Consider the following 144,179-nt stretch of genomic DNA (forward strand, 5'->3'; position numbering starts at 1 on the left):
CCTCCAATAATCACTATGCTACTGTCTGTATCTATGAGTTTCAGTTTTATATCTCACACATGAGTAAAAACATATGGTTTTTAGCTTTTTTGGACTTTCTAATTTCTCTGAGCACAATGTTCTCAAGATCTATCCGTGTTGTTGCAAATGGCAGTAGTTCATCTTTCCTATGGCTGAGTAGTATTCCATTAGTATACAAGTAACACATCTTCTTTATCCAGTCATCTATTGAAGGACACTTGGGTTGTTTCTATGCCTTAGCCACTTTGAATAATGCTGCAGTGAACATAAGCAGTGCGTATATCTTTGTGAATAAACATTTTCAAGTTTTTGGGGGGTAGATACACAAAAGAGGGGCTGCTGGGTTATATGGTAATTCTATTCTTAATTTTTTGAGGAACCGTCATACTATTTTCCATAATGGCTATACCAGTTTACATTTCCATCAACGGTGAATAAGGGTTCCTTTTTCTCCACAAGCTCTCCAACTAGTTTTACTCTCTTATAATACATATATATTTATTCTTTTTCAATTAAACTTGCCAAATTATTCACTCAACCAATTACTCTATCATTACTTCCTGTATACATTCCCTATGAATCACTCTTCTTGCTGAAATTTTCCACTGAAGGTCTTTAGCAATAAATTATTTTAGTTTTGCTTTTTAAAAAATTTTTTAATAAGAGAGACAGGGACAGACAGAAAGGGAAAGAGATGAGAAGCATCAATTCTTTATTGAGGCACCTTAGCTGTTCATTGATTGCTTTCTCATATGTGCTTTGATCAGGGGGCTACAGCAGAACCAGTGACCCCTTTCTCAAGCCAGCAACCTTGGGCTCAAGCCAGGGACCATGGGGTCATGTCTATGATCCCATGCTCAAGCCAGCAACCCCACTCTTAAGCCAGTGAGCCTGTACTCAAGCTGGATGAACCCACGCTCAAGCTGACAATCTCTGCGTTTCAAACCTGGGTCTTCAGCATTCCTGGCTGACACTATATCTACTGTGTCACTGCCTGATCAGGCTCTTTTAGTTTTGCTATTGTTTTGTCCTCATTCTTTAATGATGGTTATTTGTGCATAAAATTCTAGGTGTGCAGTTATATTCCCTCAGCACTTTTGAAGATTTTCTCTCTTATCCTATTGCTACCATTCAAAAGTTCACTATCATCTAAGCCTTATTCAGTGGGTAATCCACTTTATATCTCTGGGAAGATTTTAAAGGTTTTTCTTTAATGTTGACATCCTATGACTTCAATACTGTGTGTATTTCTTTTTATTTTTTTCTGCTCAATAATTTGAAAATTGTCTACTCTCTCTTCAAGTATCAATGGTGGTAGAAAATAGTAACACTAGGACACCCACATTCATGCACAGGCCACACTAGACTGTGAAAGGTCAATGAAGGAAAGATATTGTAATTACAGATTCACAGAGCACATGCGTAATGAATTGGGAATAGTTCAGGCTAAGAGGATCATAAAGGAGGAGGTCACGGGAAGGGAGGGAGTTGAAAAAAGTGTCCCACAGAAGCCACAAAATCTACGTTAAGATCTGGGCAGAGGACAGATCAAGACAGGGGACCTTGCTTCCTGATTTATTGTCAGCAATTTATAAATGAGCCATCAGTCTCTCCCTTGTGGGGGGATAGAATCCTAGCGCTCCCAAGCTAATTTAGTGAGAGGACATTACCTGACTTAAAAACTAGAGCGTTGACAATGCCATTGTTTTAAAATAAATAGTCTTAACTCATATGCATATATCTTAAAATACTATAATTAATTATTTCTTGTTTGTAAGATTTATAAAAATGGTATAGTGTTGAATAGAGTCTTTTATGACTTGAAATTATCAGTGAATATGTTTTTCAAGATTCACCCTCTTGAAAGGAGGTGAATTCACCCTTGTAAGGAGTAGCTGTTTGTTATTTATTCATTTTTATTGTTATGTGATACTGTAAATGGTTTATGTATTATAGTATAGTTTGCTTGGGTTACCATAACAAAATACCACCCACCAGGGTGCTTAAACAACAGAAATTTTCTCCCTGTTCTGAAAGCTGGAAGTCCAAGATCAAGGTACTGCTAACAGGGTTGCTTCCTGGTGAGACATACCTTTTTGGCTTGCAGATGGCTGTCTTCTCACTCTGTGTTCTCACATAGGCTTTGTCTGTGCAAACACACTCCTGATACCTCTTCCTCTTCATATAAGGACACCAGTCCTACTGGATTTGAGCTACACACTTATAACCTTATTTAACCTCTATGGCTTCGTTAAAGGCTTTAACTCCACATAGAGACATGTGTAAGGTTGGTTAAGTCATCAACATACAGATTTTGGGGGGACACAATTCAGTCTATAACATATCTTTTCCTGTTGAAGAACACTAGCCTCATTTTTCCAGGTTTTTGCTTTTATACTCAATGCTTCTATGAATATTTTTATACATATCTCTTGGGACTCATGAGCTAGAGTTTTTCTAAATACTAATAGTGAAACTGCTGACCCATAAGTTATGCAAAGGTTCAGATTCAGAAATTGGCACCAAATAATTTCCCAACGTGGTTGTATCATGTTTTACTCACACCGGAAGTGTCTATGTATTCCCAGGGATCCACATCCTTACTGTCAGTAGTTGTTATTATCAAACATCTTAATTTTTACCAATCTAGTGAGCATAAATGTTATCAAAGACTTTACATTATGTCATTAATTATAAAGAATTTTTTATTATTTTATTCACAATTTGTGTCTTATTTTCTTTTTATTGAATGTATTGGGGTGACACTAGTTAACAAAATTATACAGGTTTCAGGGGCACATGTGTCATATTTTTTGTGAAATTTCTACTTCATGCTAGTCTCCATTTTTCTTTTGGTTTGTACCTTTTAGAAACCTATTAGTGGACATTTTATTTGCATTTTAGATACAAAATCTTTACTGATTATATACATTCTTATAGCTTATATCTTATCATTCCCCTTATTTTTGACAGACCAAAGTTTTACATTTTAATGCAGTATAATTTATAAAAATTTCCTCCAAATTTAGTGTTTATTATGTCTTGTTCAAGATTCTTCCATGCCCAAGATCATAAACATATTTTTTCTTTATTGCTGTGTTTCCTAAGTTCTTTTTGTCAACCCCACTATAAAAAAGAATACTTAGAGTTAGACTTTAAAAAATCTTTCACTAATTTGTATCTTTGTTTTGTTTTGCTTTAAAGTTTTTATTTATTGATTTTATAGAGAGAGGAGGTAGAGAGAGAGAAGTTATCAACTCATAGTTGATAATTCATAGTTGCTTCACTTTAGTTGTTTCATTGCTTGCTTGTTGTATGTGCCTTGACCGAGCAGACCCAGGGTTTTGAACCAGTGACCGCAGCATTCCAGGTTGACACTTAAACCCAGTGCACCACCACAGGTCAGACTCACTAACCTGTATCTTGAAGGTTTTCAATGAGGCACATAAATTGGCAATTTGGATTAAAACAAATTTATTGAGAGGAGAATGCAAGGATAGGAAACAGGCCCAAGGGGATTCATTAACATTCTGTTAATGAATAATAAATAGCCTCCCCTGGACCAGTATTTCCAGGGGAGGCTATTTCCTCTGAAAAGATAAGTCCCTCTGATGGTAAGGGTAGCATAGAATAGAGGAGGAGAGGTCATGAAATAAGGAGACAGAGCACCCTCCCCCAGGACAAGGCTCTGGCTCCCTCTTGGCCCCATCCCAGGCTTGGCAGGATCTCCCTTAGGCAGCAGCTCTTACAATATGTACTTCATCCAGACACCTGCTGCTTTAGTCCTTTCCCCTAGACCCTAGCATTGTACATGAACATCTGGGCATCTAGACCCAAGAACTCAGTCTGACAACTGTTCCAGTGCAAGATGGACTATTTACCTGGGAAAATGTATGGCAGAAGCAGTTTCTCCTAATTCTTCAAAGGTATGTGAACAGGAAAGCCATCTTCTTGCTCCAAAGAAACTACCCAGAGACTATGTCAGCTCTCTGAGTCTATGGCATCAAGAGAAGACACATGGAACAATAGAAGGCACAGAAGGTCCCTGATACTTATCTTGGTCAGATTCCTCAGACTCTTACCTCACGTTAGCAAAAATTAAACCAAGTGATACCATTAGAAATTCCTGTCTTATTTTCAAATTTTTACAGGAACATTCCTGACCTTAAAACAATCCCAGGGAAGTCTGCATGGTCAGCCAGCTGGGCTTCTCACCATCTAAGGTAAGAGCATTGATTCTCTTTCAGGGAAATGTACAGACTCTAGAAATGTTGAGTTGAGAAACAAAGCCCAAGAACTTAACTACTCTGTTTTTCATATTCTCTAGTGCTTTAGGCTCTATATTTCTTTTCAAACTCCTCTACTCTTGGTTTTGTAAACATGATGAGGAACCAATGAGGATGATGAATCTGTGTGACATACCAGGCTTGGGTTTCTATTTCCTGACAAAGGATCAGTATATATCTTTAGATCTCATAGGGTTGGTGGCCTCTGGTAAAGCATTTTTGCATGAATCTGATAAAATAAACTTCCAAAGGTCCAGCTAAGAGCAGAAAATATGCCTGATTATAGGCTCTAATACCTCTTTTCATTAAAATCCTATGGACTCAGGACAGGCCAATAGAAACCAGTGAAATGTTAAAATACATACTTACTCTCTTGTTGTCTGTATCTTTCTCCAGTTTGTCAAACATAAACACTCTGATCATCATGAGCAAAGCCTCATCTGTTATTGTATTTCTAATTCCTCCTGGTCACATTTTATCATAACCTGTGTTTAAAAAGCACTTATGTTTGCATTTATCCTAAAGGTTTAAATCTAAAAAGAACAGCATCTCAAATATACCATCTCCTAGTCTCAGACAATCTAGAATTCTTCTCACCCAGGAACAAAGAGAATGTGGAGCTAGACAAGAGAAGTGACTAATTGTATACACATTAGCTCTTCCAAAGAGGCTTGTATCTATAGCCTTGAGTGATAAAAACAAGTGAGAACATATTTACATAATCTATTGAGACTGCATTATTAAAACATTTTTCTGTACCTATTTCAGAACTTCACATTTATAGTAGGTCTATGCAGAACATTAACTGAGTATTTAAATCTTGAGTCTAATGTTATAAGATAGGTCCAAAAATAATCAAGGGCATGGGTGCCAGAATATTGCTTCCTATTTAGAGAGTATTTAATCTTTCTGGAAAGATACAGTTTCATGTTTGATGATTGAATCATACTTTTGTGTTGTGATCTTTTAATGTTTAGCTATTATTGTGACACTTGTTCTTCATTCGGATGGTTCTTTATCAAGATACAATTAAAGAGTCATAAACTGTGAGATCAGGAGGTAAAGTAAGTTACCAGTGGGAAAGGTACTACCTTATTTGACTCATGTTGGCTCTCTCATGGGCCTTTGATATAAAAAACTAAGGGACCATTTTAGCAAAATTTCACTGAGTCTATTTGGTTGTAGGCAACTGAAAAACAGCAGAGAATGGTGCACTGGAACTCCACCCTGGGAAGTGGCTTCATTTTGATGGGGATTCTGAAGGACAGTGGGTCCCCTGAGCTGCTCTGTGCCACAATTGCAGTGCTGTACCTGCTGGCTCTGACCAGCAATGGCCTGCTGCTCCTGGTCATCACAATGGATACCCGGCTCCACACGCCCATGTATCTTCTACTTGGGCAGCTCTCACTCATGGACCTCCTCTTCACGTCTGTTGTCACTCCTAAGGCCCTTGTGGATTTTCTTTCTAATGAAAACATCATTTCGTTTGGGGGCTGTGCCTTTCAGATGTTTCTGGCACTGACCCTGGGTGGTGCAGAGGACCTCCTGCTGGCCTTCATGGCCTATGACAGGTATGTGGCCATTTGTCATCCTCTGAACTACACGGTCCTCATGAGTCCAAGGGTCTGCTGGCTCACGGTAATCACAACTTGGGTCATAGCATTCCTGAGTTCTCTAGGACATACTTTGTACACCATGCACTTCCCTTTCTGCACATCCCAGAAAATAAGTCACCTACTTTGTGAGATCCCACCTCTGCTGAAGTTGGCCTGTGCAGATACCTCCAGATATGAGCTCCTGGTGTATGTGACAGGTGTGACCTTCCTCTTGCTCCCTCTTTCTGTCATTGTTGCCTCCTACACACTAATCCTATTTACTGTGCTCCACATGCCCTCAAATAAAGGAAGGCAGAAAGCCCTAGTCACCTGTTCTTCCCACCTGACTGTGGTTGGGATGTTCTATGGAGCTGCCACATTCATGTATGTATTGCCCAGTTCCCTCCACAGCCCCAAGCAGGACAACATCATCTCTGTTTTCTACACGATTGTCACTCCAGCCCTGAATCCCCTCATCTACAGCCTGAGGAATAAGGAGGTCACAGGGGCCTTGAGGAGGCTCCTGAAAAAATACACACTGCAGCCACACTCCACCTTCTAGAAAGAAATCATGGCTTAGTTTTGAAATTTATTCCTCTTCAAACTCAGAATATTTCTACTAGAGTCAAGTACTTATGACAGAAGCACCACAGTGCAAAGTATATCTTTTAATAGAAAAATAAAGAATGTAACTTGACTTGTGAAATGCTCTTTTACATCTCTTTTCCATGAGGAAAATTATAAGTTATGAGTCACACTTTATTTAAAATTTACTCTGTTTATTTCCACTTAGCTACTAAGTTAAATACAGCTAGGGGCTTTTGACCACTTGGGACATAACATCTAACTTTAGGAGTCCAAACTCACCAATATTAGAGCCAAAGAAACGAAGGTTTCAGTTGGAAGCCTAAGCAAAAGTCACTTATCAGGAAAGGGATCCTTGAATAGACACATATTTTAGACCAACTGTCCTTGATAAAGATCATGTAGGCAGCCTAGTTTAATGCCCAAACTACTAGTAGTCTGCAGGTGTTTGCTTCACATTCAGTCCTCTTTTTTACAAACATCAGCCATTATGGAACCTTCCCCACCTGGGCACTCCAATGGGTGTTTTTTGTTTGTCTTTATGTTTTTGACATGGAGATTTTTTTATAAGGCTTTAAATACAAATATTACTGAAATTAATAAAATAGGAAGTTAGAGCAGCTCATTGGCAAGGTCCATGGTAAACAACTATGATTATTCCTTGTCAGTAAACAAACAAAGACACAAAACAAAACTGGTTTTCTATTATCTTAAGGTTGTCTTCAAGCAGCCCTACAATTAATTGCAAAGGGTTTATATGCTTAATATGTGCGGGTATATGAGTTTGTGTATTTGTGTTAAAAAAGGAGAGGTGAACATATAAATTCATTTCCTAGTAGCTTAAATATGTTATGCTGCTACAATTTGTTAATAAGTCTGGAAATATTTAAACAAAAGCTGTGAGTTATTTTGAAGCTTCAAATCACATAATTCATCTGAGTGGCACTATTTTTGAGAATGCTGCATTTTCTTGAAAATTTGCTCTTTTTTTCTCAAAAATAAAACAACTTTAACAATAAAAAATGTTCTCTTTAAAAACATTAAGAACAGTAAGAATACTAGAAGTAGGCAAAAGCAACTAAAATCTCCATACACAGAGGTAATCTCTACACACATTTAGATATATTTCCTTTCATTTTTAATTCAGGTGTGCATTTTACTGAGTTGATTTGTGCATGTAGAATAGAGTTTTTTTCACTTATTAAAATGTAGCGATTTCCCCCCTACATTATATGGTGGCAGTATACAGCAGTGACAAAGAACTTGGCGTCAGTTATCTGAGTGTTAAGGTTTAAATTAAACACATTGCCACTTATTTATACAGCAGTCCTCCCACCCACTAGCTGCAGTTTTGCTTTCCATGGTGTCAGTTACTGGGGTTAATCGTAGTCTGAAAATATGAAACTAAAAATTTCAGGAATAATTCATAAATTTTAAATTACACACCATTCTGAGGAGCAATGATGAAATCTCACGCTGTCCTCCCCAGAACATGAACTATGCCTTTGTCCAGGGTCTCCACACTGTAGACACTCACATCAGTTATTCAGGTAGAAGCCATCTTGGTTATCAGATTGGCTGTTGCAGTGCTCGTGTTCTAGTAATTCTTATTTTACTCCATAATGACCCCAAAGCACTAGAGTGGTGATGCTGGCAATTTAATTATGCCAAAGAGCAGCTGTAAAATGCGTCCTTTCAGTGTAAAGATGAAAATTATCTATTTAAGGCATTGCATCATCTCACCTCGTCACAGGGGTGAATATAATATAATAAGTTATATTGAGAGAGAAAGAGAGAGCCACATTCACATAACGTTTATTACAGTACATTGTTCTATTATAATATTGGTTATTGTTGTTAATCTCTTACTGTGCCTCATTACAGAGTTTGGTATTATCCACAGTTTCAAACATCCACTGAGGAATGTATTCCTCAAGACTAAGTGGAGACTACTGTGTATAACTTTGAGCATATACCTTAGTTTAATCATCTATAAACTATAAATTGGCAGTAATTCTAAGTCCTGACTCATAATTGTTGTGAGGATTAAATAAGTTAGTAAATATAAATGAACGGTATTTAGAACACCTGGCATGTAATGAATATTTAATAAATCTTAACTCCTACATGAGTAAATAGCCTTGAAAATACTTTTATGTGGTAACATAACATTACATCATATGGATGATTTGTAATAGAATTGGCTATTTCATCACTATTATAAATTTAATAATGGTTGTAGTGTTGTGCATGTATGTGTATATAAAAACAACAATGTTGATCTCCTAGTGTATAACTAATATTTTTTCTTACAATAAATTTTTATGAATAGAATTACTAAAACCAATGTCAAAAATCTATTTAATTTTCTTAATACAAAAAGATACTGAATATTCTAAATGTTAAACATTTTTGTATTTTTTTTTTTTTTTTTTTTTTTTAAATAAATTTTTATTAATGGTAATGGGATGACATTAATAAATCAGGGTACATATATTCAAAGAAAACATGTCTAGGTTATTTTGTCATCAAATTATGTTGCACACCCCTCGCCCAAAGTCAGATTGTCCTCCGTCACCCTCTATCTAGTTCTCTGTGCCCCTCCCCCCTCCCCCTAACTCTCTCCCTCCCTCCCTCCCGTGTCCTCCCTCCCCCCCCCACCCTTGGTAACCACCACACTCTTGTCCATGTCTCTTAGTCTCATTTTTATGTTCCACCAATGTATGGAATCATGTAGTTCTTGTTTTTTTCTGATTTGCTTATTTCACTCCTTATAATGTTATCAAGATCCCACCATTTTGCTGTAAATGATCTGATGTCATCATTTCTTATGGCTGAGTAGTATTCCATAGTGTATATGTGCCACATCTTCTTTATCCAGTCTTCTATTGAAGGGCTTTTTGGTTGTTTCCATGTCTTGGCCACTGTGAACAGTGCTGCAATGAACATGGGGCTACATGTGTCTTCACGTATCAATGTTTCTGAGGTTTTGGGGTATATACCCAGTAGAGGGATTGCTGGGTCATAAGGTAGTTCTATTTGCAGTTTTTTGAGGAACCACCATACTTTCCTCCATAATGGTTGTACTACTTTACAGTCCCACCAACAGTGAATGAGGGTTCCTTTTTCTCCACAGCCTCTCCAACATTTGCTATTACCCGTCTTGTTGATAATAGCTAATCTAACAGGGGTGAGGTGGTATCTCATTGTAGTTTTGATTTGCATTTCTCTAATAACTAATGAAGCTGAGCATCTTTTCATATATCTGTTGGCCATTTGTATCTCTTCCTGGGAGAAGTGTCTGTTCATGTCCTCTTCCCATTTTTTTATTGGATTGTTTGTTTGTTTGTTGTTGAGTTTTATGAGTTCTTTGTAAATTTTGGATATTAGGCCCTTATCTGAGCTGTTGTTTGAAAATATCAGTTCCCATATAGTTGGCTGTCTGTTTATTTTGATATCAGTTTCTCTTGCTGAGCAAAAACTTTTAATTCTGATGTAGTCCCATTCATTTATCTTTGCCTTCACTTCTCTTGCCATTGGAGTCAAGTTCATAAAATGTTCTTTAAAACCCAGGTCCATGATTTTAGTACCTATGTCTTCTTCTATGTACTTTATTGTTTCAGGTCTTATATTTAGGTCTTTGATCCATTTTGAATTAATTTTAGTACACGGGGACAGGCTGTAGTCGAGTTTCATTCTTTTGCATGTGGCTTTCCAGTTTTCCCAACACCATTTGTTGAAGAGGCTTTCTTTTCTCCATTGTGTGTTGTTGGCCCCTTTATCAAAGATTATTTGACCATATATCTGTGGTTTTATTTCTGGGCTTTCTATTCTGTTCCATTGGTCTGAGTGTCTATTTTTTTGCCAATACCATGCTGTTTTGATTATCGTGGCCCTATAATATAGTTTAAAGTCAGGTATTGTAATGCCCCCAGCTTCATTCTTTTTCCTTAGGATTGTTTTGGCTATTCGGGGTTTTTTATAGTTCCATATAAATCTGATGATTTTTTGTTCCATTTCTTTAAAAAATCTCATAGGGATTTTGATGGGAATTGCATTAAATTTGTATATTGCTTTGGGTAATATGGCCATTTTGATTATATTTATTCTTCCTATCCAGGAACAAGGAATATTTTTCCATCTCATTGTATCTTTTTCGATTTCCCTTAACAATGCTTTGTAATTTTCATTATATAGGTCCTTTACGTTCTTTGTTATGTTTATTCCTAGGTATTTTATTTTTTTTGTTGCAATCGTGAAGGGGATTATTTTTTTGAGTTCGTTTTCTAATATTTCATTGTTGGCATATAGAAAGGCTATGGACTTTTGTATGTTAATTTTGTATCCTGCGATCTTACTGTATTGGTTTATTGTTTCTAATAATCTTTTTGTGGAGTCCTTCGGGTTTTCGATGTATAGGATCATATCATCAGCAAAAAGTGATAGCTTTACTTCTTCTTTTTCCGATATGGATGCCTTTTATTTCTTTGTCTTGTCTGATTGCTCTGGCCAGAACTTCTAGCACCACGTTGAATAAGAGTGGAGAGAGTGGACAACCCTGTCTTGTTCCTGATTTAAGATAGAAAGTCCTCAGTTTTATGCCGTTTAATAGGATGTTGGCTGATGGTTTATCATATATGGCCTTTATCATGTTGAGATATTTTCCTTCTATACCCATTTTGTTGAGAGTCTTAAACATAAAATTGTGTTGTATTTTATCAAAAGCCTTTTCTGCATCTATTGATAAGATCATGTGGTTTTTGTTCTTTGTTTTGTTGATATGGTGTATTACGTTAACCGTTTTGCGTATGTTGAACCATCCTTGAGATTCTGGGATGAATCCCACTTGATCATGATGTATTATTTTTTTTAATATGTTGTTGTATTCGGTTTGCCAGTATTTTGTTTAGTATTTTAGCATCTGTATTCATTAGAGATATTGGTCTGTAGTTTTCTTTCTTTGTGCCATCCTTGCCAGGTTTTGGTATGAGGGTTATGTTGGCTTCATAAAATGTGTTTGGAAGTATTGCTTCTTCTTCAATTTTTTGGAAGACTTTGAGTAGAATAGGAACCAAGTCTTCTTTGAATGTTTGATAGAATTCACTAGTATAACCGTCTGGGCCTGGACTTTTATTTTTGGGGAGGTTTTTTAATAGTTTTTTCTATTTCCTCCCTGCTGATTGGTCTGTTTAGGCTTTCTGCTTCTTCATGACTCAGTCTAGGAAGGTTGTATTGTTCTAGGAATTTATCCATTTCTTCTAGATTGTTGTATTTGGTGGCATATAATTTTTCATAGTATTCTACAATAATTCTTTGTATTTCTATGATGTCTGTGGTGATCTCTCCTCTTTCATTTTGGATTTTATTTACTTGAGTCCTGTGTCTTTTTTCCTTGGTGAGTCTTGCTAAGGGTTTGTCAATTTTGTTGATCTTTTCAAAGAACCAGCTCCTTGTTTTATTGATTTTTTCTATAGTTTTTCTGTTCTCTATTTCATTTATTTCTGCTCTGATTTTTATTATTTCCTTTCTTCGGCTGGTTTTGGGTTGTCTTTGTTCTTCTTTTTCTAGTTCCTTGAGGTGTGAAGTTAAGTGGTTTACTTCGGCTCTCTCTTGTTTGTTCATATAGGCCTGAAGTGATATGAACTTTCCTCTTATTACTGCTTTTGCTGCGTCCCAGAGATTCTGATATGTCGTATTTTCATTTTCATTTGTCTGTATATATCTTTTGATTTCTGCACTTATTTCTTCTTTGACCCATTCATTTTTTAGAAGTATGTTGTTTAGTTTCCACATTTTTGTGGGTTTTTCCCCCTCTTTTTTGCAGTTGAATTCTAGTTTCAAGGCTTTATGATCAGAAAATATGCTTGGTACAATTTCAATTTTTTTAAATTTGCTGATATTGTCTTTGTGGCCCAACATATGGTCAATTCTTGAGAATGTTCCATGTACACTAGAGAAAAATGTATACTCTGTCGCTTTGGGATGAAGTGTCCTGTAGATGTCTATCATATCCAGGTGTTCTAGTATTTCGTTTTAAGGCCACTATATCTTTATTGATTCTCTGTTTGGATGACCGATCTAGAGCCGTCAGCGGTGTATTGAGGTCTCCAAGTATGATTGTATTTTTGTTAGTTTTTGTTTTAAGGTCAATAAGTAGCTGTCTTATATATTTTGGTGCTCCTTGGTTTGGTGCATATATATTAAGGATTGTTATGTCTTCTTGATTCAACTTCCCCTTAATCATTATGAAATGACCATTTTTGTCTCTGAGTACTTTTTCTGTCTTGTAGTCAGCATTATTAGATATGAGTATTGCTACACCTGCTTTTTTTTGGGTGTTGTTTGCTTGGAGTATTGTTTTCCAGCCTTTCACTTTGAATTTGTTTTTATCCTTGTTGCTTAGATGTGTTTCTTGTAGGCAGCATATAGTTAGATTTTCTTTTTTAATCCATTCTGCTACTCTGTGTCTTTTTATTGGTAAGTTTAATCCATTTACATTTAGTGTAATTATTGATACTTGTGGGTTCCCTACTGCCATTTTATAAATTGCTTTCTGTTAGTTTTGTATCTAGTTTGATTCTTCTCTTTTGTTTTTCTATCATTTGTTTTTGTTTGTTTGTGTTCCATACTTCTTTCCTCTGTTGCTACCTTTTTTAAGTCAAGTGTTTTTGTGGTGGTTTTTTTAAGGGTGGTTACCGTTAAGTAATGAAAAGGGTACCTACCATATTCATTGTAGTACCCTATCTTATAAGTATTTCTGCACTTCATCGTCCTTTGCTACTGTTAATCTCCATCCTCTCCCCCCTTTTTTTCCTTTGTTGTCACAGTTTAAGTTTGGTTTATTGTGTTCTTGGTGGAGCTGTTACTTGTGGTGTTGTTTTCTTTTGTTCTTTGAATCTGGTTGGAAAACCCCCTTTAGTATTTCCTGGAGTGGGGGCTTTCTGTTGATAAATTCTCTCATCTTTTCTGTATTTGTGAATGTTTTTATATCTCCTTCATACTTGAAGGATAGCTTTGATGGGTATAGTATTCTTGGCTGAAAGTTCCTCTCTTTCAGGGCTTTAAATATTGGGGTCCACTCTCTTCTAGCTTGTAGAGTTTCTGCTGAGAAATCTGATGATAATCTAATAGGCCTTCCTTTATATGTTGTACTCTTCTTTTCCCTGGCTGCCTTGAGAATTTTTTCTTTGTCATTGGTTTGTGTCATCTTTATTATGATGTGCCTTGGAGTGGGTTTGTTGGGGTTAAGAAAACTTGGTGTTCTGTTTGCTTCTTGAATTTGAGGCTTTAGTTCCTTCCACAGGCTTGGGAAGTTCTCGTCTATTATTTGTTTGAGTATATTCTCCATTCCATTTTCTCTCTCTTCTCCCTCTGATATACCTATTATTCTTATGTTATTCTTTCTGATGGAGTCAGACAATTCCTGTAGGGCTTTCTCATTTTTTATTATTTTTGAGTCTCTTTCTTCTTCTCTCTGTTGTGCCTCAAGTTGTTTGTCTTCTATTTCACTAATCCTATCTTCAATCTGGGCTGTTCTGTTAGCTAAGCTTGTTACCTCGTTTTTCAGCTCGTGAATTGAGTTTTCATTTCTGTTTGATTTGTTTTTATAGTTTCAATTTCCTTGGTAATATATTCTTTGTGTTCATTGAGTTGTTTTCTGATCTCCCTATATTGCCTTTCTGTGTTTTCTTGTATCTCTCTGAGTATTTTTAAGATTTCTATTTTAAATTCTCTGTCATTTAGCTCCAAGGCTTCCAATATGTTAAGTCTTTTCTCCATAGATTTTTCCACATCTATTTGTGTTACCTCTCTTTCTTTTGTATCCATAATATTCGATTTCCTCTTTCTTATCGGCATCTGAGGGTAGTCTTATTGATAGCACTAATTAGAATTAATAAAGAGTAAAAGAAAAAAAAAAAAAAAAAAAAAAAAGGGTTAAACACCCCACAAAAAAAAACAGTAATAATTTATTATTTCCCCCTTTTTTTCTCTCTTCTCTTTTCTTCCTCTTTCCTCCTCAGGGAAATATCATGCCTATAATGGAGGGCCTGATTTGGGGTGAAGAGTTCAAAGGGCAAAAAAAGGGAATAGGGACCTACTAAATGCAAAAAAAAAAAAAAAAAAAAAGGAAGAAAATCTTAGACAAGCATAAGATGATTTGCTTGTAAGTGATGGTCAACTAAGAGATATAATGAGAGGGATAAGAGGGAACCAGAAAAATGGACCAAAAAAGAATAATAAACAAGAAAAATAAAAATAATAAGTAAAAATCTGTTGTGTTAAGTGGAGCGAAGACTAAATACAATGGAGACCTTGGGTTGGGAGGACCCAAAATGCCACAAAAATAAACAAACAAGAGAAAAAAAATAAAAACAAAAGCAAAAAAGAGAAATAAATCCAAAAAAAAGCCTTGAGTCCCAAATTAACTAATTTGTTCGTGATTGAGGATTATATGGGAGGAAAGTAAAATGAGAAAAGAAAAACGAATAGAAAGGAAAAAATAAGAAAAGAGAAAAACGAAGGAAGAAATAAAATAGGAGGAGAAAAAAACAAAATAAAGCAAGACAAAAAAAAACAAAAAAAAACAAAAGAGGAGAGAGTGAGAGTTAAGTGTGTTGGAGTATAACCTTAAAGGAGGGTGAGGATGAAGAAGAAAAATAAAATGCAACACTCATGGGTAGTGTAGTTCAAGAAAGGGGAAGCATAAGATGGGAAGAGAATAGAAGGACCGAGGTGGAGGAAATAAAGGCAAAAAGATAGAAGAAACAGACAATAACAACAACAACAAAAAAAAATTAGTGGATCAAGTTGTAAAGTCTGTGGGTTTTTCTTGATTTTGAGAGGTTAACTTCTTCCTTTTTCTTTTCTCTCCCTCTTCCTAGTCGGTGACTCTGTACCCCAGGCTCTGCCCCTGTGTCACTCTTAGGTAGGGATTTGCAGTTGATGGGATTCTATGGCTATGTCATATAATTGGCTTTAGTCTTGCTGGAAGTAAAGGCTTGTTGGCGTTTGCAGGGTCCAACGATGAGAGAGTTTGCTTTCCTGGATTCTCTCTCCTAGTCCCCCCTTTCTGAATTAGCAGCCTGGTGATCCAGCTATAAGGCTGCAACTGCTTCTGCCTGGGGAGTAAGAGGCTCAAAGAGCTGGGAAATCCCCACTCTATCCCCACTCAGTGCAAGGCTTTGGGAAAGGCTCTGACAGTCAGGGCCTCCAGTGTAATCAGGCGGGGGTGGGAGTCAATTGTTGTCAAGGTGACTGTTCAGCGCCTATCATTTAGTTGGACCTCTCAACCCAGGCTTTCCACACTTTGTAGCCTGTTTTTGCAGGATGAAGAGGCACTAGTCTCTGCTTACGACTAGTGTAGTATAGACCTTATTATCTGCCAAGTCCTTCTTGTTAGCGTTTATCCCTGAATATGGAGGCTCTATCAATCAGAAGTTGCCCCCGCCCCTTTAGCGAGAGGCACTAAAAAATATCACGCCTCTTGTCTTGGATCGCTGAACTGAGAGAGATCTTATCAATTAGAACCGAGGGTGCGCAGATTTTATGGGTTAAGCTAATTTCAGTGATTGGGTCGCAGCTGTGTTTCTGAAGGTGTTTTAGGCTGCCTGCGCGCGCCCCTCCCCCAACGCTTGATTGTTAGCTTGAATGGCTGGGTGAGGTGCCCCGCCCATGGAGAGAATCTCCCAAGCCTCTCCCGCTCGCCCCGCCGCTGGCGGCCGGACCGCACCAGGCGCAGGATAATGGAGCCCCCTGGGTGTGCGGGCCAGCAGGGTGCCCTGGGCGCGTGGAATGCCCAAGGCACGCGCGCGAATGTGGCGCTCCGGGCACCGGTGGCCGGCGACCCCCACTCGCAGTGTGCGGGCCGCTGGGAACGTCAGCAGTTCTCAACCGGACCGGGCGCGCGCGCGGCGGGTCGTGGCGGCCGCTCGCGGTGCCGGTGGCGGTTCGCGGGGGTTCTCGGGGGTTCGCGGCAGCTCGCGGTCGGCGGCTCGCGGCGGCTTGCGATTCCCAAGTATATGGGCTGACTCACCGCAGGCGCACTCCCTGGCGGCTTGAATGAGCGTCGCTGTGGTAGCTTCCTCCACACCCTCGTCTCTCAGATTCAAGTGATAACAGTCCTTTTGCTTTCAGTTTGTGTGGAACTCCGGAATGCTCCGAGGATAAATTTTTCTGTTTCTAGTTGATAGATTTGTTGTGATTTAGGGGAGAGCTGTCGGACGCGCTTCTCACGGCGCCATTTCCGTGACGTCACTCTCCCATTTTTGTATTTTTACCAGGAATATGTAAGTGTACTTAACTCTCCACACCTTGCCCATGTTAAATTTAACATATAAACAGTCTTTACTATTTTATCAGGTATACCACTTAAATCGATTGTTTTAATTTGCATAAATAATTTATTTATATTTTTCATACTGAGTTGGCAGAGTTCTTTACAGATTAGGGATACCCATATGTTGATTGTTATATTTATGGTAATAACTTTTTGCAAAATTTGTTGTTATTTGACTTTTTAGTATTGCCATGGTTAAAAATTTTAGACAAAGAGGTATTAAAAATATTTGTGTTGTGCCTGATCTTTGGTTGCGCAGTGAATAAAGCCTTGACCTGGAACGCTGAGGTTGCTGTTTCAAAACCTTGACTTGCCCAGTCAAGCACATATAGGAGTTCATGCTTCTTGCTTCTCCCCCCCTTCTTTCTCTCTCTTTCTCTCTCTCTCTCTTCTCTCTTAAATAAATAAAGTCTTGAAAATAAAATAAATAAAAATATTTGTGTTGTAATATCTATTCATCTTATCTTTCTTTTTTTCTTTCAGTGATTTTACTGTTTGTACATAATTTTCTACTCTATCTTTTTATAACAATTTATTTATTTTATTTTTCTTAGTCAATTTACAATTTGCTTTTAGGTTTTATATAATTTTCTAATTTATCTTGACGTGGTGAGGTTTTAACTTTGTTTTCAAACTTACCCCTTTTCTATTGATATTTTAAATAATACTTCCCTGTTCTGTTAATTTCTTCTATTTCTTTCATCATATTATATCCTCATAAATATAGTAATAAGTGGCATTTCTTGGCTATTTAGTTCTAGCTTTCTTTCTTTATTCTTTCTCAAGATACGTGGTTTAATTATCTACTTCATAAGTGTTCTCTGGTAATATGATTGTGAATATATTCAACTAATACATTAATTTATAACTTTGGCATTTTTCCCCGAATATTCAGTCATGCCTTCCAGACACAGTGCACTATTATACTTCCTGGACCCAGTCTTGGATTGTTCTTTTTGTGTGTGTGTGACAGAGGGAGAGAGAGACAGAGAGAGGAACAGATAAGGAAAGACAGAAAGGGAGAGATGAGAAGGATCAATTCTTTGTTGCTCTTGATTCAATCTCCTGCTAATCTGTTCTTCTCTCCTCCTTTTCCAGATAGATTAATAACCACCACACACACAATGGATCAAACTAAAAATAAATATTAATATTTTTTTCTTTATTCATTACTGTCCACATGGAAATCCTGTTGGCTTTATCTATGCAATACGTTCCAAATATGTGCACATTTCTTGATTTCCTCTACAAGTGTTAACTCAAGTCTAATTGGTTATTCTCTCTGCACTCTTCTCCACATGTTTTCTCCCTAGTGTACAGATTGATTTTTATAAATATAAATTAGATCATGTTACTTTTCAACAAGGGTGCACATGATCTTGCCCCTGCCTACCTTTACTCCATATTTGAAACCGTGCTCGCTTATACTCACTCCACTCTAACCCCATTGACCTTCTTGCTGTCCATCACACAGTCCAAATTGTTCCTGCTAACCTGTGGTGTTCTTCTGTCAAATCTGCTTGGCTTACTACTTATCATTCAGATCCCATTTTACAAATCTTAACTTCTCAAAGACTTTACTAATTTAAGTGGCATGTACCCAAACCAAAGGACATTGCCACATTGTTTTATTTTCTTCATTGCACTAATCATTATGTGAAACTTTCTTGTTTTTTTAATTTTTATTTAGAAAATTAATGAGATGACATTGATCAATAAGAATACTTAGGTTTCAGGTAAATATTTCTATAGCATTTGAACTGTTGAATGTGCTGTGTGCCCATCACGAAAGTCAAATTTCCTTATTTATACCTTACATCACGTGCTTACTTTCTGGCTCCAACTTCCAAAATGACAATTTCATGAGAGCACAGACTATGCTACATTTGTGTCATAGCTCCTTCTCCGTAAAATCTAGGTATAAATGTACCACTAACTCTACAATAACAAGGGGAAAAGATATGTGTGTGTTAGAGCATGTGTATAACACTGAAGAAATAGAGGAATATGCCATGTTCCTAAATTAAAAGATTTAATATTTTTAATTAAATATATTAATTTTTTGCTAAATAAACTATAAATTCAAAGTAATAGTCATCAAAACTGTAGTGGCATTTTTTTTTTTTATAGAGGCAGAGATAGACAGGGACAGACAGACAGGAACGGAGAGAGATGAGAAGCATCAATCATCAGTTTCTCGTTGCGACTTCTTAGTTGTTCATTGATTGCTTTCTCACATGTGCCTTGACCGCGGGCCTTCAGCAGACCGAGTAACCCCCTGCTGGAGCCAACGACCTTGTGTCTAAGCTGGTGAGCTCTTTGCTCAAGCCAGATGAGACCGCGCTCAAGCTGGCGACCTCGGGGTCTCGAACCTGGGTCCTTCCGCATCCCAGTCCGAAACTCTATCCACTGTGCAACCACCTGGTCAGGCTGTAGTGGCATTTTAAAAAGTAGACTTCACAAGCTGAGAGGCAGAAAGCATATGGACTATCAAGCAAATTATGAAATAAAAGAAAATAAAAGTTCTTTCCTACCCGCTAAAGCTACAGTAATTGAAAGAGTGCAAAACAAGATCTTAATTGACAAACATGCCAATAAACATGCTGCTTATGGCAACTGCATATTCTTTCTCTAATGCTAGGTAGGCAGTGTTTGTTTCAGAACACTGATCTTTTCTTCATTTTCTTCTATACTTCTGGGTAAAATATCTATTTGTAACTTATTTTTTTAATATTTATCCTATATACTCTAAATTCCCTAACATAATCCCAAGTTATCTATCTATCTCTTAAAATTAGACCCACTTTTAAATGTGTCATTTTTTGAGGACACTGACTTACATACCTGAGCATCTCTTGAGCACCGCAGAGAAGATTCATCCTTCCTAGCAATCATTGTTGACAGAAGAGTGGTTGTTTTTGGCTTAAAATCAAATTAGCTTTGATTGTAGCTTCAAATAGAATTTTAATTATTTCAAATATATAGAATGTTCAATATGCTGGGCATTTTTTAAATTAATTTTATTAAGACAGTTGTCTTCCCACTAATGCTTTTTATTATTGAAATACATTTAACATATAACATTGTATAAATACAAGGTGCACTATGTTAATTTGACTAATTGATTATTGCAGTATGATTGCCTTGTGGTGATAGTGATTGCCACTATGACGCCACATAATTATAATTTCTTTTTCATGTTTGGGATAGTTAAGATCTGTTCTCTCAACAAGTTTGATGATTATAATACAGTATTGTCTATATTCACTATAATGTGCATTATATTTCTAGGACTTTTTTACTACTAGTTGCAAATTTATACCCTTAAGCAACATCTCTCCTATTCTCCTACTCCCAAGTCCTTGTAACCACCATTTGACCCTCTAGTTCTTAATGTTGGCTTTTTTTAGATTCCATGTATAAGTTATATCATACAGTATTTGTCTTTATCAGTCTGCCTTATCAAAATTAACAGAATGTTTTTTAACTTATTTTTTATTTAGACAATTACATTTAATTTAACTTAATTTTTCTAAAGTATTTTTCTGAAGTGAGAAACAGGGAGGCAGAGAGGCAGAGAGACAGACTCCTGTGTGCTCCTGATTGGGTTTCACTCAGAAATCCAACTAGGGGGCTATGCTCTGCCCATCTGGAACATTGCTCCATTGCAACTGGAGCCATTCTAGTACCTGAGGTGGATGCCATGGAGCCATCCTCAGCGCCCAGGCCAACTTGCTCCAATGGAGCCTTGGCTGTGGGTGGGCAAGAGATAGATAGAAGGGAAAGGGGGAAGGGTGCAGAAGCAGATGGGCACTTCTCCTGTGTGCCCTGACCGGGAATAGAACTAGGAACATCCACACACTGGGTCGACGCTCTACCACTGAGCCAACAGGCCAGAGCCAATTTAACTTATTTTTTAATGAAGCCACATTTTCTTTACTTAATCTTTGTAGAGTAAATCCACTCCTTCCAGAGTAATGCTTTCCTTTAGTTATTTCTGGGAGCTGAATCCCCTTGTTCAACTCTCTTTATAGTAGTTAATTTTCTTTCTTACTCCTCAGACTAGACACTTTAAAGCCATATTTTCTCATAGAAATGTAATGCAAGTCATATGTATAATTTAAAGTTTTCTACTAGACACATAAAAAATATAAAATGAAATATGTGAAATTTTAATATTATTTTACCCATATATAACATTTATAAGTTATTATATATTACAAATATAATTTCCACATGGACAAGTACAAAAATATTTATAAAATATTTTACATTCTGGCCCTGGCCGGTTGGCTCAGCAGTAGAGCGTCGGCCTGGCATGCAGGGGACCCGGGTTCGATTCCCCGCCAGGGCACATAGGAGAAGTGCCCATTTGCTTCTCCACCCCCCCTTCCTCTCTGTCTCTCTCTTCCCCTCCCGCAGCCAAGGCTCCATTGGAGCAAAGATGGCCCGGGTGCTGGGGATGGCTCCTTGGCCTCTGCCCCAGGTGCTAGAGTGGCTCTGGTCACGGCAGAGCGATGCCCGGAGGGGCAGAGCATCGCCCCCTGGTGGGCAGAGTGTCGCCCTTGGTGGGCGTGCCGGGAGAATCCCAGTCGGGCGCATGCGGGAGTCTGACTGTCTCTCGCCGTTTCCAGCTTCAGAAAAATACAAAAAAAATATATATTTTTTTTACATTCTTTTTTTTCCTTAAATTCACACATGACTAGTGACTACCATTTTGGATAGAACAGTTTCAGAGATTACAAGTTTAAGAGAAGGGGGATAAAAAGAGAAAAAGAAGAAAGAAGAGAGAGAAAATTAACACATTATAACTTGAGAGGAATGGGTCTATCTATAGGAAGTATATAATTATATTTTTCAAGACCTTTGTGGTGTCCACATAAGATTTTTTTTTAAGATTTTATTTATTGATTTCTAGAGAGAGAAGAGAGAGTTGGAGGGAGATATAGAGGAGTGGGAAGCATCAACTCATAGTAGTTGCTTCTCCGATGTGCCGTGACCAGGTAAACTCCTACTTTCAACCAGTGCCTTCAGCATTCCAGGTCAACGCTTTATCCACTGTACCTCAACAGGTTGGTTATGATTTTTCTAACTACATCGTTTGATTTTTGTTTAATACAAATGATAGGTGGGCCAAGAACTCTATGTTTTCACCTCTTGAAAAATCATGTTGTCAGCAGATTCCCATACCAAAGACCTTTGGTATAGAACCTTGGAAATCATTCCCTTATTCATTACTGATCTATGGAAGATTTCAATATCACATGAACTGTTCCCATCATAGTTTGACAACAGTGTTCAATCAAAGTTCACCTTCCTTAGCTACATAATGACTGCTCTGCCATTTTAGTCATTTTTTTATATTTTATTAATTCATTTTTAGAGAGAGAGGAGAAAGAAAGAGAGAGAGAGGAGAGGGGGAGGAGCAGGAGGCATCAACTTCCATACGTGCCTTGACCAAGGAAGCCCATGGTTTTGAACCAGCAACCTCAGCATTCCAGGTCGACGCCTTATCCACTGCACCACTGCAGGTCAGGCCTTAAAGTCATTTTTATACTCATAATCATTGAAAATGGCTTCATCTACTATTTAACAGGAAATTAGTTCCTCAATTTTGTGAGTCCTACAGCAAAACTCCGCTTACTCTGAGAATTAGCCATTTCATGAAAGTCTGTTTTATTATTTGAAATTGTAGGCAGACATGCACACTCTTCTTCAGAAATCAGAATCTTAATGAATAAAGTGGAGAAATTTTTATCACGTACCTCTCATGATTCTAAGTTACACTCAAAGTTTCAGATTGGGCACAATGCTATTCAAAAGGGAAAAGGCTAAGAAGCAAGTAATTCATACATTAAAGATATTTTTCCAGGTTCTTGCATATTCTGAGGATCAACCATCTCAAGAATGTCTGTTGTATAATTTCTAACTGTGGGCAGATATACACACCCTACTCCAGAAATCCTGAAATCAGAATTACAATGAATAGAGTAGATAAAAATGCATTTTAAACAAGTACCTCAGGTTGATTCTGAGATACACTAGAGCAATCAGATGGGGCACACTGCCACTCAGAATGAAAATAATGTTTTGAGACAAAAAATTCAGCCATTAAAAGTATTTTTCCAGGTAGAGGTTGTGTCTCTGCTTTTAAGATAAAATCCTGCTTCTTTTTAAGTCTCTTGGCTTGGTCTATGTCTCTATTTGGTTCCTTTTTGGTTTCTGAAATTTTTATGAGTCATTTGCTTTAGCCCATAATGCCTAAGGTTTGATAAGTGACCTTTTGACAGATACACCTAAAACAAGGGCAAAAACAGAGATTTATATGAAAGGGCAATTTGCCAGTAGATATTGTGCAGCAATGTCCTGCTCAGCTACTTAAGGTTGAGGGGATCATGTTTGAGGTTTTCAACCCTTAGACAATTTGATTTTCTAACCAGTAAACCTTGTATGGAGAACAACCTAACAACTGGTTTGATTATACTTTTCTCCAAAGACAAGTTTACTAAATTTATTCACATTAACTTTGGCTTTCACACTTCCATTGGTCAGGCCTTGTGGGCACAAACATTGTTTTGATAATGTTAACTTTTTTCCCTCATTCTTATTACCACATATCTTTGCAAACTGACTATATTTCCTTCTAGTTTCATGCTGAATACTTTTCCTATTTTTTTTGTTACTTGGTTTTAGATAAAGACCAAAGTTATACCTATACAATCTGCAAGAAAAGAAAGGTTTCTTTTTTTCTCTAGATAATAGTATTTGGGTTTATTTATGCTTTTAAAAATATAATCAGGAACTCATTACTAAACAAGTTTATTTAACCACCCAATTTGTTTTTTTCTTAAGTGAGAAGTGGGGAGGCAGAGAGACAGACTCCTGCATGCGCCCGAACGGGTCCACGGGGCAAGCATACTAAGGGACGATGCTCTATCTAAGGCATTGCTCTGTTGCAACCAGAGCCATTCTAGCGCCTGAGGTGAGGCCATGGAGCCATCGTCAGTGCCCAGGCCCAACATGCTCCAATGCAGCTTTTCCTACAGGAGGGGAAGAGAGAGATAAAGAGAAGAAACTGGGAAGGGTGGAGAAGCAGATGGTCACTGATGCTCTACCACTAAGCCAACTGGCCAGGGCAATCACTCAATGTTTAAATGGTGCTTGTCACTGAAAGGGTTAGAAAAATCAAGCACCAAACTTTATTTATTTATTTTTATTATTAAGCATGCAACAAATTGCTTTCATATCTGAGTTTATTCTGGGCAACAGAGTTTCAGCATTTGTCCATCTGCAAACCATTACTTAATCACTGTAAAGCCAGTAGCCGCGGCCACCATCTCAGCCACTTGGCCCATGCAGGTTCTCATTAGATTCGGACAGTCAGCAAAGAAACAATGGAGCCAAGAACTGGTGGGCCATTACCTTTAATCCTAGCTTGCACTTGGCGGGCAAGGTAAAAACATACTGGGCTCCAAAATCTACTCATTCAGTGCTCACAAAGCTACTGACTTATCTGAGTTTTCTAGAATCAAAGGTTTCTAGCTCACCAGATTTATTTACCTCGGTTTCCCATCTCCTTCCTTGTCACAAACTGCACTAACTGGCTTCTCTTTCAGCACTCTGCCATCTTGACTGCTTCTTCTCTCCTCCACATAGCCTTACTCTGCTCTCCTCTAGCATGGGCTCCTCCTAGAACGTAATCACTCTTCTCTAATGCTAATCTCAGGAACCGAGAGAGAGCAAGCTCCCAGTCTGCCCCACTTTATAGTGTAGACTCAAAACCTTTAATCCAATATACAAACAAGGAAGTCTCTGATACAAAGTCACTTATCTGAGGCATAATGGAATTCCTCATGAGAGTGCACCACCCTACATCAAAAAGAGTAGGAAAGGCTTGGTCTTTTTTTTTTTTTTAATTATTATTTATTTATTCATTTTAGAGGAGAGAGAGACAGACAGACAGACAGAAGGGGGGGAGGAGCAGGAAGCTTCAACTCCCATATGTGCCTTGACCGTACAAGCCCAGGGTTTTGAACCGGCGACCTCAGCATTTCCAGGTCAACGCTTTATCCACTGCGCCACCACAGGTCAGGCCGAAAGGCTTGGTCTTAAAACTAAGTCTTGGCTATAAAGCCCCTGCCTGCTTACAGCCTATCCCCCACAGTCCCCTACACCTAATGCAAACTATAAGCGAGCAAACATATATATCATATTTACAAACTTATTTGACCAACAATCAAATTCCTCTGATGTCAGCGGTCTATTGTCAAAAGCACTGGCCATGATTCGACAACATTTTCTAGTGTCTATGGTATATTAATTCAATTCTACAGAGCTTTATTACTTCCCTTCTAGTATGCTCTACTGACTTGGTCCCAACTCAACCATAACAAATAAAGTATTTTTATATTTCCATCCTATTCTTCCCCATAAGGATTGACTTTCAAATTCATCAGAGAGTGATAGCCATTATTAAGCAGGTACCTGAGATGAATGGATATTCTAAAAGAATGCCAGACTATCACTTTTCTTGTTTTATATACTAGGCTGTTAATATTGTATCTTTATGTCAACTTTGACCTCCCAACAATCTCATTCAGCATTTGTTTTACACAGAATCATAGTAAACTCAAATTCCCGGGTCTTTGCAAAGTGAACTTTTATTACGCCAGTATTTTTTAAAAGTGTGCTAGAAAACTCATTTGTGAACAAATTTACTTTATATTTAAAACTTAGGGAAAGTATAGACACTCACTCAATGAGATATTATTAACAGAGAAGAATCTAATCTCAACCTTTTGCGCTCATCCCTTCAAGGCAGGAATACCCTTTTCTTTTGCTCCTCAGGTTGAATTTACTGTTAAGAAAAGCCTAGCGTGCGGAGGACCCGGGTTCAATCCCCGGCCAGGGCACACAGGAGAAGCGCCCATTTGCTTCTCCAACCCTCCGCTGCGCCTTCCTCTCTGTCTCTCTCTTCCCCTCCCGCAGCCAAGGCTCCATTGGAGCAAAGATGGCCCGGGCGCTGGGGATGGCTCTGTGGCCTCTGCCTCAGGCGCTAGAGTGGCTCTGGTAGCAACATGGCGACGCCCAGGATGGGCAGAGCATCGCCCCCTGGTGGGCAGAGCGTCGCCCCCTGGTGGGCGTGCCGGGTGGATCCCAGTCGGGCGCATTCGGGAGTCTGTCTGACTGTCTCTCCCTGTTTCCAGCCTCAGAAAAATGCAAAAAAAAAAAAGAAAAGTAGAAAAGAGATAAAAGGAGGATACAAAGAGGAGTGGGTAAGGAAGGTAATGCACAGATGGAAATAAGTATTAGATCAATTGGAGAGTAGACAATTTTGTTTATTTTATCTTCAAAAATTGTTTCCTGAATTTATAATGTGTATATGAATACATGTATATGTATGTATGTGCATATATATTTGTATAGGTATGCATATATGTACATACTATTCCTAAGTATAAAATACTTCTTATTCATATATTGTATTTTATATGCTTAATATATTTTTAATAAAGTTATTCATTCATGTTTTTAATTATTTTATTATATTTATCATTTTCTGATCATATTGTATTTGATTTACTTCATTTAACTGCCTTAATTTATCTGAAACATGAGAAATATTTATGAATGAAATAAGACATACAAGTAAATAAAATTTAAAAAATGAACCACAATGTGACTATAAAGTTGGGACTTTAAGCTCAAACTCTTCAAACCACAAACTGTTCATTAGTCAGAAAACAGTGTCACTTAAACAACTTATCTTAGGTTCCTCATTCTCCTCCCCATTTTTTTCTTTTTTCTAATAATAATGCCCCATCACTGGGTTCCTAATTACACAGTGTTCCAGTCTTCCATATAGCCATCTTATTATAATTTACCTTTCTCTGTATGGCTTGACATTTCAATTCACTAAATATTAAGAAGGAATCTGTTGTGAAACTACCTTGAATGCAACAATTCATAATACAAAGCAACTTACTGATCCCTGGATAATTCCATTTCAGATTTATTTTCCCTTTGAGATATCCTTGAGCTCTCTACCTCTATGTTAACTGGATTTGTTCTGTCATATACTATATGTTCCTGCCCTGAGCACTTGTAGCAGATTCTGTCATCTCACTTACACATACTTGATTTTTATTACAATTTGATTTACTTGCCTGTTTCACTCAATAGACTGTGAACTTTTTAAAAGGAGAAAGAACAGTTCACTTATTATTGCATGTATAAATAGCACTTAACCCAATAATGAAGATGGAGAACTTCAGAAGAATTTATCACCTAACACGGAAGAAGACATTGACAAACTGTTATGGTTTTCCCAAACACTCTCCACTCTTATCAGTACTGCACAGTCATCCATCTAAGTGATAAATTTTTTAAGTGTAGTCCAGAAAGAAAACTCAGAGACTGATTCTGATAGTAAGGTGATAAACTGACCTTAGGTGCTCAAACTAGTTTCTTGTATGAGACCATTTTTACTGTCCCTGCAAAATTGGAAGGTTTCTCACTCAAAATGATCAAAGACTATTTATTCATTGTTTAATCCATGCATGTTATATATTGATCCTTCAAGAAAGGAAAAGATGATGAAGCAAGCATAAGGACTAAAATACACAGGGTAATTCTGAGTTTAACAACTATATTTTAAATATTGGAACCATAAAAAACAATATTGGAACCATAAGCAAGGAGAAAAGAGAAATATAAAACGATTATCCAAAGACTTGCAGTGTAAGGTTCCTGCGGCTGGGTCCGTGGCCATATGTATGCCCAGCTACAGGCACTGCAGGAGCGCTGGTGCGGGTGCTGCAGGCAGAGCCAAGCACCAATTCCCTGACGAAGATGAGGCGCATGCGCTCCTGCTCTGCGAACCCGCGGGGCCTGTACACGTGGCCGGGCTGCGCGGCGGCCCTAGGGGGCCTAGGTGCACATCTCCCATGAGCCGGCCCAGCTGCTTTGCCACCCCGTAGTTGACCTACGGAGCCTGGGCCTCCGCCTGCGCACCCACTTTCCGACCCTGGAGGCATGCATCATGCTCCAGATGTACGGCCGCCGCCCTACACCAGGATATGGCTGGGCGAGCGCAAGATCTGCGCTTTTGGAGTCCGCTGTGAACTGGACGTCACGTCCCACGGCCAGGCTCTGAACTCTTCTACACACCTCTTGTGGTTTGAGCGCATTGTGCCCTGTGGCCTGGTTGAGACAGGCGTCACCTCCCTGAGTAAGGAGCTCCCGAGGCACGTCACTGTGGATGAAGTAATACCACATTTCCTTGAGTCCTAAAGGAGACCTATAAGTGCACCTTGATCTCAGATGAAAGTTCCAACCAAAAGGCGTTCATGTTATCACAGCTGAGAGGTCCCATCTGGAAAGCACCAAGCCTGACTTGGAGTAACGAAACCCGGATTCTAGATTTAGCCCTGTCACTCATTCACCATGAGACTATGGGAAAATCAAGAGCTCTTGTTTTCATATGTATGTAACCTGGTTTATCTGTATCTTCCCCACCTACCTCAGATACAGAAGTGAAAACATGAGAAGCACTACACATGCTATTTAAGTATATGCTTTAGCCCTACTAGTGATACCATTTCCATTTCTTAGAGTGTCATTTCTCCATTATTTCATTTCTCAGTACTCTATTCAGTTGGCCAATACTGGGCTTCCAGTTCCTTTTATTGTGTAGGAATCATGTCTCTGTATATCCCAGGTTAAGGTGATGTGATGTGGTTCTTTCTGCAATAAAAGAAGAAAAAAAGAAGAATTGGAGAGCCTATGAGATTCTACAGCTAGCCACCCATTTGTCAGTTGTGTGTCTTAGGCCATGTTACTCAACCTGTCTTCAGTAGAATAGGAATAATAATAGTAACCATGTCCTAGGGTCATTGTGATGACTAATGAGTAAGTACACGTAAAATGTTTAGAATAGAACAGTGCCTGGCTCACCAAACCATAAGTATTAGCTATCATTTCTCCTCCTCCTTGTCCTCCTCCTCTTTCTTTTCCTGCTTCTCCTATTCCTATTGATTTTGTTCTTCTTCATCTTCAAAAGAGCAGCCTTCTGATCTTTTTTTTATTTTGTAAGGGTTAAGTCTTAAAATTGACATCAGGTGAACATACTCTCCTCTGTTCAGCCTTCACAATGAAGTTTGTTCTCTTCTTTCCCAACAGAAGTATCTATGCCTGACAAGAAACCAGGGAACACAGTTCTCTTTTTCTCTTGGTATTTATTCTTGATATCTTTGTGATATGAATATTTGAGAGATCAGGTCACAGAAGGTGACACAGGAACCAAATTACAGTTATAAGCAATGTCAGACTAATTCAGTAGATATAAGGCTGGATAAAGCAGAAAGGAAAGGAAATGATTTGATTAAACATTAGGAGACCTGTGTGAAAGCCCTAGCTCTGACCTGAACTTTCTGTGTAAAATAGGGCTCTCACTGCATATTTCTATACAGGTTTATCTAAAACAGGAATAGTAGATCTGAGGACCCAGATCGTTTAAATTGTAATTATTTCCAAAGATTCTCCTAAGCCTGGGTCCCATTGTCCATGGAAGTCAGAATCTGCTGAAGGGTATTAGACAATTCATATGTCGGTGAAGTAGATTCTAAGATGGGCATCACTAGAGTATGGATCTACATTTGACCCTTCACTGGCACTTAGGAAAACTAACCTTGCCCTCCTTTGTACTCCACTGTTTTTTAAAATATATATATTTATTGATGTACGTTATTATATGACAATTATGATGATCTTGGTTAATTACATTTTCCCCCAATTGTTCTCTTATCAGTCTTTGTATTTACAGTCTCTAATGTAGTACCTATTATATAGTAAGTGGTAAGTATGTTTCTTGAGCAAATGGGTGAATACATAAATAAAAATGAGCTCTTTCTCTGATACTTTTCAATCTTATTCATTTGTCCATAGTAGTCTTAATCATAATTATGATATAGCTATCTATCACTCTTTTTTTAATTTTTAATAAATTTTTATTAATGTTAATAGGGTGACATCAATAAATTAGGGTACATATATTTAAGGAAAACATGTCCATGTTATCTTGTCATTCAATTATGTTGCATACCCATCGCCCAGAGTCAGATTGTCCTCCGTCACCCTCTATCTAGTTTTCTTTGTGCCCTTCCCCCTCCCCTTCCCCTCTCCCTCCTTCCTTCCTGCGTCCTCCCTCCCCCCACCCCTGGTAACCACCACACTCTTGTCCATGTCTCTTGGTCTCGTTTTTATGTCCCACCAATGTATGGAATCATGTAGTTCCTGTTTTTTTCTGATTTACTTATGTCACTCCGAGTAATGTTATCAAGATCCCACCATTTTGCTGTAAATGATCCGATGTCATCATTTCTTATGGCTGAGTAGTATTCCATAGTGTATATGTACCACATCTTCTTTATCCAGTCTGTCTATCACTCTTGATAGACTATATAAGGGCAGAAGGTTAGTGCCTCAATTTTTTGAGTCCACAATATATATATTAATATCTTAATGTGTGCCTAATATATGCTTAAGAAATAATCATATCAGACATTTCAGTTGTTCTTCCTTCCTAGGAGTTCTGTCTTGTTTTCCTTTCTGTTTGTTTGCTTTGTTTTGTAAGATATTGTGTTCCACTGTTTCTTCTCCCATCTCTATTTTCCCGCTACCAAATTTTTACATATGTACCTTGAAACATTGATTTTCTCATATTGCTTGGACCACACGTTTTCCCATAGTGCTTTTATAGACATTTTAGGTTTTTACTGCTATTCTTGTAATTCTCAAATTCTTACCTCTAGCCCAGGCTATTTTCAGGAACTTCATGCAAAGTAAACATTTTCCTACTATATATCAGCACAAGGCTATTCAGAGGCATTTCTAAACAGAATATGTTCAACATTGAAAACTTTGCCCCAACCTTACTGCCCACTTTAAACTTGAAATTTTATCTAAAATCACTAATGGCATAAACATCTATTCCAAAATAGGTGTCATACTAAACCTTTTCCTCACACTCCATAACCAATTAATATATAAGACCTACTGTTAATGCTAAACATTTAAAATAATTCCATATCCTTTTTCCACCATTATTGCTGAATTCCCATCTTAAATCATCATCATTTCTCCTTATATTATTCTAACAACATATTCAATTATTTTAAGAGAAAAGAAAACAATCACTCAAGAAGAATACATTGAAAAAAATACTAACGCCAATACCTTTTCTGTGAAGTCATGAGCTCCTTGATGTCAGTGACATTGACAAATTCTTTTTAAATTCGCAGCACTCAGCATAGACTCTAGCACTTATTATTCATATCTATAAATGCTTATTTAATGAGTGATTAATGTACCACTTATCACCCTGTTTTAATTGTATAACCACACCCACTTTTTTCTTCAACCCACTTACTTATTTTTGATGACTTCAGCAAATGACATGCAATATTATTTCCCAATGCTGTTTCTCTCATCACTTTATAAATTCTAACAACTATATGCAAAAGCAATAAATTTCAGTTTCTCAGTTATTTGACCTACTTGACACTAAATACTTTTTTTCCATTCTACTTCAGCCACCCTCTCACAAGTTCATATCCTAGATATTGTTATGACAAATAACTGTGCCAATTTTACAATTTTAATTCCAAATACCAAATCTTTGAAATTCCTGCAGACTCATATTTGCTCTTTATCATTCAAAACCTATTAATTTATTATTAACTTTATTCACTCTACTTCCAAAATATAGACTGAATTTAAATATTTCTCACTAAAAAACTGGGCGATGGGCATAGGAGATGAAAGAGGATTGAACAAGTGTTGGAGAGGCTGTGGGGAAAACGGAACCTTCATTCACTGTTGGTAGGAATGTAACATAGTACAACTATTATGGAAGAAAGTATGGTGGTTCCTCAAAAAATTAAGAGTAGAATTACCATATGACACAGCAATTCCTCTACTGGGTATCTACTCCCAAAACTCAAAAACATTGGTACATAAAGATACATGCACCCCCATGTTCATCGCAGCATTGTTCACAGTGGCCAAGACATGGAAACAACTAAAAAGTCCTTCAATAGATGATTGGATAAATAAGATGTGGTACATATATACTATGGAATGCTTCTCAGCCACAAGAAATGATGACGAAGGATCATTTATGACAACATAGATGGACCTTGATAACATTATACTGAGTGAAATAAGTAAATCAGTAAAAACTAAGAATTGTATAATTCTATACATAGGTGGGACACAAAATTGAGACTCATGGACATGGATAAGAGTGTGGTGGTTACCAGGGGAGGGGAAGGGAGGAGAGGGAGAAGGTGGGGAAGAAGCATAAAGAAAACCAAATAAAAGGTGACGGAGGAAAATTTGATGTTGGGTGATGGGTTTACAACATAATGAAATATTAAAATAATCTGGAGATGTTTTCTCTGAATCTATGTACTCTAATTGATCAATGTCACCCCATTAAATTAATTTTCTAAATAAAATTTTTTTAAAAATAAAGAGAATTGAAGAATAGAGTTGTGTTGTTGACATGGATGAGTCCTGAAATCAGACTGTTTGGTTTTGTTTTTGATTTTTAAAAAATATATAAAATTTTATTTATTTATTTATTTATTTATTTATTTATTTATTTTTGACAGAGAAAGAGTGAGAGAGAGAGAGAGATACAGACAGACAGACAGGAAGGGAGAGAGATGAGAAACATTAATTCTTTGTTGCAGCACTTTAGTTGTTCATTGATTGCTTTCTCATATGTGCCTTCACCGGGGGGGAGGGGCTACAGCAGACCAAATGACCCCTTGCTCAAGCCAGTGACCTTGGGCTTAAGCCAGTGAGTGACCTTGGGCTTCAAGCCAACAACCTTTGGACTCAATCCTGCGACCATGGAGTCATGTCTATGATCCCATGCTCAAGCCAGCCATCTCACACTTAAGTTGGTGAACCTGTACTCAAGCCTATACAACCTCGGGGTTGCAACCCTGGGTCTTTCACATCCCAATCCAATGCTATATCCACTGCACCACCTCCTGGTCAGGCCGCACTGTTTGATTTTAAGTTCAATTTCTCTATTTCCTAGTTGTGTGACCTCAGGTATGTTAGTTTACCTTCCTTCATTGTATGTATATAAACTTTATTATATGTATAATATAATAATAATGATACAAAATTAATAGAATTCATAGAATTATGTAAAGGATGACCTAAGTTACTGTATGTGAAACACTTAGAATAGTTCTGGCACATACCAAACTTTCAAAAAAAATTAGCTATTATCATGATGATGCTATTGGCACCAAACACACTGGTCCCTTAGTATCTTAGAAAACTTGATTATTAATTATAGGACAATCATGCAAGCTAGAAAGGAAGGAAAATAAGAACAAATATTTTTTTAAATATCAATTTATGATGATGGAAGATTTGACTTTGGATGATGGGCACACAATGAAATTTATGGATGATGTATCATAGAATTGTATAGTTGAAACTTATGTCTTAATTACCAATGTTGCCCCCAATACATTTAATTAAAAATAAATATAATAATATCTACCACACCAGGGCCAAGGAGGTCTGGAGAGCACAAGCAAATTGCATGAGTAGGTGATAGACTCCTGAAAGACCTCTTTTGCTTCTTTTGACCATGCCTATGGCTTCATGGAGAATTTTTTTTTTTCATGTGCCCAACTGGGATCCACCTGGCATGCCTACCGGAGGGTGATGCTCTGCCCACCTGACAAAAATTTAGACAATTCAGGACTCTCTCCACTCTGGAGCTGATCCGAGTGTATTGTATCTTCTGCACCTTCTCAATCTTTCCCACCTTTAGTTCATTCAGTGTGCTGATCTTTCAGGCTTGCCAGTGAGCCCAGCTGGTGTTTCTTTGCTGCAGTATAGTTATTCAATTTGTTGAAATTTCAAGGGGAAAAAAATCAAGGGTATTTCTCATGCCATCATTACTCTGATATTATCAGGAGCATGAATCTGATTCTCTTATCTTTATCTTTTGTGAATTTACTGTAGGTTTTTGCTCTGTGGTTGCCACAAGAGATATATATAACAACAGTTTATTTTAAGCTAATAACAACTTTGTCCACAAAAACTTTACTGTTATACCCTCTGCACATTTTATGTTTTTGATATCACAATATACATCTTTTTATATTGTGAATTCATTAATAACTTATTTTAGCTCTATTTATTTTAATGCTTTTGTTCTTTAACCTTTATACTAAAACTAACATACCACCATATTACAATATAAAAGTTTTCTGAATTTAACTGTATATTTACCTTTACCAGTATTTCATATTTTCATGTTACTAATTTACTGTTCTTTCCTTTCAACCTGAAGATTTATTTTAGCATTTCTGATAAGACAGGTTAAATGGATACATTAGCTATTGTTTGTCTGGAAAAGTATGTCTCCTTCATTCCTTCATTCATGAAGGATAATTTTGGTGGGTCAAGTTTCCTTAAGTGCAGGGTTTTGGTTTGTTTTGTTTTTTTAGTACAGTAATACCTTGGTTTTTGTTGACTTTGGTTATCATTGGTTTTGATTTTTGATTTTTTCCGCTAAAAATTTGTCTTGGTTTTTGTTGGTTGCCTCAGGTTTTGTCAGCATGCCCACGTGAACTCGCTGCTAATTTTGCAAAAACAAAAGGCGACTCATGTGTTCCCCTGTTCAGTGTGGTGTTGTTTCTCATTGTGTGAGCATCACCCCGTGCATCTAGCCAAACAATTCCATTGCATTCCAGTGTTTTTGTGCTTTTTAAAATTGATTGTGAGTGCTAATACTACAATTACATGTAAGTGATTACTGCGTATATAGTATCTGCACCTCTCTCTCCCTTCCTTGCCGTCTTCCATTTGCCAAGAAGAGTCTTCAGAAAGGTAAATGCCATGTTAAATGTTCATTTATTCTTTACATTAGTCTTTTATATTTATTTTATACTAATTTCTTATTGTTTTTAGTATTAGACACTACATTTATTCTCTATAAAATGTGTTTTTGGTATATATTTTGCAGTGTCTAGAACAAATTAATTGGATTTACATTGATTCATACGGAAATAATTGCCTCGGTTTTCAATAGTTTTAGATTTCGCTAATTGTTTTCAGATGGATTATCAATGAAAACCAAGGTATCACTGTGCTTTTAACATATTATCTCATTCTCTCCTGCCTTTTATTTTTCTGAGAAATGCATTGATAGCCTTATGGAAGTTTCCTTATATGCGAGGAAGTTTTTTCTTTTGCTGCTTTACAATTCTCTCTTTGTCTTTAATTTTAGACAATTTTATTATAACATGCATTGGAGAAGATATTTTGGAGTTGAAACTTTTGGGGATAATAAGTGTCATGAGTTTGGATATGTAAAGTTCTCATACTTGGAAGTTCTTAGGTATTATTGCTTTAAAGAAGGTTTCTGCTTCTTTCTTCTTCTCTTCCATTTCTAGGCTTCCAATAATGCATAGATTGTTTCTTTAGTGGTATCCCATAATTCATGAAGGCTTCCTTCACTCTTTTTCTTTGTTTATTTTTCCTTCATTTTTCTTTGACTAAATTACTCCAAATGATCTCTTTTTTAAATTCAGACTATTTTTCTGATTGATAAAGTTGGCTGTTGGTGCTCTCTATTGCATTTTTTTTTCATTCATTGAATTCCTCAGCTTCAGAATTTCTATTTAGTTCTTGTTATAATTTCTGTATCTCTGTTAAACTTTTTATTTTATTCATGTATAGTTTTGCTGATTACATTGAATTTTCATTCTGTGTTATCTTCTAGTTTACTAAGCTTCTTAAAACTATTTTGACTTCCTTATTAGGCAAATTGCAGATCTTTATTTCTTTTGGGTTGATAATGGGTTTATTTAGTATCATTTTTCTTTGTGTTTTAATGTTCCTTAAAGTCTTAAACTGATATCTTCCATCTAAAGAAGCAATCATCTTCTGCAGTCTATACTGATTGGCTTCAGGAGAGAAATACCTTCTGCCAGTCATGCTAGTGATTCTCAGAACTTTTCTCTGGATACACCTTCTCCACACTTCTTATTTTATTTTTGGATGAAATTGTTAAGATTGTAAGCCTTAACTTATTCTGCAAAGCCAAATTGCGTACTGACTAGTTACTGTTTTCTTTCCCTACATTAGTACTAAATGCCCACATTTCTATACTTTCTCCCATCCCAGTAAAATTCATCTGGCTTTCTGCATGTGCTCAGTAGCCATCTACAAAGGTATTTTGAGACTCCTATCACCCGTTAAGAGACACTCTATGGACTGACCTGGTTAATCCCTTACACTCCCTCAGACCACACTAGAAGGGGCCAATAGGAGCCCACAGGTACCAAGTAGATGGATAAGAACCAATTAATATAAAAAATGCTCTGACAATTAAACTGTAATTAGAACTACAGTCCACAGAAGTGGGCAGATACTTCTATGACAATCTTAAATAAGCTTAATGCCTAATAAAGAGAATATTTAAAGAGGATATAGGGGTTGGCTCCTGATATCATAAACCAAATGACCATGATGCAATAATAAAAATAAAGAAATCACTGAGCACACTAAGAACAAAGAAAAATCTCAATTAGAATAAAAAATGAGGCCCTTGCCAGGTGGCTCAATAGATAAAGTGTCAACTCAGCATGTCATGGGTCTGATCCCTAGTCAGGGCAAGTATAAGAAACAATCAATGAGTACACAACTTAATGGAGTAACTAAGTAAAACAATGAGTTGATATTTCTCTCTCTCTTTCTCTTTCCCTTCCCCTCTTTCTCTCTCTCACTCTTACTTTCTCTCTCTCTGTCAAATCAATGAAAAAAATTTTAAATAATAAAAATTGACAATCACTGATGCCAACACTGAGATAAATCAGAAGTTGAAATTGAATGACAAGAATTTTCAATTAGTTACCAAAAAATGCTTTAACAATAAATTATACAAATCTCTTGGGACAGGCCTGACCTGTGGTGGTGCAGTGGATAAAGTGTCAACCTGGAAATGCTGAGGTCACTGGTTCGAAACCCTGGACTTGCCTGGACCCTGGACTTGCCTGGTCAAGGCACATGTGGGAGTTGATGCTTCCAGCTCCTCCCCCCCTTCTCTCTCTCTGTCTCTCTCTCCTCTCTCTCCCTCTCTGCCTCTCTCTCTCCTCTCTAAAAATGAATAAAATAAAAAATAAAATAAAAAACAAATCTCTTGGGACAAATAATAGAAAATATCAACCAGGAATTATAAATTATTAAAAAAGAACCAAATGGAAATTGTACAATTTAAAAAATACAATAACAGAAATAAAATACTCACTGAATTGGTCAGTTGTAGAGGGGAGATAACAGAAGATAGAACCACCTAACTTAAGGAGAGATCAATATACTTTACATAAAACAAACAAAAAAAGGAAAATAGACTAGTAAAAAATTACCATGGTCTCACGTACATAAGGGTCAATAATAAAAGATCCAAAATTTGCATCAAGAGTCCCAGAAGAAAAGGAGAAAGAGAGAGAGACTGAAATATTATTCAAAGAAATAATGGCTGAAAAAGTCCCCAAAACTGTCAAAAGACAAAAGAACCTACAGATATAAGGAGTTAATAAAATCCACAGAAATATATTAGGACACAATAACTACATTTCTGATAATTAAAGATAAAAAAATTCTGAAATCAGACAGAGTTGAAAAATAAATTGTTTGTAAGGGAGCACAAATTAGAGTAAAAGTAGGTTTTCTTCTGAAACAAGAAAATGTAGCAAAACATATTCTGAGTGCTGAAAAAGTACTGTCTACTAATCGTATACTTGGCAAAAGTATCTTTCAAGAATGAAGGGGAAATAAAGACATTGTCAGATGGAAGAAAACATAGAGAATTTTCTACTAACAGAAGTACTCTTAAGCAATAGTTTAAAAAGTTATTCAACTGAAAAGAAATCTTAAAAAATGGAATCGTAGAGTCTCAGGAAGAATGAAAAAACATTGGAAAGAGAGAAACTAATGGTATGGTATATACAATAGAGAATGCTTTTTCTCATAAATTTTATAAATTATATTTAATGATTTAAATAAAAATTATAATGCCATGTAATGCTCAAGACAATGACTTTTTTTTTTTGTATTTTTCCAAAGTGAGAAGCCAGGGGAGAGGGGGAGGCAGACAGACAGACTCCTGTATGTGCCCAACCTGGATCCACCTGGCATGCCCACTAGGGGGCAATGCTTTGCTCATCTGGGGCGTTGCTTTGCTGCAATTAGAGCCATTCTAGCACCTGAGGCAGAGGCCATGGAGCCATCTTCAGCACCCAGGCCAACTTTGCTCGAAAGGAGTATTGGCTTCGTGGGAGGGGAAGAGAGAGATAAAGAGAAAGCAGAGGGGGAAGGGTGGAGAAGCAGATGGGCGCTTCTCCTGTGTGCCCTGGCCAGGAATTGAACCTGGGACTTCCACATGCTGGGCCGATGCTCTACCGCTGAGCCAACCAGCCAGAGCCAAGACAATGACATTTTGAAGTAGGAAAGATCTAAATTGAAGTAAGATTTACATATTTTATTTAAAGTGATAAAATGGTACTACAGTGATGTAATATAGGTATATTGTAATACCCAGAGCAATGCCTATAAACAATGTATAAAGAGATGCACCTCGAAGTTGTATAGGTAAATCAAATCTGAATCTTAAAGACTATTTACATAATCCAGAGGAAGGCAAGAAAAAATAAAAAGTGTAATGACAATCAGATGAAACAAAGAGATAACAAAATGGTGAATTGAAGATCTAGTATAACAATAATTATATAAAATATAAATTGTCTAAGTATACCAAAATATGACAGAAATTAGCAGTATAGGTTTAAAAACATAACTAAATATATACTGTTAAGAAGAAACTCTGTTATTTTTAAAGTGATGGATTGAAAATAAAGGATGAAACAAGATATTCTACACAAGCAATAAAAAAGAGTAATATAGAAATATCTGATAAAATAGACTTCAGAGTAAAGATAAATAATAGAAACAAAGAGGGACATACCACAATGATACAAGTATTAATACATCACTAAGATATAGTAATTCTAAATATCTGCACTAAACAAAGTTTAAAACTACATGAAGAAAAATCTGAAAAACTGAAAGGAATAACAGACCAATACACAATTATAGTTAAGGACTTCAACGCTTTCTTGTTAGTAACTGAAAGAAATACTAGATAGAAAACTAGCAGGTATATAGAAGACTTGAAGAATTTAATAAGTCAAAAATATTTCATTGACATATATAAAATATTTTACCTGAAAACAGGAGAATACACTTTTTTTTTTAACTGGTCATGAAAATTTCACAAAGATATACCATAACCTTGGCCATAAAAGAACCCTCAATAAATTGAAAAGAACTGAAATTATAGAGTATTTTCTGACAAAAATACAATCTAAATAGAAAGCAATAATAAAAAGATTGCAGGACAATATCTAAACACATGGAAATTACACAACACATATCTAAATAAGCCATTAGTCGAAGAGGAAATCTCAAGGGAAATCTTTATAAGTATATAAAAATAACAAAATGAAAATACAACATACTAATATATGTGAATGCAGCCTAAACCAGTGAGGAAAATTTACAGCACTAAATGTTTACATTATAATGAAAAGAAAGGCCAATCAATAATCTGATTTTTAATGGAACAAAAAAAGTTGAAAAAGAAGAGCAAAATAAACTCAACCCAGCATGAGATAGAAAATAATATAGATAAGAGCAGAAACTAATTAAATTGAAATAAGAAATACAATAGGAAAAGTCAATGGAACAAAAAACTGATCCTTCAAAAGAATAAAATTAATAGACTTCTAGAACAGTGACAAAATAAAAAGTGTATAAATCCCCAATATTAGAGATAAAATAAGAGATAAAGTATTAAAAAAGTATACTGAAAAGAGGCAACATTTCCTAACTCATTTTATGAAACCAGTATTACATTGATACCAAAAATAAACAATATTAAAAAAAGAAATTACATTTTTCATGAATGTAGACACAAAAATCTTTAACAAAATATTAACAAACTGAATTCAACAACATGAAAAAATTTATACACTGTAACCAGATGGGATTTATTCCAGTTATGTAAGAATGGATCAATGTGAGATTTCAACATATATTTCATCAAATCACTTGGAAAAATTGTATGATCATATCAATTATACACAAAAAGCATTTGACTAAACTCAACACTTATTCATGATACAAATTATTACCAAGTATTTAATAACCACAAGTTGATTAAGAGCATGAACATATTCTACAACTAACATTGAAATTAATGATGAAAGATTAAATATTTCCTTCTAAGGTTGAAAAAAAACTAAGGAATGTCCAGTCTTCTTACTTTCCTTCAACAAAGAACTGGAAGTTTCAGCCACTGCAATAAGGCAAGAAAAATAAATAAAAACCATATATATTTGGAAATTAATAAATGAAACTGTCATTTTCAGATATAATTGTTTACATACAAAATCCCAAGAAATCTACCAAAAAAAAAATTCTATAACCACTGGTGAGTTCAACATGGTTACAGAATACAAGATCAACATACTCAAATCAATGGCACCTCTATAACAATAAATATTTGGAAAATTAAATGAAAAACTACAATTTATAATACAATCATTGCAAATATAATTGAAACAGTAAAGTATGCACTTTAAAAACATGTACAGGAGCCATAGGCTAAGTTTTTAAAAATGCTGGTGAAAGAAATAAAAGAAGACATAACTAAATGAACATAATCTGTTAATGGATCAGAAGAGGTAACATAGTAGAAAATCATTACTCCTAGCCCCCAAATGCAAATCCGTATCAGAATCCCAGACAAGGCTTTTATAGATATATACAAGATCACTATAATATTCATATGAAAATTGAGCCACTTAAATCATCTTGATAAAAAAGAATAATATATATATTCAATATATTATATTATTATATTATTATATATAATATAATATATATAGCAGGGTTCAGGAATCTATGGCTCGCGAGCCAGATGTGGCTCTTTTGATGGCTTCATCTGGCTCTCAGACAAATCTTTAATAAAAAAATAATAACCTTAAAAATGTAAAACATTCTCACGTATTACAATCCATTCATTTTCTACCACTCATGTTCATGGCTGCGGGTGGCTAGAGCCAATCACAGCTGTCTTCCGGGACAACACCAAATTTTTATTGGATAATGCCTAACATACATGGGTCATTGTATGGCTCTCACGGAATTACATTTTAAAATATGTGGCGTTCATGGCTCTCTCAGCCAAAAAGTTTCCCGACTCCTGTTATATAGCAATGATAATCAAGACAGTATGGTATTGATGAGGAATAAACCCATAGATCAATAAAATAGAATAAAGAGTTCAGAAATAGGCCCATACAGATACACTCAACTGATTTTTGGAAAAGAGACCAAAAAAACTCAATGTAAAGATAGCCCTTTTCAACAAATAATGCCAGAACAATTTGACATCCATAAACAAAACAATAGACCTTACCTCAAACCTCACATATTAAACAAAAATAAATTCAAAGTAGATCATGGACTAAAATCTATCTGTAAAACTACAAAAATTTTAGAATAAAATTAGAAAAAACCTTCAAAATCTAGGACTAGAAAGAGTATTCTTAGAGTTGACTCCTAAATCCCAGTCCATAAAAGAAAAAATTGATAAATTGCATCTCATCACAATGAAAAGCTTTGTTCTATGGAAGCCTATGTGAAGAAGATTATAAAACTACAGATTAGGAGACAATATTTGTAAATTACATAGCAAACAAAGGACTAATGTTTAAATGAAGAACTCCTGATATTAAACATTAAAAAAATAACAGTAAACAATTCAATCAGAAAATGGGCAAAAGACATGGACATTTTATCATTCGCTATCACGGAAATGCAAATTAAAATCACAATGAACTATCACTGCACAAGTATGAGAATGGAAAAAAAAATGTGAAAATACCAAAATTTGGTGAGGATGTAAAGATACTGGATCATTCATACATTGTTACATTGTTGATAGAAATATACACTGCTGGAAAAGTCTGAATGTGGTATATTTAAAACATGGCATATTACTCAACATCAAAAAGAATAAAAAATTGATATATGCAACAACTTAGAATGATTCTAGGGACTTAGTCTAAATGAGAAAAGCCAATCCTAAAAGGTTGCATACTATATAATTTCATTTATATACCACCCTGAAACTACACAACTTTAGAAATAGAGAACATATAAGTAGTTTCTAAGAATCAGAGATAAAAGGCAGGCATATGAAGGTGAGAGTAGTTATAAAAGGGCAACATAAGGAATCCATTTGATGAAACCTTTTTGAGGAGGATACACAAAACTACATGTGATAAAACTGAACAGAACTAAATACATACTTACTATTACAAATGAATGTAACTAAAATTGGTATAATCTAAATAATATTAATGGATGGACAGTATCAATGTCAATATCCTTATGATATTGTACTACTCTGGCAAAATATTACAATTGGGGAAAATCGGATAAACTGCATGTAAATCTACAATTATCTCAAAAACAACTGTAATTATAAAAATCAAACAAAATGAACAAAAAGTATGAAACAGAGATGTGTAAGTATATGGGAAAGAATCTTTTTGAAACTTGAGAAATGACAGATAAAGTCACTGAAATGTAATACTTAAGATGTATTAAATTTAGCAGTGGACCAGTTAAAGCGGTAAAGAAAACACTGAAAAACTCTTTTTTTTTTTTTTTTTTATGAGAGAATGTAGCACAGAGGAGGTTGTACTGAGACGTACCAACAAATATCTATTTGGAGTTTTAAACAAAGAAAATGAAGAGAAAGAATGGTGCAAAACATATTTGAAGAACACTAGTAAACAAGATTTTTTAGAATTAAAGAAAGACATAACTCATCAAATAAAAAGTATGTTTTGATAACAAAGCATGAAAAATAAGAGTAAATACACAGCTGGACAAATGGTAAAATTAACCATAAAACATAAATAGTCTGCCAAATTTAAAGACAAATTAGATAGTCTAATCTAAGACAATGGAAAAATATCAATAGCTTTAAAAAGATGATGGAAGCCAGTAGAAATACTAGAAATCAGTAGTTAGTGAAACTATTATAAAAAGTAAGGACAAATGAAGGTATTCAATAAACACAAAGACCAAAAAGAGTTTATTACCCATAGAATTTATTAAAATTTATTAAAGAACATATTTTAGCCTGACCAGGCAGTGGAACAATGCTAGAGTATTGGATTGGGACTCAGAGGACCCAGGTTGGAAACCCCAAGGTCGCAGGCTTGAGTGTGGGCTTCCTCATTCTGCTTTAGCACGGGCTCACCAGCTTGAGTGCAGGGTCGCTTCCTTGAGCTTGGGATCATAAATTTGAGCCCAAAGGTCTCTGGCTTGAAGCCCAAGGTCGCTGGCTTCAGTCCAAGGTCACTGGCTTGAGCAAGGGGTCACTCACTCGGCTGTAGCTCCCATGTCAAAGCACATATGAGAAAGCAGTCAATGAAAACTAAGATGCCGCAACAAAGAATTGATGCTTCTCACCTCTTTCCCTTCCTGTCTGTCTGTCCCTGTCTGTCCTTCTCTCTGACTCTCTCTCTGACTCTATCTCTGACTCTCTCTCTCTGTCTCTGTCACACACACACATAAACATATTTTAGCAAAATAGCAACCTGAGCAAAAAAATCTGAAATACAAGAATTATTTGTGAACCTAGAACTTAGGAAATGATAAAATACATGTGTTGATGAACTTAATTGTGAAATAAGAATTATTGTTTTATATTTATAAAATTTTAGATAAGAGCAGAAACTTTTATCAGTTATTTAGAAACATAATAAAAGCAGAATAATAAAGTATTTACATTTAATATTTCATATTTTCTTTTTTCAGCTTTAAATTCTTTAGGTCCTGCCCTGGAGGGATAGTTCAGTTGCTTGGAGCATCCTCCAGAATTGCAAAGGTTGCCAGTTCAATCCTCAGTCAGGGCACATAAAGGAAGAGATGTTTCTTCTCTCTTCTGTTCTCTCTCTAAAGTCAATAAAATAAAGATTAAATAGGAAAATATCTATTAGGCCCTTTACTTTCTGATTCATTCACATAGAAAAATGTGAGACACTGGTTTCTTATATTAACATCTAACTTCAGATTTTTTTATCTATAAAATGAGGGCAATAATATCATCTACCTTCTGAGTTGTACCTGCTGTAGGAATTAAATGAGGTCATTTATATAAAAATCTTGGCATTATTCTTGATATATATATAAAGTGTTCAATATATCTATTAATCATCTAGTAATTATAATAGAAAATTATTAATATAAGCTGGATTGAAGATATGCCAGAACACAACTCAATTTTTGCATTCACCGAATTTATAAACTCTTATTCTTTTCTTCTTTTGATTGAAATCTTAATCATGCTATGTATCTTTTCTTAGGTATTAACAAGTAATTTCATCTTATTCAATAGTATATATGTACTACATATTCTCTATCCAATTCTCCATTGAAGAATACTTTGGTTGTTTCCATGTCTTAGCTACTGTGAATAATGCTACAGTGAACATAAGGGATACATATATTTTTGGGAATAAATGTTTTCAACATTTTCAGGTAGATACTATGAAGAGGGATTGCTAGGTCATATGGTAATTCTTTTTTTATTTTTTTTTATTTTATAATTTTATTTTTTTAATGGGGTGACATCAATAAATCAGGATACATATATTCAAAGATAACAAGTCCAGGTTATCTTGTCTTTCAATTATGTTGCATACCCACCACCCAAAGTCAGATTGTCCTCTGTCACCTTCTATCTTGTTTTCTTTGTGCCCCTCCCACCCCCTATCCCTCTCCCATTCCCCCCTCCCCCCCGTAACCACCACACTCTTATCAATGTCTCTTAGTTTCACTATTATGTCCCACCTACGTATGGAATAATACAGTTCCTGTTTTTTTCTGATTTACTTATTTCGCTTCGTATCATGTTATCAAGATCCCACCATTTTGCTGTAAATGTTCCGATGTCATCATTTCTTATGGCTGAGTAGTATTCCATAGTGTATATGTGCCACATCTTCTTTATCCAGTCATCTATTGATGGGCTTTTTGGTTGTTTCCATGTCCTGGCCACTGTGAACAATGCTGCAATAAACATGGGGCTGCATGTGTCTTTACGTATCAATGTTTCTGAGTTTTGGGGATATATACCCAGTAGAGGGATTGCTGGGTCATAAGGTAGTTCTATTTTCAGTTTTTTGAGGAACCACCATACTTTCTTCCATAATGGTTGTACTACTTTACATTCCCACCAACAGTGTATGAGGGTTCCTTTTTCTCCACAGCCTCTCCAACATTTGCTATTACCTGACTTGCTAATAACAGCTAATCGAACAGGTGTGAGGTGGTATCTCATTGCCGTTTTGATTTGCATTTCTCTAATAGCTAAAGAAGATGAGCATCTTTTCATATATCTGTTGGCCATTTGTATTTCTTCCTGGGAGAAGTGTCTATTCATATCCTCTTCCCATTTTTTTATTGGATTGTTTGTTTGTTTGTTGTTGAGTTTTATGAGTTCTTTGTATATTTTGGATATTAGGCCCTTATCTGAACTGTTGTTTGAAAATATCATTTCCCATTTAGTTGGCTTTCTGTTTATTTTGTTATCAGTTTCCCTTGCTGAGCAAAAACTTCTTAGTCTGATGTAGTCCCATTCATTAATTTTTGCCTTCACTTCTCTTGCCATTGGAGTCAAATTCATAAAATGCTCTTTAAAACCCAGGTCCATGAGTTGAGTACCTATGTCTTCTTCTATGTACTTTATTGTTTCAGGTCTTATGTTTAGATCTTTGATCCATTTTGAGTTAATTTTTGTACAGGGGGAGAGACTGTAGTCCAGTTTCATTCTTTTGCATGTGGCTTTCCAGTTTTTCCAGCACCATTTATTGAAGAGGCTTTCTTTTCTCCATTGTGTGTTGTTGGCCCCTTTATCAAAAATTATTTGACTATATATATGTGGTTTTATTTCTGAACTTTCTATTCTGTTCCATTGGTCTGAGTGTCTATTTTTCTGCCAATACCATGCTGTTTTGATTGTCGTGGCCCTATAATAGAGTTTGAAGTCAGGTATTGTTATGCCCCCAGCTTCATTCTTTTTCTTTAGGATTGCTTTGGCTATTCGGGGTTTTTTATAGTTCCATATAAATCTGATGATTTTTTGCTCTATTTCTTTAAAAAATGTCATTGGAAGTTTGATGGGAATTGCATTAAATTTGTATATTGCTTTGGGTAATATAGCCATCTTGATTATATTTATTCTTCCTAGCCAAGAACAAGGTATATTCTTCCATCTCATTATATCTTTTTCGATTTCCCTTAACAATGGTTTATAGTTTTCATTATATAAGTCCTTTACATTCTTTGTTATGTTTATTCCTAAGTATTTTATTTTTTTTGTTGCAATCGTGAAGGGGATTATTCTTTTGAGTTCCTTCTCAGTTGTTTCATTGTTGGCATATAGAAAGGCTATTGACTTCTGTATGTTAATTTTGTATCCTGCGACCTTACTGTATTGGCTTATTGTTTCTAGTAGTCTTTTTGTGGATTCTTTGGGGTTTTCGATGTATAGGATCATATCATCTGCAAAAAGTGATACCTTTACTTCTTCTTTTCCGATATGGATGCCTTTTATTTCTTTGTCTTGTCTGATTGCTCTGGCTAGAACCTCTAGTACCACATTAAATAAGAGTGGAGAGAGTGGACAACCCTGTCTTGTTCCTGATTTAAGGGGGAAAGCCTTCAGTTTAGTGCCATTTAATATGATGTTAGCTGATGGTTTATCATATATGGCCTTTATCATGTTGAGATATTTTCCTTCTATACCCATTTTGTTGAGAGTCTTAAACATAAAATTGTGTTGTATTTTATCGAAAGCCTTTTCTGCGTCTATTGATAAGATCATGTGGTTTTTGTTCTTTGTTTTGTTGATATGGTGTATTACGTTAACCGTTTTACGTATGTTGAACCATCGTTGAGATTCTGGGATGAATCCCACTTGATCATGATGTATTATTTTTTTAATATGTTGTTGTATTCCATTTGCTAGTATTTTGTTTAGTATTTTAGCATCTGTATTCATTAGAGATATTGGTCTGTAGTTTTCTTTTTCTGTGCCATCCTTGCCTGGTTTTGGTATGAGGGTTATGTTGGCCTCATAAAATGTGTTTGGAAGTATTGCTTCTTCTTCAATTTTTTGGAAGACTTTGAGTAGAATAGGAACCAAGTCTTCTTTGAATGTTTGATAAAATTCGCTGGTATAGCCGTCAGGGCGTGGACTTTTATTTTGGGGGAGGTTTATAATGGTTTTTTCTATTTCTTCTCTACTGATAGGTCTGTTTAGGCTTTCTGCTTCTTCTTGACTCAGTCTAGGAAGGTTGTATTGTTCTAGGAATTTATCCATTTCTTCTAGGTTGTTGAATTTAGTGGCATAAAGTTTTTCATAGTATTTTACAATAATTCTTTGTATATCTACGGTGTCCGTGGTGATTTCTCCTCTTTCATTTTGCATTTTGTTTATATGAGTTCTTTCTCTTTTTTCCTTGGTAAGTCTTGCCAAGGGTTTGTCAATTTTGTTGATCTTTTCAAAGAACCAGCTCCTTGTTCTATTAATTTTTTCTATAGTTTTTCTGTTCTCTATATCATTTATTTCTGCTCTGATTTTTATTATCTCCTTTCTTCGGCTGGTTTTGGGTTGTCTTTGTTCTTCTTTTTCTAGTTCCTTAAGGTGGGAAGTTAAGTGGTTCACTTGGGCTCTCTCGTTTGTTCATATATGCCTGAAGCGATATGAACTTCCCTCTTATCACTGCTTTTGCTGCATCCCATAGATTCTGATATGTCGTATTGTCATTTTCATTAGTCTGTATATATCTTTTGATCTCTGCACTTATTTCTTCTTTGACCCATTCATTTTTTAAAAGTATGTTGTTTAGTTTCCACATTTTTGTGGGATTTTTTTCCTCTTTTTTGCAGTTGAATTCTAGTTTCAAGGCTTTATGATCAGAAAATATGCTTGGTACAACTTCAATTTTTCTGAATTTGCTGATATTGTTTTTGTGGCCCAACATATGGTCAATTCTTGAGAATGATCCATGTACACTGGAGAAAAATGTATACTCAGTCACTTTGGGATGAAATGTCCTGTAGATGTCTATCATATCCAGGTGCTCTAGTGTTTTGTTTAAGGCCACTATGTCTTTGTTGATTCTCTGCTTGGATGACCGATCTAGAGCCGTCAGCGGTGTATTGAGGTCTCCAAGTATGATTGTATTTTTGTCAGTTTTTGTTTTAAGATCAATAAGTAGCTGTCTTATATATTTTGGTGCTCCTTGGTTTGGTGCATATATATTAAGAATTGTTATGTCTTCTTGATTCAGTGTCCCCTTAGCCATTATGAAATGGCCATTTTTGTCTCTAAGTACTTTTCCTGTCTTGTAGTCAGCATTATCCGATATGAGTATTGCTACACCTGCTTTTTTTTGGATGTTATTTGCTTGGAGTATTGTTTTCCAGCCTTTCACTTTGAATTTGTTTTTATCCTTGTTACTTAGATGAGTTTCCTGTAGGCAGCATACAGTTGGATTTTCTTTTTTAATCCATTCTGCTACTCTGTGCCTTTTTATTGGTGAGTTTAATCCATTTACATTTAGTGTAATTATTGATACTTGTGAGTTCCCTATTGCCATTTTATATCTTGCTTTCTGTTAGTTTTGTGTCTTGTTTGATCCTTCTCTTTCGTTTTTCTATCTTTTGTTTTTATTTGGTTGTATTCCATACATCTTTCCTCTGTTGCTATCTTTTTTATCTCATGTGCTTCTGTGGTGGTTTTTTCAATGGTGGTTACCTTTGAGTAATGAAAAGGGTCCCTACCCTGTTCATTGTAGCGAACTATTTTGTGAGTACTTTTGCACTCCATCGTCCTTTGCTACTGTTAATCTCCGTCTTCTCCCCCTCTTTCTTTTTGTTGTTGTCACAGTTTAAATTTGGTTTTATTGTGTTCTTCTTGGAGCTTTTACTTGTGGCTCTGTTTTTTTTTGTTCTTTGTATCTGATTGGAGAACCCCCTTTAGTAATTCCTGGAGTGGGGGTTTTCTGATGATAAATTCCCTCATCTTTTCTGTATCTGTGAATGTTTTTATTTCTCCTTCGTATTTGAAGGATAGCTTTGATGGGTATAGTATTCGTGGCTGAAAGTTCCTCTCTTTCAGGACTTTAAATATTGGGGTCCACTCTCTTCTAGCTTGTAGAGTTTCTGCTGAGAAATCTGATGATAATCTAATGGGCCTTCCTTTATATGTTGTATTCTTCTTTTCCCTGGCTGCCTTGAGAATTTTTTCTTTGTCATTGGTTTGTGTCAATTTCATTATGATATGCCTTGGAGTAGGTTTGTTGGGGTTAAGAAAACTTGGAGTTCTGTTTGCTTCTTGAACTTGAGGCTTTAGTTCTTTCCACAGGCTTGGGAAGTTCTCATCTATTATTTGTTTGAGTATGTTCTCCATTCCATTTTCTCTCTCTTCTCCCTCTGATATACCTATTATTCTTATGTTATTCTTTTTGATGGAATCAGATAATTCTTGTAGGGCTATCTCATTTTTTTTAATTTTTGAGTCTCTTTCTTCTTCTCTCTGTTGTGCCTCAAGTTGCTTGTCTTCTATTTCACTAATCCTCTCTTCTATCTGACCTGTTCTATTAGCTAAGCTTGTTACTTCGTTTTTCAGCTCGTGAATTGAGTTTTTCATCTCTGTTTGATTTGTTTTTATAGTTTCAATTTCCTTGGACATATATTCTTTGTGTTCATGGAGTTGTTTTCTGAGCTCCCTATATTGCCTTTCTGTGTTTTCCTGTATATCTCGGAGGATTTTTAGGATTTCTATCTTGAATTCTCTGTCATTTAGCTCCAAGGTTTCCAATATATTAAATTTTTTCTCCATAGATTTTTCCTCATCTAGCTGTGTTACCTCTCTTTCTTTTGTATCCATGATATTCGATTTTCTCTTCCTTAATGGCATCTGAGGGTGGTTTTGTTGATAGTATTAATGAGATTTAATAAAGAATAAAAAGTTTAAAAAAATAAAAAAATAACAAATCGAAAAGAGTTGTTTTTTTTAAAAAAAAATTAATAATGAAATAAAAAAAATAAAATAAAATAAAAATTTTTTAAAAAAGGAAATTATTCCCCCCCTCTTTTTTTCCTCTCCTCTCCTCTCCCCTCTTTCTTGAGAAAATCTTGTGGTGGACTGTGAGTTATAACAAACAATGCCTGTGATGGAGGGCCTGAATTGGGGAAAAGTAATAAAGGGGCAAAAAAGAGAGAAAGAAAAAAAAAAAAAAAAAAAGAAAAAAAAAAAGAAAAAAGAAATAAAAAAGAGTGTATGGACCCACAAAAAGCAAATAAGGAAAAAATTTGGGTCAAGAATAAAATGATTTGCTTTTAGGTGTTGGTTTTCTAAGAGTTATGATGAGAGGAATAAGAGGAAAATGGAAAAATGGGGGGACAAATTAAAAACTTACTATTGTATTTAGTGGAACAAGAACTAGATAATATGGAGAGCCAGGGATGGGAGCACTGCTAGTGAGTTAAAAAGGTGAAGTAAAAACCCCCCAAAATGCCACAAACATAGGTTTGAGTCCCAGATAAGATAATTTGTTTGTTATTGAGGTTTGAATGAGAGGAGATGTAAAGGAGAAAGGAAGAAACTAATATAGAGGGAGAAAAGAAAGAGAGAGGGAGAAAAAAAGAGGGAACCACTAAAAGAAGAAAAAAGAAAGGAGAGAGAGAGAGAGAGTTAAGGGTTTTGGAGTGCAACCCTCATAGAGAGAAAGGAAGAGAAGAGAAATGATAATGGGAGATGTAACACTTATGGGTAGTGTAGTTCAAGGAGAGGAGAGAGTAAGACCGGTAGAGAGTTAATCGGCCAAATTGGAGGAGGAAAAAAAAGTCTCAAGAATGAAGATAAGAGAAACAAACGAACAAATATAATAAAATGGGATAGGTTATAAAGTCTGCAGATTATTCTTGATTTTGAGAGGTTATCTTCTTGCTTTTTCTTTTCTCTCCCTCTTCCTGGTCGGTGACTCTGTACCCCGGGTTCTGCCCCTTTGGCACGCTCAGGTAGAGGTTTGCAGTTGATAAGTCTCTATGGCAATGTCATGTATTGTGCTTTATTCTCGTTGGGAGTCGAGGCTCATTAGCATTTATAGGCTCCGACAGTGAGAGAGTCCGTGTTCCTGGAGCCTTTCTCCTAGTCTTTCCTTCCTCAATTAGTAGCCTGATAGTCCAGGTATGGGGTTGCTGCTGCCTCTGCCTGGATAGTAAGAGGCTCAAATTGCTGGCAACTCCCCACTCTATTTCCACTCAGCACAGGGCTCTGGGTAAGGCTCAGTCAGTCAGAGCTGCTAGCATAATCAGGCGGGCTTTCCGCCCACTCGAAGACCTCTGGCTCTGCCACTCTATCCGGTAACACAAGCGGGCGCCCACTTCCGGGGCGCTTGGAGGAAACTCTCACTCACTGTCTGCAACCAGGATATCCGGCCAGCAGTCTCACGCTCTGAGTGAAACCCCCAACCGCAGGGAAAAGTTGTAGCATTGGAATTGAGTCTCGCTCCGTCCCCGTGTGCGGCTTTTGCAAGGCGCTGGGGCGGTCCGAGATTCCGCTTTGGCCCACACAAAGGCCCCTGACTCTGCCCCTCTCTGCGATAACACGGGCACGCACTGCCGAGGCACTCGGAGGAATCGCTCACTCCTTATCTGCGCGCGCAAACCAGGATATGAGGCCGGCCGCGATTCCCTCTGAGTGAAACAGCCTCCAGCACGGAAAATCTCCACCGTTGGGATTAGTTCTCACTCCCTCCCGTGCGTGGCTTTCCCAGGGCGCTGGGGCTGCCCAGAGACTCTGCCCTCAGCCCACAGAAAGGCCTCTGACCCTGCCTCTCCGTGGGGCAACACGGGCACCCACTTCCACGGCTTAGGAAGAAATCTCTCTTCCACTAACTGCGCACCGACCAGGAGACCGGGTAAAATGGCCGCTCCGCTTGTCTTTCTTTGTTTGGGTTTGGCGCGAGTGTTAGCTTGTATTGCCCGGGTTGCCACAGGATCAGATTTTCCTCGGCTTGGATCTCTGTGCCACAGCCTGGTTCGGCCGTTTTTGCTGCGGCAGCCTGGATCTATTCACCCCCTTTGCCCGCCTCAGTTTCTATATTCACAGTTACCAGAGAAAGCCGCCCTGTTTAGGTTAGTGAGGAAGGCGGAGCATTTCTTACTCCCTATTTCCTTCGGGGTTTGGTTATATATTTAGCCAATTTTTCACTCAATCATACCTTTGGGTATATTGCGAAGAATCTGGAAGCTCCAAGTATAGGTTTTTCTGTTTCTGGTTGAAGATCTTGTTGAGTTTTGGGGGAGATTTATCGGTATCGCTTCCTACTCCACCATTACTCTGACGTCATTCCGGTAATTCTATTGTTAAATTTTTGAGATACTGTTATACTGTTTTCCATAGTGGCTGTACCAATTTACATTCTCATCAACAGTGAATGAGGATTCCTCTTTTACCACAACATCTTCAACAAGTTTTACTTTTTTATAATACAAATATATTTATTCTTTTTCAATTAAACTTGACAACTTATTCACTAAACGAGTTTTTCTATCTTTACTCTCTGTATACATTCCCTACACATCACTCTTCTTGCTGAAATTTTCTACTGAAAGTCTTTAGCAATAAGTTCTTTTAGTTTTGTTTTTAATTTTTCCTTACTCTTTAATGATAGTTATTTGTGCATAAAATTGTAGGTGTGCAGTTATATACCCTCAGCAGTTTTGAAGAGTTTCTCTCTTATCCTGTCACTACTATTGAAAAGTTTACTATCAATGGTGGCAGACAGTAGTAACATGAGGGCACCCATATTCATGCACAGGCCACACTGGACTGTGAAATGTCAATGAAGGAAAGATATTGTAATTACAGATCCAACAGAGCACATTAATAATGAATTGGGAGTACTTCAGGCTAAAAGGATCACAAAGGAGGAGGTCATGGGAAGGGAGGGAGTTGAAAATGTGTTCCACAGAAGCCACAAAATCTACCTTAAGATCTGGGCAGAGGGCAGATTATGACAGGGGACCTTGCTTCCTGATTTATTGTCAGCAATTTATAAATGAGCCATCAGTCCCTCCTTTGTGGGGGGATAGAATCCTAGGGCCCCCAAGCTAATTTAGTGAAAGGACATTACTTGACTTAAAAACTAGAGCGTTGACAGCACCATTATTCCTTCATGAGTGTCTTCACCTTATTCCTCATTCTTGCCACTATCCTGAATTGTATGTTCATGATTCCCTTGTATTAAAATAGTCTTAACCCATATGCATATATCCCAAAATACTACATGATTAATTATTTCTTGTTTTTAAGATTTATGAAAATTGTATAGCATTGAATAAAGTCTTTCATGACTTGATATTATTGGTAAATATGCTTTTCAAGATTCACTCCCTTATTGGATGTCTTTGTTTCTTGTTTATTCATTTTTAATGCTGTATAATGGTTTATGTAGTATGTTAGTCTGCTTGGGCTGCCATAACAAAATACCACACCCCAGGCTGCTTAAATAACAGAAATTTATTTTCTCACATTTATGAATGCTGAAAGTTCAAGATCAAGGTGCTGTTAACATGATTGGTTTCTGCTGAGACTTATTTTCCTGGCTTGTAGATGGCTGTCTTCTCTCTCTCTGTCCTCACACGGTTTTGTCTGTGCAAGCACACTCCTGCTATCTTTTCCTCTTTGTGTAAGGACACCAGTCCTACTGGATTTGAGCTTCATGCTTATAACCTTATTTAAATTTAATACCCTCCTTAGAGGCTCTACATCCAAATAAAAACATATTGAGGGTTGAGTCATCAACATACAGATTTGGGGGGGCACACTTTAGTTTATAACATGTTTTTCTCTTGAAGAACACTAGGGTCACTTCCAGGTTTTTGGTTTTATACTCAATGCTTCTATGAACATTCTTATACATATCTCCTAGGACTCACGAGCTAGAGTTTCTCTAAATAAAAGTGAAACTGCTGGCCCAAACATCATGCAAAGGTTCAGATTCAGAAACTGGCACCAAATAATTTCCCAACATGGTTGTATCAAATTTTACTCATATCGGAAGTATCTATGTATATCCAAGGATCCACATCCTTACTGTCAGTAGTTATTATCAAACACCTTAATTTTTACCAATCTAGTGAGCATAAATGATATTTTATCAAGGACTTTACATTATATCATTAATTATAAAGAATTTTGATTATTTTATTCACAACTGGTATCCTATTTTCATTTTCTTGAGTGTATTGGGGCGACACAGGTTAACAAAATTATACAGGTTTCAGGTGCACATGTGTCATATTTTCTGTAAAATTTCTATTTCATACTAGTCTCCATTTTTCTGTTGGTTTGTACCTTTTAAAACCCTACAGAGTCTTGGGTATGACATCAGAGTAATGGCAGCATGAGAGATACTACTGATATCTCCCCCTTGAAATTTCAACAAATTAAACAAATATAATGCAGTGAAATAACCACAGCTGCACTTGCAAACACACCTGAAAGATATGCAAACCTAATGCACTACAGGTGGGATGGGTGGAAGTGGGGGACAGAAGATAAAATGTACTCATGGTCAGCTCCAGAGAAAAGACAAACCTGGAGAGACTGGGTTTCTTATTTATTTGTTTGTTTGTTTGTTTGTTTTTGTCTGCCAGACAACAGAGAGGAGAGAGACTCGGGCTGCCTGTGTTTTGTCTTCTGGAATACAGAGAAGGAAGCCTGGAGTGTCTGGATCTCCTTGCCAGAAAGATTGGAGAGATTGAGGGGCAGAAAGAAAGATACTAATACAAAGAAGTGGCAAAATGTGGTGTCACAGTCAGTGTTCCTGTGGTCTTTCCTCAGCCTGTACTCCAGGCAGAGACAGAGAAAACCAAAATGTGGACGCCAGCCTCCCAGATCCCACCTCCCTCAACTCACGGGTAAGGAAAGTAGCAGAGACAGAACCCCACAGCTAACTCTCCAGAGCCTCTCTCTCCCCTGAAGAACAGAGGTGCTCTGAGTCTGGTCCTTTGGGGTTGAGATGTGAGGAAGAATGCCCAGAAGCCTGAGATTGTCATTGTTAAAGGCATAAAGTCCTCACAACACACCCCACCTACCAATATGACTGAAGCTCCACCTACATCATTGGGACAGCAACAGCTCAGTGGAAGGATATCTCAGAAATTTCACAGAGCTAAAACTTGTAGTACAGTGACACCTACTGGAAAAAAAGAGTAACCTTCAAAACTGAAATCTTTTTTTTTCTTTTTTCCTTCCTTTTTTTTATTTCCCTTTTTCTTTTTTGAATTTCACTTTCTTTAATTTTCATCATTTTTATTCTTATTTTTTGTTGGTGTTTTGCTTGTTCTGAGTTTGTTTTAGTTTAAATCTTTGTTTTCTCTAGTTTTTCTTTTTTATGTCATTTTAAAATTTTTTACATTTTTATTGTATTTTTAAGGTTTTTATTTTTTATTCCTTTGCTTGTGTTTTTATTAGAGTTCTCAACAATACCACTCTAAAATGTTCATCATGGAATAAAAATCGAATATTATGGCTACACAAGACAGAGATGTAGTTCAGAAAGAAAATGAAAAATATCCAGATAAAAAATATGAATTATATGATAAGCTTGGAGTTAAACAATAGAGAGTTTATTATTTAAGTTCTGAAAATACTCAATGAGATGTGAGAAAACACTAATAAGCAACTTAATGAGCTCAGAAAACAAAACAAACAACTCACCAAGGAAATCAAAATTTGAAAAACAGATGAAGAACTCAATACATGAATTGAAAACTGAGGTAGCAAGTTTAGCTAATAGAACAAGTCAGATAGAGAAAAGAATCAGTGACATCAAAGACAAGCAACTGGAGATATTACAGAAAAATAGGAGACTCACAAATTTAAAAAAAACTGAGAGAGCTCTACAGGAGTTGTTTGACTCTATCAGAAAGAGCACTATAGGAATAATGGGAACATCAGAAGAAGAGAGGGAGAAGGAAATAGAGAGCCTATTCAAACAAATAATTGATGAGAATGCCCCAAGCCTATGGAAAGAGAGCCTTGAGTCCAAAAAGCAAACAGAACATTGAGTTACATTAACGAAAACAGAACTACTACAAGGCACATCATAATAAAATTGTCAAAAATCGGTGACAAAGAGAATCCTCAAGGCAGCTATGGAAAAAAAAGAACATAACATATAAAGGAAAGCCAATCAGGTTATCATCTGACTTCTCAGCAGATACTCTGCAAGACAGAAGAGAGTGGACCCAAACATTCTAAGTACTAAAAGAGAGAAATTACCAGCCAAAAATAACATATCCATCAAAGTTATCCTTCAAATATTCTTGCGGAAACAATGACTACTCAGAGACAACATGGAGTGTACTAAAGGACCTAGAGAAGACCACCTCACAATGCCCTATACAGACTTCATGAGATGGCCCCTACCTCCAGTCCTTATGCGTATTTATTGATCCAAACAAATAGAAGCGGGAACAAGATTGAGGAAGTCAGGAAGGAAAACTTCTTTAGAGCACACAAAAGGGCAAGGGAAACAGCTCAAATATCCCTACCTATTAGTTAATCAGAGTTGCTAATTCTATCCCTATTGTGCTGCATTCAGCATCATACTGTGTTCAGTATTTTCTGAACAGTTACACCACTGTGGCTTTTGCCTCAGGATACTGAATTCTGTCCCCGTTCTGTATTCTTATTCAGGGTCTCTACATCTCCTCCTTTTTTGTTTGAGCTGCCTTATATGGGTTTAAATCAATAGGTTTAGGAAGACATTTTTTTTACAGGTAGAGGTACTTGCAGAGGAAGGTGAGGGCAAGCATAGAATAAAACAGGTTTTCAGGGGTCCAGGCATGGCTGTATTTTGCAAAACTTCTTCAGCATGCCTGGTAAGAGGCTTCAAATCACCACAGGTGATATCAGGCACTTCCCGAGTGCTTGGGAGTGAGTTAGTCCTCCTTCTCTTTTTCAGGTTTATTCCTGGAGTGGACTCACGATTTGCTTCTGGATCTCTGGAAACAGGTTGCTTCCTAGGGGCTGATACCAATTCATGAAAAGGCTTCACATTCCTCACTAGTATCCAAAGAAGACCTATTGATGACAAATTTGCAACCTACCCTTGACCCCAGGTTAGCAATTTGACCAGATTCTGCCACTCAGAACCAGAAAATACATGTATTCCCATACAACACAAGAAGTATTGATTAGATTTAGACCATTGCTCAGATGGTATAAAATGCCTCTAGGCTGCAGTGAATCCAGATGAGAAAATGTTCAAAAAATTAAGAATAAAAAGAGCCTTATACAATTGTTCTCAAGTGGGGAATCTCTGCTCCTGACTCTCCTTTTTTTGTTTGTGCTAGTGGTGTTTGGATGATGGGTATGCAACATAATTGAATGACAAGATAACCTGGACATGTTTTCTTTGAATATATGTACCCTGATTTATTGAAGTCACCCCATTAAAATTAATAAAAATTTATTTATATAAAAAAGCCATTGCCTCATTCTAAAATATTTGTAAGTCTGGGTGAATTCTTTAAGCTCCTGAGGCCCCCAACTATATCCCTAGGTTTCTTTTTATTTTCCTTACAGGACAATCATTCTAAAGTCCTTCCTTCCTCTCCTTTTCTCACCTTTGATCACTTTCTCAATTTCTTCTCTTTTTCTTTCTTTCCTCTATACACAAACCTTCTACAACCTGCACAAACCTTTTGTGACTTACACAAACCTTCTACTTCATTCAGAAATAACCAACTTTCAGAATATAAAGCCAGTAGCCATGGCCACCATCACAGCCGCCTGGCCTGTGCAGGTTCACATTTGATTCGGACAGATGCTAATGAAACAATGGAGCCAAGAACTGGTGGGCCATTAACTTTAATCCTAGCTTGCACCCAGTGGGCAAGAAATAGACACAGTGGGAAAACACTTCCCTTTCCATTCAGGGCTCCCCAAACCACTGACTCATTCGAGTTTCCTAGAATCAAAGGTTCCTACCTCACCAGCCTTATTCACCTCTGTTCCCCATCTCCTTCTCTCTGCACAAACTCTGCACAAACTGGCTTCTTCTTCAGCACTCTGCCATCTTGGTTGCCTCTCCTTTCCTCAATGTGGCCTTTCTCTTCTCTTCCCCAGCATGGGCTCCTCTGCCCCATTTGATAGTGTAGAAATCAAAACCTTTAATCCAATACACAAACAACGAAGTCTCTGATACAAAGTCACTTATCTGAGGCATAATGGGATTCCTCATGAGAGTGCACCACCCCACATCATGCAACAGTCAAGGGTGGGAAAGGCTTAGTCTTTTTTTTTTTTTTAATAAATTTTTATTAATGGTAATGGGATGACATTAATAAATCAGGGTACATATATTCAAAGAAAACATGTCTAGGTTATTTTGTCATCAAATTATGTTGCAAACCCCTCGCCCAAAGTCAGATTGTCCTCCGTCACACTCTATCTAGTTCTCTGTTCCCCTCCCCCTCCCCCTAACTCTCTCCCTCCCTCCCTCCCATGTCCTCCCTCCCCCCCCACCCTTGGTAACCACCACACTCTTGTCCATGTCTCTTAGTCTCATTTTTATGTTCCACCAATGTATGGAATCATGTAGTTCTTGTTTTTTTCTGATTTGCTTATTTCACTCCTTATAATGTTATCAAGATCCCACCATTTTGCTGTAAATTATCTGATGTCATCATTTATTATGGCTGAGTAGTATTCCATAGTGTATATGTGCCACATCTTCTTTATCCAGTCTTCTATTGAAGGGCTTTTTGGTTGTTTCCATGTCTTGGCCACTGTGAACAGTGCTGCAATGAACATGGGGCTACATGTGTCTTTACATATATTGATACTTTTGTGAACATATTTTATGGCCTTCAGTAACAGGTTCTTTCATTGGCAAACAAATATATTTTCAAAAGACAGAGATAACAAGAACGTTTTGTCCAAAACACTAAAGAAAATCAGAAAACTTCAGGATCCAGACTAGTTTCTGATATTCATAACTGTGTGTTAATGGATTTTACTGAAATACAATTTTTCTTTTTAAAATAACCCTTAGTTTTCTTTCTTTTTAAAGATCCAAATAACCCAGTTACAGTATTAAGTCCAGTTTTATCTTGGCTTAGTAATTTTCATAAACACAAGAATAGCAATTGATCTTATTAGCTTTTTACAATATGATTTGCTGGAACTTTATAAGGAATTTCCAGATTGAGTTTTAATTAGCTACTCAGGGCACACACAAAAGCCAAGGTACACAGTTGCCATTAGGCTCTGCCTGTAATCTTTCTGAAAATGTCCTTCTTTGCTGCAATTAAAACATGACTGTGGTTGTAATGAGGTGGCTAAGACTTTGCCTTTGTAAATTTCTCTTCCTGCATTTTGACATGCTCTAATCATTTCTGCTATATTAGGGTGCTGTCCCTTTAGAGGAGCAAAGACATTTTGGCAATCAGCATTTGCATTCTCATAAGCCAATTGTATGGCAGTACTATTGCTGCTTGTTCATTATCTATCTTTTGTGAGATGGCAGTTGTCAGGCAATAAATAAAATCAATAAGGGTTTGTTAGGTCTCTGAGGGATGTTTGCAAAAGAGCCCATGGAGGCATTGTTATCTGGAATCCAAATCTATGCCTTAAAAGCTGCTGTACAAACCAGAGAAAAGGTAGTGCATGCAGGCCTGAGCCTGGAGAGTGCCATAAACCCAGGCTCCTGTGAGCGTATCAGTACTAATTGAAACTCCTGCACTCAGATTCTCTACAGCTTGTTCCAGGGCTGCATCCTGATATTCTTATAGCCACGCACTGTATTGAGCAGTGAGGTTACTGCTTTCACTAACCCTTTCCAGTCTTATTGAGTCATTTCATACCTTGCCCCCATAGCCTCTACAATTCCCTTGGTGAATATACTCTGTAATCCATTAATTAAGTCAGCACCCCATTCACTCCTAGTCGTCAATGTCTAGGCTCCCTTCTTTTTGATATCAAGGACACTATTGACACACTGAAATAAGCAGTTTTGTGAGATGACTATCAGTGACCTTATATCCCACATTGCAGAGGAGGCCATGAAGTTGGAGTTTATAATTACACGCTCCAAGGTCAAGGAATTCCCAATGAGGGTCAAAGGAAAGAAACAGAAAAAAGGAGGAGAAAAATGGGAAATCTCGTGGTCTGAAACCTATTTGACCTTGCCCCAGATGTTCAGAGGCTACTCCTCTGTCATGTGTGTCCCACTTACTGTGATGTGTCAGACGTCCTTTCCCTTTTTCAGGCTTTGGGAGGTCATTTTTTTCCTATTCTTCACACAGTGAACCATTTTTAATGAAGACAATGACTACTCAGAGATCACATTGAATTCACCGAGGCACCTAAGGAAGACCACCTTACAATCCCCTATGCAGGTTTCATGAGATGACCCCAAACCCAGTCCTTAGAGGTATTTAATGATACACACAAATAGAAGCAGAGACAAGAATAAGGAAGTCAGGAAGGGGAACTTTCTTAGAGTAGACAAAAAGGCAAGGGAAGTAGCTCAAATATCCCCACCTACTGATTAGTCAGAATTGCTAATTATATCCCTATTGTGCTGTGTTCAGCACTATACTGCATTCAGGGCTTTCTGTCAGTAACATTACTGTGGCTTTTGCCTCAGAGCACTGAACTCTGTCCCTGTTCTATGTTCCTATTCAGGGCCTCTACAAAATATGAAGGAGAAATAAAAACTTTTACAGATATACAAAGCTGAGGGTATTTGTCACCAGAAAACCCCATTTGCAGGAAATACTCAAGACAGTTATTCAACTAGATACAAAGAAGAAAACAAAGCAAACCTACAAGTAATAGCTTCAACAAAGTCACAATAAAAACAAGGATAATCTGTCATAACAATAATATAAAAGGAGAGAGGATAAAGATTCACAGTAGCAAAGGAGCATGGAGTGCAGAAGCACTCATAAGACAAAGGACTCTTGTATATATGACAGTTTTTCTCTTAATAACTTAATAGTAACCACCCATATAAATGCTACTATTGAAACACACAGCTTTAAAAAAAGTAACAGGGAAAAGAAATATGGAACACCACCAAACAAAAACAACTGACAGAAACACAAAAAGGAAGAACCAAATGAGACACAGAGCTACCTGAAAACAAAACATAAACTGGCTATAAGAAGTCTTCAGTGTCAATAATTACCCTAAATGTAAATGGACTAAACTCACAAATAAAGAGAAACAGAGTAGCAGATTGGATCAAAAAGCAAAACGCAAACATATGCTGCCTTCAAGAGACACATCTAAGCTGCAGGGACAAAAGTAGACTTAAAGTGAAAGGTTGGAAAATGATTCTCCAAGCAAATAATACCTAAAGAAAAGCAGGTGTAGCCATACTCATATCTAACAATGCTGACTTCAAGACAACAAAGATGGACATTTTATAATGATAAAGGGGACAGTGTATCAAAAAGACATAACACTTCTTAATATACATGCACTGAACCAGGGAACATCAAAATATATAAGACATCTTTTTTTCCCCATCAAATGAAAGGCAAGGAGGCAGAGAGACAGACTCCTGCATGAGCCCTGACTGGGATTAACCCAGCAACCCCCGTCTGGGGATGATGTTCTGCCCATCTGGGGCCACTGCTCTATTGACCTGCATCTGAGCCATTTTAGCAACTGAGGTGAAGCCATGGAGCCATATTCAGTGCTTGGGGCCAACTTGCTCATTTGAGCCATAGCTGCAAGAGTGGAAGAGAGTGAGGGGAGGGGTGGAGAAGCAAATGGTTGACTCTCCTGCATGCCCTGACCAGAAATCAAATTCAGGACTTCCACATGCTGGGCCAGTGCTCTATTGCTGAGCAAATCAACCAGGGCCTATAAGACATCCTTTAACTAATCTAAACATAGAAGCAGAAGAAAAACACAGTTGTACTTGGAGATCTCAACACACTATTGACAGCTTTAGATAAACCATCCAAACAATAAATCAATAAATAAATGTCAGCCTTAAACAACACACTAGACCAAATAGACATGATAGATATTTACAGGACATTTAATTTCAAAACATCAGATTATAAACTCTTCTCTAGTGTGCATGGAACATTCTCAATGATAGACCATATGTTCGGACATAAAACTAATATGAACAAATTTAGGAAGATTGAAATTATATCAAGGATATTTTGTGACCATAAGGCTTTGATATTAGTTTTCAACTGCAAAAAAAAAAAAAAGTCAAGAAAACCACAAATATGTGGAAATTAAACAATATATATCCAAAAAGTGACTGGTTCAAAGAAGAAATAAAAGCAAAAACCAAAAGATATATACAAACAAAAATGACAGCACACCATATCAAAATTACTGGGATACAGCAAAAGCAGTAATAAGAAAGAAGTTTATATCACTATAGGCTTACATCAAGAAACAAGAGAGATCCCAAGTAAACAATGTAACATCACATCTTAAGGAACTAGAAATAGAGAAACAAGGGAAACCCAAAGTCAGCAGAAGAAAGAAAATAGTAAAAATTAGAGCAGAACTAAATGAAATAGAGAACAAAATATATATAGAAAAAAAATTGCAAAAAAGAGCTATTTCTTGAAAAGGTAAGTAAAATCAACAAACCATTCATTAGACAAAGGAAAAGGGAGGAAGAATTCATATAAACAAAATTTGAAATGAAAGAGGAGAAATAACCACAGTAATCATTCATATACAAAGGATCATAGTAGAATATTATGAAAGATTATATGCCATCAAATTCAACAACCTAGAGGATATGGATAAATTCATAGAACTATACAATATTCCTAGACTGAATCACAAAGAAGTGGAAAACCTAAATAGACCTTTAGGCAGGGAGGAAGTAGAAACAACTATCAAAAACTTCCTCAAAAACTAAAATCCAGGACCAGAAGGCTACATTGGTGTATTCTACCAAATATTCAAAGATAATTTGATACCTATCCTTCTCAAAGTCTTCCAAAAAATAGAGGATGAAATAATACTCCCCAATACATTTTATGAGGCCAACATAACCCTTATACCGAAACCTGGCAAGGACAACACACACACAAAACTACAGACCAATATCTTTAATAAATACAGATGCAAAAATCCTAAACAAAATGCTAGCAAATTAAATACAATGTCACATTAAAAAATTAATACACCATGATCAAGTGGGGTTCATTCCAGGAGCACAAGAATGGTTCAACATATGGGAATCAATCTATGTACTATACCATATCAACAAAACGAAGAACTAAAATAATATAATCCTATCAATAGATGCAGGAAAAGCATTGGATAAGATACAACATCCCTTTATGTTTAAAATACTCAATAAAATCAGAATAGAAGGAAAGTACCTCAACATAATAGAGGCCATATATGACAAACCATCAAATAATATCATACTAAATGGTGAAAATATGTAGGCTTTTCCTCTAAAATCAGGAGCAAAACAAGGTTGACAACTCTATCCAACATAGTACTAGAAGTTTTATCCAGAGCAAGCAAGCAAATGAAAGAAATAGAAGGCATCCATATTGGGAAAGAAGAAGGAAAATTATCAGTTTTTGCAGATAAGATGATTTTGTATACAGAAAACCCCAAAGATTCCACCAAGAAACTATTAGATACAATAAACCAATACAGTAAAGTTGCAAGACACCAAAGCAGTATATAAAAGTTCACTGTTTACCTATACACCAATGATGAAACACCAGGAAATAAACTAAAAAAAATTCTTTTTTACAATTGCAACAATAAAAAATACCTAGAAATAAACATAACAAGAGATGTGAAGGACCTATATACTGAAAACTACAAAACATAATTGAGAGAAATTAGAAAAGACACAATGAAATGGGAAAATATTCTATGTTCATGGATTGGAAGAATCAACATAGTTAAACTGGCCATATTACCCAAAGCAATATACAAATTTAATGCAATCCCCATCAAAATCCCAATGTCATTTTTTAAAGAAATAGAACAAAAAATCTCCAGGTTTGTATTGAACCATAAAAACCCTGAATAACCAAAGCAATCCTGAGGAAAAAGAATGATGCCAGAGGTATCACATTATCTGACTTCAAATTATAATATATCTATATCAGAAAAGAAGAGGTAAAAGTTTCACATTTTGCAGATGATATAATTCTATACATCGAAAACCCCAAAGACTCCAGAAAACGATTACTAGAAACAATAAATCAATACAGTAAGGTTGCAGGATACAAAATTAATATACAAAAGTCCATAGCCTTTCTATATGCCAACAATGAAACATTAGAAAACAAACCAAAAAAAAAAAAAACCCCTTCACGATTGCAACAAAAATAAAATAAAATACTTAGGAATAAACATAACAAAGAATGTAAAGGACCTATATAACGAAAACTACAAAGCATTGTTAAGCGAAATCGAAAAAGATACAATGAAATGAAATAATAATCCTTGTTCTTGGATAGGAAGAATAAATATAATCAAAATGAACATATTACCCAAAGCAATATACAAATTTAATGTAATTCCCATGAAAATTCCAATGACATTTTTAAAAGAAATGGAACAAAAAATCATCAGATTTATATGGAACTATAAAAAACCCCAAACAGCCAAAGCAATCCTAAGGAAAAAGAATGAAGCTGGGGGCATTACAATACTGACTTCAAGTTATATTATAGAGCCATGACAATCAAAACAGCATATTGGCAAAAAAAATAGACACTCAGAAAAATGGAACAGAATAGAAAGTCCAGAAATAAAACCACATATATATGGTCAAATAATTTTCGATAAAGGGGCCAAAAACACACAATGGAGAAAAGTAAACCTCTTCAACAAATGGTGCTGGGAAAACTGGAAAGCCACATGCAAAAGAATGAAACTCGACTACAGTTTGTTCCCTTGCACTAAAATTAATTCAAAATGGATCAAACACCTAAATATCTATATAAGACCTGAAACAATAAAGTACATAGAAGAAGACATAGGTACTAAATACATGGACCTTGGTTTTAAAGAGCATTTTATGAATTTGACTTCAAAGGCAAGGGAAGTGAAGGCCAAGATAAATAAATGGGGCTACATCAGTCTAAGAAGTTTTTTTCTCAGCAAGAGAAACTGACAACAAAATAAACAGACAGGTAACTAAATGGGAAATGATATTTTCAAACAACAGCTCAGATAAGGGCCTAATATCCAAAATATACAAAAAACTCATAAAACTCAACAACAAACAATCCAATAAAAAAATGGGAAGAGGACATGAATAGACACTTCTCCCAGGAAGAAATACAAATGCCCAAAAGATATATGAAAAGATGCTTATCTTCATTAGTTATTAGAGAAATGCAAATCAAACTACAATAAGATACCACCTCACACCTGTTAGATTAGCTATTATCAACAAGACAGGTAATAGCAAATGTTAGAGAAGCTGTAGAGAAAAAGGAACCCTCATACACTGTTGGTGGGAATGTAAAGTAATACAGCCATTATGGAAGGAAGTATGGCTGTTCCTCAAAAAACTGAAACTGGAACTACCTTATGACCCAGCAATCCCTCTACTGGGTATATACCCCCAAAACTTAGAGACATTGATCCGTAAAGACACATGTAGCCCCATGTTCACTGCAGCATTGTTCACAGTGGCAAGACAAGGAAACAACCAAAAATCCCTTCAATAGATGACTGGATAAAGAAGATGTGGCACATATACACTATAGAATACTACTCATCCATAAGAAATGATGACATCAGATCATTTACAACAAAATGGATGGATCTTGATAACATTATACAGAGTGAAATAAGTAAATCAGAAAAAACTAAGAACTGCATGATTCCACACATAGGTGGGACATAAAAACAAGACTAAGAGCCATGGACAAGCATGTGGTGGTTACAAGGAGCGGGGGAGATAAGGGAGGGAGAGGGAGAGGGGGAGGAGGAGGGGCACAAAGAAAACCAGATAGAGGGTGACGGAGGACAATCTGACTTTGGGTGATGGGTATGCAACATAATTTAATGACAAGATAACCTGGAGATGTTTTCTTTGAACATATGTACCCTGATTTATTGATGTCACCCCATTGAAATTAATAAAAAAAATATATAAAAATTATAATATAGAGTCACAATAATCAAAACAGAATGGTACTGGCAGAAAAACAGACATACAGACCACTGAAACAGAATTGAGAGCCTGGAAATATAACCACATATATACAAATCATCTTCAACAAAGGAGCCAGAAAACACAATGGAGAAAAGAAAGCTTCTTCAATGAATAGTTCAGGAAAAATTGGAAAGCTACATGCCAAAGAATGGAACTTAACTACAGTTTGATCCCCTGCACAAAACTTAATTCAAAATAAGTTAAATATTTAAATAGAAGAGCTGAAATAATAAATTACATAGAAGAAAATATAGCTACTAAACTCTTGGATCTTGGTCATAGAGAACAATTTATGAGTTTGACCTGAAAGGAATGGGAAGTAAAAGCAAAAATAAATGAATGGGACTATATCAAACTAAAAAGCTTCTGTAGAGCAAAAGAAACTGACAACAAAACAAACAGGCAGCCCACTAAATGGGAGATGATATTTGCAAACAACAGCTCTGATAAGGGGTTAATATCCAAAATATATAAAGAACTCAGAAAACTCAGCAAAAAATAAGCAAACAATCCAATTTAAAAATGGGGAGAGAATCTAAACAGACACTTCCCTCAAGAAGGCATGCAAACGGGCAACAGATATATGAGAAGATGCTCATCTTTACTAGCTTTTTGAGAAATACAAATCAAAACTATAATGAGATACCACATCACATCTGTTATATTGGCTATTATCAACAAGATAGGTAATAACAAGAGTTGGAGAGGCCATGGAGAAAAAGGAACCCTCATTCACTGCTGGTGAGAATGTAAATTAGTACAACCATTATGGAAGAAAGTATGGTGATTTCTCAAAAATTTTAAAATAAAACTACCCTATGTCTCAGCAATCCCTCTACTGGGTATCTACTCCAAACCTTGAAAACATTGTTATGTAAAGAAACATGTACCGCCATGTTCATCACAGCATTATTCACAATGGCCAAGATATGGAAACAACCAAAGTTTCCAAAGAGGCCTGACCTGTGGTGGTGCAGTGGATAAAGCATCGACCTGGAAATGCTGAGGTCGCCGGTTCAAAACCCTGGGCTTGCCTGGTCAAGGCACATATGGGAGTTGATGCTTCCAGCTCCTCCCCCCCTTCTCTCTCTCTGTCTCTCCTCTCTCTCTTTCCCTCTCCTCTCTAAAATGAATAAAAAAAAATAAAAAATAAAAAGAATAAGACAAAAAAAAGTTTCCATAGAGGATTGGATAAATAAGATGTGATATATATATATATATATATATATATATATATATAATTGCTCAAAAAAATTAGCGGATATTTTATCACTTCATATTTATTTTGAAATATCCCCTAATTTTTGGGAGCACTACACAATGTAGTACTACTCAGCCATTAGAAATGATGACATACTGTGATTTATGACAACGTGGATGGACCTTGAGAACACTATACTGAGTGAAATAAGTAAATCAGAAAAAGCTAAGAACTTTATGATTTCACACATAAGTGGGATATAAAACTGAGACTCATGAACATAGATAAAAGTGAAGTGCTTACTAGGGGGAGGGGTGGAGGAAAGTAAGTAAAGAGGGACATATATACAGAGACAGAAAATGATCTGACTTAGGGTGATGGCTATACAACATAATCAACAGTTCAAATGCTATAGAAATGTTTATCTGAAACCTATGTATTCTTATTCATCAGTGCCACCCTGTTGAATTTAGTTTTCTAAATAAAATTTATAAAAAACCTATTCATAGACATTTAATGTGCACTTTAGATACAAAATCTTTGCTGATTATATACATTCTTGTAGCATATATCTTATTATTTTCTTACTTTTGATAGACCAAAGTTTTAAATTTTAATGCTGTATAATTAATCAATTTTTTCCTCTAAGTTGTGTTTATTGTGTCTTGTTCAAGATTCTTCCCTGCCCCAAGATCTTGAAGATATTTTCTATATATTGCTGTATTTCCTAAGCTCTTTGTCTCAATCCCACTGTAAAAAAAAATACTTCATTTTAGACTTTACAAAGTCTTTCACTAAGTTGTATCTTTGTTTTGTTTGGTTTTGCTTTAAAAATCTTATTTATTGATTTTACAGAGAGAGGCGATGGGGAGAGAGAAGTTATCAACTTATAGTTGCTTTACTTTAGTTGTTTATTGATAGCTTGTTGTTTGTTCCTTGACTGGGCAAGCCCAGGATTTTGTACTGGTGACCTCAGCATTCCAGGTTGACTCTTTATCTACTGACCCACCACAGGTCAGGCTCACTAATTTGTATATTCAATGTTTTAGATAAAGCACATAAATTGATGATTTGCATAAAAACAAATTTAGTGAGAGGAGAATGCAGGGATAGGAAACAGTCCCGAGAGGATTCATTAACATTCTGTTTCCTGGACCAGCATTTCCAGGGTAGACCATTTCATCTGAGAAGATAAGTTCCTCTGTTGGTAGGAGTAGCATAGAGTAAAGAGGTGGGGTCATGGAATAAAGAGACAGAGCAGCCTCCCCCAGGATAGGGCTCTGGCTCCCTGTTGACCCCAGGGACAAGGAGGCCAGGCTTGGCAGGGTCTCCCTTTAGGCAGCGACTCTTCCAATATGTACTTCCTTCAGATTCCTGCTGCTGTTGTCCTTACTCCAACACCCTAGTAATGTAAATGAACATCTGGACATCTAGACTCAAGAAGTCAGTCTGACAACTGCTCCAGAGTTAGATGGACTCTTTACCTGCGAAACTGTATGACAGAAGCTATGTCTCCTATTTCTCCACAGTTATAAATATAAGAACAGGAAAGCCATCTTCTTGCTCCATCGAAACTAACGAAAGATTATATTAGCTCTCTATGTCTACAGCATCAAGAGAAGACACATGGAGGAATAGAAGGCACAGAAGGACCCTGATATCTATCTTGGTCCTACCTGAGACTCTTACCTCAACTTACCAAAATTAAACCAAGTGGATACTACTAGAAATCCCTATCTTCCTTCACAATTTCTACAGGAACATTCCTGACCTAAATCAATCCCAGGACAGTCTGCATGGTCAGCCAGCTGGGCTTCTCACCACCTCAGGTAAGAACACTGACCCTCTTTCAGGAAAATGTGAGCCTTTAAAATTGTTGAGTTGAGAAACAAAACCCAAGAACTTAGCTATCTGTCTTCTATCTTTTCTAGTACTTTGGCCTATAGTCCTTCCTAATCCCCTCTATTCTTGGTTTTCTAAATATGAAGAAGTACCAGTGAGCATTATGAGTCTGTGCTACATACCAGGCTTGGATTATTTGTTTTATGACAAAGGATCAATACCTGTCTTTAGACCCCGTGGGCTTTAGTGACCTCTGGTAAGGGATTGTTTGCACAAATCTGATAATACAAACCTGCAAAGGTCCAGCTAAGAGCACATAATATGCCTATTATATGCTCTAATACCTTTTTCCATTAAAATCCTGTGAACTCAGAAGAAGCCAATAGAAATCAGTGAAATGTTAAAATATATACTTACTCTCTTGTTGTCTATATCTTTCTCCAGTTTGTCAAACATAAACACTCTGATTATCATGGGCAAGGCTTCATCTGTTATCATATTTCTAATTCCTCCCAGGTCACATTTTATCATAATCTGTGTTTAAAAAGCATCTATGTGTGCATTTATCTTAAGGGTTTAACTCTAAAACCAACAGCATCTCAAATATACCATCTCCTAGTCTCAGTCTAGAATTCTTCTCTCTCAGGCACATGGAGAATGTGGAGCTAGACAAGAGAAGTGACTAATTAGACACATGTTAGCTCAGGGGTCCTCAAACTATGGCCTGCAGGCCACATGCGGCCCCCTGAGGCCATTTATCTGGCCCCCCGCCGCACTTTCGGAAGGGGCACCTCTTTCATTGGTGGTCAGTGAGAGGAACATAGTTCCCATTGAAATACTGGTCAGTTTATTGACTTAAATTTACTTGTTCTTTATTTTAAATATTGTATTTGTTCCATTTTGTTTTTTACTTTAAAATAAGATATGTGCAGTGTGCATAAGGATTTGTTCATAGTTTTTTTTATAGTCCGGCCCTCCAACGGTCTGAGGGACAGTGAACTGGCCCCCTGTGTAAAAAGTTTGGGGACCCCTGCATTAGCTCTTCCAGAGAAGTTTGAATCTACATTCTTAAGTGATAAAAACAAATGTGAACATAAACTACATGAAAAAAGAAGTGGAAGTGCATTATTGAAACATATTTCTGTACCTGTTTTAAAATTTCATATTTATAGTAGGTTTATGCAGAACATTAACTCAGTACTTAAGTCTTGTGTTTAACATTATAAAATAGGTCCAAGAATAGTCATGGACATGGGTGCCAGAATATTGTTTCCTATTTAGAGAGAGAGGATTCAATCTTTCTGGAAAGATACAGTTTCATGTTTGATGATTGAATCATATTTTTGTGTAGTGATCTCTTAATATTTAGCTATTATTGTGACACTTGTTCTTCATTCAGATGGTTCTTCATCAAGATACAATTAAAGAGTCATAAACTATGAGATCAGGAGGTAAAGTAAGTTACCAGTGGGAAAGGTACTACCGTATTTGACTCATGTTGGCTCTCTCAGAGGCCTTTGATATTAAAAAACTAAGGGACCATTTTAGCAAAATTTCACTAAGAGTCTATTTGGTTGTAGGCAACTGAAAAAACAGCACAGAATGGTGCACTGGAACTCCACCCTGGGAAGTGGCTTCATTTTGATGGGGATTCTGAAGGACAGTGGGTCGCCCGAGCTGCTCTGTGCCACAATCGCAGTGCTGTACCTGCTGGCTCTGACCAGCAATAGCCTGCTGCTCCTGGTCATCACAAGGGATGCCCGGCTCCACACGCCCATGTATCTTCTACTTGGGCAGCTCTCACTCATGGACCTCCTCTTCACGTCTGTTGTCACTCCTAAGGCCCTTGTGGATTTTCTTTCTAATGAAAACATCATTTCGTTTGGGGGCTGTGCCTTTCAGATGTTTCTGGCACTGACCCTGGGTGGCGCAGAGGACCTCCTGCTGGCCTTCATGGCTTATGACAGGTATGTGGCCATTTGTCATCCTCTGAGATATATGGTCCTCATGAGTACAAAGATCTGCTTGCTTTTGGTAGCCACATCATGGGTCCTAGCATCCCTGAGTGCCCTTGTGTATACCATGTACACCATGCACTATTCCTTCTGCAAAACTCGGGAGATCAGACACCTGCTTTGCGAGATCCCACCTCTGCTGAAGTTGGCCTGTGCAGATACCTCCAGATATGAGCTTATGGTGTATGTGATGGGTATGACCTTTCTGATGCTCCCTCTTTCTGTCATTGTTGCCTCCTACACACTAATCCTATTTACTGTGCTCCACATGCCCTCAAATAAAGGAAGGCAGAAAGCCCTAGTCACCTGTTCTTCCCACCTGACTGTGGTTGGGATGTTCTATGGAGCTGCCACGTTCATGTACGTATTGCCCAGTTCCCTCCACAGCCCCACTCAGGACAACATCATCTCTGTTTTCTACACGATTGTCACTCCAGCCCTGAATCCCCTCATCTACAGCCTGAGGAATAAGGAGGTCACAGGGGCCTTGAAGAGGCTCCTGGGAAATACACACTGCAGCCACACTCCACCTTCTAGAAAGAAATCATGGCTTAATTCTGAAATTTATTCCTCCTCAAACTCAGAAAATTTCTGCTAGAGTCAAGTACTCATGATAGAAGCACCACAGTGCAAAGTATATCTTTTAATAGAAAAATAAAGAATGTAACTTGACTTGTCAAATGCCCTTTTAAATCTCATTCCTTTCCATGAGGAAATTTATAAGCTATGAGTCACACTTTGTTTAAAATTCACTCTGTATATTCCCACTTAGCGACTGAGTTAAATACAGCTAAGGACTTTTCCCAATTTGGGACTTGATATTTAATTTTGGGAGTCCAAACTGACTAATATCAGAGCCAAAGAAAAGAAGGTTTCAGTTGGAGGCCTAAGCAAGACCCATTTCTCAGGAAAGGGAATTTACCTTGAATTTACACAAATTTTAAATCAACTAACCTTGTTAAAGATCATGTAGGCAGCCTAGTTTAATGGATGATGAAATCTCACGCTGTCCTTCCCAGGACGTGAACTAAGCCTTTGTCCAGGGTCTCCACACTATAGACGCTCAGACCAGTTATTCACATAGAAGCCATCTTGGTTATCAGATTGGCTGTTGTGATACTGTTTGCTTGTGTTCAAGTAATTCTTATTATTATTATTATTATTTTTTGGTATTTTTCTGAAGCTGGAAACGGGGATAGACAGTCAGACAGACGCCCGCATGCGCCCGACTGGGATCCACCCGGCACGCCCACCAGGGGCGACGCTCTGCCCACCAGGGGGCGATGCTCTGCCCCTCCGGGGCGTCGCTCTGCCACAACCAGAGCCACTCTAGCGCCCCGGGAAGAGTCCAAGGAGCCATCCCCAGCGCCCGGGCCATCTTTGCTCCAATGGAGCCTTGGCTGCGGGAGGAGAAGAGAGAGACAGAGAGGAAGGCACAGCAGAGGGGTGGAGAAGCAAATTGGTGCTTCTCCTATGTGCCCTGGCCGGGAATCGAACCCGGGTGCCCCGCACGCCAGGCCGACGCTCTACCGCTGAGCCAACCGGCCAGGGCCCAAGTAATTCTTATTTTACTTCATAATGACCCCACAACACCACAGTTGTAATGCTGGCAATTTGGATATGCCAGAGTGAAGCTATAAAATGCTTCCTTTCAGTGTAAAGATGAAAGTTCTCTACTTAAGGCATTGCATCATCTCACCTCATCACAGGGGTGAATACAATACAATAAGATATATTGAGAGAGAGAGAACCACATTCACATAACGTTTATTATAGTACATTGTTCTATTATATTATTAGTTATTGTTGTTAATCTCTTACTGTGCCTCATTACAGGATTTGGTACTATCCACAGTTTCAACATCCACTGGGGAATGTATTCCCCAAGACTAAGTGGGGACTACTGTGTATAACTTTGAGCGTGTTGCTGAACCTCCTGGTACCTTAGTTTAATCTATAAACTGTAAATAAGAAGTAATTGTAAAACCTGCTTATATTTGTTGTGAGGATTAAATAAATTAGTAAATATAAGTGAAAGGTATTTAGAGCACATGGCATGTAATGAGTATTTAATAAATCTTAACTCCTATGTGAATAAAGAGCTTTGAAAATACTTTTATGTGGTAACATAATATTACATCATATGGATGATTTATAATAGAATTGGCTATTTTGTCACTTTTAATTTAATAGTCATTGTGGTGTGCATGTATGTATGTATAAAAACAACAATGTTGATCTCTTAGTGTATGACTAATTTGTCTCCCTTCAAATAAATTTTATGAATGAAATCACTAAAACCAATGTCAAAAATCTATTTAATATTCTTAATATAAAAAAGATACTGAATTTTCAAAATTGTTAAACATTTTGTATTGTTACAAGGAATATGTAAGTATACTTAACTCACTATACCTTTCCCATGTTAAGTTTAACAATAGTCTTTACTATTTTATTAGGTTTAACACTTAAATTTATTGCTTTAATTTGCATAAATAATTAATTTATTTTTTCTTGAGTTGGAGGTTTTTACAAATTAGGGATATCCATATTTTGTTATATTTATGATAATAACTTTTTGCCAAATTTGTTATTTGACATTCTAGCATCACCATAGCAAGGATTTTTAGACAGAGAAGTATGAAAAATATTAGTGTTTTGAAATCTATATATTTGTCTTAACTTCTTGTATTCTTCCAGTGACTTTACTGTTAGGACATAATTTTCTACTCTGTATTTTGATAATAATTTATAATTTTTATTTTTCTTAGTCATTTTACAATTTACTTTTAACTTATATAATAAATTTCTACTTTATCTTGACATGGTGTGGTTTTAACTTTGTTTTTAAAGTAGCCCCATTCCTATTGATATTTTAAAATAATCCTTCCCTTTTTTGTTAATTTTTACTCTTTTTTAAATCACATATTTTGTCCTCATAAATAAAGTAGTAAGTGACATTTCTTGGTTATTTAGTTCTAGTTTTTTCTTTACTCCTTCTGAAGATATTTGATTCTATTATCTACTTCATAAAATCTCTCTGGTAATTTGATTGTGAATATATTCAACTAATAAATTAATTTGTAATTTGGGCATTCTTTTCAATACTCAGCCATGCCTCCAGACACAGAAAGTACACTATTGCATTATTCCTGAATCCAATCTCTGTTGCTTTCTGTCTCTTTTTTTTTTTTTTTTTTTTTTTTTTTTTTGGTGAAAAGAGGGGTGATAGTGAACAGAATCTCACATGTACCCTGACCGAGATCCACTGGAAAACCCCTATGTGGGGCCTATCAACTGAGCTATTTTTAGCGTCTGAGTCTGACACTTGGACCAACAGAGTTATCCTCAGCCCTGGTACCAATGCTGGAACCAGTCAAGTTACTGGCTGCAGGAGGGAAAGAGGGAAGGGAAAAGGGAGGAGAAGAAAAGCAGATGGTTGCTTCTCATGTGTTCCCTGACCATGAACTGAATCTGGATGTCCATATACCACACCCACACTCTATGCAGTCAGTGAGCCAGTCAAGGCCTTGGTTTCTTTCTTAATATGACTACTTCACACCGTTAGCATCAGCTGACCACCTTACTCCATATCTCACTTGAAATAGAAAGTAAAGTATAGAATGAGAAGGGGAAGGAAGGGAGGTAAAAATGGGCAGCCTCTTACTTTTTCTTTTCCAAACCTTTTGCTCCCCACCTGCACATTCATGCCCTGTTTTCCCCTGTAGAAATGTCTATCAAATTCTGCCCCCTCCACTAGTACTCTGTATCACAAATTCACTCACTTACTGAAGGTTTTGCTCATGCAGAATCTGTTTAAACTGAAACCATTTTCTTTGTTTTGTTTTTTTTTCTGGATCATTAACATAAGGATATGTGCTTACATATCCCATCATAAATAATTCTTTCTATGATTCCATATTCCCTTCAGTTACTGATTCATTCTTCACCTCTTCAGATAAAGAAAAAAGTCTCAAAAGACATGTCTGTGCCCACTTTCTCCTCTGCTAATTTTCTATTCAGTTTAACCTCCCAATCTAGCTCTGATCTCTTTCCAGAGATATGTTCTTTGTCAAAGTCATTATTGATGTTCCAAATAAAGTGGCCATTCCTATATTCTTTTTCTTTAAACTTTTAGCAATATTGACATAATTCACACTTTCTTTCTCTTGAAACATTTCTTCTCTTGGCTTCTAGACTTCACACACTCCAGGTTTTCCTCCTTCCTACCTGAATTCTCTTCACTTTATTGGACCCCTTTCTCTTTCTCAGTATGGAAGTTCCCCACAGTATCAACACATATCTCTCTTTCCTCTCACTCAGTAATCTCTTCCTGAGTCATTTCACCTCAACATAGATTTAAATACTATCTACATGCTTTTAACTCTCAAAGACCTGCCTACTTTAATAAACCACAGACTCATATATCTAATTGCTTTCTTATCATGTCTAATTGGAATTTTAAATTTAATCCAAAAATAACTCTTGATTCATTCTCTTGCTAATCTATTCATTTCTCCTCCTTTTCCAGCTAAATCAATAAGATCACCATCCATACAACTGATCAAGCTAAAAATAAATATATTTTTTTCTTTATGCCTTATTGTCCCAACATACAAATACTGTTGGCTTCATCTACGCAGTACGTTCCAAACATGTCTACATCTCTTGATTTCCCCTACAAGTAGTAACCTAAGTCACCATAATCTGTTGCCTGGCTCTGTAAGAGTTTTCTAATAGGTTTCTCTCTGCACTCTTCCCCATATGTTTTCTCCCTAGTTAGTGTACAGATTGACTTTTATACATATAAATCAGATCATGTTACCTTTCAACAGGGTTCACATGACCTTGCTCTGCCTACCTTCAGTTCATATTTGAAACTGTGTTTGCTTATACTCACTCCACTCTGACCCCCTTGACCTTCTGGCTGTCCACACAGACCAACTTGTTCCTGCTAGCTGGTGATGTTCTTCTGTCCAATCTGCTTGGCTTACTACTTATCATTCAGATTCCATCTTACAAATCTTAACTTCTCAAAGAGGTGACCAATTTAAGTGGCATGTACCCAAACCAAAAGGCATTGCCACACTGTTTTATTTTCTTCATTGCACTAATCATTATGTGAAACTTTCTTATTTTTTTAAGTTTTATTTAGAAAATTAATGGAGTGATATTGATCAGTAAGAGTACTTAGGTTTCAGGTAAATATTTCTATAGCATTTGAACTTTTGATTGTTTTGTGTGCCCATCACCCAAAATCAAACTTTCTTATTTATACCTTACATTATGTGCTTACTTTCTGGCTCCACCTTCTAAAATGACAATTCCATGAGAGCATGGATTATGCTACATTTGTGTCATAACTCCTTCTCCATAAAATCTAGGTATAAATGTACCACTAACTCTACAATAACAAGGGGAAAAGATATGTGTGTGTTAGAGCATGTGTATAACACTGAAGAAATAGAGGAATATGCCATGTTCCTAAATTAAAGGGTTTAATATTTTTTATATAAATACATTAAATCTTTTTGCTAAATCTATAAATTCAGAGTAATAACCATCAAAACTCTAGTGGCATTTTAAAAAGAGGACTTGACCAGCTGAGAAATAGAAAGCATATGGATTATCAAGTAAATTATGAAATAAAAGAAAATAAAAGTTCTTTCCTACCCGCTAAAGCTACAGTAATTGAAATATAGTAAAACAAGTGCTTAGTCGACAGACATGCCAAGATGCATGTGGAAATTTAGTATATATTAGAGCAGCATTTGAAATTAATGGAAAAAGAATGAATAACCATGGTTTTAGAACAAATGGCTAAATATTTAGGGGAAAAATATACTAACTCACATATAAATTCTCCTAAGATAAATTTTAGATATTTTAAATATCTAATAATTAAAAACAAAGTCCTAACATCAGGCTACCTACTTTAGACCCATGTCCCTCTTGTTTCCCAGCATCTATAGTATGTGGGGCCATATGACTGAGTTTCAATAAATAAAATGTGAGCAAATCTGATGTGTGTTTTGTCTAAACCATAAAACTTACCAGTGACAACCTTTTTATCTTCATCTTTCTGGATATTGGCATGCAGGTTGACCCAGAAAGCTTCAAATAAGCAGGGCTGTTTGGATCCACAAACCAGCCTTTTCATCCCACAACTATAGAGTTAATGTAAGTGAAACATAAATTTCTGCCTATTAAGCCACTAGATTTGAGATTTATCTGTTAAGAGCAAGGGTCACAAACATGTCCCTGGGGCTATATTTTTTCTCTTTCCTTTCTCTTTCCCTTCCTTCCTTCCTTCCTCCCTCCCTCCCTCCCTCCCTCCCTCCCTTCCTCCCTTCCTTCCTTCCTTCCTTCCTTCCTTCCTTCCTTCCTTCCTTCCTCCCTCCCTCTCTCCCTCCCTCCCTCCCTCCCTCTCTCCCTCCCTCCCTCCCTCCCTCTCTCCCTCTTTCTTTCTTTCTTTCTTTCTTTCTTTCTTTCTTTCTTTCTTTCTTTCTTTAAATGAAGTTTTATTGGAATAAATTTATTTTTATATTGTCTGTGACTATTTTTCCACTACAATGAAAGAGTGAAAGAGTTGTGATGGGGACAGTATGACCACAAAGCCTAAACTATTTATTATCTAGCCCTTTGAAGAAAATTTTTGCTGATCCCTATGTTGCAGCAACTAGTATTACCTTATATAAAGGAATGCTAGAACTAGAAGGTAACATAAAAGAATATTATGTTAGGGGTGAGAAAAGCCTCTCTTAGTAAAAAGAAAACTCTCTGTACCCCTTCCTGCTTATTCTCTGCCTTCCTCCTCTTACCCCACACCTTAACCTAGTTAGCTTTATCATCCTTTGGTTTTTAACTTAGAAGTCTGTATACTTTTCAAAGTCTGTAACAGTCATTTCATTATTCTGCTATAATAATCCTTGCAAATGTCAATAATGACTGAATTGACAAAATTCAGTAGCCTTTTCTCAATATGTAAAACTCTGAGACATTTGAGAAATCTCTCCTGGAAGGCTTCTTCTTTCATCAATTCTGACACACCTTTATTCAATTCTCCTCCATTTCTCTCATTCTTTGCTGCTCCAGGCTTGATTGGCCACATTTATCTACCTTGTAATGCTTTAACTCCAAGGCTCTGTCTTGGATTCATTTCCCTATCTTTCTTCAACATCACATCTTATCAGGATTGTGCTTCAGAATTACCTAGGGATATTTTTTACAAAACACATGTATTGCCTTCATCTTTGCCACCCTTGTGGGCTTAAATAGGACCAGGCCCTCGCACCGTAGTAGAACTTCTTCAAGGTTGTAATGCGTACACTTGCTTTCCTGGTTAAAAATTTTGGCACACAACCTTATGTGTGTCAAACTTCACTTGCATTTATTTGCAGTAAAATTCTAACTCTATCTCTCCAACCCGTATTTCTCTCCTAAACTCTAGCTTTATTCATTTATTCAAAATGGTATTTATTGAGCTACAACAGTGCCTGGAACTTTACTACAAGTGTTAAGATAGGGATCAACAAAGCAGTCAGACTCTTTACTGCCATGGAGGATTCAGACATTAAGCAAGTAATTATATAATTTGTTTATATAAAAGCTATTCCATTGCCTATAAAGCAGTATAACATTTTTAAGGTGCTTAAGAATCATTGGGGACTTGTTAAAAATATAGATTCCCGAGATGCAACTGCCCTACCCCATCTTGCATTGAGAAATATTTTTAACAAAGCAACCCAGGAATCATTTCAAGTCATAATGTGCAAATCTATGGTCTACATCATAAATGCTTTACCATGGCATAAAACAGTGTCCCATCCCTCCTTTTCTTAAATTTTTCCTCATTGCTTGTCCCATCTCTTTTTTTCTTAAATTTTTCCTCATTGCTTATCACTATCTCATAAATTCCTCAATCTTCAGCATTTTCAGAATTACATGTTGGGCAAACTTTTGAGAATTGAACTCAAAGCATTTTTTAATTTAGACTCTGACATTCTTTTCAGCTTTTTAAAAATATTTAAATAATTTTTTTATTTTTTTTTTACAGGTACAGAGAGAGTCAAAGAGGGATAGATAGAGACAGACAGGAACAGAGAGAGATGAGAAGCATCAATTATTAGTTTTTCGTTGCAACACCTTAGTTGTTCATTGATTGCTTTCTCATATGTGCCTTGACTGTGGGGCTACAGCAGACCGAGTAACCGCTTGCTCGAGCCAGCGACCTTGGGCTCAAGCTGGTGAGCTTTTTCACAAACCAGATGAACCCGCGCTCAAGCTGGCGACCTCGGGGTTCCGAACCTGGGTCCTCCGCATCCCAGTCCGTCGCTCTATCCACTGCACCACTGCCTGGTCAGGCTAAATAATTTTTAATTTTTTTATTACAATTGATATACAGTGCTGTGTTAATTTCAGGTGTACAACCCATTGATTAGACATTTATATGTCTTACAAACTGATCACCCTGATACTATATATACATAGCAATCTGACACTATACATAACAATTACAATATTATTGACTATATTCCCTATGCTGTACTTATATCCCCATGACTATTCTATCACTACCAATTTGCACTTCCTTTCACCTTTTTTACCTGTTGAAGTTGATCTCATTCATCAGCTCTTCCAAGTGTGACTCGAGCTCTATCTTGTTCTTGTAATCTTTATCCACATTCTTCTCAATGAGTATGAAATTAATCTCCATCTCTGTGTGCTTCTTGATCTCATCCTCATATCCTCACAATTATTTTTCAGGTCCTCCTCTAGCTCCTGTGTGTTGCCAAACTCCACTTCCAGCCTCAGTTTCTCCTGAGCCAGTGTGTTCAGCTGCTGCCAAAGGTTGTTGATGTAGCTCTCATACATGTTGGCCATGTTGCTGCAAATCGTCTTCTGCTGCTGTGGGAGGTTCCACTTTGTCTCCAGAATCTTATTCTGCTGCTCCAGGCTCCACAACTTATCAATGAAGGAAACAATTTTGTTGATGTTCTTGATCTCTTCCTTCTCTTGATTGCACATGGCCTAGATGTTGGGGTCCACTTCCAACTTCAGGGGTTTAGCAGATTCTGGTTCTCTTGGACAGCTGTGATGTTGTGCCCCATACTTCCAGCTCCTTGATAATGTCCAGCCAGATTCATGTTGGTGTCCAGGCAGAGGCAGATTTAACGGTGGGTTCCCTGGGCCTTGACTTCTGAAGGGCCCTGCAAAACCCCAACTTTACACTTTTTTTCTAATGACACCAAGTTTGGTTTCATATGTGCAACTTTAACATTAATAGTACATAATATTTTTTTTATTTAAAAATATAGTTAACATGTATTTTTATTTTTCCTCTCTTTTATTTTAAGGGGCCCAATATTTTCTTCTCCGCCTGAGGCCTCAACTGACCTTAATCTACCTCTGTGCCCAGGCCTATCTGATAGCCAATGCCCACCTGGCAAAGGAGTTGATACAAGTAAGTGCTGGGCCTACTCGAGTGTGAGCAGCTGTTGAAGTCCCAGAGGCCAGAGTTAGACACCTTGTAAGTCTTCTAGCTTACCCTGTGGACATGGTGAGGGCTGGATTGCAGGCAAGGAGGCCAAACCAAGTGAGTAGATTTGAGAAGGATCCAAAATGCTGCCTGTTTTCAATTTAGTATTGTGGGTTTCTTTGGATAAATACCCAGAAGTGGAATTGTTGAGGTTTTTTTTTTATTTATTTCTTGTTATAGCATTTGTTTATAGTATGTTTTGTCTGGTATAAGTATTGCTACCCCAGCTTTTTTGATTGCTTGGTTGCACTGTTATGAAATATATCTTTTTCCATTTCTTTACTTTCCATCTGTGTGTCTCTTTTGATCTAAAGTGAGGCCTTTGTAGAAAGCATATGCAAGGGTCTTATTTTGTTATCCAATCAGCCACTATACGTTTTTTGCCTGGAGCATTTAACTCATTTGTTCTTAACATAATTGTTAATAGATACATACTGATTGTTATTTTATCTTATCTTTTTTCTTCTTTTTTAGAGAAAACCCTTTAATCTTTCTTGTAATACTGGTTTGATGGTGATTAACTTTTTTAGCTTTCTCTTATGTGGGATGTTGTTTATGCTTTAATTGAAAATGCTAGCTGTGTTGGGTAGAGTAATCTTGGTTGTAGGTCCTTGTTTTTCATCACTTTGAATATTTTGTGCCAATCCCTTCTGGCCTACAAAGTTTCTATTGAGAAATCAGCTGACAGGCTGATGGGAGCTCCCTTGCTGATAACTAAGTGCTTTTATCTTGCTGCTTTTAAGATTCTCTCTTTGTCTTTAATCTTTGGCATTTTTTTAAAAAAATTTTTTAAATTTTTTATTTATTCATTTTAGAGAGGGAGAGACAGAGAGAGAGAGAGAGAGAGAGAGAGGAGAGACAGAGAGAGAAAAGGAGGGAAGGAGCTGGAAGCATCAGCTCCTATATGTGCCTTGACCAGGCAAGCCCAGGGTTTCAAACCAGCAACCTCAGCATTTCCAGGTCGACACTTTATCCACTGCGCCACCACAGGTCAGGCAACCTTTGGCATTTTAATTATGATGTATCTAGCATGAGCCTCTTTGAATTTCTTCACTTCCTAGACTTGTATCTATTTCCTTCACCAGAAAGTTTTCTGTTATTATTTTTCCATTTCTTGCTCTCTCTCTTCTCCTTCTGGCACCCCTATGATGTAAATGTTGGTATGCTTCCTGTTGTCCCATGAACTTAAACTATTGTTATTTTTTTTGCACTTTTTATTATTATATATATACTAAATTATATATTTAAAATACTTTTTATATATTATATATAAATATAAATTATATATATATATATATATATATATATATATATATATATATATATATATATATTGCTGTTCTGCTTCAGTATATTCTGCTACCTTATCTCCCCAACTACTGATTTGGTCCTCTGCTTCATCTACTCTCTTGTTGATTCCCAATAATGTGTTCTTTATTTAAGTTATTAAATTCTTCATTTCTGACCGGTGCTTTTTTGTTTTCTATCTCCATTTTTATGTTTTCTAGCCTTTGTTTGAAGTTCTCACTAAGTTTATCTACTCTTCCTCTCAGTTCATTCAGCCTCCTTATAAACAGTGTTTCAAACTCTGCATCTGGTAGATTGCTTGTCTCCGTTTTGTTTAGTTGTTTTTCTGGAGTTCTGTTCTGTTTTTTCATTTAGGACATGTTTCTTTCTCTCCTTATTTTGGCTGCCTTCCTTTGTTTGTTTGTTTTTATATATTAGGAAGAGGTGCTATGTCTCCTGGTCTTGGTATAGTGGCATTACTATGTAGTAGGTGTCCTAGAGGGCCCAGTAGCACAACCTCGGCAGTTACTTGAGCTGAGCACTGCAGGTGCATGACTCCTCATGTGGGCCATGCACATACTTCTATGTGGTTCAGCCTTGATTGCTGTTGGCACATCAATGGGAAGGATATACCCCAGGCCAATCAGCTGAAAGGAGAGGCTAAGACCACTGTGAAGTCCATGCATGGACCTTTTAAGAAGAATAGCTGGGCTATTCAGCAGCCTCTGTCTCACTAAGCCACACTCCCCATTGGTTTTTACCTCCAGAAGTTATGAAGACTTCTCTTACAGGCCCTGGAACCCTGGGCTGAGGGACCTGGTGTGGGGCCGGGACCCTTGCTCCTCAGGGAAACCTCAGCCACCAATATCTCCCTCCTGATTTTTAGCCACCACACAGGGTGTTTGACCAGCCTAGTCTACAACTCCACCCCTTCTACCAGTCCACATGGCTCCTCTTTGATATCTTTAAATTATAAGACTTCTTGTTCAGCTAGATTTCAAGAAGTTCTCAATGATGGTTGTTCTGTAGTTTAGTTGTAATTTTGATGTATTCATGAGAGGATATGAGTACAGTATTTACCTATGCCATCATCTTGAATGGACCCTTTCCAGATTTTATTTTATAATTTTTCTAATGTTACACATACTGTTAGAACAATTCTACCATTTGTTACTCCTTAAATGTGTTCTCTTTTAGATATCAGATGTTCTTAATTTTAATATTTAAGGGTATTTAAGAAATATAATACCATGAAGACTTTACTTTTTATGTTCATATCCCCAGTTTCTAGAAATATACCTGGGATATATAACAAGCATTTAGAATACAGTATGTTTAATGAGTGCATGCAAGAATAAAGGAAATAACTCCATTTTTCAGAAATTAATATTTGTAATAGATTTATTTGTGTATTTGGGTTTTTTTGTTTGTTTGTTTTTTTGATATATAGTTGTATGTCTACTTGTTTTAAGTTTCTTATTAGCTTACATGGGTTTGGAAAGTAGTGATGTAACTCATCATCATTGGAAAGTAAACACAGGCAAGTGTTTATTTACGTGCCTTTCATTTCTTTTCTTCCCCCTTCTTTTCTTCCTTCTTTTCTTCCTCCCTTCCTTTCTTCCTTACTTCCTCCCTCCTTTCCTTCCCCCCTTTTTCTTTCCTTTCTATATTTCTTTTCTGTATCTATCAAGGTGCCTTGCTTTGAATAGGCAATTTGCCAAATTTATCTGAGAAGAGATGTGGGTAATAATAAGACAAGGGAAAAAAGTGGCAGGATGGGATGAAAATAAAAAAAGTTTATAAGAAAATCACTTCTTTCCATATTGTTAACATCTTCATCATAATCAGAGATCCCCACCTTCAAAAAGATGATTTTGCAGCCACTTTCCTGAGAGCCCCTTTAACATCCTTGTTCCTCAGACTGTAGATGATGGGGTTCAGCATGGGTGTCACTGCTGAGTAGAACACAGAGATCATTTTATCTCTTTTATTCATTATCTTGGAGTTTGGCCTCATGTAAGCAAATATTGCTGAGCCATAGAAGAGGACAACAACAATGAGATGGGAGCCACAGGTAGAGAAGACCTTGAGCCTCCCCTCCCCAGACTGCATCTGAATCACAGTGGAGATAATATGCCAGTAGGAGACAAGGATCAGGGAGACAGGTGCCAGAAGGATGAGCACACCCATTGCAAAGATGGCCATTTCTGTGCTATAGGTATCTGCTGAAGCCAACTTTAGGAGTGCAGGAGGTTCACAAAAAAAATGGTTAATGATATTGTTTCCTCGGTAGGGCAGACTCAATGTGAATGCGGTGTCCACCAGAGACACAAATGCTCCACTGGCCCAGGATCCTATAGCCAGCTGGACACACACCCGGTGTGTCATGATGGTGGAGTAGTGGAGGGGCTTGCAGACAGCCACATACCGGTCATAGGACATCACCGCCAGCAGTGCACACTCTGTACAGCCAACCAGAAGTAAAACAACTATCTGGGTAGAGCAGCCAGCAAAGGAAATGGCTTTCTTCTTTACCAGGAAGTGGACTAACACCTGGGGGACTGTAGTAGTAGAAAAACAGAGATCAGCAAAAGACAAGTTTCTAAGGAAAAAGTACATGGGTGCATGGAGTCTGCAGTCTATGTGAATGAGCACCATGATCAGCAGATTTCCCAGTACAGTTAGCAGGTAGATGATCAGAAAAAGGAAGAAGAGCAGGACTTGTGTCTGTGGATCCTGTGAAAGGCCCTGGAAGATGAATTCAGTCACAGAGGTCTGGTTTTCTTCTCTCATGAATAATGATATTACTGTTTATAGGCCACAACAATAAAAGAAACACATATCAGTCAGTTATTTAAAAATTCTGAGTAACTTAGATATTTTACTAAACAGTATCCAAAACTGGGCTATTGATTTTCATTCTAAACAGCTTCTATATATCAGAAGACAGAGTTTTTCTCTTTTTGCTTAGTACTTCTGACAATTGAAAAACATTTCTGATTTTCTCTCTCCTTTAATCTTTTTTTAGCACCAGAGGGGCAGATATCACCCCAAATATGCTACACGACCAAACTTCGGCTGGACTACATATATTCCTGAGAAGACTATGGTGATGTTCACAGTGTGTCTTTTCTTTTATGTAGGTTTAAGAAGCAAACAACTTGATGTTTCTTTAAACCAGTTAGATTTTTATGCCACAAACTTTCTGGTAACATTTATGAAGGCTGAGTTTTTCCATCATATTTACAAAATAATTGTAAAGAAATACTCTGAGCTAGGAATGGGAATTTAAAGGAAGATATAGTAGTCTGTATTCTTGGTCCTTGAATTAATTCTTCTGTCATTTGTTTTCAATGTGAAGAAGGTGCTGAGAAACATCAGTAAAAATAGCTGCTACATTAGTCATTGCATTTAGTAGCATCTTTTAAATATACCCTCATCCATTCTTCACACTTTGATCTCTCTTTGCACACCCTTGGCAATAATAATACTAATGATCAGGTATTAGGCACTCTCCTGGTGTCAATCATTATAACTAGTTTCTTTAAATTCTTTTGTTTTTATTTTACATACTCTTTTTTTTGTATTTTTCTGAAGTTGGAAATGGGGAGACAGTCAGAATCTCCCACATGCACCAGACCGGGATCCACCCGGCATGCCCACCAGAGGGCGATGCTCTGCCCATCTGGGGCGCTGCTCTGTTGCATCCAGAGCCATTCTAGCACCTGAGGCAGAGGCCATAGAGCCATCCTCAGTGCCCGAGCCAACTTTGCTCCAATGGAGCCTTGGCTGTGGGAGGGAAAGAGAGAGACAGAGAGCAAGGAGAGGGGAAGGGGTGGAGAAGCAGATGGGTACTTCTCCTGTGTGCCCTGGCCGGGAATCAAACCCAGGACTCCTGCATGCCAGGCCGACGCTCTACCACTGAGCCAACCAGCCAGGGCCTATTTTATATACTCTTTAAGTTCATATGAGATTATTAGTATTATCCTCAGTATATAGATAATAAAAAAAAGACTCAGAAGTTTTCAAACTGATTCCTCTAAGCCTTCCTCGCTTATTCTGTATCCTGCAATTCTTTTTCTCTTTTACTCAAAAACTGGTTGTAGAGGAGGTTAAATTTTCACCTACTTCTCTCTGCCTATTCCCCACACCCACTCCTTGAAGACCAGCCCACACACAGTCTCCATTTTAAGGATTTTAAAGCTAATAGGCCATGGCAGAAGCTCTCTGTAGAAACAAAAATAATACTCAAGTATGTTGTTACAGATATTTCAAAACATTTTTAAAAGGTCTTGCCCACATGACAAAAGAAAAAAATCAAAGAAATAAGTAATAAGTGATAAAGTTTATTTAAAAATAACTTGATTGTATATATTTTAAAACAATTGAAAAGAGCCAATTTAAGCCTATGACAAATGGTAAGAAATGTGATCTGGTACAAGACGAAGTACTGTATTTTTCACTCCATAAGATATACCTGACTATAAGACACACTTAGGGTTTTAAAAAGGAAAATAAGAAAAAAAATAGTCTGAACCAAATGGTGTGTTAAATATTTAATAAAATACTGTATTTTTTGCTTCATAAGATGCATGGGCATTTTCCCCTCCACTTTTTGGGGAAAAAAGTGCATCTTATGGAGCAAAAATATATGGTAATTAAGCATTCTTGCATTATATATACATACCAAAAATAAACAAGTAGTAATTTTAGTAAAAAATATTCTTTGCAATGGTTAAACTTAAAGTGTACACTTACAAAACAGTCAAGATCTATTTGAAGAAAAGTACGAAATATGATGTCTGAGTAAATGAATAGACACACAGATTTTATGAATAGCACAACACTATTTTATAAAGATATTAATTCCTGGAGGAAGAAAGATGGCGACAAATTAGGCACATGTTCCAACTGCCACCTCCTAGGACCAAATTGGATTACAACTTAATTTAAGAACAATCATCTTGAAAAACCAACTTTGGACTAAACTAAGAGGAGTCTATAACCAAGGATCACCAAAGAAGCCACACTGAGACTGGTAGGAAAGGTGGAGACATGGAAAGGGCTGCCGCGCTCCCAGGAGTAAGTGGCATCTGAGGGTCCGGAGGGACTCTCATGGTGGGGTGGGTTTCCCTGAGAGGTGTGGGTTCTCAGCCCCAGGCCCAGAGTCCCAGCCTAGAGCCCCAGAGCCCAGAAAAGGCACCCAGACAGCATTCAGCTATAAAGAGAGTTGGGTTTCTGTCTGCGAGAAAGAGACAGAGCTCTCAGATGCAGACTCAGCTTTAAAGGGCCTGAGCAGAAAAACTCATTCACAGCCACTTACCCAGGGCTCTGGCAGGGGAGAGCTGAGAGGACTGGAGTTTTCGGGAGGAGAGTGTAAAGTTGGAGGCCCAGGGAGAGACACTGTGGGGGATGGCCACTCAAACCGCTGTGCTGAATCATTCCCCAGTACTGCAATCGCTGTCTTTCTTGGGTGGAGCAATCCCCTCTCAGTGGCATTAGCCTGGGAAAAAGCAGCTGCTCTGCCCTTGGGAGTCTCTCATGCCAGTCATGGTGATGGGTCCTTCTGAGAGTCCAGGAAGCAGGGGGTGTGTCAGTGACTCAGTTTTCTGGTGTTAAGACAAGAGCTCCCCCACACTCTCTTGAGTCTATGACTGGTGCTTCCACCTCACAAGAGACTTAATTGAAACTGCGGGAGGGCAGACCACACTTCTGGGTCTCAGAAGCCACACCCACAGACTCCTGGGGCCACACCATACTGAGGTCTGTGAAAAAAGTCTGGACAGACTGACACTGAGGCCAAGGGGCAGAGCCACACCCATCACCCTTCCTAATTGCTGAATTGCCCTAGACTCTAGCAGAGGGTTTTTCAGTGGCTGAGCTCAACAAGTAGCCAGCAGACAGGCTGCAGGAGGTGAGACTCAGGGAAACTTGGCTGTTTGAGTGGACTTTCCCACAGGACCAGAGTGGGTAAAAGCCAGCCTAGGAGTGCAGCTTGATATATTTCCATGTACACTTGGGCCCAGCAGAGGCAGCTACAAACTCTGAATTGCTTGTAGCTCCAAAAAGGTTACTGAGGGCCAGTCACAGGCAGTGTCTCCCAATGGTCTGTACTGTGTTCCTGCTTGGGAAGCCCAGGGCTGGCGCATCCAGCAGCTGCAAAAAGCATCTGTTCAAGACCTAACAATCCTTGCTAGAGTGGTATCCTAAGGAAAAGCTCCTCACACCTGGCCCAGCTGAGGCAAGTTCCACTCTCTGTGATCAGCACCAGAGAGTGGATCACACTCATGTGCATTGGATAGGGTGGAACTTCACAGTCACCTAGCCTGGGCACTGGATATTCTGTCTGGATAGGCTAGATTCCACAGGGGAAAGAGAGAGAGGCTTAGAGCACGGACATTTAAAGTGTGGATCCCTGTGACTCTATTTTTGGATCTGGTCAAGAACTTAGCCACCTTCAGGAGGAACACAGTCAGCCCCAGGAGAGGACTCTCTCGGTCTTCCTACCTATGACCGGGGTTGCAATAGCTTAAAGAGCTTCTGCAGTGGGGACTGTTAGCCACACTCAGTCTAAACCTGCTGCTCACCTTATTGGGGAGAAATAAAATTTGAGTTTCCAGCAGTGGCTGAGGGATCAAGCTCTGGAGTAGGGGCCACATTTCCTGTACTGAGCTCCTGGTCAAGAGACCCTTGAAGTAGGGAGTCCCACAAACATTGTATTCACAACCTCAGCTTTCCTAACCCACCAAGCATGCAACCTGTAAAGGGATTTGTTGGGTGAGGCCAGCCTGAGCCCACACTACAGTCTTACTATAGAAGACTCTGTGGGAAGACCAGGCAGCTGCAAGAGGGGGAGAAGCTGAAAAAATGGAGACAAACCTTACAGAGCTTGGTGATTTTATGGAGCTGTTGTCATCTCTAAGCAGGAGGAAGCTGATCCTTATACAAAGGTTTGCCCCTCTCACAGTACCCACACACAGAAAACACAAACACAAACAGTGCAGTAGCTGCAGACTGGGAGCCCACAGCGGGTAAAAACAACAGCTGATGCCAACCCAGGAAGGACTAGAGCCAACACTACTGGTAATGAGTGGCAGACAGCACCAACCCTAGTCTTAACTACCTACACAAGCAGCACACCCAAAGGTGAAGTCTAGCAGGCACCAAACACTGTGGAGAATAAATACGCTCAACAGGACAGACATTGCACAGTGTGTAATACACATTATCAAGGTTGACCCTTAGATCCAGCCAGCCTGAAGGGAAATACATACCCATGAAAAGACCAGCTGCATATAATACTCACACACAACAAGATGGAAAATAGTACCTGCAGGAAGCATTCCTAGAACAAGGAAAACAAGTAGCCTGGAGGACAGTACCACTGAGCCCATCTTCTTCATAACGACCATGCAAAAATTTCAAAGTCAGACAAAGCTACCTAATACACAGAAAAAATGAGAAGACAAAGAAATGTGACCCAAATGAATTAAAAAAAGAAATCCCCAGAAAAAGAACTGAATGAGATGGAAGTAACCAAAATACCAGATGCAGAGTTTAAAACAATGATTTTCAGGATGCTCAAGGATCTGATCTTAGAGCAATAATGGATGGGTATAATGAGCACCTAAATAAAGAGATAGCAAGCATCAAAAACAACATTGAAATTATAAAAAAGAACCAGTCAGAAATGACAAATACAATATCAGAAATGAAGACTGCACTAGAAAGAAATAATAGCAAGCTGGATAAAGCAGAGGATCAAATCAGCAATTCAGAGGACAAGATAAATGAAAGCACAAAAGCAGATAAACAAGTGGAAGTATATGCCATGTTCATGAATCGAAAGAATAAACATCAATAAAATGTCTACTATATTTCCCAAAGCAATCAATAAATTCAATGCAATTCATATTAAAATACCAATGGTATGCTTAAAAGATATAGAACAAATATTCCAAAAATTTATATGGAACCAAAAAGAACATGAATAGCTTCAGCAATCTTGAAAATGAAGAATAAAGTGGGAGGTATCACATTTCCAGATATCAAGTTATAATACAAAACCATTGTACTCAAAACACCTTGATACTGGCATATGAACAGGCATACTGATCAATGAAACAGAACAGAGAACCCAGAAATAAACCCATGCCTTTATAGTCAATTGATATTTGACAAAGGAGGTAAGAGCATACAATGAAGTAGACAGTCTCTTTGATAAATGGTGTTGGGAAAATCAGACAGGTACATGCAAAAAAGTAAAATTAGACCACCAACTTACACCATTCACAAAAATAAACTCAAAATGGATAAAAACTTAAATGTAAGTTATGAAACCATAAACATCTTGGAAGAAAACATAGCCATAAAATTCTTTGATATCTCTTGTAGCAATATTTTTGCTGATTTTTCTCCACGGGCAAGTGAAATAAAAGACAGAACGAACAAATAGGACTAGATCAAACAAAAGCTTTTGCACAGCAAAAGACACCATGAACAAAATAAAAAGACAACCCAAACAATGGGAGAACATTTGCCAATACGTCTGATAAAAGGTTAATAACCAAAATTTATAAAGAACTTCTAAAACTCAACACCAGAAAGGTAAACAGTCCAATAAAAAAATAGCAAAAGAACTGAATAGACACTTCTCCAAAGAGGACATACAGATGGCCAATAGGCATATGAAAAAATGTACAAAATCACTAATCATCAGAGAAATGCAAATTAAAACCAGAATGAGATATCACTCACATCTGTCAGAATGGCACTCATTAACAAAACAACACTCAATAAGTGCTCCAAGGGTGTAGAGAAAAGGGAACCCTCCTGCACTGCTGGTGGGAATGCAGACTGGTGCAGCCACTGTGAAGAATTGGATGGGGTTTCCTCAAAAAAGGAACTGCCTTTTAATCCCACTTTTAGGAATATATCCTAAGAATAACAAATCACTGATTCAAAAGAAGATATGTACCCCCATGTTTATTGCAGCATTGTTTACAATAGCCAAGATCTGGAAACAACCCAAGTGTTCATCAGCGGACATGTGGATTAAAAAGCGGTGGTACATATATATAATAGAATACTATATGGCTGTGAAAAAAAAGGAAATCGGCCCTGGCCAGTTGGTTCAGTGGTAGAACATCGGCCTGGTGTGCGGGAGTCCCAGGTTCGATTCCCGGCCAGGGCACACAGAAGAAGTGCCCATCTGCTTCTCCACCTCTCCCCCTCTCCTTCCTCTCTGTCTCTCTCTTCCCCTCCTGCAGCCAAGGCTCCATTGGAGCAAAGTTGGCCCGGGTGCTGAGGATGGCTCTGTGGCCTCTGCCTCAGGCGCTAGAATGGCTCTGGTTGCAACAGAGCAACGCCCCAGATGGGCAGACCATTGCCCCATGGTGGGCATGCTGGGTGGATCCTGATTGGGCACATGCGGGAGTCTGTCTGACTGCCTCCCCATTTCCAGCTTCAGAAAAAATACAAAAAAGAAAAAAGAAAAAGAAGGAAATCTTACCTTTTCTGACAGCATGGATGGACCTGGAGATTATTATACTAAGTGCAATAAGCCAAGCAGAGAAAGAAAACTATCATATGATCTTACATATATGTGGAATCTAATGAACAATGTGAACTGAGGAATGGAATGGAAGCAGAGGCAGGGTCACAGGGACCAGTGGGGCAGCAGTCAGAGGGAAGGGGGATGAGGGAATGGGATCAGAGAAGGTAAGGGATTGGTGAAACTATATACACATAACAGGGAGATATAGATAACAGGACAGCAAATCCTAGAGGAAAGGGGTGAGGGAGTTATATTCAGTGAGACACGAATCCATGTAAAAACAATAAATAAAAAATTAATAAAAAATAATAAATATAGGAAGATGTTAATTTCTTTTGAATTAATCCATAAATTTACTGAAATTTTGACCAAGTTCACAGAGAATTTTTTGGAAGGGAATTTAATAAGCTTATTCTAAATTTATCTTAGAAAATCCTCCCAACCCCAGATCAGAATTTATACCTCAATGGCCAAAGTAGTACCCTTTTCTTACTTACATTTCTCTTGAGAGAGTGAATGAGTTGGTGCGAAGTGTTAGCACGAGTCTATTTATTCAACTCACTTCAAAACCCCTAGTATGTTACAGGTGATACTGATATACAAATAATAGAGATAAGTGATATATGTTTTACCACCTTGAAGAAGCAACTCGGTGCAGGGAAACAAATATTTAATCACATATTTAAAAGACAGTGTGTTCCCTATCACACTTGGCCTTCACATTGAATTTTGCTGGCAACACAGTACTAGTACCAAAGAATAAACTGAGCAAAAGAATGCAAACGGTAAAAATAGTGAGAATAATCATTTTCCTCAATCAAACATAGCAGCTGTTTGTTACTATGTTTTGTCCTAATCTTGCAGTTACTTCTAGATCATGATCCCATTACTGTAATGAAATATTAGATAATATTACAAGTTGGTTTTTACTGTCCTAAATTCTTTAAATGCTTTACATTTTATTTAATCTCTGTATAAACACTATTATATTATTTATGTCACCATTTTATAGATGAGGAAAGCTAGACACAGAAAAGCAAAGTAATTTGCTATTGGTCACTCATTAACTAGAAAAGCCAGAATTCCAGCCCTTCAGTTTAGCTGCAGAATCCCAACTGCCAATCAGTGAGTTATGCTCTCTCCCTACAAAGGAAGGCAGGCCATGATCAGTAGACTCTCACTGCAGGAGAAATGTCTGTGAAAGTACAGACACACTTTAATACACATGTACACATAAAGACACACACCCATTCACATTCCATGTAAAAGATTAAATTGATATATCACACCTAGAGTCTGATGGCTTACATTTTCATTTAATAATGTGTTGTCATCATTTCGCTAAATCAACAAACTTGGTTGTATTATATAATAGCATTGTAAGTTTCACCTAAAAGGCAAATATATCTCATTTGTGGTTTTAATGTTTATGTTTTTATCTCATGTTTATTGTTCAATTTTACTTATTTTTTTGTGTGAATTGAATATTTAAATCCTTTGTCTACTTTTTTTGGAATTGATTAAATGTATTTTCTTATTGCTTTTAAAGAGATCTTTGGATTTTAGGAATAACAAAATTTTTTCTCTCAAATTTTTTTGTAAACATTTTCTCAGATTTATTGTATTTTATAATTTTTATAGTGGTTATGCACTACATAGAAGTCTGATATTTTTTATTTGTCAAGTTTATTAGCATTTTTTTATGATTTTTATGTGTTTAGTGAATAAAACTTTTAAATAAGTTTTATTTAAAACAAATAAAACTTGGATAAAGAGCAATAGAGAGAGAAAGAGAATACCTAATTTTATAGAAAAAATGTTTTTAAAAATTCTTTTTTTAATTATAAATTCTTATTAATTTTAATGGTGTGACATCAATAAATCAGGGTACATATGTTCAAAGAAAACATCTCCAGGTTATCTTGTCATTCAGTTATGTTGCATACCCATCACCCAAAGTCAGATTGTCCTCCATCACCTTCTATCTGGTTTTCTTTGTGCCCCTCCCCCTCCCCTTCCCCTCTCCCTCCCTCTAAAATTATTTCATTAATTCCTTTGGAAAATCCCAGACTGGTATCCCGGTTAAAGAGAGTGAATGAACTGACTGTAAGGCTCATCAAAATGAAGAAGAGTGAGTTCAGTGTGATGGGGACAAGATTCCAGAATTGATGTGTCCTGCCCACAGAGATTAACATACACACACAGCCTATGTGGTCATCCACGGATGTCTGACCACAAGATTTTGTCATGTACCTTGAGGCAGAAAGATCTGGTTTTATCTATTCCTGCCTACTCCCAGGGTCCAAACCCAAGTGGCTAACAGGAATGAGGATGGAATCTCTGAATAAAGAGTACTGAAACAGCTAGGGGCAGAAGAGAATTTCACAGATTAGCTTTTAGTGAAGAAAAAAAGGCAGTAGGTGTACAGCCTTTGCAGTGACTCTAGTATCCTGGATCAATAACTCACTCCTCCCCAGAGGAGTTGCAGAACAGGATTCATAAGGCTACTATTCGGGAGAAGCATCAAAAAAGAACAGAACACATTGTTTTTAGAGGTCAAATGAAAACAAAAGGGCAGAAGAATAAAAGGCAAAGATCATTCCATGAACAGAATCAAGATTTCAAACTCTAAAAAGATTACTTCCCCCTAATCATTCTACCCACTCTCACCTGGAGGACTGGCAGAAAACAAACACAGCACAGTGAAATCAGTGGTAAAGAGAAAAATTAATGGTTGAGGAAGGTGTGGTTTCTGCAGTCTGCTAATTAATATTTCAATAGGCAAATTCTATTGTAGTTTGCCAAATATCCTGAAGGTTCAGACATCATCTGGACTGAGTCTTATTTATCCCAAGCTAAGGAGCAGTATTTTATTAAAATCCCAAATTCACCAAGGAACTCGTCTAGAGAATTTTCCTGGAAAGAAGTCTTTAAACCTGAGGTGCTAAGAGCCAGTGTTACCAGTGCAGTCCCTGAAGCAATCAGTGCTGTTAACATTCCACAATAAAAAATACACTGGAGCATTTTATTATTATAATCACAAACTAAAAAATTTGAATTTTATCTGAAGTCACATACTATACTACTGTTTCTCAAACCAGTCTAAGGACCTCTGAAGTCTCAACTATGCTGTTAGAATTTTTAAAATGGTGTTTTCAATAATGATGTTAACACAAAAGGCAGCTGACATCAGTATAGTCTGCATTGTCTGGGGATTTCAGAACACTGTCTGCAACTTTACTTAAAATACTTGAATTGCTAATGGGAAAAATCAAACAAATAAAACAAGAGGCAGATGATTTAAATGCTCCAACTGTTTAAATGTAGGCTTTATTGTAGTTAATCAAATACTAATGTGCTGCAAGAACAAAGTCAGCAAGCCAAAAGAGAATTCTTGATTTTCCCACCAAATCCCCCCCTCTTTTGAGTTTTTCCCATTATCCACAAAATTGCTCAGGTCAAAAACTTTTGAGGGCCCTGGCTGGTTGGCTCAGCTGTAGAGTGTCAGCCTGGTGTATGTGGAAGTCCAGGGTTCAATTCCCTGTCAGGGCACACAGAAGAAGTGTCCATTGGCTTCTCCACCCTTCCCCCTTTTCTTTCTTTCTATCTCTCTCTTCCCCTCCCACAGCCAAGGCTCCATTGGAGTAAAGTTGGCCCGGGTGCTGAGGATGGCTCCATGGCCTCCACCTCAGGTGCTAGAATGGCTCCCGGTGCATACAGGAGTCTGTCTGACTGCCTTCCCCTTTCTAACTTCGAAAAAATATTTAAAAAAATACAAAAAAGCTTTTGTGTTTTTTTGGAATTGTCATTTTTTAGAAAAGATTGTTTATTTATTGATTTTAGAGAGAGCAGAAGGGAGAGAGAGACAGGAACATCAGTCTGTTCCTATATGTGCCCTGACAGGGGATCAAACTGGCAACCTTTGTTCTAGAGCTGTCACTTCCTCAACTGAGCAATTTGGCCAGGGCAGCAGGTCAAAAACTTAGCAGGAATGTTAGATTTTTTTTCTTTTTATCATATTGTACATCCTATTTACCAATTTTTCTTACTATCTTCTCTGCTTCTCCACTTCTCTAACCTAGTTAAGACCATCATCTTTCCCGTGGGATATTGCAATAGAGCTCAATCTTTCTGATTGCTTTTCTTGCTTCCATTCTTGTCCACCTACAGTTCATTCTCTATGTAACATTCCATGTGGCCTTTTAAAAGTATAATATCAGGATGGCTTTCTATTGAACATATAATAAAACCAATCACATTTTCAGGATTTCCAAGGCTACATACAGCCTTGGGTTGATTTTATCATCCAAAATGATATGTCCACTTGGAACCTCTGAATGTGACCATATTTGGAAGAAAGATCTGTGAAGATGTAATTAAGGGAAATCTCAAGACAAGATCATCCTGGATGATGGTGGACCCTAAACCCAATGAGAGAAGTTCTTTTAAGAAGATAGGAACACACAGAGACCGAGGAAAGAAGGCATTATGAAGAAAAAAGTGAAGATTGGAGTTTTACTGCCATAAACCAAGGAATACTGGAGCACAAAAGCGGGAAGATGCAAGAAAGGCTCTCTGTTAGAGTTTTCTGAGATCCATAGTCTGCAGATAACATGATTTTAGACTTTTGGCCTCTAGATCTATGAATTCTATTGTTTAGAGCTGCAAAGTTTGCAATAATGTGTTATGGCAGCCCTAGGAAAATGATCCTGCCACTTTGGCCTCTGCCCATTTCTATAATCTCATTTTTCACTATTTCTCTGTCACTCATCAGCCTCCAAGCTCTCTGGCCTTTACCCTGATCTCAAAAACTAATCTCCATCCACGTCATTTAGACTCTTTTCTCTCTGCCTGGACCCTTTTCTCTCAAATCTCTCCTTGGTTGGTTCTTTCTGCTCAACTTTCTTATCATAGCACAAACACTAATTTCTCTAAGATATAAGGTATCTCCTTGATTGAAATGTCACCTTCTAAGGAAGGCCTTTTCTGACAACCTATTTAAAATTGCAATCTACATTCTTTTGCTTTTATTTTCTCATAGCACTTATTATCATTAGAAATACTTATTTATTTATCTATTTACTTACTTATTTATTTAGATTATCTCCTAAAATGTAAGTCTCTGGGGATAGGAATTTCGAACTTTATTCATTATGATATATTTTCAGCATCTAGAAGATTTCTCAATAAATAGTTAATAAATGAATTAGATGTTCATTGAATAAATGAACTCAAATTACAGTATGTCATATGAGTAAATGTAATGCAAAATAATAGTCATACTATGGCATAAATGAAAAACTGTTTTTTTATTTGAAGAGCACTAGTTAATAGGATCATATAAGTTTCAAGTGTACATTTCTAGGATACATGATCTATATATTGCATTGTGTGACTGCCACCTAAAGTCAAACCATGTTCTGTCACTATATAATTGTCTTTCTTGACCCCTATCCTCTTCCCTCTGGTAATCACCATACTGTTTCTCTGTCTCTGAGTTTCAATTTTATGTCTCACATATGAGTGAAATCATATACCTGTAGTTCTTTGCTTTTTCTGACTTATTACACTTAGCATAATATTCTTAAGGTACATTCATGTTGTCGCAAATGGCAATATTTCATCTTTTCTTATGGCCGAGTCTTTTCTTGTGGGGGAGTGTTTATGCAGGGGTCCCCAAACTTTTTACACAGGGGGCCAGTTCACTGTCCTCAGACCATTGGAGGGCTGGACTATAAAAAAAACTATGAACAAATCCCTATGTACACTACACATATCTTATTTTAAAGTTAAAAAACAAAACGGGAATAAATAACAATATTTAAAATAAAGAACAAGTAAATTTAAATCAACAAACTGACCAGTATTTCAATGGAAACTATGGGCCCATTGGCTAATGAGATGGTCAATGTCCGGTTCCATATTTGTCACTGCTAGCTGTAACAAGTGATATGACATGCTTCTGGAGCCCTGATGTGAGCGTCCTGCGTCACCGGAAGTAGTACTGTACGTGAGCAATGCCGCACTTTGCAGTGCCGCCACATACAGTACTCCAGGAGCACTGTGCTCCTCTCACTGACCACCAATGAAAGAGGTGCCCCTTCTGGAAGTGCCGTGGGGACGGATAAATGGCCTCAGGGGGCCGCATGCAGCCTGTGGGTGGTAGTTTGGGGACCCCTGGTTTATGTTTAGGGTTTTCTTTATACAGAATCATGTCATCTGAAAAAATGGACACTTTTATTCCTTCTTTCCCAATTTGGATGCTTTTCATTTCTTTCTCTTACCTGATTGCTTTGGCTAGGAATTCCAGAACTATGTTGAATAAGATTGATTAAAGTAGACATCCTTATCTTGTTCTGGATTTTAGAGGAAAGGCTTTCAGTTTTTCACCATTGTGTATGACATAGGCTGAGGATTTTGTCATATATGGCCTTCATTATGTTGAGGTACTTTTCTTCTATATCAATTTATTGAATGTTTTAATCATAAATGAATGTTGTATCAAATACTTTTTATGCATCTATATATAGGATCATATGATTTTTTTTTTGACAAAGACAGAAAGAGAGAGAAAGAGAGAAGGTCATATAGGGACAGAAAGACAGGAAAGGAGAGAGATGAGAGCATCAGTTCTTCATTGCGGCACCTCGTATGTGCCTTGATTGGGGGGCTCCAGCCAAGCCAGTGACTCCTTGCTCAAGCCAGTGACCTTGGGTTCAAGCCAGCAACCTTGGGATTTAAGCCAGTGATCTCAAGGTCATGACTATGATTCCATACTCAAGCCAGTGACCACGCACTTAAGCTAGTGAGCCTGCGCTCAAACCAGATGAGCCTGCACTCAAGCTGGCAACCTCAGGGTTTCCAACTTGGGTCCTCTGCATCCCAGTTCAATGCTCTATCTACTGCACCACTGCCTGGTCAGGCTAATTTTTATCCTTTCTTTCGTTAATGCAGTATATTACATTGATGGATTTGTGTATGTTAAACTATTCTTCTGCTCTTGGATTAAATTCCACTTGATTGTGATGTATTATTTGTAAAAGCTGAAAAACTATTTTCTCTAGAATCATGGATAGTTCTCAGAATGTGATGAATTTAATAGCTTGTTAGTTTTTTACTTGATGTTTTTCCTCTAGCCTCTGCTACACAATCATTCATATATTGGCATCCAGTAGGAAGTTTGTGTTTTTATTGGCAGACTATATTTCATTAGTTCACTCATTCAATATTTTTGCTGACCAGACAAAATCCATCTCTCTTCTATCATGTTATAATGCCTTAAGGAAAGCACATACTACTTTTTAAGGTATTGCATCATCTTTCTAAAGTAAAGTAAAAACAAATGAGAAGGGGAATCTTCTAGGAAACCTGGGAAAATCCTACATGTCCAAGACAACTAGCATTCAAGAAAAAGTATTTGGTCCCTTATCAATTCCAATGCTTTTTTTTTTTTACCTGAAAAGGAGGGACTTTTTAACAAATTGCCAATAGCTTTGCTTAGAGTCTAGCCTCTGACTATTATATCCAAAAAAATTATATATGTAGAAATTTCAACAAAGGGAACTTAAGCATGACATTATACATATGTATAATTATATAATATGTATAAATATATTTTTTATGCTTTAGTTTTATTCCTTTGTTAAAATATCTAAATTATACACACACACACACACACACACATACACACACAAACATAATCTTGTTTCCTTTCTTCCATGATAAGTTTTACATAAAGAAGACTGAAGACTGAAAAAAATTAACCAATACAGTAAGGCCACAGGATACAAAATTAACATACAGAAGTCTATTACTTTCTTATATGCCAACAATGAAACTTCAGAAAATGAACTAAAAAAAATAATCCCTTTTACAGTTGCAACAAAAAAAATAAAATACCTAGGAATAAACATAACAAAGAATGTAAAGAACCTACATAATGAAAACTACAAAGCATTGTTAATGGAAATCAAAAAAGACACAATGAAATGGGAAAATATTTCTTGTTCTTGGATAGGAAGAATAAATATAGTTAAAATAACCATATAACCCAAAGAAATATACAAATTTAATGCAATTCCAATCAAAATTCCAATGTCATTTTTTAAAGAAATGGAACAAAAAATCATCAGGTTTATGCGGAATCATAAAAAAACCCAAATAGCCAAAGTCATCCTAAGAAAAAAAAGTGAAGCTGGGGGCATTTCTATACCTGACTTCAAATTATACTACAGAGCTACAATAATCAAAACAGCATAGTATTGGCATAAAAATAGACACTCAGACCAATGGAATAGAATAGAGAGCCCAGAAATAAAACCACATAAATATGGTCAAATCATCTTTGATAAAGGGGCCAACAACACACAATAGAGAAAAGAAAGCCTCTTCAATAAATGGTGCTAGGAAAACTGGAAAGCCATGTGCAAAAGATGAAACTCAATTACAGTTTGTTTCCTTGTACAAAAATTAATTCAAAATGGATCAAAGACCTAGATATAAAATCAGAAACAATAAAATGCATAGAAGAAAACATAGGTGCTAAACTCATGGACCTTGGCCATAGAGAACATTTTATGAATTTGACTCCAAAGGCAAGGGAAGAAAAGGCAAAGGTAAATAAATGGGACTATATCAGACTAAAAAGCTTTAGCACAACAAAAGAAACTGACAACAAAACAGACAGCCAACTAAATGGGAGATGATATTTTCAAAGAACAGCTCAGATAAGGGGCTAATATCCAAAATTATAAAGAACTTATAAAACTCAACAACAAACAAGCAAACAATCCAATAAAAAAAATGGGAAGAGAACATGAACATACACTCCTCCCAAGAAGAAACACTAATGGCCAATAGATATATGAAAAGATGCTCATCTTCACTAGCTATTAGAGAAATGCAAATTAAAACTGCAATGAGATACTACCTCATACCTGTTAGATTAACTATTATCAATAAGACAGGTAACAACAAGTGTTGAAGAGGCTGGGGAGAAAAAGAAACCCTCATTCACTGTTGGTGGGAATGGAAGAAAGTACAGTGGTTCCTCAAAAAATTAAGATTAGAACTACCATATGACCCAGCAATCCCTTTACTGGGTATACACCCCCAAAACTCAAAATCATTGGTACATGAAGATACATGCAGCCCCATGTTCATTGCAGCATTATTCACGGTGACCAAGTCATGGAAACAACCAAAAAGCCCTTCAATAGAAGATTGGATAAAAAAGATGTGGTACATATATACTATGAAATACTACTCATCCGTAAGAAATGATGACATAGAGTCATTTACAACAACGTGGATAGGCCTTGATAACATTATACTGAATGAGATAAGTAAATCAGAAAAAACTAAGAACGGTATGATTCCATACCTAGGTGGGATACAATATTGGGACTCATGGACATAAATAAGAGTGCAGTGGTTACCAGGGGAGGGGAAGGGAGGAAAGAGAGAGGGTTGTGGGAGGGGAGGGGCATAAAGAAAACCCAATGAAGGGTGACAGGATGATTTGACTTTGGGTGATGGGTATACAACATAATCAAATGTCAAAATGATCTGGAGATGTTTTCTCTAAATATATGTGCGCTAGTTGACCAATGTCACTCCATTAAAATTAATTATCTAATTAAACTATAAAAAATTAACTTCTCATATTTTCCTAAATTTCAAAAAGTAATTGAGATATTAGAAAAGTTAACTGATTACAAAGGAACCAATCCTTTAACCCCCTTGGAAGCAATAAACAGGCCATATCCATAAAATTGACAACAGTAGGACCTCTCCCTTGTTCTCTACTAAGCCAGAGAGAACTTTTAAAAAAAATTAAATCAAATCAAAATGAAAAAAATCTCACAAGTAAAACTCTATAAACTAGTTGAATACTAGCTTATTATTTCTTAATAAAATCTTCATGAAAATAAGTTATTTTACAACTCTTTTACTAATATATGTTTACTGGCATTCTGATTATTCCACTCTTTGCCTTATCAAAGGAATTAAGTCAATTGATGAAAAGAAATGTCTGAATCTCTTCAGCAAAGAGAATCTCTCAAGAAAAGGGCTTAAGCACTCACTGTGTTTTTTCTGATGGCATCATTGACCTCCTTCTTCCTCAGGCAGATGTTAGGTTGAGCATGGGATGTGAAGACTGCATATATGGCTGAGATCAATTTGTTAGAATTTAATGAAACAATGGCCTATGGTCAAACATATATGAAAAGCACAGCTATGTAAAAGATGACCATAACTGTAAGGTGAGAAGCACAGGTGGAGAAGGCCTTTTGCTGCCCAGTGGCTGAAGGAATGTGCAGGATGGTATATACAATGAAGGCTACTATCTCAGCCATAGAAAAATTCATGCAGGCCAGTTTGAAGATGGGAGAAATATTTTTAAAAAAGACTCAAGATATTATTGCCACAAAAGGCAACTTGAGAGATGAAGTATATCTTTGACTTAGAACATAAATTCCTGTGGTCATCATGGCTAGATATCAAAGAGACAGACAGATGGCCATATAACGGGCATAGACCATAGCAGCCAACAGCACACATTCCAGTACAGGCAAGTGAGATGAAGAAATAGAGCTGGGTCATGCATCCCAGGAAGGAGATGGTATTGGGACAAAGTAGGAATCTAACCAGCCTCTTGGGGACTGTGACAGATACATACCAGGTCTGCCGAAAAAACATGATGCCCAGAAGATAGTACATGGGCTTGTGTGGGGACCAAGGACCCATACAGTGAGGATGATGACTAACTCTCCAACAGCACAAATAAGTAGGTGATGAGGAAGAGGAAGAAAAGCAGAATCTGAAGTCAAGGAGAAGTAGGGAAGTCCATCAGGATGAACTCATTAATATGAGTGATATTTTTGTGTCACATGGCTAGGACACCAAAAGTCAAAGTATTTAATGATAGGAGCACCAAATTGAAGAATGAGCTCATCAGCAGCAAAGAGACCTTAGGCTAGAGGTATTTTATCATAAAACTTGACCCTAGCACTGTAATCTGGTCCTATGGTATGGCTTTGGAGTCACAAGAGTCCACAAGAACTTCTCTGGAAAATTAGGTGTTAGAACAAAAACTTTAAAAAAAAATTTACCACAAACACAAAGTTAAGACTGTTAAGAATCTTAAAGCAGAATCATGAGGTCACATTCAGGGTTCAGGCTTTTGGATCTGAGTCAGATAGAGGTCATCAGTAGTACTGAGAGTAAATACTTTCCTTACCAGCATATACCCCATATTTCAGGGGCAGCTATAAGGCAGGAGATTTTGGTGACTGGAATAAATGCCAAGGATGGTCCAGGAAGCAGGACAGGGAAGCAGGGAATTTCAAAATCTAGAGAAAATAAAAGCAGAACATTAACTGAAAAAGACTCTCTTGGCCATGAGAATTGCCCACTCTGGCCTACTTCTCCTCTATGTTGTTAAATCTTTTGAAGAATATGGCAAAGGTGGTTAACAATCTTCTGCCTATTTCAGGGCCATGGCTTAAACAATTGAATAAAGAAATGTCTGCCTATTAGAATAATTAAATGCACTTTAACTTTTTATATGGCTCCTAATAATGTAATAATATAGTTTTTATTTATACAACATGTAATAGTTATATGTATATAATAGTTATGTGTGTGTGTATATATAATAGCTATACATAGACAGCGTGGAGCAAAAGCAGGGGCACAGAATTGATTCTTATATTATTATTTATTAATTATTGTATTATTTTCCATATTAATAACTGTAAGCGTACTTTTGCCAAACCCTGTATATATACTGTAGATGTATATAAAATTTACATTTGATCTCAACTTAATTTGTGCATTCACCTATGTTCTCTAAAAAGTTATTATACTGCAGGAAGAGGTGTTACTTAATTCTACTTATACCTTGACTTTGAAATGCCTCCTTATTATGGACACTGTTTAAAGACAAGTTGCATTTAAGGAGCTGCCTTGGAAATGGGGAGCCTGGAGATCTGACAACTCAGAAGATTCCTGGGCTTCCCAGGGAACAATATGATCTAAAAAGAGAATTTTGTTTTATTTAGAAAATTAAATTTAATGGGTGACATAGATCGATAAGAGTACATAGGTTTTAGGTAAATATCGCTACAGTATTTGAACTGTTGACTGTGTTGTGTAGCCATCACCCAAAGTCAAATCACTCTCTGTCACTGCATATTTGTTCCTCTCCTTCTCTCACAACCCCTATCCCCTTGGTAACCACTTCACTTTAATCTATGTCCATGTGTCTCGGCTTATATCCTACCATTGTGTGAAGTCATATAGTTTTTAGCTTTGTCTAATTTACTTATTTCAATCAGTGTAATGTTCTCATGGTCCATTTATGTTGTTATAAATGGCAATATGTCATCATTTCTTATGACTGACTGGTATTCCATTGTATATATGTATCACACATTTATTGAATCTTATTGATGTCACCCTAGTAAAATTAATAAAAAAAAATTTTTTTTAATGTAAAATAAAAAAAAGAAAAACACTTTGGTTGTTTCCATGTCTTGGCCACTGTGAATAATTCTGCAATGAACATGAAGGGTGCATGTGTCTTTATGTACCAATATTTTTAAGTCTTTTTGAGTTGATACCCTGTAGAGAGATTGCTGGTCATATGAAACAATAAATTACATAGAAGAAAAGATAGGTGCAAAACTTACGGATCTTGACTGTAGAGAACAATTTCTGAATTTGACCCCAAAGGAAAAGGAAATAAAGACGAAACTAAATGAATTGAACTATATCAAACCAAAAGTTTCTGCACAACAGGAGAAACCAACAACAAAACAAAAATGCAGCCAACTAAATGAGACATATTTCCAAACAACAGCTCCAATAAGGGTACTTTTTATTTATTTTAATTTGTTGTGTTTACATAGTTACAAGTGTGGCCCTGAATACCTCTCCATCCTCCCATGTTCTCCTTGATACTCCTTTTGCCCCCTCTCCCCAACACCCCTCCTCCCTCTATGATTTACTATCCTGCCCTCTATCTCTCTGTGTTATGTGTATATACTTTCCCTAATGTCTTTCCTTTTTTTGATCACCTCCTCTCATCCGCTTTCCATTTGCCCACTTTCCCTATGGACTCTTTGATCCTTTCTCTGCCTCTCTTCCATTCCTCAGTTCACATTGTTCATTGGATTCCTCAGATGAGTGAAATCATATGATATTTTTCTTTCTCTGCCTGGCTTATTTCACGTAGCATAATAGACTTCAGGTCCATCCATGTTGTCGCGAAGGGTAAGATTTCCTTCTTTTTTATGGCCACATAGTATTCCACTGTGTATATGTACCACTGCTTCTTAATCCACTTCTCTACTGATGGACACTTGGCTGTTTCCAGATCTTTGCTATTGTAAACAATACTGCAATAAACATGGGGGTGCATTTTTCATTTTGAATCAGTGATTTGTTATTCTTAGGATATATTCCTAAAAGTAGGATAGCAGTGGTCAAAAGGCAGTTCGATTTTTAATTTTTTGAGAAATCTCCATATTTTTTTTCCAAAGAGGCTGCACCAGTCTGCATTCCCACCAGAAATGCAGGAGGGTTTCCATTTCTCCACACCCTCGCCAGCACTTTTATGTATTGTTTTGTTAATGAGCACCATTCTGACAGGTGTGAGGTGATATCTCATTCTGGTTTTAGTTTGCATTTCTCTGATGATTAATGATTTTGTACATTTTTTTCATATGGCTATTGGCCATCTGAATATCCTCTCTGGAGAAGTGTCTATTCAGTTCTTTTGCCCAATTTTTGATTGGATTGTTTACTTTCCTGGTGTTGAGTTTTACAAGTTCTTTGTAGATTTTGGTTATTAACCCCTTATCAAACGTGTAGGCAAATATTTATATGTTCTCCCACTGTGTGGGTTGTTTTTTATTTTGTTCATGATGTCTGTTGCTTTGCAAAATCTTTTTAGTTTGATGTAGTACCATTTGTTCATCCTGTCCTTTATTTCACTTCTCCATGGAGTTAAATCAACAAGTATATTGCTGCTAGAGATGTCGGAGAGTTTACTGCCTACGTTTTCTTCTAAGATGATCATGGTTTCATGACTTATATTCAAGTCTTTTATCCATTTTGAGTTTATCTTTGTGAATGGTGTAAGTTGGTGGTCTAGTTTCATTGTTTTGCAGGTAGCTGCCCAATTTTCCCAGCAACATTTGTTAAAGAGATAGTCTTTACTTCATTGTATGCTCTTACCTCCTTTGTCAAATATCAATTGACCATAAAGGCGTGGATTTATTTCTGGGTTCTCTGTTCTGTTCCATTGATCTTTATGCCTGTTCTTATGCCAGTACCAGGCTGTTTTGAGTACAATGGCCTTGTAGTATAACTTGATATCAGAAAGTGTGATACCCACCACTTTATTTTTATTTTACAAGATTGCTGAGGCTATTTGTATTCTTTTTTGGTTCCATATAAACTTTTGGAATATTTGTTCTATATCTTTGAAGTATGCCATGGATATTGTAATAGGAATTGCATTGAATTTATAGATTGCTTAAGATAGTATAGACATTTTAATGATATTTATTCTCCCTATCCATGTACTTTGTATGTGCTTCCAGTTGTTTATACCTTTCTTGATATCTTTCATCAATGTTTTATAGTTTTTGCCGTACAAGTCTTTAAACTCCTTGGTTAAATTTACTCCTAGGTACTTCATTTTTTTGGTTGTAATGGTGAAGGGGATTGTTTCCTTAAATTCTCTTTCTGTCAATTCATTGTTGGTGTATATAAATGCCACTGATTTCTGAATATTGATTTTATATCATGCCACTTTGCTGAATTCATGTATGAATTCCAGTAGTTTTTTGACTGAGACTTTAGGGTTTTCTATATACAGTATCATGTCATCAGCAAATAATGATAGTTTTACTTCTTCTTTACCAGTCTGGTTGTCTTTTATTTCTTTTTTTATCTGATTGCTCTAGCTAGGACTTCCAGAACTATGTTGAATAAGGGTGGTGAAAAGGGACACCCCTGCCTTGTTCCTGATCTTAAAGGGGATTGCTTTTAATTTTTGCCCATTGAGTATGATGTTGGCTGTGGGTTTGTCATAGATGGCCTTATCATGTTGAGGTATGTTCCCTGTATTCCTACTTTGTTGAGACTTTTGATTATAAATGGGTGCTGGATTTTATCAAATGCTTTTTCTGCATCTATTGACATTATCATGTGGTTTTTCTCCTTCCTTTTGCTTTTGTGATGAATCATGTTGATTGATTTGCAAATATTGTATCAGCCTTGCCTCCCCAGAATAAATCCCACTTGATCATGATGTATGATTTTTTTTATGTATTGCTTGATCTGGTTTGCTAATATTTTGTCGAGAATTTTAGCATCTAAGTTCAGGGATATTGGCCTATAGTGTTCTCTTTTTTGTAGTGTCTTTGCTTGGTTTTGGAATGAGAATTATGTTCCCCTCATAAAAGGAGTTTGGAAGTCTTCCTTACTCTTGAATTTTTTGAAATAGCTTGAAAAGTATAGGAGTTAGTTCTTCTTTGAATATTTGGTAAAATTAGCTGGTGAAGCCTTCAGGCCCAGAACTTTGGTTTGTTGGGAGTTTTTTGATAACTGTTTCAATCTCATTTGTTGTAATCAGTCTATTCAGGTTTTCTGATTCTTCTGGATTAATTTTTGAATAATTATATTTTTCAAGGAATTTATCCATTTCATCCAGGTTTCCCATTTTTTTTGGCATAGAGTTCTTCAGAATATTTTCTGACAATTCTTTGAATTTCTGCTGTGTCAGTTGTTACTTTTTCACTCTCATTTCTAATTTTATTTATTTGAGCCCTCTCTCTCTCTCTCTCTCTCTTTTTTTTTTTTTTTTTTTTTTTTTTTTTTTGTATTTTTCTGAAGCTGGAAACGGGGAGAGACAGACAGACTCCCGCATGCGCCCGACCGGGATCCACCGGGCATGCCCACCAGGGGGCGACGCTCTGCCCACCAGGGAGTGATGCTCTGCCCCTCCCGGGCATCGCTCTGCCGCGACCAGAGACACTCTAGCACCTGGGGCAGAGGCCAAGGAGCCATCCCCAGCGCCCGGGCCATCTTTGCTCCAATGGAGCCTTGGCTGCAGGAGGGGAAGAGAGAGACAGAGAGGAAGGAGAGGGGGAGGGGTGGAGAAGCAGATGGGCACTTCTCCTGTGTGCCCTGGCCAGGAATTGAACCTGGGACTTCTACATGCCAGGTTGATGCTCTACCACTGAGCCAACCGGCCAGGGCCCCTCTCTCTCTTTTTTTCTCGGTGAATCTGGTTAAAGGTTCATCAATTTGGGAGATGACGTCAGAGTAATGGCGGGGTAGGAAGCGATACCGATAAATCTCCCCCAAAACTCAACAAGATCTTCAACCAGAAACAGAAAAACCTATACTTGGAGCTTCCAGATGCTTCGCAATACACCCAAAGGTATGATTGAGTGAAAAATTGGCTAAATATATAACCAAACCCCGAAGGAAATAGGGAGTAAGAAATGCTCCGCCTTCCTCACTAACCTAAACAGGGCAGCTTTCTCTGGTAACTGTGAATATAGAAACTGAGGCGGGCAAAGGGGGTGAATAGATCCAGGCCGCGACACAAACGGCCGAACCAGGCTGTGGCACAGAGATCCAAGCCGAGGAAAATCTGATCTTGTGGCAACCCGGGCAATACAAGCTAACAGTCATGCCAAACCCAAACAAAGAAAGACAAGCGGAGCGGCCATTTTACCCGGTCTCCTGGTCGGTACGCAGTTAGTGGGTGAGAATTTCTTCCTAGGCCCCGAGAGTGGGTGCCCGTGTTGCCCCACGGAGAGGCAGGGTCAGAGGCCTTTCTGTGGGCCGAGGGCAGAGTCTCTGGGCAGCCCCAGCGCCCTGGGAAAGCCACGCACGGGAGGGAGTGAGAACTAATTCCAACGGTGGAGATTTTCCGTGCTGGAGGGTGTTTCACTCAGAGGGAAACGCGGCCGGCCTCATATCCTGGTTTGCACGCGCAGATAAGGAGTGAGCGATACCTCCGAGTGCCTCGGCAGTGCGCGCCCATGTTATCGCACAGAGGGGCAGAGTCAGGGGCCTTTGTGTGGGCCAAAGCGGAATCTCGGGCCGCCCCAGCGCCTTGCAAAAGCCGTGACGGGGACGGAGCGAGACTCAATTCCAACGCTGCAACTTTTCCCTGCGGTTGGGGGTTTCACTCAGAGCGTGAGACTGCTGGCCGGATATCCTGGTCTGCGTGTGCAGACAGTGAGTGAGAGTTTCCTCCAAGCGCCCCAGAAGTGGGTGCCCACCTGTGTTACCGGACAGAGTGGCAGAGCCAGAGGTCTTTGAGTGGGCGGAAAGCCCGCCTGATTTTGCTAGCAGCTCTGACTGACTGAGCCTTACCCAGAGCCCTGTGCTGAGTGGAAATAGAATGGGGAGTTGCCAGCTCTTTGAGCCTCTTACTATCCAGGCAGAGGCAGCAGCAACCCCATAGCTGGATTATCAGGCTACTAATTGAGGAAGGAAAGACTAGGAGAAAGCCTCCAGGAACACGGACTCTCTCACTGTCAGAGCCTATAAATGCTAATGAGCTTCGACTGCCAACGAGACTAAAGCACAATACATGACAGTGCCATAGAGACTTATCAACTGCAAACCTCTACCTGAGCGTGCCAAAGGGGCAGAACCCGGGGTACAGAGTCACCGACCAGGAAGAGGGAGAGAAAAGAAAAAGCAAGAAGATAACCTCTCAAAATCAAGAATAATCTGCAGACTTTATAACCTATCCCATTTTATTATATTTGTTCGTTTGTTTCTCTTATCTTCATTCTTGAGACTTTTTTTTCCTCCTCCAATTTGGCCGATTAACTCTCTACCGGTCTTACTCTCTCCTCTCCTTGAACTACACTACCCATAAGTGTTACATCTCCCATTATCTTTTCTCTTCTCTTCCTTTCTCTCTATGAGGGATGCACTCTAAAACCCTTAACTCTCTCTCTCTCTCTCTCTCCTTTCTTTTTTCTTCTTTTAGTGGTTCCCTCTTTTTCTCTCTCTCTCTCTTTCTTTTCTCCCTCTATATTAGTTTTTTCCTTTCTCCTTTACATCTCCTCTCATTCAAACCTCAATAACAAACAAATTATCTTATCTGGGACTCAAACCTATGTTTGTGGCATTTTGGGGGGTTTTTACTTCACCTTTTTAACTCACTAGCAGTGCTCCCATCCCTGGCTCTCCATATTATCTAGTTCTTGTTCCACTAAATATAACAGTAATTTTTTAATTTGTCCCCCTATTTTTCCGTTTTCCTCTTATTCCTCTCATCATAACTCTTAGACAACCAACATTGAAAAGCAAATCATTTTATTCTTGACCCAAATTTTTTCCTTATTTGCTTTTTGTGGGTCCATACGCTCTTTTTTTTCTTTTTTCTTTTTTTTTTTCTTTTTTTTTTTTTTTTTTGCCCGTTTATTACTTTTCCCCAATTCAGGCCCTCCATCACAGGCATTGTTTGTTATAATTCACAGTCCACCACAAGATTTTCTCAAGAAAGAGGGGAGAGGAGAGAAGAGGAAAAAAGGAGGGGGGGAATAATTTCCTTATTTTAAAATTTTTATTTTATTTTATTTTTCTTTATTTCATTATTAATTTTTTAAAAAAAAAATAACTCTTCGATTTTTTATTTTTTTATTATTTTTTTTTACTTTTTATTCTTTATTAAATCTCATTAATACTATCAACAAAACCACCCTCAGATGCCATTAAGGAAGAGAAAATCAAATATCATGGATACAAAAGAAAGAGAGGTAACACAGCTAGATGAGGAAAAATCTATGGAGAAAAAATTTAATATATTGGAAACCTTGGAGCTAAATGACAGAGAATTCAAGATAGAAATCCTAAAAATCCTCCGAGATAAACAAGAAAACACAGAAAGGCAATTTAGGGAGCTCAGAAAACAACTCAATGAACACAAAGAATATATGTCCAAGGAAATTGAAACTATAAAAACAAATCAAACAGAGATGAAAAACTCAATTCACGAGCTGAAAAACGAAGTAACAAGCTTAGCGAATAGAACAGGTCAGATAGAAGAGAGGATTAGTGAAATAGAAGACAAACAACTTGAGGCACAACAGAGAGAAGAAGAAAGAGACTCAAAAATTAAAAAAAAATGAGATAGCCCTACAAGAATTATCTGACTCCATCAAAAAGAATAACATAAGAATAATAGGTATATCAGAGGGAGAAGAGAGAGAAAATGGAATGGAGAACATACTCAAACAAATAATAGATGAGAACTTCCCAAGCCTGTGGAAAGAACTAAAGCCTCAAGTTCAAGAAGCAAACAGAACTCCAAGTTTTCTTAACCCCAACAAACCTACTCCAAGGCATATCATAATGAAATTGACACAAACCAACAGCAAAGAAAAAATTCTCAAGGCAGCCAGGGAAAAGAAGAATACAACATATAAAGGAAGGCCCATTAGATTATCATCAGATTTCTCAGCAGAAACTCTACAAGCTAGAAGAGAGTGGACCCCAATATTTAAAGCTCTGAAAGAGAGGAACTTTCAGCCACGAATACTATACCCATCAAAGCTATCCTTCAAATATGAAGGAGAAATAAAAACATTCACAGATACAGAAAAGATGAGGGAATTTATCATCAGAAAACCCCCACTCCAGGAATTACTAAAGGGGGTTCTCCAATCAGATACAAAGAACAAAAAAAAAACAGAGCCACAAGTAAAAGCTCCAAGAAGAACACAATAAAACCAAATTTAAACTGTGACAACAACAAAAAGAAAGAGGGGGAGAAGATGGAGATTAACAGTAGCAAAGGACGATGGAGTGCAAAAGTACTCACAAAATAGTTTGCTACAATGAACAGGGTAGGGACCCTTTTCATTACTCAAAGGTAACCACCATTGAAAAAACCACCACAGAAGCACATGAGATAAAAAAGATAGCAACAGAGGAAAGATGTATGGAATACAACCAAATAAAAACAAAAGATAGAAAAACGAAAGAGAAGGATCAAACAAGACACAAAACTAACAGAAAGCAAGATATAAAATGGCAATAGGGAACTCACAAGTATCAATAATTACACTCAATGTAAATGGATTAAACTCACCAATAAAAAGGCACAGAGTAGCAGAATGGATTAAAAAAGAAAATCCAACTGTATGCTGCCTACAGGAAACTCATCTAAGTAACAAGGATAAAAACAAATTCAAAGTGAAAGGCTGGAAAACAATACTCCAAGCAAATAACATCCAAAAAAAAGCAGGTGTAGCAATACTCATATCGGATAATGCTGACTACAAAACAGGAAAAGTACTTAGAGACAAAAATGGCCATTTCATAATGGCTAAGAGGACACTGAATCAAGAAGACATAACAATTCTTAATATATATGCACCAAACCAAGGAGCACCAAAATATATAAGACAGCTACTTATTGATCCTAAAACTAAAACTGACAAAAATACAATCATACTTGGAGACCTCAATACACCGCTGATGGCTCTAGATCGATCATCCAAACAGAGAATCAACAAAGACATAGTGGCCTTAAACAAAACACTAGAGCACCTGGATATGATAGACATCTACAGGACATTTCATCCCAAAGTGACTGAGTATACATTTTTCTCCAGTGTACATGGATCATTCTCAAGAATTGACCATATGTTGGGCCACAAAAACAACATCAGCAAATTCAGAAAAATTGAAGTTGTACCAAGCATATTTTCTGATCATAAAGCCTTGAAACTAGAATTCAACTGCAAAAAAGAGGAAAAAAATCCCACAAAAATGTGGAAACTAAAAACATACTTTTAAAAAATGAATGGGTCAAAGAAGAAATAAGTGCAGAGATCAAAAGATATATACAGACTAATGAAAATGACAATACGACATATCAGAATCTATGGGATGCAGCAAAAGCAGTAATAAGAGGGAAGTTCATATCACTTCAGGCATATATGAACAAACAAGAGAGAGCCCAAGTGAACCACTTAACTTCCCACCTTAAGGAACTAGAAAAAGAAGAACAAAAACAACCCAAAACCAGCTGAAGAAAGGAGATAATAAAAATCAGAGCAGAAATAAATGATATAGAGAACAGAAAAACTATAGAAAAAATTAATAGAACAAGGAGCTGGTTCTTTGAAAAGATCAACAAAATTGACAAACCCTTGGCAAGACTTACCAAGGAAAAAAGAGAAAGAACTCATATAAACAAAATCCAAAATGAAAGAGGAGAAATCACCACGGACACCATAGATATATAAAGAATTATTGTAGAATACTATGAAAAACTTTATGCCACTAAATTCAACAACCTAGAAGAAATGGATAAATTCCTAGAACAATACAACCTTCCTAGACTGAGTCAAGAAGAAGCAGAAAGCCTAAACAGACCTATCAGTAGAGAAGAAATAGAAAAAACCATTAAAAACCTCCCCAAAAATAAAAGTCCAGGCCCTGATGGCTATACCAGCGAATTTTATCAAACATTCAAAGAAGACTTGGTTCCTATTCTACTCAAAGTCTTCCAAAAAATTGAAGAAGAAGCAATACTTCCAAACACATTTTATGAGGCCAACATAACCCTCATACCAAAACCAGGCAAGGATGGCACAGAAAAAGAAAACTACAGACCAATATCTCTAATGAATACAGATGCTAAAATACTAAACAAAATACTAGCAAATGGAATACAACAACATATTAAAAAAATAATACATCATGATCAAGTGGGATTCATCCCAGAATCTCAACGATGGTTCAACATACGTAAAACGGTTAACGTAATACACCATATCAACAAAACAAAGAACAAAAACCACATGATCTTATCAATAGACGCAGAAAAGGCTTTCGATAAAATACAACACAATTTTATGTTTAAGACTCTCAACAAAATGGGTATAGAAGGAAAATATCTCAACATGATAAAGGCCATATATGATAAACCATCAGCTAACATCATATTAAATGGCACTAAACTGAAGGCTTTCCCCCTTAAATCAGGAACAAGACAGGGTTGTCCACTCTCTCCACTCTTATTTAATGTGGTACTAGAGGTTCTAGCCAGAGCAATCAGACAAGACAAAGAAATAAAAGGCATCCATATCGGAAAAGAAGAAGTAAAGGTATCACTTTTTGCAGATAATATGATCCTATACATCGAAAACCCCAAAGAATCCACAAAAAGACTACTAGAAACAATAAGCCAATACAGTAAGGTCGCAGGATACAAAATTAACATACAGAAGTCAATAGCCTTTCTATATGCCAACAATGAAACAACTGAGAAGGAACTCAAAAGAATAATCCCCTTCATGATTGCAACAAAAAAAATAAAATACTTAGGAATAAACATAACAGAGAATGTAAAGGACTTATATAGTGAAAACTATAAACCATTGTTAAGGGAAATCGAAAAAGATATAATGAGATGGAAGAATATACCTTGTTCTTGGCTAGGAAGAATAAATATAATCAAGATGGCTATATTACCCAAAGCAATATACAAATTTAATGCAATTCCCATCAAACTTCCAATGACATTTTTTAAAGAAATAGAGCAAAAAATCATCAGATTTCTATGGAACTATAAAAAACCCTGAATAGCCAAAGCAATCCTAAAGAAAAAGAATGAAGCTGGGGGCATTACAAAACCTGACTTCAAACTCTATTATAGGGCCACGACAATCAAAACAGCATGGTATTGGCAGAAAAATAGACACGCAGACCAATGGAACAGAATAGAAAGTCCAGAAATAAAACCACATATATATAGTCAAATAATTTTTGATAAAGGGGCCAACAACACACAATGGGGAAAAGAAAGCCTCTTCAATAAATGGTGCTGGAAAAACTGGAAAGCCACATGCAAAAGAATGAAACTGGACTACAGTTTGTCCCCCTGTACAAAAATTAACTCAAAATGGATCAAAGATCTAAACATAAGACCTGAAACAATTAAGTACATAGAAGAAGACATAGGTATTCAACTCATGGACCTGGGTTTTAAAGAGCATTTTATGAATTTGACTCCAATGGCAAGAGAAGTGAAGGCAAAAATTAATGAATGGGACTACATCAGACTAAGAAGTTTTTGCTCAGCAAGAGAAACTGATAACAAAATAAACAGAAAGCCAACTAAATGGGAAATAATTTTTTCAAACAACAGCTCAGATAAGGGCCTAATATCCAAAATATACAAAGAACTCATAAAACTCAACAACAAACAAACAAACAATCCAATAAAAAAATGGGAAGAGGATATGAATAGACACTTCTCCCAGGAAGAAATACAAATGGCCAACAGATATATGAAAAGATGCTCATCTTCTTTAGCTATTAGAGAAATGCAAATCAAAACAGCAATGAGATACCACCTCACACCTGTTCAATTAGCTGTTATTAGCAAGTCAGGTAATAGCAAATGTTGGAGAGGCTGTGGAGAAAAAGGAACCCTCATACACTGTTGGTGGGAATGTAAAGTAGTACAACCATTATGGAAGAAAGTATGGTGGTTCCTCAAAAAACTGAAAATAGAACTACCTTATGACCCAGCAATCCCTCTACTGGGTATATATCCCAAAAACTCAGAAACATTGATACGTAAAGACACATGCAGCCCCATGTTTATTGCAGCATTGTTCACAGTGGCCAGGACATGGAAACAACCAAAAAGCCCATCAATAGATGACTGGATAAAGAAGATGTGGCACATATACACTATGGAATACTACTCAGCCATAAGAAATGATGACATCGGAACATTTACAGCAAAATGGTGGGATCTTGATAACATGATACGAAGCGAAATAAGTAAATCAGAAAAAAACAGGAACTGTATTATTCCATACGTAGGTAGGACATAATAGTGAAACTAAGAGACATTGATAAGAGTGTGGTGGTTACGGGGGGGAGGGGGGAATGGGAGAGGGATAGGGGGTGGGAGGGGCACAAAGAAGACAAGATAGAAGGTGACAGAGGACAATCTGACTTTGGGTGGTGGGTATGCAACATAATTGAACGACAAGATAACCTGGACTTGTTATCTTTGAATATATGTATCCTGATTTATTGATGTCACCCCATTAAAAAAAATAAAATTATTAAAAAAAATATATGTTCATCAATTTTTTTTCCTTTTCAGAGAACCAACTCTTGGTTTCATTGATCTTCTGTACTTTTTTTTCCTTTGCCTCTATTCATTTATTTATGCTCTGATTTTTATTATTTCCTTCCTTCTACTTCCTCTGGGCTTTACTTGCTGTTCTGTTTCTAGTTCTCATAGATGCAGTGTTAAGTTGTTAATTTGAGCTTTTTCTTATTTCTTAAGGTATGCCTGTAATGCTACGAACCTCCCTCTCAGGTCTACTTTTGCTGTGTCCCATAAATTTTGCATTGTGGTATGTTCTTTATCATTTGTTTCAAGGAAGTTCTTGATTTCTTCCTTGATCTCATTGTTAACCCATTCATTATTTAATAGCATGCTCTTTTATCTCCAAGGGTTTGAATGTTTTTCAGTTTTTCTATTGTAATTTCTAGTTTCATGCTGTTGTGATAAGAGAAGGTGCTTTATATGATTTCGATCTTAAATTTATTAAGACTTGTTTTGTGTCCTAACATGTGGTCTATTCTAGAGAATGTACTGTGAGCACTTAAAAAAATGTGTATTCTGCTGCTTTGGGATGAAAGGTTCTGAAGATATCTATTAAATCCAGTTAATTTAGTGTGTCATTTAAGTTCACTGTTTCTTTGTTAATATTCTGTCTGAATGTTTTATCCATTGATATTAGTGGGGTATTAAAGTCCCCTACTATTATATTATTGCTGTTGATCTCACCCTTTTAGTCCATCAAAATCTGTCTGAGATATTTAGGTGCTCCTATATTAAGGTGCACATATATTTATAATAGGTATATCTTTCTGTTGTAATGCTCCTTTTCACATTATGTAGTGACATTCTTTATCTCTTACTAAAACCTTTGCTTTAAACTTTATTTTGTCAGATATAAGTATTGCTACCCCAGCATTTTTTTTCTTTTCATTTGCGTAAAATAATTCTTCTAGCTCTTTTCTCTCAGTCTATGGGTATCTTTTGTTCTGAGGTGGGTCTTTTGTAGACAGCATATGTACAGGTCCTGTTTTCTTATCTATGCAGCTATTCTATGTCTTTTGATTAGAGCATTTAATCCATTTATATATATTTAAGGTTATTGTTGATATGTAGTTGTTTATTGCCATTTTATTCTTTAAGTTTATAATCCTCTTTTTTTAATTTCTTTTTTCTTTTGCTCTTTTTACAGCAAGTCTCTTAACATTTCCTGCAGCACTGGTTTGGTTATAATAAATTCCTTGAGTTTTGTGGGGGTTTTTTTGTCTTGAAAGCTTTTTATTTCTCCTTCAATTTTAAATTATAATGTTGCTGGAGAAAGAAGTCTTGGTTGTAGTCTCTTTTTTTTTTCTTTTTTTTTTTTTTTTTTTTGCAATATTTTATATATTTCTTACCATTCCCTTCTAGCCTCAAGTGTTTCTATTGAAAAGTTGGATGTCATCTTTATGTGGGCTCCTCTATAGGTATTGATGTCTTTTCTCTTGCTAGTTTTAGTATTTTTTTTTATCTCTTAACTTTGGTTTTTTAATTATGATGTGTTTTAATGTAGGCCTTATTGGATTTCTCTTTACCAGGATTCTCTGTGCTTCTTGAATTTGTGTGACTTTTTCCTTCATAAATTTATGAAAATTTTCAGCCGTGATTTCTTCAAACAAGTTCTCTATCCCTTGTTCTTTCTCTTTTCCTTCAGGAACCCGTATGATGCGGATATTATTTCTCTTCATATTGTCACAGCATTCTCTTATTGTTTCCTCGGACTTTTAGATTCTCTTTTCTTTTTGCTGCTCTGTTTCTCTGTTTTTATTTTTCTTGTCCTCTAAGTCGCTGATCCGATCCTCTACTTCATCCAGCCTGCTGTTGCTTTCTTCTATTGTAGTCTTCATTTCTAATATTGTAATTGCCATTTCTGATTGATTTTTTTATGATTTCAGTGTCCTTTTCGATGCTTGCAATTTCTTTATTTAGGTGCTCATTAAGTTCATTTGTTGTAGCTCTGAGTTTCTTAAGTATCCTAAAAATCATTATTTTATATTTGCATCTGGTAATTTTGTTACTTCCATCTCATTCAGTTCTTTTTCTGGGGATTTCTCTTGTTGATTCATATGGTTTACATTCCTCTGTCTTTTCACTTTTTCTGTGTGTGGTTTGCAAGCTTATTAGAGTTGTGGGTCTGAGGTTGGTTTATGGAATGCAGCTTCTCCTCCAGGTCTTTAACCCTCAGTCTGTGCTGGTTGCTCGGATTTTAATTCTCCTTAACTAGTAGAGACACTTAAAAGTCTTAATTTCCCTACTGTTTGTTTGCTGAGCCCAGCTGGGAGCTTCTGTGTTTGCTGAGCCCAGTACAGAACTTTTGTAGTTAGGATGGGAGGAGTGGGTGTATCTTGTTCTTTGGCCCCAGTTGAAACTCTATCCAGGAATGTGGTGGGTTGACCTCTGAGAACCAGGTGTGGTTTGCCCAGTGACTCTCCAGGGGCAGGGTGCATTCTTTGTATCAGAAAGGGGAGGTATAGCTCAGGTATCCTTGGAAATTTGAGTCACTGCCCTTCCCCTTTACTTCCTCCTTTCTGAACAACCTTTCATGCTGATTGGATCTAGAGAGCTTTTTGGAGGTGAATCAACTGGCTCCACATTAGGCTTGTGCTGGATGTAGGGAGAGACCTCTCCCCCAGCTATGGCTTCCTCAGCACTGGAAAATGACTCAGCTCAGGTATTCTTTTTTTTTTTTTTGACAGAGACAGATAGAGAGTTAGAGAGAAGGACAGATTGGGACAGACAGACAGAAAGGAAGAGAGATGAGAGGCATCAATTCTTTGTTGCTTTACCTTACTTTCTCATTGATTGCTTTCTCATACATGCCTTGACTGTGGGGCTACAGCAGACCGAGTAACCCCTTGCTCAAGCCAGCGACCTTGGGTCCAAGGTGGTGAGCTTTGCTCAAACCAAATGAGCTCATGCTCAAGCTGGCAACCTCGGGGTCTTGAACCTGGGTCCTCCACATCCCAGTCTGACTCTCTATCCACTGCAACACTGCCTGGTCAGGCAGCTCAGGTATTCTTCTCTTTATGCAAGACCAGTCCTCTCAGCCCTCCTTGCTCCCAGAGCCCCAAGCAAGTGGATGTAAGTAATATTTTCTGTGCCAGCCCTTTAAGACTACAACTTCTTTCGCCAGCTGCTTTCCACAGACAGAATTCCGGCTCTTCTCCCATTTCAATACTATCAAGCTGTCTCCTCCAGTCCCTGGGTTTCTAGGCTGGGGCTCTAGTCCTGGGACAGAAGACCCTTGCCTCTCAGGGTCCCTCTCCTCACAATGAGAAACCCTCTGAACCCTCAGCCTCTGCTTCCCCTCACTCCTAGGAGTGGAGGAACCCCACTGTGCCCCCGTACACCCTACCAGACTTGGTGTGGTTTCTTCTGTGCTCTTTGGTTTTCGAGTCCTGTTCTTTTTGTCCAAAGTTGGTTTTTCACAATAATTGTTCCTAAATTAATTTGTAATCCAGTTTGGTCCCAGAAGGTAGCAGTCTGTGTGTCTGACTACTCTGCTGCCATCTTGGAATCTTCCAATAAGAGGTTAATATGAAAAATATATAAATAACTCACAAAACTCAGCAATAAACAAGCAAGTAATCCAATTAAATAATGGGTGGAGGACCTGAACAGACACTTCTTTCTAGAAGACATACAAATGGCCAACAGATATATGAAAAAATGCTTATCTTCACTAGCTGTTAGAGAAATGCAAATCAAAACTACAATGAGATATCACCTCACACCTGTTAGATTGGCTGTTATCAACAAGACAGGTAACAAGTATTGGAGAGCCTGTGGAGAAAAAAACACCCTCATTCGCTGCTGGTAGAAATGTAAACTGGTACAGACATTATGGAAGAAAGTATAGTGGTTCTTCTAAAAACTAAGAATAGAACTACCACAAAAAGAGAATTGGGTTTAAAAAACTTTCTTCAGATGTTGAAATAAATGAAAGAGGGAGTGACGTCACGAAGATGGCGCTGTGAGCAGCGCGTCCAACAGATCTCCCCAAAATCTCAACAAATTTGTCAACTAGAAACAGAAAAATTTATCTTCGGAGCATCCTAGAGTTCCACACACACACTGAAAGCAAAAGGACTGTTGCTGAGGAGGGAATACGCCTGTGGTGAGTCAACCCACGCGTGCAGCTGCCTGCGCCGCGTCCCGGGGAGTGCCGGCAACCACCAGCGTGCTCTGAGAAGCCGCACGCCCCCCCCACTTGCCGCGTCCCGGGGAGTGCCCACAACCGCCGGCGTGCTCTGAGAAGCCACGCCCCCCCTCCCAGCCGCGTCCCGGGGAGTGCCCACAGCCACTGGCATGCTCTGAGAGGCCACGCACCCCCCCCAACCGCGTTCTGAGAAGCCGCGCGTGCGCCCCGAGCCGCGGAGTCCCGGGGAGTGCCGGCAACCACCGGCGTGCTCTGAGAAGCCGCGTGCATGCCCCGAGCGGCCACATCCATGCCGGCAACCACCGGAGTGCTCTGGGAAGCCGCGCGCGTGCCCCGAGCGGCCACATCCATGCCGGCAACCACCGGCGTGCTCTGAGAGGCCGCGCCCCCCCCAGCCGCGTCCCGGGGAGTGCCGGCAACCACCGGCGTGCTCTGAGAAGCCGCGCGCCCTGAGCCCCCACGTCCGTGCCGGCAACCACCGGCGTGCTCTGAGAAGCCGCGGGCCCCGTGCCATAGTCTGGGAGGGGCGCCAAATCTGTCTTTCCTAGTCAGGAGATTCTCTCCGTGGACGGGGCACCTCACCCAGCCATTCGAGCTAACAATCAAGCGTTGGGCGAGGGGCGCGTAGGCAGCCTGAAATACTCTCTGGAGCACAGCTGTGGATCCAATCACTGAAATTAGCTTAACCCACGAAATCTACGCACCCACAGGGCTCTAATTAATAAGATCTCTCCCAGTTCAGTGATCCAAGACAAGAGGCATAATATTTTTCAGTGCCTTTCGCTAAAGGGGCGGGGGCAATATCTGATTGACAGAGCCTCCATATTCAGGGATATACCTAACAAGAGGGACTTGGTAGATATTAAGATCTATATAGCAAGCAGCGAATAGTGCATCTTCTTTCCAGCCAAAACAGGCTACAAAGTGTGGAAAGCCTGGGTTGAGTGGTCCAACTGAATGGTAGGCGCTGAACAGTCACCTTGACAACAATTGACTCCCAGCCCCACCTGATTACGCTGGAGGCTCTGACTGCCAGAGCCTTACCCAGAGCCTTGGGCTGAGTGAGGATAGAGTGGGGATTTCCCAGCTCTTTGAGCCTCTTACTCCCCAGACAGAAGCAGTGGCAGCCTCATAGCTGGATCACCAGGCTGCTATTTCAGAAAGGGAAGACTAGGGGAGAAACTCCAGGAAAGCAAACTCTCTCTCATTGTTGGACTCTACAAACGCCAACAATCCTTGACTACCAGCGAGACTAAAACCAATTATATGACATTGCCATAGAATCCCATCAACTGCAAATCCCTACCTAAGCATGACACAGGGGCAGAACCTGGGGTACAGAGTCACCGACCAGGAAGAGAAAGAGAAAAGAAAAAGGAAGAAGTTAACCTCTCAATATCAAGAAAAATCCACAGACTTTATAACTTGTTCCACTAATTCTTTGTTGTTGTTGTTTCTCTCTTCTTTCTTATTGCCTTTATTTGTATTTCCTCCATCTCGGTCCTTTTATTCTCTGCCCATCTTATGCTACCCTTTTCTTGAACTACACTACCCATGAGTGTTACATTTTATTTCTTTTCTTCATCCTTACTCTCCCTTAGGGTTACACTCCAAAACCCTTAACTCTCACTCTCTCCCCTTTTGATTTCTTTTTGTTCTTTTTTGTTTTTTTCCCCTTTCCTTTTTTTCTTCCTTCGTTTCTCTCTTTTTCTTATTTTTTCCTTTCTATTCGTTCCTTCTTTTCTCCTTTTACTTTTCCTCTCATTTAATCCTCAATCACGAACAAATTATTTAATTTGGGACTCAAGTTTTTTTTTATTTTTCTTGCTTGTTCTTTTTTTTTTTTCTTTTCTTTTCTGCTTTTGCTTTTGGTTTTCTATTGTTTGTTTGTTTTTGTGGCATTTTGGGTACTTTTTACATTGCTTTTTAACTCACTAGCATTCCTCCCAACCCAAAGTCTCCATTGTATTTAGTCTTCACTCCACTTAATACAACAGATTTTTACTTATTATTTTTATTTTTTTCTTCTTTAAATATTATTTTTTCTCTCCTTTTTTCAGTTTCCCTCTTATCCCTCTCACTATATCTCTTAGTCGACCATCACTTACAAGCAAATCATTTTATGCTTGTCTAAGATATCCTCCTTTTTTTTTTTTTTTTTTTTGCATTTAGTAGGTCCCTACTCCCTTTTTTGCCCCTTGAACTCTTCACCCCAAATCAGGCCCTCTGTTATAGGCAGTTTTTGTTCCATTTAGCATAATATAATTCACAGGTCATCACAATATTTACCTAAAGAGGTGAGAGGAGGGGAGGAGAAGAAAGGAAAAAGGGGAAAATAATAAACCATTACTTTTTTTGAGTGTGGAGTGTTTTTCTTTTTTTTTCCCCATTTTTATTCTTTATTAATTCTAATTAACAATATCAACAAGACCACCTTCAGATGCCAATAAGAAAAAGGAAATCAAATATTATGGATACAAAAGATAGAGAGGTAACACAAATAGATGTTGAAAGATCTATGGAGAAAAGATTTAACATACTGGAAGCCTTGGAGCCAAATGACAGAGAATTTAAAATAGAAATCTTAAAAATACTCAGAGATATACAAGAAAACACAGAAAGGCAATTTAGGGAAATCAGAAAACAACTCAACGATCACAAAGAATATATTACCAAGGAAATTGAAACTATAAAAACAAATCAAACAGAAATGAAAAACTCAATTCACGAACTGAAAAACGAGATAACAAGCTTAGCTAATAGAACAGCCCAGATTGAAGATAGGATTAGTGAAATAGAAGACAAGCAACTTCAGGCACAACAGAGAGAAGAAGAAAGAGACTCAAAAATCATAAAAAACGAGAAAGCCCTACAGGAATTGTCTGACTCCATCAGAAAGAATAACATAAGAATAATAGGTATATCAGAGGGAGAAGAGAAAGAAAATGGAATGGAGAATATACTCAAACAAATAATAGATGAGAACTTCCCAAGCCTGTGGAAAGAACTAAAGCCTCAAATTCAAGAAGCAAACAGAACACCGAGTTTTCTTAACCCCAACAAACCCACTCCAAGGCACATCATAATGAAGATGACACAAAACAATGACAAAGAAAAAATTCTCAAGGCAGCCAGGGAAAAGAAGAATACAACATATAAAGGAAGACCTATTAGATTATCATCAGACTTCTCAGCAGAAACTCTAAAAGCTAGAAGAGAGTGGACCCCAATATTCAAAGCCCTGAAAGAGAGAAACTTTCAGCCAAGAATACTATACCCATCAAAGCTATCCTTCAAGTACAAAGGAGATATAAAAATATTCACAAATACAGAAAAGATGAGAGAATTTATCATCAGAAAGCCCCCACTCCAGGAAATACTAAAGGGGGTTTTCCAACCAGATTCAAAGAACAAAAGAAAACAAAACCACAAGTAACAGCTCCACCAAGAAAACAATAAAACCAAACTTAAACTGTGACAACAAAAGAAAAAAAGGGGGAGAAAGGATGAAGATTAACAGTAGCAAAGGACGATGAAGCGCAGAAATACTCATAAGAAAGGGTACTACAATGAATATGGTAGGTACCCTTTTCATTACTTAATGGTAACCACCCTTGAAAAAACCACCACAAAAACACTTGACTTAAAAAAGGTAGCAACAGAAAAAAGAAGTATGGAATACAAACAAACAAAAACAAATGATAGAAAAACAAAAGAGAAGAATCAAACTAGATACAAAACTAACAGAAAGCAATTTATAAAATGGCAACAGGGAACCCACAAGTGTCAATAATTACACTAAATGTAAATGGATTAAACTTACCAATAAAAAGACACAGAGTAGCAGAATGGATTAAAAAAGAAAATCCAACTGTATGCTGCCTACAAGAAACTCATCTAAGCAACAAGGATAAAAACAAATTCAAAGTGAAAGGCTGGAAAACAATACTCCAAGCAAACAACACCCAAAAAAAAAGCAGGTGTAGCAATACTCATATCTGATAATGCTGACTATAAGACAAAAAAAGTACTCAGAGACAAAAATGGTCATTTCATAATGATTAAGGGGACACTGAATCAAGAAGACATAACAATCTTTAATATATATGCACCAAACCAAGGAGCACCAAAATATATAAGACAGCTACTTATTGACCTTAAAACAAAAACTGACAAAAATACAATCATACTTGGAGACCTCAATACACCGCTGACGGCTCTAGATCGGTCATCCAAACAGAGAATCAATAAAGATATAGTGGCCTTAAACGAAATACTACAACACCTGGATATGATAGACATCTACAGGACACTTCATCCCAAAGCAACAGAGTATACATTTTTCTCTAGTGTACATGGAACATTCTCAAGAATTGACCATATGATGGGCCACAAAGACAATATCAGCAAATTTAGAAAAATTGAAATTGTACCAAGCATATTTTCTGATCATAAAGCCTTGAAACTAGAATTCAACTGTAAAAAAGAGGAGGAAAAACCCACAAAATTATGGAAACTAAACAACATATTTTTAAAAAATGAATGGGTCAAAGAAGAAATAAGCTCAGAGATAAAAAGATATATACAGACAAATGAAAATGAAAATACGACATATCAGAATCTCTGGGATGCAGCAAAAGCAGTAATAAGAGGAAAGTTCATATCACTTCAGGCCTATATGAACAAACAAGAGAGAGCCGAAGTAAACCACTTAACTTCACACCTTAAGGAGCTAGAAAAAGAAGAACAAAGACAACCCAAAACCAGTCGAAGAAAGGAGATAATAAAAATCAGAGCAGAAATAAACGAAATAGAGAACAGAAAGACTATAGAAAAAATCAATAAAACAAGGAGCTGGTTCTTTGAAAAGATCAACAAAATCGACAAACCCTTGGCAAGACTCACCAAGGAAAAAAGACACAGGACTCAAATAAATAAAATCCAAAATGAAAGAGGAGAAATCACCACAGACATCATAGATATACAAAGAATTATTGTAGAATACTATGAAAAACTATATGCCACCAATCTAGAAGAAATGGATAAATTCCTAGAACAATACAACCTTCCTAAACTGAGTCATGAAGAAGCAGAAAACCTAAACAGATCAATCAGCAGGGAGGAAATAGAAAAAACTATTAAAAACCTCCCCAAAAATAAAAGTCCAGGCCCAGACGGTTATACTAGTGAATTCTATCAAACATTCAAAGAAGACTTGGTTCCTATTCTACTCAAAGTTTTCCAAAAAATTGAAGAAGAAGCAATACTTGCAAACACATTTTATGAGGCCAACATAACCCTCATACCAAAACCAGGCAAGGATGGCACAAAGAAAGAAAACTACAGACCAATATCTCTAATGAATACAGATGCTAAAATACTAAACAAAATACTGGCAAATCAAATACAACAATATATTAAAAAAATAATACATCATGATCAAGTGGGATTCATCCCAGAATCTCAACGATGGTTCAACATACGTAAAACGGTTAACGTAATACACCATATCAACAAAACAAAGAACAAAAACCACATGATCTTATCAATAGACGCAGAAAAGGCTTTCGATAAAATACAACACAATTTTATGTTTAAGACTCTCAACAAAATGGGTATAGAAGGAAAATATCTCAACATGATAAAGGCCATATATGATAAACCATCAGCCAACATCATATTAAATGGTGTAAAACTGAGGACTTTCCCCCTTAAATCAGGAACAAGACAGGGTTGTCCACTCTCTCCACTCTTATTTAACGTGGTGCTAGAAGTTCTGGCCAGAGCAATCAGACAAGACAAAGAAATAAAAGGCATCCATATCAGAAAAGAAGAAGTAAAGGTATCACTTTTTGCTGATGATATGATCCTATACATCGAAAACCCAAAGGACTCCACAAAAAAATTACTAGAAACAATAAACCAATACAGTAAGGTCGCAGGATACAAAATCAACATACAAAAGTCCATAGCCTTTCTATATGCCAACAATGAAATATTAGAAAACGAACTCAAAAAAATAATCCCCTTCACGATTGCAACAAAAAAAATAAAATACCTAGGAATAAACATAACAAAGAATGTAAAGGACCTATATAACGAAAACTACAAGACATTGCTAAGAGAAATAGAAAAAGACACAATGAGATGGAAAAATATTCCTTGTTCTTGGATAGGAAGAATAAATATAATTAAAATGGCCATATTACCCAAAGTAATATATAAATTTAATGCAATTCCCATCAAAATTCCTATGACATTTTTTAAAGAAATGGAACAAAAAATCATAAGATTTATATGGAACTATAAAAAACCCCGAATAGCTAAAGCAATCCTAAGGAAAAAGAATGAAGCTGGGGGCATTACAATACCTGACTTTAAACTATATTATAGGGCCACAATAATCAAAACTGTATGGTACTGGCGGAAAAATAGACACTCAGACCAATGGAACAGAATAGAAAGCCCAGAAATAAAACCACATATATATGGTCAAATAATCTTTGATAAGGGGGCCAACAACGCAAAATGGAGAAAAGGAAGCCTCTTCAACAAATGGTGTTGGGAAAACTGGAAAGCCACATGCAAAAGAATGAAACTCGACTACAGCCTGTCCCCGTGTACTAAAATTAATTCAAAATGGATCAAAAACCTAAATATAAGACCTGAAACAATAAAGTACATAGAAGAAGACATAGGTATTAAACTCATGGACCTGGGTTTTAAAGAACATTTTATGAACTTGACTCCAATGGCAAGAGAAGTGAAGGCAAAGATAAATGAATGGGACTACATCAGAATAAAAAGTTTTTGCTCAGCAAGAGAAACCGATACCAAAATAAACAGACAGCCAACTAAATGGGAACTGATATTTTCAAACAATAGCTCAGATAAGGGCCTAATATCCAAAATTTACAAAGAACTCATAAAACTCAACAACAAACAAACAAACAATCCAATAAAAAAATGGGAAGAGGACATGAACAGACACTTCTCCCAGGAAGAGATACAAATGGCCAACAGATATATGAAAAGATGCTCAGCTTCATTAGTTATTAGAGAAATGCAAATCAAAACTACAATGAGATACCACCTCACCCCTGTTAGATTAGCTATTATCAACAAGGCGGGTAATAGCAAGTGTTGGAGAGGCTGCGGAGAAAAAGGAACCCTCATACACTGTTGGTGGGAATGTAAAGTAGTACAACCATTATGGAGGAAAGTATGGTGGTTCCTCAAAAAACTGCAAATAGAACTACCTTATGACCCAGCAATCCCTCTACTGGGTATATACCCCAAAATCTCAGAATCATTGATACGTAAAGACACATGTAGCCCTATGTTCATTGCAGCACTGTTCACAGTGGCCAAGACATGGAAACAACCAAAAAGCCCTTCAATAGAAGACTGGATAAAGAAGATGTGGCACATATACACTATGGAATACTACTCAGCCATAAGAAATGATGACATCAGATCATTTACAGCAAAATGGTGGGATCTTGATAACATCATACGGAGTGAAATAAGTAAATCAGAAAAAAACAAGAACTACATGATTCCATGCATTTGTGGAATATAAAAACGAGACTAAGAGACATGGACAAGAGAGCGGTGGTTACCAGGGGTGGGGGCAGGGAGGACGCAGGAGGCAGGGAGGGAGAGAGTTAGGGGGAGGGTAACGGGCACAGAGAAAACTAGATAGAGGGTGACGGAGGACAATCTGACTCTGGGTGAGGGGTATGCAACATAATTTAATGACAAGATAACCTAGACGTTTTCTTTGAATATATGTACCCTGAAATATTAATGTCATCCCATTAACATTAATAAAAATTTATTTAAAAAAAAAAAAAAAGAAATAAATGAAAGAGAAAAATAGAGATAAGGGTTGACTTGAAATTATAAATAGAATTAGTCTAAAAAAGGGAAACATACTTTTCAAGGAGACCAACAGAGAACACCTGGAAAGGGAAACACAGAATTAGAGAACTGGAAGGAAGAATAAGACATACAATTTCCTCAAGGTTTAGTTATTATTTCTGATTTATATGTACTTTATTGCCTAAACTCCCAGATCAAATCTACAATAAAGTAGTTGGTTATATGTGTTGTAAAAAAAAATGCAGTGAAATAAAACTCAAATTTGACTTTTTCTCCACTAAGTAGGATTTTCCTTTAATTAATTTTAGTGACTTTCTCAGCCAGATCATTTTTGCTCAAGAGGTGTGAGGCAGTATGGAAGCATGTAGCCTAAATCTGAAAAATTACAGAGAAGTTTGTGTACACTCACTCATGTCTGGCTTTTCAGGAATTATAGAAAACAAAATAGTAACATAATAAGCGACTTAAAATGGACAAAAGGAGTCCCAATATTCAGAATATCCTAAAGCATTAAAAAGAACGACAGGTCACTGGAACAAATAATTGGAAGAGCTGAATTCTAGTCCATGATTTATTTCTTATTAACTTTACAATATGAAGCAAATTCCAACTTATCTAAACGTCAATTCCCTTAAGAATGAAAAAAGGCTAGAAAATTCCAATAAATCGTGAATGCAGATTTATAGCACTGTTTTTGGTAAAGGTTAAAATCCACTGAATACTTACTGGGGGTGTGGCCCATATTGCATATCAAAAATTTAAAGATAAAAAAATCAGATTTCCAAATTCAGTCTTGAGAAGGAGATAAAGCAAATAAATAAGTCATTATGGTCTGGGTATTACAGCCATAAGAAAGATACATGTTAGGAAGCTCATAGGAGGAAATTCCTAACCCATGCCTTTAGAGGTGGCTATCAAAGAAAACAATGGGGATTTTTTTTTCCAATTAGTTTGGCTGGAGAAAACTCACAAAGGATACAGATAATATCTCCATAAATTTATGGTCAACTGGGTCACAAACGTTGTCTGGCTGTCTTACACTTTTAAAGCAAATCACTCTCCATTTTCCCCAAAAACTCTTGCCTTCTGATCTTCAATTTACCACCCTACTCTTTCCTCCAAATCTCAACAGACAATTTCAACTGGTTTTTTGCAAAGACAAATGACAATGAGATGTGTATTGATTCAGCTTTCCACAAGCAAATCACTGTGCTCACCAGCTCACATCTCATTTCTTCCTTAATTCTTATCTAAAACCAGTCCCTCTATCTGCTTTACATTTCATTTCTCAGGAAACTTATCAGTCAGAAATTCCATCTCTTTCTGTATATTAAATTCATTCTTTCCATAAATATTCTTTAAGCACCTACTATGTGACAGGTACTATTCTCTATGCTTTAAATAGTTTACTGAACAAAACTGACAAAAACAGGCCAACAGTCCTAATCTTAAGAAGTTACATTGCAGTGGAGGGATACAAGTTGTAAATACAATCCTTCTCAAAACTTTGAATAATTATAATACAGATAAAAATGTAGGAATTGACAAGTTCTGTGGAGAAGATGGGATAAACTAAGGAAAATCAGGAGAACATGGAATAGTGGCATGTTCATATTTTAAATAGGTCGATAGGGATAAACCTCATTGAGTAGAATCATGAAGAAGGCATTAGCCATCTGGATGTTTGGTAGAAAAGCTTTTCAGACAAAGGGAAAAGGTTGTCAAAGACCCTAAGGTGAGGGAAGGTGTGAGGAACAGCAAAGAATCTAGTATGGTTGGAGCATGATAAGTGAAAAGGAGAAATGAAGTCAGAGAAGGAAAGGGTGGGAGAAATGATGATGAGCAGATACCATGTTCTTTTCAGCAGCTGTAATTATGTTGGCTTTTATTCTGAGTGAACTGGAAGGGTTTGAGCAGTTGAGTAACATGATCTTATTGATGTTTTAAAATAAAAATCTCATGGTAGAGTCTTCATACTCTAGCAGATTCTTCTGAGTCATTTTCTATAACTTTTAAAGATGGTTAATCAATTTATCTCTTTCCCTAAAAGTAATTCTTTATTACTAGACACATTTTTACATCTGCTCTAGAACACTATCCAATCAGTTGATTGCTTTCTTTCCTGACCTTTGACTGCTTCCTTTCTACCATTGCTGCTTTTCTGATAATATTCAGGTCTTTCTCATCTTTAAGATGTTAGTTTTAGTTTCCCATTCCCTGACCCCTCCCCTCACACCAGCCCCTATACTTTTAACCTTGCCAAGAAAACACCACAAAAGACATTGAAACTGTCTAGTAGAGGAGGCAGAGAAGGGAACAAAGAATTAAAACATAATGTAACAAGCATTACAATAGAATATTGAGTACCAGGAGCCCAGGATAGAGAATAATCTTTTTTTGTCAGAAGGACCCAGAATGCTTTCACCGAGGAGGTGCCATTTGAAATTAAATGAAACATTGAAGAGTTTTGGATGGGGGAGAAATATCAAGAAGAGAAAATAGAAAATGCAAAGGCACAGAATAAAGAGATAAAAAGTTATTGACAGAATGACTTTAATTTGGTTAGAAAGAATTGATAGTGTGAATGGATTGAGACAAGACTGGAGGATGAGGCTATATAATTGACCCTCTTACCTCATACTTTTTCTGTATCTTTTTACTAATTCTCTCCATTTTCAAAACACACAAAGGGTGCTGCAACATCTGACAATATTTCTTGTGACACTGCATGTGGGAAACAAGGTGAGTCATTTACAAATCATCTGAGCGTCCTTGATTTTTAAGATTTTTATTCTTGAAATTTGGAGTAAGTTATTAGTGTTTTATTACTTCAGGTGTTAGACCTAGATCTCTGCATATACCCCAATATTTGGGTTACATGTATGAGAGCCACTTGGGACTACTGTCTTATACTTTCTCTCTATTGAACACACCCACTTTTCCTACTTGGCTTTCTTCACCTTGGCACCTCATCTCTGCCTTTGCCTATATAATCTGTTCAATAATAAACATATTCATCATTTAGTGGGTACCTAGTGTATGGTAGAATTTGCGTGGTTACTTGCATACTTTATCGCACTTAATTCTCACAACAAATAAAGCAGATATTATTGGTCCTACATTTAAGAGAATAAGGTAAATAATTTGGCTATATTTATGCCACTAAAAATTGGCAGAGATGATATTATAACCTAAGGTTGTCAATCTCCAAAGTCTATACTCTAGCTACTATGCTATAATCTTCCTTCTTTAAGAATTGCTTCCCACCTTTCTGCTCACTGCCACTATGAATCCATAGTCTGTTCTTTCCCTGTTTCTTCACCATCTTGCCCACTCACCTGATTCCTGGCTCTGATCCTCATGCCGAAAGCAATTTTCCTTTTAATTCCAGTCTTTTATATCTATACTCCTCACTTTTGAATTTAGCCTTTATTCCCCATCTAAGCTTTCATGATTTGTCTGAAGTTCCAAAACCTGATCTATCTAGGTGTTTTTTTGTGTGTGTGTGAGCAACTTGCTTCCCAAGTCTATGTACCAGTCAAGACTGAATAATTTTTGTGATGCTTTTACTCCAAGCCCCATATGCCTCTCAAGTCTGAATCTACATGACCTCTTCCATTGTACAGTGATCTCTATTCTGGCCACTGACCTGGTGTATTCCACCCAGTTGCTGCATATTTTTCTACACTGAAGGTCTTTATTATGATGAAAGTGTTGGCTCAGTCAGAGGAGGGGCTCTCCTGTTAAAATGATGTGCATTCCTTGGAAGGTACTACAGGAAGGAAATAGGTTTTCTCAAGAAGGAAGAGGAAGTTGCAAGAAAACAAGGAGAATAGTGCAAATAACGCAAGGGGTTTTGTGTCATTAGGGTGGAAGGTAAGATGGAAAGGAAAATCAAAAGTTCAAGTTTCAGTGAAGATAGAAACATGCACTTCAGTGGGCTAGCAACAGGTCTACTGTTCATTTAAGACAATATGTAAAGATATTATATAGTATTTTTATCTCCAGATTGAGTGATTTTGCTAAAATATAAGGATGAACTTGTGACTCTGCAGTTCAAATCCTCTTTGGCTTCTCTTTGTCTAAACTCAATGCATAGCTGTGCCTCACGAACTGAACCCCACATTCTTCATCCTGATAGTCTTCTTTCGTCATATACTCTGCCCAAGCTCAAGTCACATTGAAGAATTTGAAGTTCTTCAGTATAACATCCTCCATCAAGACTATCTATGCAGTCGCACTGTATGTGTCTTCTGCTTGAAATTCTTTTTAATATTTGCCATCTGAAAAATGCCTACTCAGACTTGTCCTCTCTATCAAACCATCCATAGCCACCCCCACTATCACCACCTCTGGCTCATCACCCCTAGCTATCGGGATTTGTAACATTTTGGGCCTTAGAGATTTGTAACATGATAATGTGTATTATTTGCTTACCTGTCAGTATACTAGATTTCAAAATTCCTTGAAAAATACTGATTTTATCCTATTTTCAGCTTGTTTGTTTTATCCCTAATGTCCAACACAGTTGCTGGTGCTCAGTTGGAACTCAATGAGCAAATTATTTGTAATGTTTAATTAATACTAAATGTCTCACTATAATGCTTTCTGTTTATTTCTCTTTAGGGACCTGGGTGAAGTTGGTCATCTTGGTTAAGTCTGGCTTAGAGATCTTGTTTCAGTCCTCAGTGGCCAGATCTATAGAGAGGTGTTCCAGAGAACATGGTCCTGTTGCCCATGAGTCTTTGCCTCTCCACCTGAAAGAAGTTGAAGATAAGTGACAGAAAGTAAAAAGAAAAAGAGGAAAAGGAGAGATCTTAAAATAGCTTGATCTAAATATTAGAAAATTGTTACTCTGTGAAACTCAAGATTTCCATGATTTTGTGATTCTCTTTACCTGGGAAAGACTCTGGGGTTCAGATGGCCTATAGGGAAATGAAAAATTATTCTGTTATTGACTAAAAGAAAATGCATTATCACCTCAATTTATATTTATGGTTATACTTTAAAGCCAAATTCAAAGGTTACTCTTTGGCTTGTTGAATGCCTCTGTTGGACAACGAGAGCCCAAGGTGGAAAAAAATTTTTTGTCTTATGTTTTTTCTTTCTATCTTTACTCAATGTTATCTCTTTCCACTCTGCTTTCTCTCTCTTGCTCTCATTTTATATTTCTTCACTGCTGAATGTGGGTTGGTTTTATATGCGACCTTCTCACAGTCCTCTTCCAGGCAGAACCTAGAGCTGAAGAGGTCCAGGATGCAATGAGCCCACTACTCAGTAGAGACAACTACTGTTCTTTAAAATACATATCCTTGGGGATCTAGTTCACAAATGCTCTAGGATTTTGAAGAACAATGACCAAGAAGTTAAAGAAATTTTCCTAGTGATCTCCAATGGTCAACAGAGATAATACTAGATCATTATCAGATGGCAAACAGAACGGCAACAGCTTCATGGCAAATCACCCCAGTGGCTGATCCTCATCTTAAGTCTTGATCATCTTTTTTCTTTCTGGTTGTCTGAGAAGTAACTATTACTCATAAAATATTACTTTAAAGCATTACTGTTATTCAGAGGGATTTCTGGTTAGAGGATAAAAATACACAAAAGATGAGCTAGCAGTGTTAATAGTACATACTAAGTTCTAGGGAGAAGCACAACTTTCTCTCCACTCCCTCCACTCAACAGAAAAGTATTCCCAAGCAGCAAAGTTAAACCATTGCACATCAGGCTTGGAAATCACGTGTAAAGAAAATTTAACAGTAGCCACTATTGCCTCTTTTATCTTTTAAGGAAACTGTTCTTGTCTTGGCTCTTCCTTTTGGGTTTTTTTGTATGGTTCTTCTCTTTTTTTTGTCTCATGGGAATAGTTATTAAGAAAAACCTAAGGAAGAAGTTTAGAAGGAGTGCCGCGGACCAGCGCAGCTTCCAAATAACGGTGCGGAATTAAGGAAACACACTTTGTCAGAACAAAACCGATGGGACCGGGAGGACTCCTCAAACTGCCTGGCAGCATCTGAGTGCCTCACAGCCTCAGTTCGCTTTATTATATGGACCTATGCAAATCAAGGACCCTGATACAAAGTTGCACATCAAAGGCTAAGACAGGAACTCTCCCAAGGCAAAAACAGTATACATTAGTGAATTTTACAAACATCTGAAAACAAAGAGTCAGAGGAAGGGTATGTACATTGCTTCCTGCAACCCAAGGAAGGAAGGGGAGTGGGTGCAAACACAGAGCATCAAAGCCAAATATGGAGATGGAGGGGGTAGAACTTAAGCCCCCTGCCAAGCCTTGAATCTATAATGGCTTTTTGCCATTACCGGTCCACAACAAAGGAGGGATGTCCTTTCTTAACAATCGAAGAAGAAAACAAGCAAGGATCCAAAGCAAAAGACACATGGAACAGGTAGATGATGGCATCTCTATGCTAAGCTTTAGATTGAAACTTTATATTTCCTCCAATTTAATCTTACCATGTCTCCTGTCATGGTTTTCTCATCATAGTGATAAGATTATGCAGGTCGGCCCTGGCCGGTTGGCTCAGTGGTGGAGTGTCGGCCTGGCGTGCAGAAGTCCCGGGTTCAATTCCCTGACAGGGCACACAGAAGAAGCGCCCATCTGCTTCTCCACCCCTCCCCCTCTCCTTCCTCTCTGTCTCTCTCTTCCCCTCCTGCAGCCAAGGCTCCACTGGAGCAAAGATGGCCCCAGTGCTGGGGATGGCTCCTCGGCCTCTGCCCCAGGCGCTAGAGTGGCTCTGGTCGCAACAGAGCGACCCCCCCCCCCGCCCCGGAGGGGCAGAGCATCGCCCCCTGGTGGGCAGAGCGTTGCCTCCTGGTGGGCGTGCCGGGTGGAACCCCGTCGGGCGCATGCGGGAGTCTGTCTGACTGTCTCTCCCCGTTTCTGACTTCAGAAAAAAAAAAAAAAAAAGATTATGCAGGTCATGATTAGACTGTGGGTCTGAGGAAAAATATAAGGTGATTGCTCAGACTTTTTGAAGTCTGGGAGTTAGGCCATAGGACAAGAAATGACTTGTATCTTCAATTTGGTACAGGATTACTCACCAATTAAGATATAGATCTAATGTGTGACAGAATGTGTCTGCCTATAACATCCCTTCTGCATATATTTCTCTCTGAAAAAAGCAAGTTGTTTAGCAACATCTGAAGGTTATTGTCCAATATTTGGAAATTTTCTTAGTTATTTGTTGAATACCTTTATTTTAGAGACAAGACTAACAAACAAAAGTATATAGATAAAGTAGAGTGCTTTAAAACCTTTATGTTACCTTATTTTCTGGACTAAAATTCATGAGCAAGAACAAAGATAATTTTTATTTGTGAATTTATTTTTATAAAAATACATAAAGGGTTATAAATAGCATATTAATTTATTCATTCAATTAATACTTTATTAAAATAAATTTGATAAAATTCAACAGAAAAAATAGATCTTACATATTTACATGGTTATATGACATTGTATGACATTTTTCTATGTACACTTATAAAGAACTCTGCTTCTCAATATTTATAAAATTTACTAATTTGATTAATTTTATTATCAATAGCTGAAAAATTGATCAATTGCTTTCACCCCCTGGGAGATGAGGTACACAAAGAGACTACCGGTGTGCAGAGAATAGATAACTGGGGAGTGGAATGTATAGGAGACCCTGTCACAGGCATCTGCAGTGTCAGGGACTGTGGCTGATGCTGTAGAGTCAAGAAGAATAAGGTTAGTCTCTGTTCTAGAGGAATTCATAAATTAGCAGGGAGTCAAACACCAAATAACATCTGTCATTCAGAATAAAAAGCTGCTGTAGTCAAGGCTCAATATTCAAAGTGAACTCACCTTGTTCCCACTTCACTCTATAAGCGACTGCCATTCACCTGGTAGAAACACTACAAACTGAAGATTTAATAGTTGCAGAAACTGAAAATGCCTCGGCGGAACTTACTATGTTATAGTGAGAGAAAATTCACAGATTGATTAGACTTGGATTGGTAAATATGAATCGGCCACTTAATGTGATCCCTTACTTCCTTATATCACTTTATGCTAATCATCATCTAGATCTTTGTGCCATAGTCTCTCTCTCTTGAGTCTTGGTTTTTCTTATCTTTGCAACCCTGACCTTCACTGCTGCTCACTATTTTATAGCTAATTCCTTCAAGTCTTAGCCTAAATGCTACTTCTGCTGGAACATTTTCTCTACTCACTCTAGATCTACCTACCATTTGCTTCCATAGTACCCTGTACTTGCATCCTCACAGTTATAACTCTGAATATAATTGTGCCTTTATCTTCCCTACCTGTTATAGCTATGTCAAGGAGGAATCTGTATCTATTTTATTGTTGTTAACCATTATATTATCATAGGCTATTAAAGGGTAAAATTAAGGGCACAAAAAATATTGAATGAATTAAATGAATGAATGAAGCAAGATAAAAATTAATATAATATAATTGCCGAGTTCATTAAGGTGACTAATGTGAGAATATATGTTTAATATTGAGGATCAGTAAAAACCAAAGTTGCAATGGTGCAGATGGAGTTCCACAGTGCTAGAATAATTACAAAATAACTAGAATGATCACCACCTGGACCCCATTATCTCATAGGCTGCAGTCTGCAGCCTCTGGCTAGAAGAGATCTTATCCAGTCTTTTGATGTTTTTCCATAATGAAGCCTGTGTTTTCTTTTTCTACCCCTTCAACTTCAGAACTAAAACTTAAGAGCAAACCCAGAAAGGGCCATGTAGAGAGATGCCAGTTCTGCATTTTTTGTTTAAATATTAAAGTTCAGTCATGTCTTCTGCTCAGTCAATCCTTTCCACCCCACAAGGATGCATGATACATAAACTCTCTCTATGTAAGTTATATAGAAATCCAGCTGCTAACTTCCAACCAGTCCCTCCTCCTCCTCTTGGACTCTTTCCTTGATGTGTCTTTGAAAGTCTAGTCCCTAATTTAGGCCCTAAGAGCTCCTTTGGATTTCATGGAAGACATAGATCCAAAGCTTGAGAATATTTTTTAAGACTTAACACCTGCCTTTTATCCACCTCTGTTAGCTTTCCCGGGCTCAGTGTCCTGGCCCTGGTACAAGTGCAGAGTACGCCGGAGGGCTCTCTTGACGTCTTGATTGCGCAAGCAGTAAATTATGGGATTGAGCAATGGTACAATGACAGCATACAGTACAGAGACCAGCTTGTTGGTGTCAAAAGCTGAGAGTGCCTTTGGCCGGGCATAGATGAAGATACTGGCTGCATAGAAGATGACCACAACAGTCAGGTGAGAAGCACAGGTGGAAAAGGCTTTATGGCGTCCAGCAGCTGAGGGAATGCGCATCACAGCACCAGTGATTGCCGTGTAGGAGGCCCCTGTGACAAGGAGTGGTCCCAGCAGGATAAAAATGGCAAGGACAAAGTCTGTAAGTTCTGCTGTGGACATATCAGTGCAAGAAAGGTTGAGCAATGGAGAGACATCACAGAAAAAGTGGTTGATGATGTTGGGGCCACAATAGGAAAGGTGTGAAATGAGGTAAACTTTGACCGTGGAGATACCAAAACCTCCAGTCCAGGAGCCAGCTACCAGCTGTACACACAGCCGGCCACTGACAATAACAGGATAGTGGAGAGGATGACAGATGGCTACATAGCGATCATAGGCCATAACAGCAAGAAGGGCACACTCAGTGCAGGCCAGACCCAAAAAAAAGTAGAGTTGTGTCATGCATCCTTCAAAGGAGATTAGCTGTCCACGGCCCTGTTTGGACCTAATAAAGCCACCTAGCATCTTGGGAATAGTAACAGTAACATACCAGATCTCCAGGAAGGACATATTAGCCAGAAAGAAGTACATAGGTTTGTGGAGGGTGGAGTGGCTCCTAATTGCCACAATGATAAGTGTGTTCTCAGTCAGCACCAACACATAGGCCAGCAGAGAAAGGGCAAACAGTAGTGCCTGCAGTGGCACAGGAGCTGGAAAACCCAGCAACACAAACTCACTCACTCTCCCACTCTGGTTCCTTGATTCCATGGGGTTGGTCTTGCCCACTGTTCTTAGGAGGGAGATTAGAGTATCTTTCGGAGACATCAGCAAGAACCCACACTTTCTCTTGGTGGGTTTATATTGGAAATATGCAATGTATGTGGTACATATAATTTATCACTGAGCTGAGGCCACTGCTTTCTTCTGTAATCTGTAAATAAATTAAGACAAAAGGGACAAGAATAAACTGCTTTGTGTTGAAGATAAGAGAGGAGTCTCTTCTGGCACATGGAGAAGTGTGTATTGATAAGCACCACGTAAAGATGACACCAGTTAGTCCCTGGAGAACATACAGAAAAAAAAAATAGTAAGAGAGGCTGGGCTGCTCTAACATGAGAGTTTGTCTATGAGTTGGATCGTGACTGTTTTGAGGAAATAGTAATGGAGGAATAACAATAACATATAACACAATTGAGTATTTGCTATGTGTACAGGCATCGTTCTAAAAACTTTGCAGATATTAATTCATTTAACTTTCAGAAGAACCTTGGGTTACTACTATTATTAACTCCACTTAACACCTATGGATACTGAGGCACAGAGAGTTTAAGTGACTTGTCCCAGGTCATGCAGATAGGAAGAGGTGAAACCAGGCAGTCTGCCAAGGCATGACTAAAGCTACCTACTCTAATGGCTTTCTTGTTTAATTATTTTAACAGTATCATGGCCAGTATAAAAGCATACTTAGTAGCCTGACCAGGCAATGACATAGTGGACAGAGCACCAGCCTGGGATGCTGAGAACCCAGGTTTGAAACCCCGAGGTCACCGGCTTGAGTACAGGCTCACCAGCTTGAATGCGGAGGTCTTGAGTTTGAGCATGGGATCATTGACATGCTGGTTTGAGCCTAAGGTCACTGGCTCAGCTGGAGCCCCTGGTCAAAGCACATATGAAAAAGCAATCAGTGAACTACTAAGGTGCCACAACTATGAGTTGATGCTGCTAAACTCTTTCCCTTCCTGTATGTCTGTCCCTCTCTCTTTAACTAAAATATAAAATAAAACAAAAAATAAAAGCATATTTGTTTGCCTTGGTATCAGAAACAAAGTTTTCTCTTTTCAAACTTCAATTATATACCAATTATATCTCAATTGCATATTGAAGTCTAATGTGTGAGCACATCTGACCCCTGCTTACCTTATAGAAACAGGCTTAAGACTAAAAAGTAAGAATCTCTTGAGGAGAAATAGCACCCAGGAGTTCAGCTGATTCTCCCTGTCCCCATTTGCCTTTCTAATATCTATACTTCTGTCCAGTGCTACAACCCTACAGAGACAATAGGACGACAATAACCTTGTCTTCTTATCAACTTCATTATATAAATTTAAGTTGTGCAATCTGACAATTTGACACAAGTATATATTGTAAAATGTGTAATACAATAAATTTAGTTAATATATTCTTTACTTCATGTAATTACCATTTTGTTATTGCTGTAGTGAGACCACAAAAGCTTTACTCTCATTGCAACGTTTAGTATACAATAGAGTATTGTTAACTGTGCATATAATGCATCATATCATCAGAAGTTATTCATCCTATAACTAAAAGTTTGTACTCTCTGACAAACATCTACCAATTTCCCAGCCTTCAGCCCCTGGTTCTCACCATTTATATATATATTATATATCAGTATTATTCACCCATAAACAGAAAGAAAATAATACCATTTATAATGACATGGCTGGATCTTAAGGGCATTCTACTAAGAAAAATAAGCCAGATCAAAAAAAAAAAAAAGATAAATACTGTATATCTCACTTATGTATGAAATATAAAAACATCAAATATACTAATGGTTTTATACCTGAATTTTTCTTCTCTTTATGCTTGATGATTAATACTTGAGTACTACTCAGTACTTGAGCCCTAGCATTTCTCTCAATGCTAGAGTACTTCAGTGCAAATACAGAATATCCATACCCCTGGATTATATTTCCTATCACTCCCATTCTTTCTGTCCATATCCACAATTTATTTATTTTAAAATTTATGTGGATCAGTTCTGTTCCAGACCACAGACTAAGAATTGTGGTATTTAGAAGTTAAATAAGACATATACTCAGTCTTTCAAGAGCTCATAATCTAGTGGTAAACACACATTTTCATTTTCTCATCCCTGAAAGTTTAAACTACCATAGCTAGCCCTACATTACATACTAGCTTCATAAATATGAATCTCAAAAATACAATATCCATTCATAACCTTAGTCTTGATTCCTTTTCCTCAATACCTGCCTCATATGCCATTCATTGGGCATTTTATCCTCTTGACCCCAGACTTTTATGCCTATTCTTTAATTTTTTTTTCTACCTTCACATTTGATGCTCTGCACTCTTGAACAAAAAGTTAGATTCTTGTCATGGACTCCTAATGAGTCCCACTGCCTGTATAGTCTTTCCCCTAAAGATCAAATCTGACCATTTTAATCCCCTACTTATAATTTTTTCATGGTACCCCATTACCCACACAATAATGTTCAAACTATTTAACAAGGTGTCTAAGTTTTATGACCTGCCACTGCTATCACCAAAACCTTACCTTTTGCCACAATCTACCTTGTATTTTATACTCTGTAGCTCTTGGCATACAGCATGTGTATTATCTCTGTGCATTTACTCATGCTGCAATCTCCATGAGCACAGCTGACTCCTAGTCAACTTTCCAGTCTTGGCTCATGCAACATCTCCTTATAGAAACATTAGTTGTCCTTTTTTTCCCCTTTCCTTTTCACTGTTGGTGAGCTTCTTCTCATTACTGTTTCCATTCTATATCTCTATATATGTATTTAAATATATTTCTGTTACAGGGCCAGCCTTAAGTAATAATTAGAAAAAATATTATAATGGTTGTACAGACATATAGATAGGTGGAAAATGGAAAAAGGTATGTTATAGGCATAGTAGATAAATAGATTATAGGAATGGAATATACAGAAGATAAAATATAAAAGGAGCTGTGTGGAAGTGATCAGGAGTAGAGAATTTAAATGGATTACAAAAAAAAATTGACAGCGTTGGAATACTACGTAAGGAAAACAGACATCTTATGTAGAAGATTAAGTAGATCCACAGGGACCAGATAAAAGATGAGGAAATTAGATTATGCAGAAAGACTGGATCTTCTATTAATAAAATGTATGATATCTGGTAAGATAAATTTGCTATATAGACAACAGATTTAATGAGAAAAGATTAGGTAACTATAGTATAGAAAGAACAGATTAAGAATGGAGGTCATGAAAGATATAAGGAGGGCAAGCAGAGTATGAACAAATACAGAGACCAGCTACAAATAGAAAAGATTAAGAAAATGATATTTGTCTACATATCAATAGAATAGGCCACATGTGGAAACTTGATAGGTTTTGTTTGGGTTTCATTAGGTATACAAAGGAATAGGAAAATGAATGTGCTGGACAGAAAGTAAACATGAGAGAACTGACCACATGAAGAGAATGCAGCAGATAGGGGAATCTACTCACTTTATTTAGATGTCTTTGACTCAGGGTCCTCCTAGGATGACCACATCAATTAGAAAAAGACTTACGGAGCATATATAAAAGAAAGTTGAAGTAGCAGGACAAAGAAAAACGTTGCAGACTCCACTTCTCCTTCCTCCCATGATCTGAGAATGCTGCCAAACCAGGGAGGATTCTTTTATCTTGCACCTCCCTCCTGTAGTCCCCATTTTCCCTCCTTCTTTCTGATGGTTGGGCATGGCTCTGAAGCTGGAGCCCAGGAGACCAAATGGATACAACAGAAAAAGAAAAAAAAAGACTGAGGCAGGGCCTTTGGGAAAGTGTGTTTGGGAAACTTAGAATGTAGGTGTTTATAAAGAAAGTTACATGAAGGAGAGGGTGTCACAACATCTTTACTACCTTCCTTTGCCTTCTCCTTCCTTGTTAGTGTACATTTCTTTCTGTCATATCACATTCCTTTCAAAACAAAGCCTTTGGTTTTGGGGCAGGCCAATTTGGGTTGATATCCTAGCTCAGTCATTAAGTAATTCTTTTTTTTTTTTTTTTTTTTTTTTGTATTTTTCTGAAGTTGGCCGTCAGACAGACTCCCACATGCGCCGGACCGGGATCCACCCAGCATGCCCACCAGGGGGTGATGCTCTGCCCATCTGGGGCGTTGCTCTGTTGCAACCAGAGCCATTCTAGCGCCTGAGGCAGAGGCCATGGAGCTATCCTCAGCACCCGGACCAACTTTGCTCCAATGGAGCCTTGGCTGCAGGAGGGGAAGAGAGAGACAGAGAGGAAGGAGAGGAGGAGAGGTGTAGAAGCAGATGGACGCTTCTCCTGTGTGCTCTGGCCGGTAATCGAACCCGGAACTCCTGCATGCAAGGCTGACGCTCTACCGCTGAGCCATCCGGCCAGGGCTTAAGTAATTCTTTTTTTTTTTTTTTAATATTATATTTATTTATTTTAGAGAGGAGAGAGAAAGAAGGGGGAGGAGCAGGAAGCATCAACTCCCTTATGTGCCTTGACCAGGCATGCCCAGGGTTTCGAACCAGCAACCTCAGCATTCCAGGTCAACTCTTTATCCCAGGGGTCCCCAAACTTTTTACACAGGGGGCCAGTTCACTGTCCCTCAGACCATTGGAGGGCTGGACTATAAAAAAAAAAAACTATGAACAATTCCTTATGCACACTGCACATATCTTATTTTAAAGTAAAAAAACAAAACAGGTACAAATACAATACTTAAAATAAAGAACAAGTAAATTTAAATCAACAAACTGACCAGTATTTCAATGGGAACTATGGGCCTGCTTTTGGCTAATGAGATGGTCAATGTGCTCCTCTCACTGACCACCAATGAAAGAGGTGCCCCTTCTGGAAGTGCAGCAGGGGCCAGATAAATGGCCTCAGGGGCCACATGTGGCCCATGGGCTGTAGTTTGGGGACCCCTGCTTTATCCACTGTGCCACCACAGGTCAGGCCATTAAGTAATTCTTAAGTTTATGTAACCTCTTTGAACTGTAGAATCATAATCTGTCAAATAGGACTAACATATCTCAGAGTTGTTGAGAAGAGTAAATGTTATGAGATATATGGAGTGCTTGTAACATGATTCAATCTAGTAATGTAGGAATTCAACATTACTAGAACCTACCTTAATCTTTTGATTTGTTTGTCTCTTCCTTAATCTTTTGACCCACATGGGTAGTGTCCCTTCATTCCATAATATCATAGAAGTATCACTGAATTAAGAGTTAAGGTTTCTGGTTTTAGTTCCATATATAATATATACTGCTCACAAAAATTAGGGGATATTTCAAAATGAATATGAAGCAATAAAAAAAGAAACATTTGATTTTTTTTAACTAAAGAATATCAGAAAAACAAATGACAAGTGAAAGAAAGTTGTTTGATTATGCAAATGAGATGCAAACTCAATTATTGTGATTGAATAGCAAGTGACATATTGGTGGGGGTGAACAGAAGCATGTTAAACTGGATGATAGTGCCACACATTGACTATTGACTGTTCAGTAGGGTGTATGGTCACCCAAGACTGACAAAACACACTGACAGCAATGGGGCATGGACAGGATCAAACTATCCAGCAGTTGTGGGATCCTCTGCCACTCTTGCTCCAGGGCAACTTCCAGCTTAGGAAGTGTTGTGGGAGGCACTGGACGGTTTGCTAGACATCTTCCCAATGCATCCCAAGCATGTTCAGTGGGATTCAGGTCTGGAGAACATGAAGGCCAGTCCATGCATTCAATTCCTGCCTCCTGAAGCATGTTGTTGACAAGATGCACACGGTGAGGCCTTGCATTATCGTCCATGAAAAGAAAGTTGTTTCTAACTGCTCCCACAAAGGGTACCACTATAAGGTGCAGGACCTCATCTCGATATCTGACAGCCATCAGCAATTCATTTCGGATGATGTGGAGGTCAGTATGACCACCAATACTGATGCTAGCCCACACCACGATTCCACCACCACTGAAGGAGTCCCTTTCTCACATAAAACATGGATTCTTCTGTGTTCTTTGTTCATGCCAGATCAGGACACAATGATTGTCAGTCTGCAGACTGAACTGTGACTCATCAGAGAAGAGGACAGTTGGGTCCTCACTTGGACATCATGGGTCCAACGATCATGCTCATCAGCCTACCTTTTACTGGTTCTATGGTTCAGCAGATAAC

The 144,179-nt window shown here is 37.4% G+C and overlaps 4 protein-coding genes and 2 pseudogenes across 4 annotated transcripts; 3 read left to right on the forward strand and 3 right to left on the reverse strand.

Moving 5' to 3' along the window:
- Positions 1 to 3,857: 3,857 nt before the first annotated feature.
- On the forward strand, positions 3,858 to 72,476 carry LOC136318485 (olfactory receptor 2AG1-like). The gene is made up of 3 exons (XM_066250851.1): positions 3,858 to 3,947; positions 4,173 to 4,244; positions 70,919 to 72,476. The coding sequence occupies exon 3, from the start codon at positions 70,941 to 70,943 to the stop codon at positions 71,949 to 71,951; it is 1,011 nt and encodes a 336-aa protein (XP_066106948.1). The 5' UTR covers positions 3,858 to 3,947; positions 4,173 to 4,244; positions 70,919 to 70,940; the 3' UTR covers positions 71,952 to 72,476.
- On the forward strand, positions 5,508 to 8,856 carry LOC136318487 (olfactory receptor 2AG2-like). Its single transcript, XM_066250853.1, has one exon. The coding sequence runs from the start codon at positions 5,514 to 5,516 to the stop codon at positions 6,462 to 6,464; it is 951 nt and encodes a 316-aa protein (XP_066106950.1). The 5' UTR covers positions 5,508 to 5,513; the 3' UTR covers positions 6,465 to 8,856.
- LOC136319642 (octanoyl-[acyl-carrier-protein]:protein N-octanoyltransferase LIPT2, mitochondrial-like) lies at positions 21,812 to 28,315 on the forward strand (annotated as a pseudogene).
- Positions 72,477 to 84,038: 11,562 nt separating the features above from the next.
- On the reverse strand, positions 84,039 to 84,971 carry LOC136320654 (olfactory receptor 2D3-like). Its single transcript, XM_066253814.1, has one exon. It carries the CDS (start codon positions 84,969 to 84,971, stop codon positions 84,039 to 84,041), a length of 933 nt encoding a protein of 310 aa, XP_066109911.1.
- Positions 84,972 to 101,807: 16,836 nt separating this feature from the next.
- LOC136319643 (olfactory receptor 6B9-like) lies at positions 101,808 to 120,368 on the reverse strand (annotated as a pseudogene).
- A 16,603-nt stretch (positions 120,369 to 136,971) lies between these two features.
- On the reverse strand, positions 136,972 to 141,525 carry OR6A2 (olfactory receptor family 6 subfamily A member 2). Its single transcript, XM_066253816.1, has 2 exons — positions 141,501 to 141,525; positions 136,972 to 138,166 (listed from the first exon to the last, which is right to left on the reverse strand). Exon 2 carries the CDS (start codon positions 138,058 to 138,060, stop codon positions 137,020 to 137,022), a length of 1,041 nt encoding a protein of 346 aa, XP_066109913.1. The 5' UTR covers positions 138,061 to 138,166; positions 141,501 to 141,525; the 3' UTR covers positions 136,972 to 137,019.
- Between the last annotated feature and the right edge of the window lie 2,654 nt (positions 141,526 to 144,179).

This window comes from Saccopteryx bilineata, chromosome 1, assembly GCF_036850765.1.
Source record: "Saccopteryx bilineata isolate mSacBil1 chromosome 1, mSacBil1_pri_phased_curated, whole genome shotgun sequence".
Taxonomy (NCBI): domain Eukaryota; kingdom Metazoa; phylum Chordata; class Mammalia; order Chiroptera; family Emballonuridae; genus Saccopteryx; species Saccopteryx bilineata.

Coding starts and splice junctions, on each gene's coding strand:
- LOC136318487 (XM_066250853.1), top strand. CDS start 5,514: ATGGTGCACTGGAACTCCACCCTGGGAAGTGGCTTCATTTTGATGGGG.
- LOC136318485 (XM_066250851.1), top strand. CDS start 70,941: ATGGTGCACTGGAACTCCACCCTGGGAAGTGGCTTCATTTTGATGGGG.
- LOC136320654 (XM_066253814.1), bottom strand. CDS start 84,971: ATGAGAGAAGAAAACCAGACCTCTGTGACTGAATTCATCTTCCAGGGC.
- OR6A2 (XM_066253816.1), bottom strand. CDS start 138,060: ATGTCTCCGAAAGATACTCTAATCTCCCTCCTAAGAACAGTGGGCAAG.